The sequence below is a fragment of the Xenopus laevis genome, chromosome 5S (genome assembly GCF_017654675.1).
Source record: "Xenopus laevis strain J_2021 chromosome 5S, Xenopus_laevis_v10.1, whole genome shotgun sequence".
In the NCBI taxonomy this organism is placed as follows: Eukaryota; Metazoa; Chordata; class Amphibia; order Anura; family Pipidae; genus Xenopus; species Xenopus laevis.
In genome coordinates this window covers 9,983,484-10,109,701 of record NC_054380.1, presented here as the reverse complement: position 1 = coordinate 10,109,701, position 126,218 = coordinate 9,983,484, and the positions used below count along the sequence as shown (strand labels likewise).

At 41.7% G+C, this 126,218-nt stretch overlaps 2 protein-coding genes and 4 non-coding genes across 6 annotated transcripts; all 6 read right to left on the bottom strand.

The window, feature by feature from the left end:
* Nucleotides 1-15,474: 15,474 nt before the first annotated feature.
* wdr43.S (WD repeat domain 43 S homeolog) lies at nt 15,475-36,513 on the bottom strand. Its single transcript, XM_018264909.2, has 18 exons — nt 36,229-36,513; nt 33,887-34,021; nt 32,365-32,486; nt 31,078-31,198; nt 28,051-28,190; nt 26,273-26,372; nt 25,884-25,948; nt 25,610-25,778; nt 25,277-25,363; nt 23,420-23,551; nt 22,960-23,097; nt 22,555-22,641; nt 22,205-22,236; nt 21,865-21,928; nt 19,891-20,004; nt 18,915-18,981; nt 17,004-17,047; nt 15,475-16,482 (listed from the first exon to the last, which is right to left on the bottom strand). The coding sequence occupies exons 1-18, from the start codon at nt 36,436-36,438 to the stop codon at nt 16,318-16,320; spliced, it is 1,992 nt and encodes a 663-aa protein (XP_018120398.1). The 5' UTR covers nt 36,439-36,513; the 3' UTR covers nt 15,475-16,317.
* Nucleotides 23,303-23,380, bottom strand: LOC121394375. Its single transcript, XR_005961697.1, has one exon. It is a non-coding gene; the product is annotated as a small nucleolar RNA SNORD53/SNORD92 (small nucleolar RNA).
* LOC121394377 lies at nt 24,929-25,008 on the bottom strand. Its single transcript, XR_005961699.1, has one exon. It is a non-coding gene; the product is annotated as a small nucleolar RNA SNORD53/SNORD92 (small nucleolar RNA).
* LOC121394376 lies at nt 27,660-27,739 on the bottom strand. The gene has a single exon (XR_005961698.1). It is a non-coding gene; the product is annotated as a small nucleolar RNA SNORD53/SNORD92 (small nucleolar RNA).
* On the bottom strand, nt 31,270-31,351 carry LOC121394378. The gene has a single exon (XR_005961700.1). It is a non-coding gene; the product is annotated as a small nucleolar RNA SNORD53/SNORD92 (small nucleolar RNA).
* A 19,353-nt stretch (nt 36,514-55,866) lies between the features above and the next one.
* ppp1cb.S (protein phosphatase 1, catalytic subunit, beta isozyme S homeolog) lies at nt 55,867-113,895 on the bottom strand. The gene is made up of 8 exons (XM_018264908.2): nt 113,743-113,895; nt 78,260-78,391; nt 70,105-70,335; nt 68,980-69,084; nt 66,756-66,827; nt 59,939-60,090; nt 58,237-58,371; nt 55,867-56,731 (listed from the first exon to the last, which is right to left on the bottom strand). The coding sequence occupies exons 1-8, from the start codon at nt 113,792-113,794 to the stop codon at nt 56,627-56,629; spliced, it is 984 nt and encodes a 327-aa protein (XP_018120397.1). The 5' UTR covers nt 113,795-113,895; the 3' UTR covers nt 55,867-56,626.
* Between the last annotated feature and the right edge of the window lie 12,323 nt (nt 113,896-126,218).

The following is a 126,218-nucleotide window of genomic DNA, read 5'->3' as shown; positions in this document are numbered from 1 at the left end:
AATAGAATTCTAGCCTCAGTCAGTAGATTGATGTTTACATGTGGATATATAATGTACATACAGCTTGTTTGTTCTGACCCTATTAGTGCTCTAATTGGTGCCTGCTGGTGACACACACCCCTCTCCTGAGATGGATGATCCTCCAGCAGAGACCAGACACACGTTTCTTAAGTAGTGACAAGTCTGTTCCACTCTCACTACTGGGGGTGTTCTGTGACTTTGTTATACTTAACATAATAACTTTCACTAGTTTTTTAGCCAGGGGAGGGGAGAGATGATTCCCAGGATTCCAGGACACACTGGCTCAAGTGGCTCGTTCCATTATTGCCAAGGATGCCAGTATTATAAAAAAGGGATAAAAATAACACTAAGGAGTATAAAAAAAAATTTAGGAAACACCCTAACACAACATAATTATCATCATCCAATCAGTTTTGCAACAATTTTAACACAAAAAGGCACCCATGTGTGACAACATCCAGCAAGTAAATCTGATCCACTGACTTCCCCAAAACCCACCTACTTTCCTATAAGCCACACCTCTTTCTGACCACTCTAGCTTAAAAAAAAGTTCTATACATTCTTTCCAAGAGAGTTTTATTGACACTGGGTCACCACAGATATTTCATATACGAGTCCTAAAAATAAACCTGCCCCGTGCACTCCCCACCCCGGGGACACTTCCACTATAGTAGTCATATTGGCCTCACTTGCAATGGAACAAGCAGTGTCCCCAGGGGAAGGGGTTCTTAGAATATCAGGATGATGTAAATACTTATAGCGGAAAGTCATTTTCTTACTAATTAAGGTCCAGAGAAAGAAATGGCCTTTTGGGAAAATGGGGAGTTAGTATGATTGAGGCACAGGGGAGGCTGCAGAGTTATTTTTATTATACATTGTTTGTACAGCTCAAGGTGCTGCTCCCAGCTTGGCACATACCATACGTTACACTTCACAGTGTAGAGAGCAGCTCTGTTGCATGCTGGGAAAACATGGTAAGTGGCGCCACTTTCAATAAAGAGGAGGTGTCCTCATGGTGTTCAGTTATCACTTTGGAACTGGCGGCTCCTTTTGTAGTTTAGGCCTTACTCAGAAATCTTGGGGCCCTTAAAACTCAAAGCCTACCTGTGAAGAAGACAAGAGGAACTCCTGCATTGGCCGCAGTCACAGTGGGGACCTGGAGAAATGGCAAAGTCCAATAAAACAGACCTCAATGGTTCAGGGGCACCGGTGTGTGATTGGTCATTGCCATGTTGGATGGTATGGAGGTGCTGGTTATTTGGTGACCATGTGGACCTATTTTACTTAGCCCACCACCTGGGATTGGGCAGTGGGCTAATAACCCGGCCCCCTGGTGGAAGTCCCAGAATATGAGGCACCATGATTTCTGATGGCAACCCTGCCTGACAAATGAAGGGACCCTTTCAGGCCCGGACTGGCAATCTGTGGGTTCTGGCAAATGCCAGAGGGGCTGCTATAAGGTGCCATAGAAAGTCAGTATTTAGTGGGCTGGTGGGGGCTGTTTGGGCCTCTGTGTACCTCTAAATGGCAGGGCCTATTTTAATTCTCAGTCCGGACCTGGTCAATTTGTAAGGGCCACATATTGCCTTGCTAACCTGGGATGATGGAGGCTCTGCATAAAGGCGACTGGCAATAATTAGCTTTTCTTAGGGGCGGGGGGATTTTGGTAAGAGATTCTCTGGTGGGCACAGGGTAACTACTCACACCAACAGGCCTTAGGTAGGGTTGCCACCTGGCCAGTAAAGATGATGGTTGATCCCAATGTTATTAGTAGGGAAAGGCCGGTATTTTTTTCCAGAAAAGGTGGTAACCCTACTCAAGTCCCAGGGCCCTAAATATAATTTACAGTCAATGACTAATCCCACTGACCTTGTAGGAACAGAATCCCGCAGCACTAACGTGTGTATAAACCAATTAATGATCCACCTAATGGCCCCTTTCACTTGTACACAAATAAGACCAAGGCAAACGCCGTCTCTCTTTGCCGCTGGGAGTTGTAGTAACCGGGTCATTAGAGCAGGAAGTGCAGATGGAGCTGATTAACATGTGACAGGAATAGATGGGGTTCAGGGTGAGGCACCCAGGGATACACAGGGATATAATTGGGGTCAATGATGCTGGGCTGGGACATGGAAGGACAGTTTATTTTTTTTTAACCTAAATATAACCAGTGTGTGAAAATGGCAAAATATTAATTCAGGTGCAACAACGTCCGGTGTCTGTTCAGGGGTCTTTGATTGGCTAAAAGAGAGCAGCACGGCTTCCAGCCTATCAGAATGAGCCTTCCTTCAATGTAAGTGATCTGTGTAACCACCCGACTCCCAGAGAGGCAGCTGCTGATAAGACCACCTTATGTTGCCGGAGCTGCACAGTCACCAGTTTGTAAATTTCATCCCTTCTCTACATTATACCCCCAACAACTGTCCCCAGGAATATAGTGAATAAAGTACCCCCTTTTGTAAAATATAAGGATATTATAAGTTACCGAGGAGTTTCATGACCATATAAAAGTACGAGGCCGAAGGCCGAGTGTTTTTATACAGGTCATGGAACTCCGAGGTAACTTCTAATATCCTCATATTTTGCAACTGGGGGTACTTTATTTATTATAATACACAAATTTCGGTGAGTCAAGTGACAGAAATGACATCAGAACTCACCGTTTATAACTGATGACATCAGAACTCACCGTTTATAAGGATATAATTTACAAGATATTCATGGCTTTTGTGTATTATATCCTGAATATGTTCCAAACACAACATCTGCTAACAATAGGGGACAGATGGAAACACTATACACAAAATAAAAACATTATAGGCCCAAATGCACAGCCCACATGTGCCAGGCCACCTCCATCACTCGTGTAAAAACCAGACCTCCCCTTTGTTTCTGAAACACAGGAATCTGCCGTAATTACTGTTTAATACTTTGTTACTCTGCCGTTACAGGGAAATGTCATGAGCAGAACAACAGGACTTCCCTGCCAGCTGTCTGTGATGTATAAGGGGAAAGAAGCCCTTCTGAGATTGACAAGTGAGCTTTACAGCTTGAGAAACAGATATAGATTGCAAGCTCTTTGCATCAGAAGGAAGAATGAGAGAGCAGGAGGTTACAGGCATGGTCTGTTAGGTTCTTATATCTGTCGTCTGTGACCCACTGACTTCTGTCCGGTAGGATCGATAGGAAGCGACGAGAAGAGATTATTTACGGGGTTGTTCACCTTTGAGATAACTTTTAGTATGACGTAGAGAGTGATATTGTGAGACAACTTGCAATTGGTTTTCATTTTTTATAATTTAAGGTTTTTGAGTTATTTAACTTTTTATTCGGCAGCTCTTCGATTTGCATTTTAAGCAATCTGGTTGCTAGGGTCCAAATTCCCCTAGCAACCATGCATTGATTTGAAGAGACTGGAATATGAATAGGAGAGGCCTGAATAGAAGGATCAGTAAAGTAGCAATAACAATACATTTGTAGCCTTACAGAGCCTTTTTTTTTTTCGAAAGGGGTCAGAATATAAGACATATATAATATAACTATAAAACTATAACAAATAAATAATTAAAACCAAAAGTTGCTTTGAATCGGCCATTCTAAAAGTTGCCCTAAAGGTGAACCACCCCTTTAACTCATATCTCACAGCACTTACTGAAATTGGGAGATTTGGTGACACCCGCAGGGCTGCTAGCGACATTACACCCGGCAATTGCATCTATGCAAATAGTCATAATTGTCTATATCCTATAACAGTGCTGTCCAATTTATATGGTACAGAGGAACGGAATTGTTCTAATCTAAATGGTGGAGGGCCGATAATGGAAGCCAGTGTTAGCCACTCCCTGTTTTTAGACCACACCCACTTTAAACCGCACCCAAGTTACGAGCAAGACCATGTCCACGTTAATAGCACACCAAAAATCCAGATGGATGCGATTCGTTTGCCAAAAAATCCAGATGGATTCGATTAGTTTGCCAAAGTCGCCCGAAGTGCAAAGCGCCTGCATTTTTCCATTTTAGCCGGCGCAGAGTCAGGGAAGGCGTTTGGGGAGATTGGTCTCCGCAAAGATGAGGCAATTAGTCGCAAGGCAACCAAATCTCCCCAAAACGCCCAGTGTGGCTTTACCCTAAAGCTTACAAATGGTAAGCAGACACAGCAGGCAGACTTTGTGGAGGGCCACATAAAGGGGGGTCGGCCCACAGGCCGCCAGTTGGACAGCCCTGTCCTATAATAATACACATATATATATATATATATCTAACATAGCATAGTCATATCCTATTACAATCACAGACCCATAAAGAGCTTACAAAAAAAAGGGTTACATTAAACTCCAGATAACAGGATTTTTTGATACTCACCGTTAAATCCTTTTCTCTGTAGTCGATAGGGGGACACAGGGACTCTTGGGGTTTAAGCTCCACCCTCCAGGAGGCAGGACACTATTAATAAAATTAAAATTAAGGGGGCGTGCCCATATAGTGGCTTAACCCCACATGCTGTAGCATTCCTTCAGTTGGTACCAAAGAGACTGCTGAAATATAAACTGTATCAATACTCAACTAGCAAACCAGTAAATCAGGAAAACGTTTCCATAAGACCAAGTGGTCAACATTTCGCTCAGGGTTGGGAAGCCCTGTGTCCCCCTATCGACTACAGAGAAAAGGATTTAACGGTGAGTATCAAAAAATCCTGTTTTCTCTGTCGTCTAAAGGGGGACACAGGGACTCTTGGGGACTTAACAAAGCAGCCCCAGACAGCAGGGTGGGAGCGAATACAGATAAGGTAAAGACACGTTACTGTACCACGGTGTGTAGTACTTTGCGGCCAAAAGCGGCTTCCGCTGATGAGAACGTGTCCAGTCTGTAGAATTTAGTGAATGTATGAACCGAAGACCAGGTGGCTGCTCTGCAGATCTGGTCCAAGGAGGCCGAGTTGCGCCAAGCCCAGGAAGCACCCAAGGATCGTGTGGAGTGAGCTCGAACATTGGCAGGAGGAGTTCTGCCCTTGGCTAGGTAGGCTTGTCTGATGGTTTCTCTGATCCAACGTGCGACGGTAGTCTTGGAAGCTGACAGGCCCCTCCGAGGCCCGGACGGAATGACAAAAAGGGCTTGAGAGCGCCGATATGATTTAGAACGGTCAAGGTACCAGCGAAGTGCTCTGACCACATCCAGACTGTGAAATCTCCGTTCCTTGTCATTCTTGGGTTCTGGACAGAGAGATGGAACCACAATCTCCTGGTTCACGTGAAACGATGACACGACCTTAGGCAGGAAGGAAGGCACAGTCCTCAGGACTGCCTTATCCCTATGGAAAACCAGCAGAGACGGATCACAAGATAAGGCACCTATTTCCGATACCCTGCGAGCAGATGAAATGGCAACAAGGAAGGCAGTTTTCCAGGTAAGCCACTGTTCAGGGACGACACCCAGAGGTTCGAAGGGAGGGTCAAGGAGAGCCTCCAAAACGAGGTTGAGATCCCATCCAGGGACTGGTGATCGATAAGGTGGAACGATATGTTGTACTCCCTGTAGGAAGGTGCGGACTGAATCGTCTAGGGCTAGACGAGACTGGAAAAGGACAGAGAGGGCAGATACTTGGACCTTCAAGGAACTGAGCTTCAGACCGAGTCGAAAACCTCGCTGTAGAAAGGATAAGATCCTGGGAATATTGCATTCATGGAAGGAAAACTTTGATTCCTCGCACCAGTTCCAGTAGCTGCGCCAGACCCTGTGGTAGGCTTTAGAAGACGTAGCTTTGCGTGACTTCAGCATAGTGGCAATCACATCGTCCGCTATACCCTTACGTCTCCAGATGGCCGCCTCAACAGCCATCCCGTCAAAGCGAACAGTCCCGGATTGTGGTGAAATATGGGACCCTGCTGGAGAAGATCGCTCCTGGGAGGGAGGCGAACTGGTTGAGCTATGGACATGTCCTGAAGATCCGTAAACCACGTTCTCCTGGGCCAATACGGAGCTATCACTATGACCGTCGCGCAGGATTGCTTGATTTTCTTCAGAACCCGAGGAAGCATTGGAAACGGAGGGAAGACGTAAGCCAGGTTGAAACTCCAGACTTGTGTCATGGCGTCCACCCCCAGCGCCGTCGGATCCCGAAAACGGGCGTAAAAGGCTGGAACTTTGCGGTTGGCTCTGGATGCCATGAGGTCGACTTGAGGACGTCCCCACCTTTTCACTAGGTCTGTGAACACTGCGGGATGAAGTTCCCATTCTCCCGGATCCAGCTGGTTCCGACTGAGAAAGTCTGCTTGCGTGTTGTCCACTCCCGGAATGTGTATGGCAGATATCCTGACTGAGCTGAGCTCTGCCCAGGCTAGGATTTGTACCACCTCCGCTAGGGATGCTTTGCTGCGGGTACCTCCTTGTCTGTTGATGTACGCGACGGTTGTGGAGTTGTCGCTTTGTACGCGGACGGACTTTGTTTGGAGTAGGGGAGACCAATGTCTTAGGGCAAGCTTGACTGCCCGAAGCTCCAGGACGTTGATGTGTAGCCTCGTTTCTGTGGGAGACCAACGGCCTTGTACCGACGAGTTGTTCCACGTGGCGCCCCACCCGAGGAGACTTGCGTCTGTCGTTATCACGGTCCAGTCCGGAGTTGCCCAGGACTGGCCCATCGTCAGATTGTGGTGGTTCAGCCACCAGAGGAGTGACTCCCGTGTTGTTTGCTGTAGAAGAATCCGTTGGGACAGGGGACCCCCTTTCCATCCCGACAGAACGTTGGCCTGTAGAGGTCTCAAATGTATTTGAGCAAAGGGAACCGCTTCGATGGACGAGACCATCAGACCGAGTACCTTCATTGCGAGGTGGACTGTGGGGTGCCGGTCTTGAAGGAGGAGATTGACTTGCACTCTGATCTTCCTCTGCTTGTCCAGGGGCAGCGAGACACGTTGAGTCAGTGTATCGAATTGGAGACCCAGGAAAAGCATTTGGTGACTGGGTGTCATGCTGGATTTGTTCCAGTTGATGGTCCACCAGAAGCTCTGAAGCAGCGATATCGCTTGTTGCATGTCCCTTCTGCTCTTCTCTAGTGTTGGAGCCTTCAGGAGAAGGTCGTCCAGGTAAGGAGTGATCGAGATTCCGTGGAGTCGTAGGGTTGCTGCCGTCACTGACATGAACCAGGAACAGATTGGAGTAAAATCCGCAAAATGTTTCTGACGGGGGAACTGGAATGATCACTCCATTCTGTTCCATGTTTGTAATGCAGTCCAAGAAGGCTCGGCCCTTGGCTGGGTTTGAGGGGACTCTGGACATGAGAAATTTTCGGGGAGGAAGAGAAGCGAAGTCCAGGTGGTAGCCCTCGGAAACGATTTCGGTTACCCAAGCGTCTGACGAGTATCGTGTCCACACCTCCCGGAATCTCAGCAATCGTCCCCCTAGCGGTTGCAGTGACCCCGGAGGGGGTGACCCGTCATCCTGAAGTGGCCTTGTCGGCTGGGGACTTGTTGTGGAATTTGTTGTTCTTCCATGATGGCCGTCCCTTGTCGTTTGGTTTAGAGCGAAACTGAGAACGTTGGGGAGGACTGTGCCGTCTGGAAAAACGTCCGGTGTGGCCGCGAAAGGACCGACCGCGCCTGGAGGAAGTCATGGGTCTTGACTTGCTTTGGGGGAGGAAGGTGCTCTTCCCTCCCGTGGCCTGTGAGATTATCTTTTCGAGCTCCTCACCAAAAAGTCGCTGTCCCTTGAAGGGTAGTGAGGTAAGGGACTTCTTGGAACTGACATCCGCATACCAGTTCTTCAGCCAGAGCGTTCTGCGTGCTGCGACGGAGAGCGCTGATGTGCGGGCAGTAATCTGTGCTGTATCCAGGGAAGCGTCGCACAAGTAAGCTGCCGCCTCCGCGAGGGACTGTGCGGAAGGCAGGATGTCAGCTCTGGGGATGCCATCTTGAATATCAGCAACGAGGGATTCTGCCCATGCCTGAATGGCTCTCGCTACCCAGGCTGAGGCGAGAGCTGGACGAAGGGTTGAGCCAGCGGATGAGTAGACTGCCCTGAGGAAACCTTCCAGACGTCTGTCAGATGGGTCCTTGAAGGCTGCGGCGTCCGTGACTGGTAACGCTGTGGATTTAGATAATCTCGAAACTGGTGCATCCACAGTTGGAGGCAGTGACCATTTCTCTACCAAGTCCTTGGGGAATGGATAGGATTTCGAAAATTTCCGAGTAGCTTGGAACTTGCGCTCTGGCTAATTCCATTCCTCTTGTATTATGTTAAGGAGTTGGTCATGCGAAGGAAAACATGCAGAAGCTTTGTGTTTTCTTTTAAACAGGTTAGAAGATGAAGCCTGTTGTTCAGGTGTCTGTGTGATTTTTAGTACGTCCATCACCCCCTTGATAATGCCCTCTACGTCGTGAGGGAGTTCCTTGCTTTTGGAATCTTCCGCATTATCCTCCTCTGCTTCTGAGGAAGCCTCAGAAGGTGGGAGTTCCCCCTCTGAATGAGAAAAATCCTCTCCAGCTGACGAGACGTCAGAGGGGGTATGGGTGTCGGTGTCACCCTTGGAGCTGGGAAGCCTTTTACCCTTTCCACTGGCTTTGTGACCTAGTTTGGCTAGGGCTTTGCCCAAATTGGTGGCAATGGAAGGAAGGCCCTGCAGGGATGCCAGGGATTGGGAAAGTTGAATGGCCCATAGGGGGGCAGGGGGTTCTGAGGAAGTGCCCGCTACCCCATCCATTGCATCCAAATCCTGTGCGGTTTCCCCAGATTCAGGGACCGTTGGGATGGACCCCTGGGTGGGCGCTGGACCCTGCCCCTTTGAGCAAGATCTGCAGAGCGGGTCAGCCTGGCCCCCAGGGATTTTTAGGTGGCAGTTTTTGCAGGTAAAGTAAGTCACCTGTGCTGCTGGTGCTCTCCCCCCAGCCCTGGGGAAAAGTCCCCCTGACTTACCTTCTGCCATGTGAACAGTGGCTGAGGTACCTGCTGAAGTAGTGGCCGTCAGGAATGTGCTTTGTAAAAGGGTGCCTAGAGGTAACCCAAGACTGCTGCCTGAAGGAAGAAGCCTAATCCCCAAGAGCAAGTGGCTCCCGTGTCTCCGGGTCAGGAGGAGGAGGGCTGCTGGCAGAGTGTAAGCAGGAGAGGAGGATACAGTAAGCGGCAGCTTATTGTGACTGTGGGAAGTGGCGGGAGGAAGTTCTGCGCCTTCTGAAGCCTCCTCTACGCTTCGCGCCGAAAAAACAAAATGGCGCCTGGAACGCATCAGCGCGATGCGTTCCACTGCGCGCAGGAGAAGGGCGCGCAACTTCACCAACAGCCTGCCTGTGTGGGAGACCGTCGGCGTGAGCAGCGAATACATCGCTTAGTGCAGCTAGGTCTGGGCTGGGGTGAGGGGGGGGGGGAGAGCACGCCAGAACACGAGTAGAATCATATATCATACTCACTGCTGGCTCTTCACCGGTCAGAACATCTGCTGGCCCCAGTGGGTTGCAGGGATTTTTCTGTGCAGGTCGGTTATAGCCTAGAGGGCTAGAATATGACCCCGGTGAGAGATCCCTAGAGGGGGGGTACACTCAAGGAACAGGCAGTCCTGACCTGGTGACACCCCATAGATATGCTTCTGTCTTGAAGCTGGTATCCATCCTCCTTGAAGCAGGACACTTTAAAAACTGAAGGAATGCTACAGCATGTGGGGTTAAGCCACTATATGGGCACGCCCCCTTAATTTTAATTTTATTAATAGTGTCCTGCCTCCTGGAGGGTGGAGCTTAAACCCCAAGAGTCCCTGTGTCCCCCTTTAGACGACAGAGAAATATTTCTGTTTCTGCACTAGATAATATAGAATTGTGATGTCAATGCAAATAAGTAGCTTTTCATTTACTATCTTAACTAGTCCTATGAAGCTGCAAACTAATATTTAAAAGGAAATTTCACCTTCCTTAAAGGGGTTGTTCACCTTTGAGTTAACTTTTATTATGATGTAAGGAATGATACTCTTGAGACAATTTGCAATTGATTTTTATTATTTGTGGTTTTTGAGTTATTTAGCTTTTTATTCAGCAGCTCTCCAGATTGCAATTTCAGCAGTCTGGTTGCTAGGGTCCAAATAACCCCAGCAACCATGCATTGATATGAATAAGAGACTGGGATATAAATAGGAGAGGCCTGAGTAAGAAAGATGAGTAATAAAAAAGTAGCAATAACAATACAGTTGGAGCCTCACAGAGCATTTGTCTTTTTAGATGGGGTCAGTGACCCCCATTTGAAAACTGGAAAGAGTCAGAAGGCAAATCCATGAAAATAAATAATGAAGACCAACTGAAAAGTTGCTTAGAATTTTCCCATTCTATAACATACTAAAAGTTAATGTAAAGGGATGGTTTTCGCTTACTTGGGATCAAGTACTAAGTACTGTTTTACTATTACAGAGAATAGGGAAATCATTTCTAAAAATTTTAATCATTTGATTAAAATGCAGTTTATGGGACCTGACCTTCCTGTAATTCATAGCTTTATGGATAACGGATCCCATAGCTGTAATACTGTACACAGAATTTAGACTGATATCCCCAGACCTTAAAAGGTGGCCAATCCAGGCTTAGGGTTCCTTTCTACAGGTATCAGCACAGCAACCCTGTGTATTAATAGCAACCCCCTATACATTGAAGTACAACTCCCAGCACCCTCGGAGTTGCAGTTCAAGATTCAAATGGCTCCTGTGTCCCAATAGAACATTTTATTTACCTTCTCAGAAGGATCATTCAGTGCCCCTGTGAGTTGTCGCTGCATGGGGTGCCAACACCCTATGAGTTCTCCACTCGACCAGGTAACATATGAGGATACTCGGGGGCTGCCTAATAGATGGGAGAAAAATGATGTTGGTCCCAGGCTACTGAGTTTTTCCTTGAAGTCTTTTCAATGATGGAGCCAAGAGAAGGAATGTTTCTGTTGCCCCCCTAGCAACAGGTTCCCATGGCACTAAATCATTCAGAGCTCAGTGACCCCCTCGGTGGGCAGCGCAATCTGAAGAATGAGGTCGGTATTGAGACTCCCAGTGAAAGATCAGCCAACCAATCAATCTATTCATCACTCTCACTGGGTTATTTCTACATATGTCCTCTGCTGAAAGCAGTATCTGTTTATATTCTCTGCACTGCTGGTTCTGACTCATTAGGGTGATGAATCCCTTAAAGGAGAAGTAAAGTCTAAAATAGAATAAGGCTAGAAATGCTGTATTTTGTATACTAAACATAAACATGAACTTACTGCACCACAAGCCTAATCAAACAAATGGTTTATGTTTTCAAAGTTGGCCACAGGGGGTCACCATCTTGTAAATTTGTTATACATCTTTGCAAGACCAAGACTGTGCACATGCTCAGTGTGGTCTGGGCTGCTTAGGGGTCGTCATAAATTATCAAAACGGCACAAGTCAAATAATATCTGCCAGAAGCCGATACAGCAAGACTGATTAATAATCAGAATATACAGACTGCACTGGGTCCTGTGTTGTCATGTAATCTAATGTGGATTTTATAGTTTTTGTATTGTTTAATACAAACTTTCTCCAACTCTGCAGAACCAGTGGCTGCAGCAAAATAATCCTCCAAATAGAATCCCAGTTTATCTGTTTAAATCTGGCTCCATGATCTTTGTCCCTGCAGCTGGAGTTGGAAACAGTAAAGGGGATGTAAAGGCAAAAATAAAATCTAATACAATTCTCTACACAGTCGCCGACTGCTCTACAGGGAAACAAACAAAGCTGCTTGAGTTCTGCATGGCTGGGAAGTAAGGCGGGGGCTCCCCCTGCTGTTCATAAGTATGATTGTTTCCCTGCAGAGCAGTTGGGGACCGTCAGAAGTTTCCTATCCACAGCAGTAAATGAAGATGAATTTCACTGCATACAGTCAGGTTTCTTATAAAAAAAAAGTACACATTTTTTAATTAAAGTATATTGGAGATAGGTTTATTTTTTTCCTTATAGGGGAACTGTCGCAAAAATGAAATTTTTATAAGCTTCCCCATACTGAAATAAGAAGCTTTCTAAATACAACCAATTAAAAATTCTGAATTGTTTCTGAAATAATCAAGTTTACCTTCACTATTCCTCTCTCAGCATCTGTTTCTCTTCATTCTCTCTTCATGCAGCAGTTGGGTGTCAGATGAATGATCCAATATATCTTATAGGGGGGCTCCTTTCCTAGCAGATGTATTAGAGCTCACTCAAATAACTGACTCCAGTACAAACAAAATGTAACAAAATAACTGCCTTTTGCACAAATTCTGCATGTAGAGAGACATGATGTCTGGTGATTTTAATAGAGTGAGCTCTAATACATCTTCTAGGCAAAAGGAGCCCCCCTATAAGATATATTGGTTCTAACTGTCAATGAATATCTGACACCCAACTGCTGCATGAAGAGAGAATGAAGAGAAACAGATGCTGAGAGAGGGATAGGGAAGATAAACTTGATTATTTCTAAAACGTTACAGAATATTTAATTGATTGTATTTAGAAAGCTTCTTATTCCCAGTATGCTGAAGCATGTATTAAATTTTAATTTTCGCGATAGTTCCCCTTTAAAGAAAGTTAAAGGGATTTACATTTTTTTACCTTTACATCCCCTTTAAAGGGGTTTTTCATCTTTAAATTAATGTTTGTTATAGAATGGGCAAGTCTAAGCAACATTTTTTAATTAGTCTTCATTGTATTTCTATAGTTCTTTTTAATTATTTGCCTTCTTCTGACTTTCCAGATGAATAGTCATGAGAGTTTCCCCCTGGCCAAGTGGTCTTCAATAATCCCTTAATCAAACACCTCCTCCCCTTTATATATAAAATTGACATTTTTTTTTTTGGAGACATCGTGGATTGTGCTTTGCAAAGACTGCCATCCAATCACAATGACTTATATTGCTGGAGCTTAACAGAAAGACCACACCCCTTAGATTAACCTTGTATTTATGGGATCAGTTTTTGGAAACCTGTTATCCAGAAAGTTCCAAATTATTTACCCCAGAGGGTCCATTTTAATCACGTTTTAAAATTTTCCCTGTAATAATAAAACAGTAGTTTGCACTTGATCCCAACTAAGATATAATTAATCCTTATTGGAGGTTTATGTAGTGCTAAAATAATTTTTAATAGACTTAAAGGAAAGACTCCTTATCTGGAAAACCAGAGGTATTGAGCATTGATGATAACTGCTCCTTTAAATTTATTCTATTTCCCTTTATATGAAACATCCCTGAAACAACTATGGCTAGAAAGGCAGTATTTTATATACTATACTTGTACCAGCCCAGAGATACAACAGCCCCAGAACAGTAATAATAAGTCTTTTTCTTGGAACCCGTACCCGGAACCACATTCTTACCCGCTTGAACCCGCTACCCGACCCACAAGTACCTTATCCACAACCCAGACCCGCTGACCATCAAGAATCAGTAAGTGCTGTCATTGTAAACAGGAAGTGACATCATCGGAAGTAGGCGTTATCAGAAAAAAGGAGTAAAAATCGCTATTGAGAAGACCCGCAAAACCACGACCTGCGTCTATACCCGTGCAGGTTTTTGCGGGTAACCCACAGGTGCCCGACCCACTGCAGGACTCTGATCCAGGCCTTCACAGTTGCCCCAGCAGTTCCCTATCTTGTATCTCATTAGGCATCTTTTGTGTCAGTGACTCTGCACATGCTCAGTGAGTTCTGGGCTGCCATTGAGAAGCTAAGCTTAGGGGTCAAGGGAAATCTTCAAGCAGAAAGTGAAGTTCATCTGTCATAGAAGCTGATGCTACAGGACGGATTATGAATCAATTCTGATGTAGACTGCACGGATTTCTATACAGCCATATAATGTGACACTGAATTCATTACTAATCAGCCTTGTATTGTGACAGTTATATTGTATATATACCCGGAGGGGAGGGGGTAAGTGACAGCAGCACAGAGCATATGCAGTGAATTAGCAGAAAAGAAGATGGGGAGCTACTGGGGCATCCTCTGGGGCACAGATTGAAAAGAAGATGGGGAGCTACTGGGGCATCCTCTGGGGCACAGATGTTCCCTGCTAAAAAGGCCATGGCTGGTGCAAAAATAAAATTTTAGTCTATAACTATGTCCCTGGTAGAGACAAAATGAGTCAGGCCTTTGCTTTTATGGCAGAGAGACGCTGCTATTTTGAGATTAGTCGCCCAGTGACTTCATTTTTCGAAGTAGAAACTTTGGGCGACTTGGGAAAGCCGAGTCCAAACGAATATGTATACTTCCAGGAAAATATATACAAAGGGATCAGCGCCTGTGGCAACAGAAATTAGGAACCAACATAGCGTAATACTTTCACTCAAAATGAGGGGTATCACCAAGTGCTTTAAACTGACATTATGCAAGGGCTCCCCATTCTCGAATATGAATCTGGTAAGAGAAAACAAACACTGTAGGGGTACAGATAAAGATTGTTCTCCAGTGTGGCAGTTGGTTACGTGTTTCAAATCTGGAACCCCTCCACCGTTTAGGTAAAATGCCTACTTACAAACCACCCTCGTGGTAAAGCATGTCTATTAAATCCTCCTGTACGATCCTTGTTTGACCTCGCAGCCTCTGTAGAATTTCTTTCCCTTAGTGTAATCGCATTCAGTCCAATTTCTGTAGCTACAAAGTCCCAAAGGAAAGTGGTTACCGGCCGAATTCAGACCTCCTCGTGGTGCTTGTACTAGACCGATGTGCGTTTCCCCCTTTACCTAACGCGTTTCGCTGTTCACAACTTCATCAGAGGCATAATGCTAAAATCCATGTTGCCCTTTTTAAAAACCCATTCCGGTCGGTTGTCTCGGTAACCGTTTGTATTCCTGATTTCCGCGTTCCAGTGCGCTCAATTCCCGTTTTGCGCAACTTCCGTATAGGTCCTCTGTTATATGGGTTGTCTTGGAGATCAGGCACTTTTCTAATACAACAGGGAGCTTCCTCCAATCGTTGTGGCTAATCGATTCTCCCTCCTTGATTATAGTGGGCCTAAATTTGCTATTCAAAGCCAGTTATACATCACTATACACATTATACAGGGGGTGGTTACATACATTCGTGAGAGTTTTAGTTCCTCTATAAATCTATATATTTCCCTATATTTTTAAATAATTTTTAATTATATTTCACCCAGTTACAATGGTGCTTGTGTAAGTGAAAAGCATTCCGAGTGCCACCCCCCGGCAATTTACATTGTAGCCGGTGGGAAGGCAATTCGGGACGATTAGTCACCCGAAGAAGCAATTTGACGCTGGGCAACTAATCTCCCGAAATAGCAGCGCATGTGTCTGCCCTTAATCATGTCAAATAAAATGTGATTTTTTTAATTTCCACAATCCGGCTCCTGATTTTCTACTCGGTGCGGTTCGGCTTGTGCCTCTTTTTGACGTCTCCTGGTATAAACAACTTGTAGCCCAATTCTTTGTTGAGATTTAGTTTGTTAAATTGGGAATTGAACGCAAGAGAAATCTGTTAAAGGTTGATTAAAGGAGAACTATATATTTATTCACTTTACAGAGGAGCGGTCACGGCATTGACCAATAACAGCTCAGTTATAGACAAATATACTGTACATTATACCGGTGGATAAAGCAGTGCAGTCCGCTGGGGGGGGGGGAATCAAATTGCTTTTTACTTCAAAAAAAAAAAAAAAAAAAAGACCCCACTCTGCTGCTCAAATTAAAAAATATAAAATCAAGTCCACGGTATTTACTTTGCATGTGCCCGACCTCGGGAATTTTACAGCTCTGTCCTTATGTGCAGACTCACTGGGAGAGATGTGATTTCATATAAGAATTATTATTAACTGTGCAAAAATCAGTCCATTTTTCAGATTCCCCCCCCCACCCAATCTCAACTCTTTAAAGCGCACAAGGTGGAAATGAATCATGTTTTGGAAAGCTCCTCCCCCACAAAAGGCAGAGAGTTGTTACTGTGGATTAATGAGAAATGTAGTTTTAAAAAAAAAAAAATTCATATCAAGGCGACCGCTTCCTGCAAGAGGTTTATGGATACAGGGGGGGGGGCATATCGTCTCACGGCAGCAAACTCAGTAAAACTCAAATTAAGAAATAAAAGGTTTACCATATGGCGGTAGTGGTTCGTTTATTCCAAACACAAAAAAAAAAAAAAAAAGGTCCATAAAGAGGCGACTGGTCACCGTGAGAACAGAGTTGAGAGCGGATCTGATTTTGGGAGGTGAGAAAGGCAGGACATGACTGACATTCTGTCAGCTGAAATCCTGTGGGACCGCTACGGCTCAAGTCTGCACAGTGAACTGGTGAGACCAAAGGCTCCGGGGAGAAGCCATTATAGAGGGGTGGAGTCTATTCCTCTTCACTTTCATTGCCAGCGTCTGGATCTGAATCCCCATTTATTTTCCCCACATTCATGTCTTCATCTTCAGACTCTTCCTCTTTATCCTCCGTTTCACTCTCATCTTCCTCCATATGCTCCTCCTCCTCCTCCTCCTCTCCTTCCACCCAATCCTCCTACAAATGGAGGCATAGGATTATCTCAGGGCTGCTGTGCAGACCAACACCATAAGACAGACCAACATAAACAGTGGCTTGTAATTAAACTAGTCGTGTGTGTGGGAGAATTTCTCAATCCGGACCCTAACTCGCCCCCTCCCAAACCTCACCCAGACCCACTCCTGCCCTCTGTATAGACCTGCGCCTGCCCCGCAGTGACATCACAAAAGGGGCAATAAAGGCTCTAACTAAAGGCTCTAACTAAAGGCTCTAACTAAAGGCTCTAACTAAAGGCTCTAACTAAAGGCTCTAACTAAAGGCTCTAACTAAAGGCTCTAACTAAAGGCTCTAACTAAAGGCTCTAACTAAAGGCTCTAACTAAAGGCTCTAACTAAAGGCGCCGGAAGTCTGCAGTACTAGGTCGCAGGCGGGGAGAGCAAGAGAACTGAAGATTTTGTGCAGGAGTCGGCCCAGACCCACCCGGGTCCCGCAGGTTTCGGGTCGCCCCGCACATCACTATATCACACGCAGGCACTTACATCAGACTCCCCAGGCAGCTCCTCATCAGATTCTTCCGAAGACTCTGAAACAGAAAGAAACAAGTCAGAACATTGGAGCCTCATTAGCACAATCACGTTGTGTATTAATAGGAGGGTTTAATAATATCCAGTAGTAAAAACAACCAACAAGCAGTTCTTCAGAGTAGTCTGTATAATGAGAAGAGTCATCTGACTGGTTACTATGTGATGTGTTCCTCTACAGTCTACAGCCTCATTAGTAACTCAAAGAAAAGGGATTCAGTCATGATTTTTATGGTGTCGTTTTTATTACTAATTTACACTGCAAATAATTCCCTCTACAATATAACATTTAATTCCTGAACCAGCAAGTGTATTTTTAATTGTAATATTGGTGTGTAGGTGCATCTCAGGTCATTTTGCCTGGTCATGTGATTTCAGAAAGAGCCAGCACTTTAGGATGGAACTGCTTTCTGGCAGGCTGCTGTTTCTCCTACTCAATGTAACTGAATGTGTCTCAGTGGGACCTGGATTTTACTATCGAGTGTTGTTCTTAGATCTACCAGGCAGCTGTTATCTTGTGTTAGAGAGCTGTTATCTGGTTATTGCTGGGGGGGAAGGGGGGGGTGATACCAATCCAACTTGCAGTGCAGAGTGACAAGTTTATCAGAGCACAAGTCACATGACTGGGGACACCTGGGAAAAGGACAATATGTCTAGCCCCATATCAGATTTCAAAATTAAGTATAAAAAAAAAATCTGTTTGCTCTTTTAAAAAGCGGATGTTGGTGCAGAAGTATCACTTTAAATCCATTCAAACAAAAAACCATCCCATCCAAGAAATTTATAGTGAACAAATGCAGCAGCCAGTGTCTATATACAGCGTATTCAGCTGTTTGAGTCTGTACGGCTTCCATTTTGTTACAGACATATGAGCGGTGTTTATTGGCCAGGTCTTGTTTGGGAGACAACTGAACCCCAGTCTCAAGCCCTGGCACCCCATGGATTAATGTAGAACAGAGAGATATAAAAGGTTCCCTTGGGGTGACTAAGCCTTATGGCCATAGCCAATATGCCCCAATGGAACACACGTCACTCCTCCATGTCTGTCCGAAATGTGCTTCAGTCAGTCCTGAATGCCAGTATCAAAAAAAGGAGGCAAAATAAAAAAAAAAAAAACAGGGTATATAAATTGGATCCTACACATCAACACAAGCCAAAGTGATTTGTTAATAGAACTACTACTAATATCTGATAACCTACTCCACCTGCATCTGGTGTAAACAACTAACCTACAGCTAAACAATCTCACATCCGATAGGACAGTAAAGGTTAAAGGGGTCGTTCATCTTTAAGTGACCTTTTAGTATGATGTACAGAGGGATATTCTGAGACCATTTGTAATTGGTTTTCATTTAATATTTGTTGATATGCGTTAGCTTTTTTTTTTTTCAACTTTGTGTTTATTCAGGTTCTTCATCAGATACAAAATATCAGAAAATAGCTGTAATTTGCAAACCTGGATATGCGTTAGCTTTTTATTCGGCAACTCTCCAGTTTGCAATTTCAGCAGTCTGGTTGCTAGAGTCCAATTTACCCTAGCAACCATGCATTGATTTGAATAAGTGACTGCAATAGGAAGGCTTAAATAGGAAGCGAGAAATAAAAAATAGCAACAACAATAAATATGCAGCCTTACAGAGTATTTTTTAGATGGGGTCAGTGACCCCCGTTTCAAAGCTGGAAAGATTCAGAAGACAACTTAAAAGCGATAAAAAAAACGACTAATTGAAAAGTTGCTTAGAATTAGCCATTCTATAACATACTTAACGTTATCCTGAAGCTGAACCACCCCTTTAACAATTCTGCCACTAAAGCCACTCCCAGCGTGGCGCTTTATAAAAACCAGTTCCTAACTGGCGATTTACTCACCTTCTTCATAGACAAGTTTTGCCTCCTGATCAAGGGCCGTACTTTGAGCTCTCTCAGCCGCAGACACCTGCACCACAGGGAGACACAGTAAGTGAGGAGTTAGTCACCAGTGATTCCACCCCAAGCTGCACTATAAGCATCAAATCCCAATACATGAGTGCAGGACGTTTATCCTGGTCTAGTAACCCATAGCAACCAGCCCGTTGGCTTTACAGAAGCCTGGATAAGCAGAAACTAATCCGATTGGCTGCTACAGGTTTTGACAGACAGGTGTTGAATTATGGGATAATGAGAGGAATCACTGCTATTGGGACAGGCACTGCCAATACAGACTCTCCTGACTCTCCTGAAGAAATAGAATCTAAACTCGTGTAGCTTGAGGATCTCACTTTTGAGACCAATAGTTCTTTGTAGTGATGAAAAAAAAAAAAAAAATCTTAAAGGGCATGTAAAGGCAAAAAAATAATAAAATCCCATTTTCTCTTTCTTTAATGAAAAAGAAACCTCTCCAATATACTTTCATTAAAAAATATGTACAGTTTTTTTAAGAAACCTGACTGTATGCAGTGAAATTCTCCCTTCATTTACTGCTGTGGATAGGAATTGTCAGACGGTCCCCAACTGCTGAGCAGGGAAACAATCATACTTATGAACAGCAGGGGGAGCCTCCACCTTACTTCCCAGCCATACAGAACTCAAGCAGCTTTGTTTATGACGATCCCTAAGCAGCCCAGACCACACTGAGCATGTGCACAGTCTTGGTCTTGCAAAGATGTATAACAAAGTAACAAGATGGTGACTCCCTGTAGCCAACTTTGAAAGCATAAATCATTTGTTTGATTAGGCTTGTGGTGCAGTAAGTTCATGTTTATGTTTAGTATACAAAATACAGCATTTCTAGCCTTATTCTATTTTAGACTTTACATGCCCTTTAACAAGCGAGGCAGTAACATCCCTTCCCCAGAGGATGACGTACCTGTGTTATGAGGAGGTAGAGCTTCCCATTGAGGCGAGACAGTTTGGGCAGGTTCTTCACTCTGTTCTCCATGAGTTGGTACAACATCCCCAGCTGTGGGACCAAATCCGGCAACTGCTCAGAGGAAACCAGAAAGGATGTCACATGTGGATTCTACATACAGACACTAATAAGGATCGGGCGTGTATTTAGCGGTTCGTTACAACTCTACAACTAGTCCATCTGGAATGTTTGATCCTTGTCTGGGGTCTCAGTCTGAATAAATCCCATAAAGAGCCTGAGCAGCTCTGTGATCCCCAACCAGTAGCTCACAAGTAACATGTTGCTCTCCGACTGCTTCGATGTTGCTCCCAGTGGCCTCAAAGCAGGGGCTTATTTTTGGATTCCAGGATTGAAGACAAGCATTTGGTTCCATAAAAAACATGTATACTGCCAAAACAGAGCCTCCTGCAAGTCCACATAGAAGCTGCCAATACCCAACCACTGCCTTATTTGGAAGCCCCGAGAACTTTTTGCAGGTTTGTGTTGCTCCCCAACATTATTTTATACTCGAATGTGGAAGGAGATGCGTCTGAAACAAATACTTTGAACTCGCCTCTCGAGAGGAGGAGGTGTGAATTATTAAATGGGTTAAACGAAAAGGAGAAAAAGTAATAAACACGTGTCCATAACAAATCAATTCATTAATGAATAAAAACCACTGCTGTCTTACAATAAAAATGTGAAGATAAAGTGCTAGTGCTTTTCTGTATACCGCTTCCAACTGGGAATGAATCAAAAATTCCAAATACGCCAATAGGTTACTCAAATTAAAGTGCTAGTGCTTCACATTTTATTGTTGTAAGACAGTAGTGGTTATTTTTATTCATTAAAGGGATACTGTCATGGGAAAACACGTTTTTTCCCAAAACGCATCAGTTAATAGTGCTGCTCCAGCAGAATTCTGCACTGAAATCCATTTCTCAAAAGAGCAAATAAATTTGTTTAGATTCAATTTTGAAATCTGACATGGGGCTAGACATATTGTCAGTTTCCCAGCTGCCCCCAGTCATGTAACTTGTCTGCACTTTAGGAGAGAAATGCTTTCTGGCAGGCTGTTATTTCTCCTACTTAATGTAACTGAATGTGTCTCAGTGAGACCTGGATTTTTATATCGAGTGCTGTTCTTAGATCTACCAGGCAGCTGTTATCTTGTGTTAGTGTTACCTTCCCATTGTTCTTTTGTTAGGCTGCTGGGGGGGGGGATATCACTGCAACTTGCAGTACAGCAGTAAAGAGTGACTGAAGTTTATCAGAGCACAAGTCACATGACTGGGGGCAGCTGGGAAACTGACAATGTCTAGCCCCATGTCAGATTTCAAAATTGAATATAAAAAAAATCTGTTTGCTCTTTTGAAAAATGGATTTTAGTGCAGAATTCTGCACTATTAACAGATGCATTTAGAAAAAAAAAAACCGTATCCCTTTAATTGATTTGTTATGGACACATGATTATTAATGCAACTGATAGTTGTAATAGCCATAGATCACTAATATAACAAGCACTGGCACTTTAAATCAATGAACTTTTTTTTAAATAATCACAGCCATTAATTAAACTCTTAAATGAATTATACAGATAACATAGAATCATTTAGTTAACAACGCCTGCAAGATATTAATTGGCACATAATATCAGTGGTAATAAAGAATTAGTAAGTGTCTGGGGGTTTATTACTGTTTCTCCTTTTCATACTCGAGTGTGGCTCATGGGTAAAAAAAAGGTTGGGGAGCCCTGAGCTAGACGATAGCACAAAGAAGATCTAAAAAGCACATACTCCCCCCCCCCAACAAGCAACATTTCCTCATATATTTAGCAAACAAGAAGCTAATGAATGTACATTGCATGTTCTGCTTGGACAGAGAAACCCAATTAAAACACAGAATCTGCCCTAACACTAAACCATTGAGACTGTCACATAGAGCCATACTTACAGTGGAGAGGTAGGACGCATGGAGGACCAACACAGCCTTTAGCCACCTCACCATCATTATTGTACTGGAGAGAGACAGAAACATCACATAAACAGCTGAACATTACATTATAGAGAAGGGCGGATGGAAGTGTAGAAGTATCAACGTAGGGAGGACAGCGAGTGTCTGTTCTGGTGCCTCCCAGAATTTGCTCTGCCTATGGTTTCCCCCCTATACCCTGTTCAATAGAATCTTACAGCATTGTGTTCTCATTACTAATGATGAAACATTTGTAGAATCTGTAACATAAACAGGAGCCCTATTGCCCCAATATGTGTAACACAACATAGATTCTGCTCACCTCAAGGGATGTCCTTGTAATCTCCATGTAAGCTAAAAATAAATAAAATAAATATATTAGCAAACAGCTGACACCACCGGGTCATCACATTGCTCCAGCCCTTTGTACCATAGTTGATAATACGGGCAGAGGCTTCATGCTTATTCCAAGTAAAGCCCAGAGTGTAGTTCAGAACAGAGAAATTCTGACAGTAGAATGACTTGCGACGGGTCTGCACATGGGCACAGAGTATCTATTCAAAGCAGATAACAGCCATTAACTGCAACTAGTACACAGGTAAGAGGGAACATTGGATGGAAGGAGCAGCATTTCTGTCCCAAATGATCACCACAAAACTAGGGGGCTCTTACCTCGTGCACCAGGGGGATAACGGCATAAACAGGGATTCTGGCCACCGTTTTCCTTATTAACGAGTCGTTTTTGGTCTGAAAGACTTTCTGCAAGAAACAAACAACTCCGTTAATGGTGGGTACAAAGGACTCGGCGTAGGGCAAAATGTCAGCTAACAAGAGCCATTGAAGGTGGACGCATAATGACCCTTTATTGGAACTGGCAGACCCAAAGCTCTATAGTAACTGCCACCTACAATCTGCCTGCTATCAGGGTTTAGACAATCTGTATTTAGAAGGATCATTCTCAAGCCCATCAGATACAAAGCAGACAGTGGCTGCTGGAAGTTCCAGTATCCGGATAGCTTTTTGCACAAGACAACCCACCCAGTAGGAGACAGTCCCCCCAACTCCCGCAAGACTTACATTGAGGATGTTTACATCATTGCTTTCCAGCCCTTGCACCAGCAAAACGGCAAAGTTGTCAGTCTGCGGCAAGCCTCCTTTACTCTGCACTTTGGTGGTGTCTATATCCATAGCATCAAGTCGATCCTCTATGCTGGCCTGGGGGGAAACACCATTAGCACATTAACAAAGAGAGACTTGAAAATAAGCAGCAGCCAATCAGAAATCTGCTTAAATTAACTGGAACTAGTTTGACAAACTCGCAATTGCTACAGGGTTACTCTTAAAGGTTCCCAACCATTTAATGCGACATAATCGCAAGCCATTTGCCCCCAAACAATGGAGTTGGACGGATCTAAAGGTTCTGCTCAGACAGCCAAGAGAGATGCGTCATCACAGGTTGTCGGACACAAGCGAAACCAGAGGCAACTCATCACAGCAGGACCGACCATTGGAAGCTTCAGTAAATAAGGCAACTCACCTCATTGTCTCCTGGCTTCCTCTTGCTCTCCTGCTTTTTGGTATGTGCCATGGCGGCTGAAATTGCCGAACTGTGACCTGGGATTCCGGGCGTTAGAACTTTTGAGTCTGAATTTACAACTGGAGTTTTCACCTAAAGAAAACAAAGTAGATATTATTACTTGCCCACCTTAAGGCTGTAATTTACCCAAACGCCCCATTCTCTGGCCACATGCAGCTCCCAGGGCAAAGGTGGAACATCAAATTATATTATTTACTGCTGAAACAGATGGACACGCCAAGAGAATCCCACGTCGTCACATAAGATACAATCTTAGACAAGCAACACAATCTCTGCAGCAAAATGACAAATCTGTGGGACTTGGACTGAGTGAGAACAGAGCGATTGTTAAAGATTTGAGAAATTTGCAGATTTAAACTCTTCTGGGGGGGTAGTTAAAGGGATACTGTCATGGAAAAATTTGTTTTTTCAAAACACATCAGTCAATAGTGCTGCTCCAGCAGAATTCTGCACTGAAATCCATTTCTCAAAAGAGCAAACAGATTTTTTTAAATTCAGTTTTGAAATCTGACATGGGGCTAGACATATTGTCAACTTCCCAGCTGCCCCAAGTCATGTGACTTGTACTCCGATAAACTTCAATCACTCTTTATTGCTGTACTGCAAGTTGGAGTGATATCACCCCCCTCCTCCCCCCCCCCCTCCAGCAGCCAAACAAAAGAACAATGGGAAGGTAACCAGATAGCAGTTCCCTAACACAAGATAACAGCTGCCTGGTAGATCTAAGAACAACACTCAATAGTAAAAACCCATGTCTCACTGAGACACATTCAGTTACATTGAGAAGGAAAAACAGCAGCCTGCCAGAAAGCATTTCTCTCCTAATGTGCAGGCACAAGTCACATGACTGGGGGCAGCTGGGAAATTGACAAAATATCTAGCCCTATGTCAGATTTTAAAATAGAATATAAAAAAAATCTGTTTGCTCTTTTGAGAAATGGATTTCAGTGCAGAATTCTGCTGGAGCAGCACTATTAACTGATTCATTTTGAAAATTTTTTTTTTCCCATGACAGTATCCCTTTAAGTTGTGCTGAGGGAGAAGTCAGACCACTGTGGATGCTGATGGGGAGCAACAAGGAGAAAACATTCATGATATCTGGTGGGAAAGAAATACTGTACTTTGCTGAAGGAAAAGTGTAGACAATTGTTGGGGTTTCAAGTGGGAAGGAATAGAGCTAAAATCAAGTGGGTGGATCTTTGTGGCCCAGTAATCAAATGAGGGCTGATTTCATTGGCTTCTCAAAGGAGGAAAGAGATCTAAACAGAGGTGAGTGAGTAGCAGGTTTTTTGTATCTGAAAGGACCCAAACAGAGGAGAACTCCTCAAATCAAGGAAATGAAGCCAATAGCTAACCAGAAGTTTGGGTACAAGGATACACAGGCTCGGAAGCTACTCAGCACTTACACGGCCATAGAAAGCTGCACGAGGATGCGCCAGGCAGGGGAGCATGTTCAGACAGCCAAGAGATTGGCACATCACAAGGTTTCAGAAATGTGCGAAACCATTCTCTGATCATCATCACAACATGCTCCTCCCCCAGGGCCCAGAACCATAATAGCCTCCTACACCAACACTAAACAGCGAGTCTTGTGCCAAGAAAAACCTCTTGTTCAATCTACTCAGTGTAGAATAGTTGCCTCCCTTTTCTCAGTGTAGAATAGTTTCCTCCCTCCAGCTGTCAGGGATGCAGGGAGTTGAATCTAAGGAGCTGGAGGGCTGCAGTTTGTGCAACACAATTTGATTGTGAATTAAATGACAAGGGAGTTCATAGACAACTCAGCAAAGAATAACCGACCTTTGTTACAGGCATGTCCTTTCTGAGTGACACAGTCTTTTGGATGTCGCGGATAAGGCATATGTTGGGCTCGTCTGTCTTCAGCGCCTGATGGAAAAGCAGAGAGGAAGGTGTTAAATCAGGAGAAGTGTGTATATCCCATCATACAAGGAATCAGACCTGAATGAACACTTTCTATAAGACTAACACACTTATTTAACACAATGCAGTTACATGGGGAGATTAAATTTGGCCACATGATATGTGATTGGCCAGAGGAGCAACATCGGCAGGGAATAATGGTGCCTGTGTCCCCCAATTTAGGCAAGAGAAAACACGAGGGAAGAGACTTACCACTTTCTCAATGATGGGCTGCACGGTGCTACCGTAGAAAAGGAGCAGGGACTGTCTGTCGGCACAGAAAGCGGCAGCCAGAATAGGGATGGGCTTGGGGGTGGAGTCATCGCTGCCCGACGTTGCGATCTGTACCGTACAAGTAGGTGCTATCGGCTTCTTGTGAGTCCTTGGAATAGAAAAGGGAAAGTAAGACATCCGCAAAAATAACGATGTTCTGAATACAATCAAGAAACTTACTTAAAGGGACATCATACAGCGCTCTTTAACTTACCCGTTTAACACATGTTCAAATAAGTGCAACTGCCCATCCCGGCACACGACCGCCAGCTTCAGGGGCTGAAACACAAGGAAGATTGGGAAATTAGGGGCTAGACTCATACAATGAGAGAGGTATGAGAGACAAAGGTCTGAAATGCCATGCCAGTGTAGTGGGAGGGTTGATATCAGCATAAAACTCACACATATTCCCACTGAGTAAGGACCATGCGCTACAATCTCTCTATCCAACTAACAAACAGGGAATGTAAGGGTTAACAGCCCTGTGAATGCCAAATAGCAAACCCATCAACCACTACACAGCTCTAGATCAAAGCAACATGATAATTAGGGACAAGGTAGAGTTTTTCTCCATGGTCCCCAAGTCATCCCAAGGCCACTTACCTCCTCTTTGCTCTCAGATGGACTCAGGTCCACAAATAACGGTGGTTCTGTGAGAGTGAAGGATAGGACAGAACTTTTCTCCTTTTCAGATCGAACCTGCCTAAAAGCAGAGGAGCCGTTAATGAACCGAAGCTACAGACACAGGTTGTACCTACTGATACAAGTACCACATGGGGGGATAGGACAATGGGTAATAAGTTTATTCTATTTCAGGTAGGGATGCACCGAATCCACTATTTGGGATTCGGCCGAATCCCCGAATCCTCCGTGAAAGATTCGCCGAATACCGAACCCTAATTTGCATATGTAAATTAGGGGTAGGATAGGAAAAAGTGGAAAAAATCCTTTTGTGACGAAAAATCATGTGATTTTCCTACCCGCCCTTAATTTACATATGCAAATTAGGATTCGGTTTGGCCAGGCACAAGGATTCAGCCGAATCCAGCTGAAAGCGGCCGAAACCCGAACCTGGATTCGGTGCATCCCCAATTTGAGGTTTAACCGACAAAGCCATTTTGTAAAGCAAGTCCACCACTAGGGAACCAAAGTGCTAACCTGCACCGGCTGTCCATTTAACCAGTAGCAGTGCCATCTTGATAGAGTTAGAGCAGAGTTAGTGGAACATCCAAGTATATTTAATGCTGAAACAGATGGAAATGACCAGATTGAGCCTATAACTAAGTGCCCCCCCCCCCGCAAGGCCACCCTCTGAGATGTTCCTTTTTGCGCAATAAAACTTATTTGCATCTATATTGGAGCCAAGTCCAGTTTCTGTGCCAGATTACCACGGAATTCTACATGTCTGTTACTATCTCCCCAAGCTGAAGGTCTGGGGCTTGAGCACCTGGACCCCCCGTTAGTATTGGTAACTGTACTTTACCACTTACTAGTTTTACAATATTAGATTTTTTCCTAATCCCCCTACCCCAGTAAATTTCATAACCTACATTGAGACTGTTTGGCAGTACACCTGTTTTTTATACAACCAAAACTTGCCTCCAAGCCTGGAATTCAAAAATAAGCTCCTGCTTTGAGGCCACTGGGAGCAACATCCAAGGGGTTGGGGAGCAACATGTTACTCATGAGCTACTGGTTGGGGGATCAATGGAATAGAACTACAATGAAGTGGGTGGGTCTTTGTGGCCCAGTAATGAGATGAGGGCTGATTTCTGTGGCTTCTGAAGGGAGGAAACCAATTAAAAAGAGGTAAGCGATTAGCAGGTTTTTTTGCATCTGAAAGGCCCCAAACAGAGGAGAATGCCTCAAATCAAGGAAATGAAGCTAATAGCTAACCAGAAGTTTGGGTAGAAGGATACACAGGCTGGGAAGCTACTCAGCACTTACACGGCCATAGAAAGCTGCACGAGGATGCGCCAGGCAGGGGAGCATGTTCAGACAGCCAAGAGATTGGCACATCACAAGGTTTCAGAAATGTGCGAAACCATTCTCTGATCATCATCACAACATGCTCCTCCCCCAGGGCCCAGAATCATTATAGTCTCCTACACCAACACTAAACAGCGAGTCATGTGCCAAGAAAACCTCTTGTTCAATCTACTCAGTGTAGAATAGTTGCCTCCCTCTACTCAGTGTAGAATAGTTTCCTCCCTCCAGCTGTTGATTAAAACCTACACTAGGAGGCTATTCTGCACCAACTGAGCTCAACTCGGCACAATCATCCGGTGGCATTATATTATATACAGGCACCATTTTCTGGGGTCTAAACTCAAACCATTTAGTAGCACAAAGTGTATAAAACAGGTGACCCAATGACTTACCATACGCTGATTAACCGGTCGTGCACGGCACCGGACAAGAAATAAAGGCCTGTTGAGTCTTTGATAGGATGAGACCCCTGGGGCGGCTGCACCGTCAGGAACATGAGTGATGTGACCGCTGTTGAGTGCCCTGTAAATTGCTAGAGACAGGCGACAGTCAGGAGAGAGAGTTAGCTTTGAGATAGGGGGTTAGACAGTTGTTGCTAATATGCCAGTGTTTTGATTGGCTACCTGTTCTTAACACAAATGTTCTGACTGGATACAGGTGAGTAAGAACACACACACATATACATATATACACACACACACACACACACACACACACACGAATATCCTGTAAATTATATCCTTATAAACGGTGAGTTCTGATGTCATCAGTTATAAACGGTGAGTTCTGATGTCATCAGTTATAAACGGTGAGCTCTGATGTCATTTCAGTCACATGACTCACTGAAATTTGTGTATTATAATAAAGTACCGCCAGTTGCAAAATATCAAAATATAAGGATATTAGAAGTCACCGAACATCTCTATATATTAGAGATGCACCGAATCCAGGATTCGGTTCGGGATTCTGCCAGGATTCGGCCGAATCCTTCTGCCCGGCAAATTAGGGGAGGGAAATCACGTGACTTTTTGTCACAAAAGAAGGAAGTAAAAAATGTTTACCCCTTCCCACCCCTAATTTGCATATGCAATTCGGTTCGGTATTCGGCCGAATATTTAGAGAAGGATTCGGGGGTTTGGTTGAATCCAAAATAGTGCATGCAGGTAACGGCCACTTTAATTAGGTACTGCAATCGACAGAATAAGCCCCCCCCTGCTTAGCACACTCATTGGTTGAAGGGGCAGAGCTGTCAATACACACAGCCAGACACAACCAAGGTAATGGGGGGGGGGGGGTCTTCACCAAAAATCAGTAAGTCGAAAGTACAGTGTTTGGCATCACAGTATTGGCCGCACATTATATATGTTATAGGTTTTAAATATGTTATGGGTTTGTACTAGTCTTGCCAAATGCTGAACTTGATGATTTTCTATCACTTGTGCATCTCAAAAACAACCAAGAACATCAGGCCCCTCTAGAAACTCTCCCCAACAAAATACTACAGCTGGAACGATCAGTTGGGGGGGGGCTTGTACAACCCCTAGATGCAGCTTTTAGTAAGTAAAAGGGGATGAGCAGTGGATCTGGAATAAAAATCAGCATTAGGGGCACATTGCTGCTGTACATGGAATTTACACAATTTTGTGGGGAATTCACAAAAAGTAGAAAGACCATTTCTGGGGTAAAAGTGGTGGTAAACTGGTGTAAAATACTTTCTCCATATTGACAAACAGAAATCCGACTAAATTCAGACTCAACCGCCACTTTTCATATTTTCGTGAAATAAAGGCAGTTCACAGACACTTGCGAATGTCTTTCAAACGACATAAAAACGACATTTCACACCTCTTGTAGGTGCCCCATTGGGCGACTATTGAAAACGCATCGCCGCGTGTGCATTAGCGCAGGCGACTTTTCATTGTAGCCTATGGGGAAAAACGCTGAGGCAGTTCGGGGAGATAGTCGCTCAAAAGACGAGGCGAATAGTCACCAGGCGACAAAATCTCCCCGAATCTCCTCGTGTGGACTAGCCCTAAAGGTGTAAAAAGTCTCATTAACAAAACAAGTACAAAACTGATAAAACAAAAAAAAAAAAGTGTATTTTAAACAATTTTATATGTAAGAGGTTTTAAACTCACACGAGCGTTATTTTACTAGTTTTAGCTTCATAAATGAGGCAATATTAGCAATTTGAGTGAATATATTAACTTATAATACACAAAAGCCATGAATCTTGTAAATTATATCCTTATAATACACAAAAGCCATGAATATCCTGTAAATTATATCCTTATAAACGGTGAGTTCTGATGTCATCAGTTATAAACGGTGAGTTCTGATGTCATTTCTGTCACATGACTCACTAAAACTTGTGTATTATAATTAATAAAGTACCCCCAGTTGTAAAATATGAGGATATTAGAAGTTACCTCGGAGTTCCATGACCTGTATAAAAACACTCGGTCTTCGGCCTCGTACTTTTATATGGTCATGAAACTCCTCGGTAACTTATAATATCCTTATATTTTACAAGAGGGGGTACTTTATTCACTATATTATATTTTAGTTTTAGCAGCAATTAGACACTAGACCTATAATAAATAAAACATTTGATACAAATTCCTATATTATGCAGAATAGCATTTCTTGCATTTAGACCCTTATATCTTGTTACAGAAGTGGAATTAAACATGTCGATTTTGAAAGCCTGAAAAAAAATGTTATATGATAATTTCCTAGGTTAAATAAACCCCCTTCTCAAAAAATTTGAAGGCTGGTGTGCAGGTATGGGATCTGTTACCCGGAAACCCGTTATCCAGAAAGTTTCCGAATTACAGAAAGACCGTCTCCCATAGACTCATATAATCCACATTTTTAAAAATGGTTTCCTTTTTTTATGTAATAATAAAACAGTCGCTTGTACTTGATCCCAACTAAAATATAATTAATCCTCATTGGAAGCAAAACCAGCCTATTGGGTTTATTTAATGTTTATATGATTTTCTAGTAGACTTAAGGAGTGAAGATCCAAATTACGGAAAGACCCGTTATACGGAAAGCCCTAGGTCCCAAGCATTCTGGATAATAGGTCCCATACCTGTAGTAAGAGCTAAAATTCTGAAAAAAAAATGTCTATAAAATGTCATGCAAAAGACAAAATTCACAAAAGTGGAGAGGTTTGTGAATTTGGTGGCAAATCTGACACTTATTTTGTCTCAATATCACCACTTTTGTGAATTCCCCCCAAACAGTTGTGGGCTTAGGTTGTCCTTTAAATAATAATATAAAGACGCCCAAGAGCACAATCCTCATGTAGAAATATGAAAGCTGCAGTGGAGCACAGGCTCAGACATGGAGAGATTTTAGCCGATGAAGAATTCTGAGCGGAGCATTTGGGCCAATAGGAACGCTGCACTTACCCTATAGACTTCTTTGGTCTCCAGATCCCAGAGTTTGATGGTTCTTCCCGCTGAAAGTAAAATCTTCCCATCGGGGCTGATGCACAAACTGCTGACACTGCTGTTGTCTCCTTTCCATTTGCTTGGGGAGGGGAAGAATGAGGTTAATAAACAAATCATCGCCCCAATAGTCAACAACTGCCCCATTAAGTATCGCTCAGACAGCCAATAGGAACAAGGAGACGTCACTGCTTCTCAGAAACAAGCGAAACCAATGGGAGAATCATCACAGCGGCACAGGGAGGCATCATTTACTAACATTAACCTTGAAAGAGATCACGGACTTCAATATAGAATTTACTGTTATAGAATAGTCCATTCCTAGCAACTTTTCAAATGGTCGTCTTTTTATATTTTATTATTTACCGCTTTTTCCAGCTTTCAAATGGGGGTTACGGACTCCCAGCAGCCCTTAAATGATTGTTCTGAGGCTACAATGTTATTTATATTACTTCTCTTTCTATTCAGGCCGCTCCTATTAACACTTCAGTCTCATTTAAAGGGCAAGTCAACCGCAAAATAAAAATTGCCTAATAAAAGAATACATAAGCAACTTTCCAATATACATTCATTACAAATTTTTAGTGCTTTTAAAGTGATTTGAAAAAATTGCTATTGAAAGCAGCTATTTTCTCAACTCCCAGTTGTTACTTTTTTTAAACAATGTTGGTTTCCCAGCAGCAAAGACAGGTCTGTGAATCAGCCGCCTTGTCAGGGACAGACAAACACCGCTTTCAATACCAATACATATACAAATAACTTAGAAAACCACAGAAAATATAAAAAAAAATATATATAAAATGTAATGAATGTATATTGCAAATTGCTTAGAATTAGGTTCTCTTTAATTTGGCAATTTTTTATTTTGGCGTCGACTTGCCCTTTAAGTTTGCTGCCTGGTTGCTACAATAAATTTTGACCCTAGCAACAAGATAGCCGATGAGATTCCAAACTGGAGAGTTGTTGAACAAAAACCTAAATAAAAAGTTAAAAAGTTAATTTAAAGGCCAACATAATCTATTTCCCATCCTGCTTTGTGTTCCCCATCTTCTATGTACTCGCTACTGACACTGCTGCACGGTTAGTTCTTTGCCAAGGAGGCAGATACACAATTATGTAAAAATAATCACTTTTCCTACAGGGAATGCGGAGAGTAGTAGTTTAATATTTGTGGAGCGGAGATATTTCTGACCCTGCATTCAGGATGCCCCCTAGCGGACAAGAGAAACTCCACAGCAGAAAACTCACCACTTGACTTTGCAGGTCTGTGTGTTCCACTCGATGATGTGTTTGTCCTCTGAGCAACTGTACAAGGAATTGTTCTCGTGGTGCCACCGCACGCAGTTCACCCTGCCGTCATGCCCTCCGACCTGCACAATACTGGCAGTTAGTACCCCAAAACGAGCTGACATTAAATCTCCTAATTATATGAATAAAACCTAAAGGGATATGGTCATAGGAGAAAAAAAAGTTCTCAAAATAGTGCTGCTTCGGCAGAATTCTGCACTGAAATCCGTTTTTCAAAAGAACAGATTTTTTTATATCTAATTTTGAAATCTGACATGGGGCTAGACATATTGTATGTAACTATGCTATGCTGCTATATTGTTTCCCAGCTGCCCCCAGTCATGTGACTTGTGCTCTGATAAACTTCAGTCGCTCTTTACTGCTGTACTGCAAGTTGGAGTGATCAATCACCCGCCCGCCACCCAGCAGCCTAACAGAACAATGGAAAGGTAACCAGATAGCAGCTCCCTAATGTTGGAGAACCACTCGTTTGCTGACATCGCCACATTGAGGTGGGTGATATCGGGCTGATCTGATCATGGGCACTAGGGCCCAATCATTGATCAGAATGGAGGCTATACGGGCAGTTAGATTGCAGGACTGCATTAACTAACAGATGCGGCTGCAATCAGACAGGATTTTTTACCCTGCCCCAACGGCATCTGGCCGAGTTTCGGCCAGATATCGATCGGGAAAGCCCGTCTGATGGCCCCCATACACGGGCCAATAAGCTACCAACAGCTTTTATTGGCCCATGTATGGGGGGGCCTTAACACAAGATAACTCCCTGGTAGATCTAAGAACAGCACTTAATAGTAAAATCCAGGTCCCACTGAGACACAGTTACATTGAGTAGGAGAAACAACAGCCTGCCAGAAAGCAGTTCCATCCTAAAGTGCTGGCTCTTTCTGAAAGCACATGACCAGGCAAAATGACCTGAGATGCACCTACACACCAATATTACAACTAAAAAATACACTTGCTGGTTCAGGAATGAAATTTTATTAGGGAAGCACCGAATCCAGGATACTGGCGGAAACTGAATCCGAATTTGCATATGTCAATTAGGGGCAGGGAGGCGACTTTTCATCACAAAACATGGAAGTGAAAAAAATGTTCACACTATTTCCCACCCCTAATTTGCATATGCAAATTAGGATTTGATTCTGTATTTGGTCGACTTTTTCACAAAGGATTCGGCCGAATCCCAAATAGTGGATTCGGTGCATTCCTAAATGTTATATTGCAGAATGAATTATTTGCAGTGTAAGCAGTGTGGTTTAGAAATAAAAAATACATCATAAAAATCACAATCCCGTAAGTATTACCGGTAGTTGACAATTGAGAATAAGTGTACCGTGAATGTTTTTAGAGTATGGGAGGAAAGTCATACAAAATGCTGACAGATAGCTCTCAGCCTGGAATTGAACCCAGGACCCCAGCAATGCAATTGGCTGCCATGGACCACTGCTCAGACACTCACCAGCTTGCTCTGTAGCTCTCCTTTAACAATGTTGTACAATAAAATGGTGCCAGTGGCGGTGCCGATGGTGAGAAGGTCGTAGTGCCCGGCCCTGTCTGACGCCTCCGATTTCCTTTTCTTTTTCTGATGAGTTTCCTAATAAGAACGAGAGAAAAACGTTGATACAGAACAGTATTCCTTTAATCAGCTACCGTTCACTCATGTGTCATCTGTGAGAGGCGGGATAATCATTTCTCCGTTACATCGGAACAGGATAACTGCTACGTTTTAAAGGGGAAGTTTACCTTACAGAATGGCATATTGTAAGCTTGATAAAGGACTGGTATAGTCCGAAACGTTGCCGTTGTTGCACGAATAAAAAGTTTTTTTCACATATCGGATTGCTGCTGCAATTGTTTATCCATGTACACACACATCCTATTCACACACAGGGATATTAGTAGCTGCATGTAGATGTGGAGGGGAAAATAAAAACCCGTCTCCATCATGTTCAACCATTTCCTTGAGTAAATGCTACACAAGTCCAATAAAGACTCAAACACCAGTCCTGTTTATTCCCCCCCTTTCCAACCAGTGCCCAGTGTCGCCTCCCTGTTCTCCTTTCCCTCTCCATAGAATTCCCACCACTTGCCCTTTATACCGACTGGGAGAGTAAATATGTGTCCCAGGAGGAACCCTGATGGGGGGCAGGAGAAATAAATGTAATAAATGATTGTTATAGCCGAGGTACAAGGGAAAACATACAGTGGCCTTAGCAATTGGCACAACTAAATACTGAACAGTGTGATCAGAAGCCGCCATTTACTTTTATATATTACAGCTATGGGATCTGTTATCCTGAAACCTGTTACCCAGAAAAACTCAGAATTACGGAAAGGCCCTCCCCCATAGACTCCATTTTATCCAAATAATCCAGATTTTTGGAAATTCCTTTTTCTGTGTAATAATAAAACAGTACCTTGTACTTGATCCCAACTAAGATATAATTAATCCTTATTGGAGGCAAAACCAGCCTATTGGGTTTATTTAATGTTTACAAGATTTTCTAGTAGACTTAAGGTATGAAGATCCAAATTACTGAAAGATCCGTTATCTGGAAACCCCCAGTCCCGATGTGGCAGTTTTAGGGGGGGGATATGGGCGGCAGTTGAGGGGATATGGGGGGGGATATGGGCGGCAGTTGGGGGGGATATGGGCGGCAGTTGGGGGGGATATGGGCGGCAGTTGGGGGGGATATGGGCGGCAGTTGGGGGGGATATGGGCGGCAGTTGGGGGGGATATGGGCGGCAGTTGGGGGGATTGGGGCAGTTGGATGGGCGGCAGTTGGGGGGGATATGGGCGGCAGTTGGGGGGATATGGGCGGCAGTTGGGGGGATATGGGCGGGCAGTTGGGGGGGATATGGGCGGCAGTTGGGGGGGATATGGGCGGCAGTTGGGGGGATATGGGCGGCAGTTGGGGGGGATATGGGCGGCAGTTGGGGGGATATGGGCGGCAGTTGGGGGGATATGGGCGGCAGTTGGGGGGGATATGGGCGGCAGTTGGGGGGATATGGGCGGCAGTTGGGGGATATGGGCGGCAGTTGGGGGGATAATGGGGCGGCAGTTGGGGGGGATATGGGCGGCAGTTGGGGGGGATATGGGCGGCAGTTGGGGGGATATGGGCGGCAGTTGGGGGGATATGGGCGGCAGTTGGGGGGATATGGGCGGCAGTTGGGGGGGATATGGGCGGCGTTTGGGGGGGATATGGGCGGCAGTTGGGGGATATGGCGGCAGTTGGGGGGGATATGGGCGGCAGTTGGGGGGGATATGGGCGGCAGTTGGGGGGATATGGGCGGCAGTTGGGGGGGGATATGGGCGGCAGTTGGGGGGGATATGGGCGGCAGTTGGGGGTGGATATGGGCGGCAGTTGGGGGGGATATGGGCGGCAGTTGGGGGGGATATGGGCGGCAGTTTGGGGGGGATATGGGCAGCAGTTTGGGGGGATATTAGGGGATACAGGCAGTTTGAGGGGATATAGTTCGTTTGGGGGGATATTAGGGGATATGGGCAGCAGTTTGGGGGGAGTGAAAAGGAGTTGACACAGAGTCTGTGGGAAACACGTGACAGAGCAGAGCGGATGGGACACAGAGGGTTTCGCTGATAAAAGACAAATGAGATGGGACAGTCCATGTGGTGTATAACGGGGGGGGGGTGTTAGATATTCGGGTTACAGAGATATAAAGTGTCAGACGCACAAGAGAAACTTCCATGTCCCACACAGCCCATTAGTTCCGTTACTCGTCACGTTACAGCCCCGGCCTATTCCAGTCTCATTTAGCTCCTGCCTCGGCCCCTCAACTCACCTTGTCGGCTCGGCCCTGAGCCCACGCCAGGCAGGTACAGGTCGCGCTGAGATGCGCGGAGGGAACATATTCCTTTCTCAAGCCCCCGCCCTGGGTGTCCCACACTTGGATCCTCCCGTCGGGTCCGGACAGAGCCAGTAGGTCCCGGCCGCGCGGGGAGAAGGCGCACGGTGGGGGAAGCAGCTCGTACACGCCGCCCGCTGCCGCCATTGCTCGCTCCGACACAAGCCACGTGTTTAAGGCTGAGGCATGCGCAGAGCGGCGTGGGAGGGGCTTGCTGTCAGGAGAACGTCCTCCGAACGTGACGCCACACCCCGCTGGAAGCTACTCGGTGTCATGGCTGCGGCCACAGTACTCGCACGTGGAAGCGGAGTGACCGGAAGCCAGCGCTTAGCGACAGTTCATTTCTGTGCTGCCTGATGTGATGTGTGTGTGGCGCTGCCCATCTAATGTTCCTCATAATAAAGTAACCTTTGCTCTTCTATCCGGATAAACATTTCCCCGTTTGTTAGTGATGCCGCCATTTCTGAAAAATACCACTTTCTTATATATTTACATTTTTTTTTAAATCTTGTCATTTTCTCCTATAACGTTGCCATCAAGAATTATTTATTGGTCAGAAAATACAGCCACAGGCAACTACTAGCCAGAAACTGAGCTCAGCCAGTGACACTGAGGGGCCCATTTACTAAGGTTCGAGTGCATTTTCGAAGTTAAAAAAGTTGGAATTTCGAAGTAATTTTTTTGGTACTTCGACCATCGAGTAGGCCATATCCGACTTCGATTCGAGCTAAAAAAGTTCGACTATTCGACCATTCGATAATCGAAGTACTGTCTCTTTAAAAAAACGTTGAATTCAATACTTCGCCAAATTAAACCTGCCGAATTGCTATGTTAGCCTATGGGGACCTCCTACAAACTTTTTCCAAGTCTTTACACATCGAAGTAAAATCCTTCGATCAGTCGCTGAAATCCTTTGAATCAAACCATTTTAATTCAATCGAACGATTGCCAAATTTGATGAAAAAACGTTGAATTCGATGTATTTAAATTCGATGGTCGAATTTCGAAGTATTTTCAACTTCGAAATTCGACCTTTGATAAATCTGCCCTAAGGGGTAGATTTAACAAAGGTCCAAGTGAAGGTTTGAAGTTAAAAACTTCGAATTTCGAAGTAATTTTTGGGTATTCCGACCATCGAATAGTCCAACTTTGATTCGAAGTTGAAAAAAACTTCGAAATTCGAAGGACGAATTTTTTTGACGTACTGTCTCTTTAAAACTTCGACTTCGACCATTCGCCACCTAAAAGCTGCTGAAGTGCTGTTTTAGCCTATGGGGGGGTCTCCTAGAACCTGAATGGAGGCAATTGGGGGAGTTTGGGAGATCGAAGTTAAAAAACTTTGAATCAAAGTTGAATCGTACAATTCTAAGTAGGTCAACTTCGACCCCAAAAAACTTTGACCACCATTCGGTTGGTCTTTTTGAATTCGAAGTTCAAAGTTTTTTTAACTTTGAAACTCGACCTTTGATAAATATTCCCCTAGTCAATTTTTCGAAATAAAAAACTTCGAATTTAGAAGTAATTTTTGGGTACTTCGACCATCGAATAGGCCAACTTCGACTTCGATTCAAATTGAAAAACCTTCGAAAATTCGACCACTCGAATATCGAAGTACTGTCTCTTTAAAAAAACTTTGACTTCGCCACCTTAAACCTGCCTAATTGCTGTTTAGCCTATGGGGGACCTTCTGGAACATATCTGAGGCTTTTGAGCAAGTTTTGAGAAGTCAAAGTTTTTTGTTTGTTTTTTTAAAAATTGTTCGATTCAAAGGGTTAAATCGTACGATTTTACTTTGATCAAATACGGCCATTTTTGCTGGAAAAAATACTTCCACTATCGAAGTACTCAAATTAGATGGTCGAATTTCAAAGTTTTTTTTACTTCGAAATTTTCGATCCTTGATATATCCGCCCCTAAGGGTCGAGTTGAATTTTCGAATGAAAAAAATTTGAATTTCGAGCTGTTTTTTTGTGAACTTCGACTAGGGAATAGTCCAAATTCTATTCGAATTTGCAAAAAATTTGAATATCGAAATTTATCATGTACTATCTCTTTAAAAATACGACTTGGACCATTCTAAAACCTGCAGAATTGCTGTTTTAGCCTATGGGGGAACTCCTAGAACCTTAATCAATTGGTGGACTTTGAAAAATCTAAGTTTTGGTTTTTTTTGGAAAAACTTCGAATCGAATTCGAACGAATGCGATATTCCTTCGATTCGTACAATTCGAATTCGGCCGAATACGGACCTACTCGATCAAAAGTGGATATATTCGACCTAAAAAAAACTTCAACTTAATTTCAGTTGGTCTTTTTAAATTTGAATTTCGAAGTTTTTTCAATTTGAAATTCGACCCTTGATAAATATGCCCCTTTGCTTTGTTACATTCATGCCAGAAACAAGACAAACATTAAAAGGGTTGTTCACCTTCAGGTTAATTTTTAGTATGTTATGGAATGGCGAATTCTAAGCAACTTTACAATTGGTCTTCCTTATTTATTTTTTATAGTTTATGAATTATTTGCCTTTTTCTTCTGACTCTTTCCAGCTTTCAAAAGGGGGGTCACTGACCCCATCTAAAAACAAATGCTCTGTAAGGCTACACATTTATGGTTATTGCTTCTTATTACTCATCTTTCTGTTCTGGTCCTCCCATATTAATATTTTATATTCTCATTCAAACCAATGCATGGTTGCTAGGGTAATTTGGACCTTAACAACCAGATTGCTGACATTGCAAACTGGAGAGCTGCTGAATAAAAAGCTAAAAAAGTCAAAAACCACAAATAATAAAAAATGAAAACCAATTACAAATGGTCTCAGAATATCACTCTCTACATTATACTAAAAGTTAACTCAAAGGTGAACAACCCCTTTAAAGAACATCAAAAAAAAATTTAAAATTTTTTTAGTACACATCGAAAAAAAACCCCACCAAGACAAATTAAACTTTATTGAGAAATAACTTATAACTTCTTAATAAAGGCTTAATTTGTCTTGGTGTTTTTTTTTCTATGGATACTAACGAATTTTTTTTTAAAAAAATGTTGATGGTACTGGTCCTTTAAAGTGTGAGATTAGAACTCACTGCAATAAAACTCACTTTCTATTCAATCCTATGGTATTTTTAAAAGTGTATTTGATAAACCAATGATAAATACGATTCTAAAAATCCCGTAGGATTGAATAAAAAGCGAGTGAGTTTTACTGTGGTGAGTTTGCCCTTTAATATTTGGCACCCTGTGCTGACATTTGTAGTCTAATGCTGAAGCAAAGCTGCTAACTACGTATTTACATGTCACTATCAGTTGATACATCTCTGCAAATACATTTTAGGCCCCACAAATGTTTGTGAATAAAATATTTAATACAAATACGAATATCACAGTGGAGTTCCTTCTAAGGGTCAGTGAGTGCCCCTTTTTTTCGTCTTCTCAGTTTAAAAGAAGACGTTATACTGAATTTAACAAAATGTTCAGTCTCACAGATTGCGGCAAACTCAACAGCAACTGGGGGGTCGTAGGACACAAGGGGCAGAGACTAAGGACTTCTCCAGGCTTTGAATTCCTGCTCCAATGGCATCTCTAGAGGAATTCATTTTATTAATGAACAGGGGCCCCACTATCCCTTATCCAAAGGTTGTTCATTTTATTGGTCACATTCTGGATGTGGGAGAAAAGATGCACCAACACTCACTATGGATATGGCCAGAATTCTATGGATATGGCTAGAATGATATGGATATGGCTAGAATAATATGGATATGGCTAGAAGGCTATGGATATGGCTAGAATGCTATAAATATGGCAATAAGGCTATGGACATGGCTAGAATGCTATGGATATGGCTAGAATGCTATGGACATGGCTAGAATGCTATGGATATGGCTAGAATTCTATGGACATGGCTAGAAGGCTATGGTTATGGCTAGAATGCTATAAATATGGCAATAAGGCTATGGATATGGCTAGAATGCTATGGATATGGCATGAATGCTGTGGATATGGCTAGAAGGCTATGGATATGGCCAGAATGCTATGGACATGGCTAGAGTGCTATGGACATGGCTAGAGTGCTATGGACAGGGCTAGAATGCTATGGATATGGCAGGAATGCTATGGACATGGCTAGAATGCTATGGACAGGGCTAGAATGCTATGGACATGGCTAGAATTCTATGGACATGGCTAGAAGGCTATGGATATGGCTAGAATGCTATAAATATGGCAATAAGGCTATGGATATGGCTAGAATGCTATGGATATGGCATGAATGCTGTGGATATGGCTAGAATGCTATGGATATGGCTAGAATGCTATGGATATGGCAGGAATGCTATGGACATGGCCAGAATGCAATGGCTATGGCTAGAATGCTATGGATATGACTGGAATGTATCGAAGCCCCAACCCTGGTGAACCCCTGTCTGCGTGTCTGAATGATACTTACGCCCTGGGACATTTCAGGGGACTCCCATGTACGGCCCACCATCCATCCGCTGGGACTGCAGAGCTTCATTTAGATCAAGGCGCTGCTCTGAGGTGCATCTTGGGGAACATTACGCCCAGTTTTAGTACTTTGCCCCTTATTTTGTAAATGTGTTCCAGATAATTTTTATCCTGTGCATGTTTGGTTTTCATGGTAGACAGGTTGGTGAATAGGAAAGGGCCTCAACAGAAACTACTGAACCATAAATAAAATCCGTCCTTTAACCTAAATCCAAAATACGAATGGATGAGCGCTTTTGCGGCGCACACTCGCATTATATTTGTAGTGGATATTAGCAGTTTTACATAGTTTTAGACTAACGCTAATACTGTTTTTTTTTTATTACAAACAAAAGCATATGCCCATAAAAAAAACAATGAGAAAACTAAACACCCACAACTAGGGATGGGCGAATTTGACCCGTTTCGTTACGCCAAAAATTTGCCTCTGACGAATTGTCTCCAACGTCCATTAAAGTCTATGGGCGTCAAAAACAATTGGTTGCGCGGCTAAATTTTTTTTGAAGCATGCTGCCATAAAAGTCTATGGGCGTAATTTCCACTGTGAAACATTCGCCAATCCCTACCCACAACTATTAGCAGCACGTTCTCTAGGAATGCACCAAATTGAGGATTTGGCATGGATTCTGCCTTTTTTAGCAGAATTTGGATTCCGCCTTTTTTAGCAGAATTTAGATTTCAGCCTTCCGAGTACCTGGGTGAACTGAATCCGAATCGTAAAAATCAAGTGACTTTTCATCACACAAACAAGGAAGTTAAAATTGTTTTAACCATATGCAAATTAGGGTTATTTTTTGGTTCAGTATTCTGCCGAATCTTTCTAAAGGATTCAGGATTTGGACGAATACTAAACTAGTGGATTCGCTGCAGCCCTAACCATCTCCCCACCCAGAGGGAATTCCTTTTAATTCAGTGACTTTTGGTATGTGATAGGCAATGCCTGTGGCTTTTAATGCACTTGGCAACTAGATCTCAATTTTCTATTTATTTTTAACCCTTTCTTTCTGCATCTCTCCAGGCTGGTATTTAATCGTGTGTTCTGCAGATCATAATATCTTGGCTTTGTTACTTGTGTTTAGAGCAGGGGTCCCCGACATTTTTTACCCGTGAGCAGGGTAATCACGGGGCCCCGTACAGCAAAATTTTGTGGACCCACTGGTTACTGCCCACCCCAAAACCCATACCTCCCAACATTTTGGAAATAAAAAGAGGGACACAAAATTGTGGCGACAATTTTGTGACCACACCCATTGTTGTGGCCACACCTCCGAATTACCATATTCATTTTACAAAATTTGGCAGGTTATAAAAGATTGAACATATTTCTGTGTTTTTTTTTTTTTTTTGAATGAATGTGAATTGCCCTTTAAGGTGTGAGTCTTTCCCCAAGGGAACTGTTATTTTATATTTTAAAAAAAATTGCCCCACATAAGAGTTTTTCTAAAAAAAAAAAAAAAACAATTGGCGCCAGGGCCCTCATAAAAGTTTTAAAAATGAACATTGGTGGTCAGGACCCCCCCCCCATGAATAAAACTAAAAAATTACTCTATGGCCCCCCGTAAAAGATTTTACAAAAACATTGGTGGTCAGGGCCCCCCTACAAGTTTAAAAAAATGATTGGTGGCCAGGCCCCACGGGGCAGAAAACCATCATCTTTGATCATTTCCAGCTGCTCCACTGCGGTGCTCTGAACGCTCAGATATAATGGGTTGGTGCAATTGCCATTACCTAAAGCACAATAATACATTTAGAAACCTAATCAAAACCTAAAACTATGACTAATCGAGAAAAAAAAAACACTGCTTCTCCCAATCACACAATGATATAATATATTATACTTTATTTACTCTTTATCCCAGTTGAGCTTATCTAAGTTTCCCATCACATTCACACGAGGGGCATTTTCACCTGGAGATATTTAATATGGGGTTGTTTTTTGGAGTGTGGCAGGGTCTGCAGTGACAAATGAAGTTGCATTATGGGTAAAAATACACATTTACAAATGGGATAATATTTTGTAGAAAAGCCGTTGGACTTTGAGTAGTGATTGGCAAATTTGGGGTGTTTCGCTTCGCAGAAAAATTCGCGAATTTCCAGTGAAATGACAAAAAATCAGGACAAATTTTTGTCCGTTTTTTGACGCTGGCGAATGTACACCAGCATCAAAAAACGGATGGGGTTGTAAAAAAAAAAACGACTCAGCCGTCAAAAACTAACGTTTTTTTTTACACTGGTGAATTTTCGCGGCAGTTTAGTGGATTTATTCGCTTTGAACTGCAGTATTTCTGGTCAGGTGATCTCTTCCTGTTACAGTTAGAACTGCAGTATTTCTGGTCAGGTGATCTCTTCCTGTTACAGTTAGAGCTGCAGTATTTCTGGTCAGGTGATCTCTTCCTGTTACAGTTAGAGCTGCAGTATTTCTGGTCAGGTGATCTCTTCCTGTTACAGTTAGAGCTGCAGTATTTCTGGTCAGGTGATCTCTTCCTGTTACAGTTAGAGCTGCAGTATTTCTGGTCAGGTGATCTCTTCCTGTTACAGTTAGAGCTGCAGTATTTCTGGTCAGGTGATCTCTGAGACAACACACAGACCAACACAAAATGGTGGGTCAAGGCAAGAGATGCAAAAGGGCAGTTTTTACTTAAATATATATTCCAGTTTGATAAGATTCTTTAATATGCCACTTAATTTGATATAAACTATCTGTTGCTTAAGTGTTCATTTTGGGGGTAAAGTTTTCATTTAACCATGTCAACTCATGACACTGTCTGGGGTTAATCTTTGACTCCTCCCTCTTCTTCTCTGATCATATTAACACCACTGTCAAAACTTGTAACTTTTTCTTACTCAATATTGCCAATATCCGTCCCTTTCTTTAACCTAGACACTCACGCATGTTCTCATCCTATCCTGACTAGATTACTGTAACCTTCTACTAACTGGCCTCCCTAAGTCCCATCTCTCCCCTCTACAGTCTGTATTAAACGCTGCTGCCAGAATTCTTCTCCTCTCATCCAAATGGGTACAGACCCCATCTCTGCTGAAGTCCTTATCATGGCTTCCTATAAAACAAAGAATAACTTACAAACTCCTCCTCATAACCTTCAAAGCCCTTCATTCCTCTGCACCCAACTACGTTTCTCTATATTCTACTGGCTGAAACCTCCGCTCTGCTTGTTTGCACCCCCACTACTACTGCTGTTTCCCACGTTTCCCTTCTGTCTTGCTGCTCCTTTTATTTGGAATGTCATTCCTGAATATCGCCGGTGAGAATCATCCCTCAATGCCTTCAGAACTAAACTCAAAGACCACCTCTTGGAGCCCCTGGATAACACTTGAACTGGGAACTGCCACTTATATGTGTCGCACACTGTAACCCCTCCAAATTGTGCCTGTTAGTTACCCTCCCATTTAGGGGAAATTTACTAACTGGAGAAAATTCGACAGCAACGGCTTCGCATGCATCGCAACACTTTGGCAGGCGAAAATTCGCTCAGACAACGCTAATTTACTAAATTGCGAAGTTTCATCTGCAAATTTATCGCTAGCATTATTTTGGCAATGCGAGCAAATCAAAGCGAAGAAGCTCTAGCGTTCAATTCTGCCTAGCACAACTTCGTTAGAGGTCTTGCGCTCCGGTTAATTTGCATACGGCAGGAAATTTAAAGTTGAATGGACGTCTTTATGTTTTATGTTGCATCTAATAAATTACATTTCCACTGTTAATTACAGGGAACCTTAATAAAGACAATAGAGTTGTTATATTGCCCTACACATGAGCCCAGTGTATAGTTTATGTTCCATATGTTAGGAAATGTATTGGGGAACCCGGTTACCCAAAAAAATTTTTAAGGAATTTTGCAGGCCACTCTGAAAAAAGGAAAAGACACCAACATTTTTGGACTTAGAAACTTTTTCCACTAAAGAATATGATGTAAGTAACAGAAGATTGAGGAAGATCTATACACTCCATTGCACTTCATCTGGTCTGAGGTGGCGAAGGCAAGTCTGGCCAAAGAGGTAACGTTCAGTAAAATCTGCATCTTAGTGAAATTAGTAAGTGGAGTAACGTCCATTCGCCAGAGCGAAAGTTCGCCAGGCGATAGAGTGTGAATGACCGCTAGCGTCTATCTCCTTCACTAGCGAAGTGATGTCTGCGCCCATTCGTAAATCAGCGAAGTCCCTGCAGGCGGTAACGCTGCCGAATTATCGCCAGCGTTAGTCACTTCACCCTTTAGTAAATCTGCCCCTTAGACTGTAAGCTCTACGGGGCAGGGTCTTCCATCCTTTTCTCTCCTTGACACTGAGCACTTAATCTGTATTGTAATTTTGTTTTATATTTATGTGAATTGTATTTCTAATAATGCACTTATTGTTACTTATTATTACAGTGACTCTTTGTTTGTTACTACTAATTTACTGTTTTGCTGCACAGTGCTTTGCCCTCAAGGAGCGCTTTACAAATACAAATATACAAACATACAAAAGCAGGCACACAAATAAAACAGAATTATCAGTGCTGTTCCAGTAGGGGGAGCACTTCAGCAAACTAAGGAATATTGGAGTAAATGCAGCACTAATGCAAAATGTATAAGGTGTTTCTTTAAAGAGGTGCAGAGCAATACATTTATCAAGGGTCGAATTTCGAAGTTGAAAAACTTCAAAATTCGACCATCGAATAGGCCAAATTCGATAGTCGAACTTTTCTTTTAAAATTTTTTCGGACAGATTTAAATCATTTGATCGATTGTAGAAATTGTTCAAATCGATCGTTTCGAACGATTTAATCGATCAATCGAACGATTTTCAAAAAAAATACTTCAACTTTTTAAAACTTAGCCAAATTTTGGCTATAGGTTCTAGGAGGTCCCCATAGGCTAACATAGCAATTCGGCAGGTTTAAGGTGGCGAAGTGGCAAAGTCGAACTTTTTTAAAGAGACAGTACTTCGATTTTCGAATGGTCAAATATTCAAAGTATTTTCAATTCGAATCAAAGTCGAATTTGGCCTATTCGATGGTCGAAGTACCCAAAAATTACTTCGAAATTCGAAGTTTTTGAATTTGAAAATTCACTTCAAATCCACTTCGACCCTTAGTAAACGTGCCCCTAAGACTCGTGCATCATAAATGTGCAAGTCTCCAGCAATCAATACAATCAATACATTTCCCCAATTCGATTTGGATTTTGATATATAAGGCCCATAATGTGTGCAACTTCAGACAGAATGCTCTATTATAAAACTAGCTAAAGCCTCAGCCAAAAGGGCAATGACACACATCGCGTCAAATATTATTATGCGTCAATATAAGGGCATGTAAAGGCAAAAAAATTAAATCCAATTTTTACTTTCTTTAATGAAAAAGAAACCTATCTCCAATATACTTTAATTAAAAAATGTGTACCATTTTTATAAGAAACCTAACTGTATGCAGTGAAATTCTCCCTTCATTTACTGCTGTGGATAGGAATTGTCAGACGGTCCCTAACTGCTCTGCAGGGAAACATTCATACTTATGAACAGCAGGGGGAGCCCCCGCCTTACTTCCCAGCCATTCAGAACTCAAGCAGCTTTGTTTGTTTCCCTGTAGAGCAGTCGGCGACTGTGTAGAGATTTGTATTGGATTTACAGCATTTCTAGCCTTATTCTATTTTAGAATTTACTTCCCTTTAAAGGAACAGTAACGTAAAAAAATAAAAGTGTTTTAAAGTAATGAAAATATAATGCAGTGTTGCCCTGCACTGGGGGCAGCCATTCAAAGGAGAAAAGGCTCAGGTTACACAACAGTTAGCAAATAAGCTCTGTCTGTCAAACGGTGTTATCTGTTATCCATTAGTTAACCTGTGCCCCCGTCTTACTTCCCAGCCATGCAGAACTCAACCAGCTTTGTTTGTTTCCCTGTAGAGCAGTCGACGACTGTGTAGAGATTTGTATTGAATTTTATTTTTGCCTTTACATCCCCTTTACTGTTTCCAACTCCAGCTGCAGGGACAAAGATCATGGAGCCAGATTTAAACAGATAAACTGGGATTCTATTTGGAGGATTATTTTGCTGCAGCCGCTTGTTCTGCAGAGTTGGAGAAAGTTTGTATTAAACAAAAACTATAAAATCCACATTCGATTACATGACAACACAGGACCCAGTGCAGTCTGTATATTCTGATTATTAATCAGTCTTGTTGTATTGGCTTCTGGCAGATATTATTTGACTTCTGATGATAATTTATGACAATCCCTAAGCAGCCCAGACCACACTGAGCATGTGCACAAGATGGTGACCCCCTGTGGCCAACTTTGAAAGCATAAATTATTTGTTTGATTAGGCTTGTGGTGCAGTAAGTTCATGTTTATGTTTAGTATACAAAATACAGCATTTCTAGCCTTATTCTATTTTCGACTTTACTTCCCCTTTAATTACAGAGGCCAATTGGTGGACTTTGAAAAATCTAAGGTTTTTTTTTGGAAAAACTTCAAATCGAATTAGGTCTAATGCGCCATTACTTTGATTCGTACGATTCGAATTTGCCTGAATACGGATCTTTTCGATCGAAACGGACCTATTTGACCAAAAAAAACTTCGACTCAATTTCGGTTGGTCTTTTTGAATTCGAATTTCAGCATTTTTTCAATTCGAAATTCGACCCTTGATAAATATGCCCCCTAATGTTTGCATTAGGAGGAGTAACCTACTGTACAATCACCTTGGAATTCCATGACCTGTGTCACTGTACCCTTTATTTGTCTCATTCCTCAAAGAATTCTTATCATTTGCAGTAGAGGGTACAGAGTGATACTCAGAGTTCCCTGTATAACTCAGCCTGCAGCCTTGTGCCTTTAAATGGTCACAGAACCCCTCAGTGACTTCTAATATCCTTATCATTTACAGTAGGGGGTACATTATCCCTTATAATACATGAGTGATACTCAGAGTTCCCTGTATAACACAGCCTGCAGCCTTGTGCCTTTATATGGACACAGAACCCCTCATTGACTTCTAATATCCTTATCATTTACAGTAGGGGGTACATTATCTCTTATAATACATGAGTGATACTCAGAGTTCCCTGTATAACTCAGCCTGCAGCCTTGTGCCTTTATATGGTCACAGAACCCCTTAGTGACTTCTAATATCCTTATCATTTACAGTAGGGGGTACATTATCCCTTATAATACATGAGTGATACTCAGAGTTCCCTGTATAGCTCAGCCTGTTGCCTTGTGCCTTTATATGGTCACAGAACAACCCCTCAGGGACTTCTAATATCCTTATCATTTACAGTAGGGGGTACATTATCCCTTATAATACATGAGTGATACTCAGAGTTCCCTGTATAACTCAGCCTGTTGCCTTGTGCCTTTATATGGTCACAGAACAACCCCTCAGGGACTTCTAATATCCTTATCATTTACAGTAGGGGGTACATTATCAACTGCATACCAAAAGTTTCTAAGTTACCAAAAAGTTTAAAAAAAGCTGCTGTCATCTCTTTTCATTGTATTATTAGACACAGCCCTTTTAGGCGTTTAATTCCATTGTTATAATAACCATTATGTTCATGACATTCTTGGCTTTCATTAGTTATTAGACAATTTGCCTGAATCTTTTTCTTCTGCTGCACCACACACTGTAACTGTACTGAGAGTCTGATGGGAGGTCTGGTTATAACTTATGTTTTAATCATATGTCCTATATCAGAATAAAACAAGATACAGGCACAGTATATGAGTTACTGTCATGTACAGGAGTATTGTGGTTTCCCATTTATTTGTACAGGAATACATGACAGCCAGGTAAGGCATTATTTGGGACCACAACTCCCAGCACCCCTCACAACAGCCAAGGTTGTTGACTATAACATCTCCCAGCAGCAGATATTGTTCAATTACAACTCCCAGCATTCCTGTTGGCTGATTTTGTAGCACTACAATTCAAAGAACCTCCAGCAGTGGGACTAGACTTGCTATCTGCCTGGTTTTGACCCAAACACTCTGGGTAGGACATTATTAGACTGACATGGTGAACAGCCAATCACCAATTGCCACATCATAACCCTGCACCTGACTTCACTGATCAGACAACACCTAATGAATGCCTTTGCCTATCTAAGATTATTAAGAGGTGTAGCACAACATCAGAATTCTACCTGTATCTTACAATTCAGCACTAACAATGGCAGATCAAAATTTTCTGCCTCGGCTGATCAACAAGACGACTGATATCCAAGTCTTCAGCTGATATTGGTCGGCTCATCTCCTACCATACACGTACAGAATATCGAAAATTTATTTTCTACAATATTATCAGTGTGTCTATAATAATCCCCCCTGCATTGTTCCCCACATTAAACTGCAGGAGGGGCATCAGAACTGTGTCACTGTATGTAGCACAGTATAAACGGTTCATCTTAGTCTTGGTAGGTTTCCCTGTCTCCTGCTCTAGTCTGCCTGCCCTCTACTCCCTGTCTGTGCCATACTCTGCCTGCCCTCTACTCCCTGTCTGTGCGATACTCTGCCTTCCCTATGCTCCCTGTGTGTGCCATACTCTGCCTTCTCTATGCTCCCTGTGTGTGCCATACTCTGCCTTCTCTATGCTCCCTGTGTGTGTCATACTCTGCCTGCCCTATGCTCCGTGTGTGTCATACTCTGCCTTCCCTATGCTCCCTGTGTGTGCCATTCTCTGCCTTCCCTATGCTCCCTGTGTGTGCCATACTCTGTCTGCCCTATGCTCCCTGTGTGTGCCATACTCTGCCTTCCCTATGCTCCCTGTGTGTGCCATACTCTGCATTCCCTATGCTCCCTGTGTGTGCCATACTCTGCCTTCCCTATGCTCCCTGTGTGTGCCATACTCTGCCTTCCCTATGCTCCCTGTGTGTGCCATACTCTGTCTGCCCTATGCTCCCTGTGTGTGCCATACTCTGCCTTCCCTGTGTGCCATATTCTGCCTGCCCTATGCTCCCTGTGTGTGCCATACTCTGTCTGCCCTATGCTCCCTGTGTGTGCCATACTCTGCTTGTGGGATGTAAACCTGGTAGGGGTTTGTTCTGGGGATTTGTTAGCATTTGGAAATTGTTGTTAGGGGCCCCTAAGGTGTTTAATCATATGCTGGGAGGTGCTGTGTTATACACGGGGGAGGGGAAGGCATATGGATATAAGGGTATATTTATGGTTTATTTAAGGTATGACTTACCTTTTATAAGATATGAGTGATGAGAGATATCCTTGCATTGAGCACATAAGTTCCAGTGATAACATGGCTTCCATGATCAGTCCTCCACCATATAGGCCAGAATAAGGCACAGCTCCCCCCACCACTTAGTAATATGAGAGGAGTTAGATTCTCTAGCACACGGTTGAACAAAAAGAACTGGGTATAGGCACTACTATTTTAAGGCACTACAATGTTCTTACAGTTTCCAGACTGGTGGGGAAAGGGGCAGAAGGGAATAAAACCAAAGCTAAAGAAAAAAGGTACTTGGGTGCTGCCCTGACACATCTAACCCAGGAACACTTAATTAATCATGGCGGTAGACATGGACTAAACTTCAGCTTTTTTCCCTCAAAGTGCAGGTCCCGGGTCTGTCACTAGGGGATTGGCTGGGCTGCAGGAAGCTTAAAATTTCTTAACCAGCCTAGCCAATCCTCTTGAGGCTGTACCGGGACTTACATCTTGAGGGGAAAAAGAAAGGAAGTAAAGCTTTTTCATTCCCCCGCCCTTCTTTATTATGAGTCAGGTTTGGGAGATTGTCGCCCCAAAGAAGAGGCAATTTGTCGACAGGGCGACTAATCTCCCCGAATCTGCCCGTTTGCCCTTAGAAGGTGAAAAATTAAAGTTTACACTTCAATATTAGAAAAACAGTCACAAATAGAAAGTAATTGGAAAAAGTTTTTATTTCTATGAAACAATCTGAAGCCAACTGAACTGAAAAAAGTTTTGAAGGTGAACATCCCCTTTAAAGAAATTCTCGGCATTTTCTGTGATATCAAGCGTTTTCATTACCGTGGATTAAAGCTTCTGTGTTCGTCCTGCTGCTCTCTGGCCATTAGTGCTGAATCACATCAAAATCTATTTATTAGGCAATAGTGATGGCGAATTTGTCCCGTTTTGCTTCGCCACGAAATGGGCGAATTGAAGCTGGTGTCAATTCACGGGCATCAATTTGACGCACACTAAAGTCAATGGGTATCCATTTAATTGACGCCGGCGGCAATTTTGACACTCGGGAATTGACGCAGCAGCTTCGTGAATTTAGGAAATTCAACGCGAATTCTCGCCTGGTGAATAAGTTCGCCAATCACCCTATGGCCAGCCGATAGGTGGCCTCACACCTCGGACATACAGTATAACATGGTCCTGGTGATGCACCACTGAACTCCTGCACTATGATTCTGAAACTGAATGAAAAACCCTGTAAAGTAGTCCCGAATTTTAATGGCATGGAGGAATTTTTGGGTTTGGTTCAGCCAAATCAAACTTATACAGGTATGTGACCTGTTATCCAGAATGCTCGGGGGCCTGGGGTTTTCTGGATAACGGATCTTTCTGTAATTTGGGTCTTCATGCCTTAAGTCTACTAGAAATTCATTTAAACATTAAATAAAGCCAATAGGCTGGTTTTGCTTCCAATAAGGATTAATTATTTCTTAGTTGGGATCAAGTACAAGTTACTGTTTTATTATTACACAGAAAAAGAAATCATTTTTAAAAATTTGGATTATTTGGATAAAATGGAGTCTATGGGAGACTAATGCAGAGCTTTCTGGATATTTGGTTTCCAGATAAGGGATCCTATACCTGTACCAAGATTCCTATGTATTTCATGGCAAATCCTGAACACCCAACATATTTTTAGTCATTGGGCAGGTCTGAAATTTCACTCGGTTTGACTCAAACAATATCATTGGTTTGTGTAGAATCAACCTGACAATAACTATAGTTGCCACGGTTTATATTTCTGACTGGTTCCCAGCTGGCACCTCTATGTTCATGGTCAGTCTGCCTACTTTATCCTACACCGTGCCCAGATAGAAATCTCCACAATTCATTTCTGGTGTTACAGGGGCCTTTCTTAAAGGGATACTGTCATGGGAAAAACATTTTTTTCAAAATGAATCAGTTAATAGTGCTGCTCCAGCAGAATTCTGCACTGAAATCCATTTCTCAAAAGAGCAAACAGATTTTTTTATATTCAATTTTGAAATCTGACATGGGGCTAGACATTTTGTCAATTTCCCAGCTGCCCCAAGTCATGTGACTTGTGCTCTGATAAACTTCAATCACTCTTTACTGCTGTACTGCAAGTTGGAGTGATATCACCCCCTCCCCCCCAGCAGTCAAACAAAAGAACAATGGGAAGGTAACCAGATAGCAGCTCCCTAACACAAGATAACAGCTGCCTGGTAGATCTAAGAACAACACTCAATAGTAAAAACCCATGTCCCACTGAGACACATTCAGTTACATTGAGAAGGAAAAACAGCAGCCTGCCAGAAAGCATTTCTCTCCTAAAGTGCAGACACAAGTCACATGACCAGGGGCAGCTGGGAAATTGACAATATGTCTAGCCCCATGTCAGATTTCAGAATTGAATATAAAAAAAATCTGTTTGCTCTTTTGAGAAATGGATTTCAGTGCAGAATTCTGCTGGAGCAGCACTATTAACTGATGCGTTTTGAAAAAACATGTTTTCTGATAACAGTATCCCTTTAAAAAGAAACCACCCTTATTTTAGGCCCAGGTGTTAGCCCTACCTTCATTTCTCCCTATCCCATCTATGTTTCCTGTAACTATGCATTTCCTCTTAAAGGACCACTGTAATTAAATGTTTTACTTGTCCAATCCCTATACTGGTGTATCTCTGTACAGACTATGAACAAACTTAGGGGGCTGTTCCTGCTGAATTGTGCTTAGTACAGGGAATACCTATGCTGCCATAGTTTTTGGGATCTCTCTGTACAGGCTATGAGCAAACCTAGGGGACTGTTCCTGTTATATTGTACTTAGCACAATGCAGTAGGAAAGGGGGACAGGGAATACTTATGGGCCATAGCTTTACTGTCTCTCTTTTAAAGCGGACCTGTCACCCAAAAAAATTATTCAAAATCCTATTTTATCACATAAGTCAAGCAAAATTAACTTTAATTACACTATATAAATTATTTGAATCTTGTTTCCTTTAGTGTAGGAATTCATAATTATAGCAAGCAGGCAGGAGCCATTTTGTGGACACTGTTATTAAGACAAGCCTTGTATCATCTCAGAATCTTGTTTGTGCACCAGAATAGGGGACCTGATGTCCATCCCCATGTCCTGGTTACACAATTAAATGGTGAAGAGAATGGGGGAATGTGGGGAGAGCAGTGACATCTAGGAAGTGCTGAATGGAAAGTGAAAGTAATTGTCTGCCCCGCCTCTATGCCTAGGCATAGAGGAGGGGCAGACAATATTTGATTGACAGCTGAGGTTTTTAAATGAGCTTACAACAGCTATGAATGATTTAATAAAAAATAGAAATTGGATTTCATGTTTAATTTGAAAAGGACTTTTATTATACAGATTTTTGTGTCTGGGTGACAGGTCCACTTTAAAGTGATAAGAAAACTGCATGTCGATTTAGAAAAGCAATGTCCTTATTTTACCCCTCAGTTGCTTTTAGATGCAAATAAGAAAAAAAAAAAAGTTTCTGCATTGTCGTTACAGATGATGCAAGGCTGCAAACAATGCATTGCTGCATGGCATTAAAAGGACCAGTAACACCAATTTTTTTTATTTAAAAAATCAAAACTATACCCTCCAAAGTATACCCATATCCTACTGCATGTTCTATATTTACTTTGGGTTTAGCTTAAAAAGTCACCAATAAAAAAATCGCCTCCATCTTGTACAATACATTTTGAAAAAAGGCGATATGGCGATCAGCAGCTGCAGCTATGTCCTATGTGCGCGTCCCTGACAGCTCTCCTACTCACATGACTTCTGGTTCAGGACTGAACCCGGAAGCGGCTTCATTTTCGGGGAGATATTGTCGCCTGGCGACTAATCGCCTCATCTTCTGAGCGACAATCTCCCCGAACTGCCTCAGCATGTTTTCCCATAGGCTTTAATGAGAAGTCGCCTGCGACAAAATCTCCTCGTGTGAACCAACCCTTATATTGTGACATTTCTATTCTATGTGTACTGTATATTGTGAGTGGGTCCCTAAGCTCAGTAAGTGACAGCAGCACAGAGCATGTGCAGTGAATCAGCAGAAAAGAAGATGGGGAGCTACTGGGGCATCTTTGGAGACACAGATCTTTACTGCTAAAGGGCTGTGGTTGCCTTGTGCTGGTACAGAAGCACAAAACATAATATACAACATTTCTAAATACTTCTTGAGTTAAGCTTTAGTTCTCCTTTAAAAGGTGAACCACCCCTTAAACAAATGTTGCGAGAACTTCAGTATTAACGATCAACTATATCAACTTTTCTAATGATATTTTATTGAATTAACGGTAGGAATACAACAAAAGAAGACTTAAAGCAGTTAGTTTATCGCTTGTAAAGAATACAAAGCCTTCTGTGGCTGCTGCCTGTATAACATGAAGAGTGATTTGCTTATGAGAATGGGAGCAGGGATGCAAGCAGCGCATAACAGCTCTGTCTTTTATACATAGGTGACTGAAGCACAATGGACATTTCCACAATCCTACCATTCTCAAATAAAACAGACAATGGCAAAAGAAAGTACGGTTGTAAAATAGAGAGGAAAAAAACAAACAAAAATAATTTAAATTAAGAAAAAAAAAGAATTTGCTCCAAGAAGGATATTTAATGATAAATTCAGTCATGTAGACAGTAGCAAGGTTTGCTTCATGTTGCAGGGGACAGGCTTCATCTACACATGCTGTACTTGTTCAGTATAGAAATAAAAACTGTGTAAATAGCCTGTGCAAAATAATATAGTTAGCCTAAAATGTAATGTATAAAGGCTGGAGTGATTGGATGTGTAACATAATAGCCTGAACACTACTTCCTGCTTTTCAGCTCTCTTGGTTTCCACTGATTGGTTACCAGGCAGTAACCAATCAGTGACTTGAGGGGGGGGGGACCACGAGTCATAACTGTTGCTTTTGCTTGTTATGTCCCATGTGGCCCCCCCCTTAAAGGAATTGTTCAGTGTAAAAATAAAAACCGGGTAAATAGATAGGCTGTGCAAAATAAAAATGTATCTAATATAGTTAGCCAAAAATGTAATGTATAAAGGCTGGAGTGATTTAATGTTAACATGTCAGTCAGAACCCTACTTCCTGCTTTTCAGCTCTCTTGGTTTACACTGACTGGTTACCCTGGCTACCAGGCAGTAACCAATCAGAGACTTGATGGGGGGCCCACATGGATCATATCTCTTGCTTTTGAATCTGAGCTGAATGCTGAGGATCAATTACAAACTCACTGAACAGAAATGTACCATGTGGCCCCCCTTCAAGTCGCTGACTAACTCAAGAGTTAGAGAGCTGAAAAGCAGGAAGTAGTGTTCTGGCTATTATGTTACACATCCAGTCACTCCAGCCTTAATACATTACATTTTTGGCTAACTAACTATATTAGAAACATTTTTTATTTTGCACAGCCTATCTATTTACCCAGTTTTTATTTTCACACTGAACTATGCCTTTAAGAGTCGCAGACTAACTCAGAGTTAGAGAGCTGAAAAGCAGGAAGTAGTGTTCTGGCTATTATGTTACACAGTCAGTCACTCCAGCCTTTATACATTACATTTTTGCCTAACTAACTATATCAGAAACATTTTTTATTTTGCACAGCCTATTTATCCAGTTTTTATTTTTACACTGAATTCCTTTAATGGACTATAAAATAAAGTACAAACAAATACCCTTCCCGCGAGAGGTAAAGGTTAAGACTCACGGAGACGTCTGAGCGAGTTGTGTAAGCGATGGAGGCCGGGTGATGTTCATCGTTGAGAGTTGATACATTTTGTTAACTCTTCTGCGCAACTATCCGTTCATTGCCCTCAAAGCTGAACATATCGGAGGGCAAGCAGTCAACATAAACTTTGGCACAGACCATTCATAGCAAGGAGCAAAAGTCATCTTTAATGTCAGAGCCGATTAACGGGGAAAAAGTGGTCATGTGTCAACAGACAAAAAGAAAAACAGAAGAAAAAATAAACACAAAAACAAAGCTTGTTGAAGGGGGAGTGGCCAAATACTGCAGAGCACACGTTGGTGAACAGTTGGTGCAACCTGGAAACGATGGCTAATTACACACACACACACACACACACAGAGTAAAGAAGGTAAAAGCAGTGAACATTAGAGGCAACGATAAAGTTTAACCCCTTCAAAGCCAGAGGAGTGGGCACCCGTGCACTGCAAACTCCTCTGGCGCTGGATGTTTGAATAGGAATAATAAAAAAAAAAATCGTATTAATTCCTGCGGTTATGGTCAGTTGGTGGATGCACTGAAGATTCAGCCAGTAAAGCGAATAAGAGAGAATGTTATCATAGAACTTTGGCTTTCAGAATTGCCGAATTTCCTGCGCACCTCTCAGGGCCCTCAGCATTTATTTGTGCAGCGATGAGTCGGCAACAGCAAATCAGCCTGTATAAGGTGCTTATTTAATGCTGCAATTTTGGACAATTTGGTTTAGGCCTTTTTTTTGTTACGTTTTTCTCTATCTGATAATCTTTTACCCGTCTCATGAAGGTAAATGCAGGTGATGTTGTAAAAGGGGGATCAGAATGGCTGGGTGATGTTACAGTGCACACTTATTATAAGGTGGAGTTTGTCTTGATGGAGATCACATGGTGTTTCATCGTGCGGCTATCCACTTCACCTCTTCTTTGGGGGATTGGCTGTCCGAGGAGGCGTCACTGGGCGGCCAGAGTTCAATCCCCCGTATTGGTATTTTGCTTTCTTTTCCGATGGTTTCAAAATCTGGAATTCAAAAATAGATCATCATCACAACAGCAGGTGTATTTGTAATGTAAATGTAAGCAATGCAAGCGGGAGTACTAAAGTATGCTTTATTTTATAGCCTCTCACAAATTTAGGGCAGAGACACGGGCAGATTTTGGGAGATTAGTTGATTTATCTCCCCGAACTGCCTTCCCGCCGGCTTCAATGAAAATCGCCGGCAGGATGGCACTCTGAGCGCTTAATTTTCCAAAGTCGCCCGAAGTTTCCTCATGAGGCAACTTCGGAAAACGAGTCGCTCCTAGTGCCATCCCGCCGGCAATTTTCATTCTAGCCGGCGAGAAGGCAGTTCTGGGAGATTAATTGCCCCTAATCCCCCCGAATCTGCCTGTGTGTCTCTGCCCTTAAAGAAGAAATCAACCCGTAGTTTAAAAAACCCTCCCCGCCCAATCCTGGGTAGACCCCCCCTCCCTGCTCCCCCCCAGTGGGCAAATGCCCCTAATTTTTCAATCACCCCTCTGTACAGGTTTTGGCCTCTGAGTTAGCGCAACCATCTTCTTCTTCTATGTTAATCTTCGTGTACTGACCGCATTTTTCGGCGCATGTGCCTTTTCAGAAAAAATTTGTTCGCCACATGCGCAGTGGTTTGGGACCGGAAATTTGCTCCAGCTGCACATGCGCTGAAACTTCTGTAAGACTGAAGAAGGAAGATGGCTGCCAGAATCTGAACAGAGGGGTGAGTAAAAAATTAAGGGCATTTGCCCGGGGTGGGGGCAGGTAGGCTGGAGGGAGGGCCTACCCAGGGTAGGAGGGGGGAGGGTTTTTTTAAACTACGGGTTTATATCAGGCTTGTGCCAAGCAAGTCGGTAACGTACTGGTCCGTGTATGGGGGCCCCCCCAGACAGGCCTGTCTGACCAAAGCCTGACTCAAAATTACCCAGATATCAACAAGGCAAGTCTGAAAATCCTGCCCAATTATTGCACTGGCGAACTGATTAGGTGTCTCTGTTGGCTCCCAGGGCCAACAAGTGGATCAGCTTGATTTTGCCATCATATAAATGGTCAAACTGGGCCCATATCCCCTTGTTTGGCAACCTCTAACAAGAGGATCTGGCAGTTCATGGCCAGCATTAGGCAGTTTCTTGCTTTTATTTATAGGGATACTGTCATGGGAATTTTTTTTTTTTTTTTCAAAACGCATCAGTTAATAGTGCTGCTCCAGCAGAATTTTGCGCTGAAATCCATTTCTCAAAAGAGCAAACGGATTTTTTATATTTAATTTTGAAATCTGACATGGGGGCTAGACATATTGTCAGTTTCCCAGCTGCCTCCAGTCATGTGACTTGTGCTCTGAAAAACTTTAGTCACTCTTTACTGCAAGTTGGATTGACATCAACCCCCCCCCCAGCAGCCTAACAACAGAACAATAGGAAGGTAACCAGATAGCAGCTCCCTAACACAAACTTACTTTACAGAAAAAAAAGTGTGAGTCAAATACCAAGTGATATTTGCCCTACAAGCAATACCTGAAAAGAGCACATCAAGGTCTCATCGACGCTCATCATGCCCCCGGCGTTATCAAACTCGCCACAATAATTGGGAGCAGAGAAGAGGGTGACCAGCTGACGCTTGGCAAAGAATTCATACCCATCTTCTACCACCTGTTAAACAGAAAAAAAGTCCTCGTGATGTAGATATATTATCCTTAAAAAGACACGTACGGCCACAGCTAATGGAGAATATTGCCATATACTTTGCTTTATCAGGAATATGGGGTTTTGTCTAACAATTTGCTTGCTCAGCTTACTCTGATCTCCTGCGTTTCTGCTACAGGTCAGGCTGCTATGGGTTTCTGTCGGTTTAAATGCTGCTGCTATGAATGAACACAACAGGGGAATGTGTACAGATCAGACCCAGTTTGATTCGGGATGGCACTTGGGCCAGTATATCCATGTGACTGCCACTTAAGAGGACAAAATAATGGTACCGGTTTTATTTTATTACGAAAAGCTGCTCCAGCAAAGACTTCCACCTAGAATGAGAGACATGTATCTGCTTAAAGGGGAACTATAGCAAAAATAAAAAATGTATATAAGCTTCCTAATACTTAAGTAAGAAACTTTCTAAATACAATCAATTAAAAATTCTGCATTGTTATGAAATAATCAAGTTTATGTTCACTATTCCTCTCTCAGCATCGGTTTCTCTTCATTCTCTCTTCATGCAGCAGTTGGGTGTCAGATATTTATCGACAGTTAGATCCAATATATCTTATAGGGGTTTTTTCTTTCCTAGCAGATGTATTAGAGCTCACTCACATAACTGATTCCAGTGCAAACAAAATCTAACAAAATAACTGGTTGCACAAATTCTGCATGTAGAGAGACATAGGGGCACATTTACTTAGCTCGAGTGAAGGAATAGAAGAAAACAAAAACGTTGAATTTCAAACTTTTTTTTGGCTACTTCGACCATGGACTACGACTTCGAATCGAACTAAAAATCGTTCAACTATTCGATAGTCGAAGTACTGTCTCTTTAAAAAAAACTTCGACCCCCTACTTCGCCAACTAAAACCTACCGAACATCAATATGTTAGCCTATGGGGAAGGTCCCCAGAGGCTTTCTAACAATTTTCTGATCGAAGGAAAATCGTTCAATCGATGGATTAAAATCCTTCAACGTTCGACGATTTTTCCTTCGATTGAACAAAGTATTTACGGTAAATCCTTCAACTTCGATATTCAAAGGATTTTACTTAGACGGTCGAATATCGAGGGCTAATTAACCCTCGATATTTGACCATTAGTAAATGTGCCCCATGATGTCTGGTGATTTTAACAGATTGATCTCTAATACATCTTCTAGGCAAAAGGAGCCCCCCTATAAGATATATTGGTTCATTCATCCGACACCCAACTCCTGAATGAAGACAGAATGAGGATTACTTTATTTCAGAAAGGGTACAGAATTTTGCATTGATTGTATGTAGAAAGTTTATTATTTCAGTATGCTTAAGCGAATATTAAATTAAAATTTTCACGATAGTTCCCCTTTAAGCTGCTAGTAAGGATGCAAGGACTGTTGTTGGTATTTGCATTTCACCCAAACATACAAACACATGGATGCACTACACAAGGTGAGTTTGCTTCCTTACTTGACCTGCATTTAGAAAATTTATTTTAGAAAAAGCACAATTGCACACACAGGGGAAGAACAGACACCTACCTGATGGGCCCGACAGATCAGATCTAGATCGTGGCGATTCAGGAATTTACTAACGACGTCTGCTCCAAATGTGAAGGAAACGCCACGATCATTCTCGCCCCAGCCTTGCACATCTTTATCTGGATCTGACCACAGTAAGTCACACAGCAACCCTGGGCAAGTAAAGGAATAATGTTACTTAAAGGAATACGGTCATGGGGGAAAAAAAAATGACCTTGTTACACAAAAGCACAATGTGCAGAAAATGACCATATCAAATAAATGTTTCGGGAGTGTATTCTCTATTTAATCCCCCAGGGCTTAACGTATGATTGAATAGAGAATACACTCCCGAAACATTTATTTGATATGGTCATTTTCTGTACATTGTGCTTTTGTGTAACAAGGTCATTTTTGTGTAATGAGATGTCTTTATGTAATATACAAGGTTTCAATTATTAAGCATTGCCTTATATGGTCGAACTGCTCTATCTATATAACTCACATTTATTCGACCGTATATACTCGAGTATAAGCTGTCTGGAGTATAAGCCGAGGTACCTAATTTTACCTCCAAAAACTGGGAAAGCTTATTGACTCGAGTATAAGCCGAGGGTGAGAAATGCAGCAGCTTCTGGTAAGTTTCAATCAAAAAATTGAGGGTTTCTGCTCCCATTGGAGGTGCCGGCGTCTCGTTTTTGGATGCCGGCGACCATTCTTGGAGACTATTCATGGACGCCGGCGACTATTCTTGGGCGACCGTTTTTGCGCTTGACCCGAGTATAAGCCGAGGTAGAGGTTTTCAGCATATTTTGGGGGCTGAAAAACTCTGCTTATACTCGAGTATATACAGTAATTCATTTATATTTCACATTTTAGCACTGCTCCTAGCCTGGAATTTGCTGGTGTCCTGACAACTATAGACATCCAGAACTCCAGTGATAGAGCAAAATATGCGAGTTAGTCATAATATTTTAATATTTAATTGATTTTTATGATCACCTACACAATTTTGTATATGGCATTTTATACTGGACTATCACTAGCTGGAATAACAATTCTTTAGCACACCGGTTGGAGTATTAACCATGGAGACCTGTCTTAAAAGACATTTATTATGGACACAAAATTTATTATGGACACAATATTTATTAATTTTACTGAGACTGCTGCGAATTGTGTCTCATGATTGGGAGGTGGTGACTCACTGGGAAACCCTCCCCCTAAACCCCTATTTAATCACGTTTGTTACACAATACACTAGGCTTGATAAAGGGCTGGTATAGCCCGAAATGTTGCCGTGTTTTTTGCACTAAATCAAGGTTCGGAGTGCTGCTGCAACAATTATTGTCGTGTGGATTCAACCTCTGCAGAGAGGATCACAGCGTGCACCAGACGCTTCAAACAGCGGATTAGTGTGAGTGTGGCACTTCATTTTGACTTTTATTACGACTCCTTCAGTTACATTGAGTAGGAGAAACAACAGCCTGCCAGAAAGCAGTTCCATCCTAAAGTGTTGGCTCTTTCTGAAAGCACATGACCAGGCAAAATAACCTGAGATGCACCTACACACCAATATTACAACTAAATACACTTGCTGGTTCAGGAATGACATTTTATATGGTACAGTGAATTATTTGCAGTGTACCGTGTAATTTAGAAATAAAAACATAAAAATCAGGACAGAATCCCTTTAAGTGTAACAGTAATGTCTGGTGCAGGCCAGGCCTCCATCTGTAGTGTCCTAATACTGTAGATGTATTTGTATTTTTCAACACTCTTTAGTTGTGACAAAACTCACAACTTTTGTTGTTGCTTCATATACATGCACACATAGACTGGGGGTGAACTGTGAGTATATTTTCTCCACTTTATTATTTCTGTTTGTTACTTATTGGATTTATTACGCTTTGGTAATGCTAAAATTGGCTTTTTGCACCATTTTCTTTAATTACTGTAATCAGGTGAGCGCAAGATTTGGAAAGCAAATGCATTCAAGATGTGCACATTCTGGGCTCAACAAACACAGTTGGTTGCCGACTACACCTACCAAGTGGGAAAGCAGAATTTCTTGCAGTCTCACATACCTACATTATGAACATGTAATTTATATGGAGGAGGAGAAGATAAACAGCCCAAACCACAAAATAATAATAAAACATGACATTTACAATAAAATCATTCACATTTTAGTCCTGTTCCTACAGCCAGCGTTCATTGTGTCTGTAAGAGAATACCTGTGGCCTGTGCTCTATGGAAGAAAGAAATAATCAAGAAGATGGCAAGGCTTTCACAGTGACAACAGATATTCTACAAGGTCAGTAATGTGTTTGTACTTAGAGATGGTCACAAGAGATTATTCAACTGCTGTCATGTGTAAGCCTTGTGTCACGGGCATGGAAATGTTCTGCTCTACCTCCTAAACTTCATACACCTGTCCTTGGGATAAGATGGGATTAACTCTTACAACATGCTTAACACTTGCAGATGTTTCACACATTATTCTTGAGATATATATATATATATATATATATATATATATAGATATATATATATATATATAGATATATATATATATATATATATATATATATATATATATATATATATATATATATATATATATATATATAGATATAGATATAGATAATATATATATATAATCTACACAAAAGCCATCATATCTTGTAAATTATATCCTTATAAACGAGTGGTGTGTAGGTGCATTTCAGGTCATTTTGCCTGGTCATGTGCTTTCAGAAAGAGCCAGCAATGTAACTGAATGTGTTACAGTGGGACCTGGATTTTACTATCGAATGCTGTTCTTAGATCTACCAGGCAGCTGTTATCTTGTGTTTGGGAGCTGCTATCTGGTTACCTTCTCATTGTTTGGGGGGGGGGGTTGATATCACTCCATCTTGCAGTGTAGCAGTAAAGAGTGACTGAAGTTTATCAGAGCACAAGTCAGATAACTGGGGGCAGCTGGGAAACGGACAATATTACTAGTCCCATGTCAGATTTCAATATTAAGTATAAAAACAAAATCTGTTTGCTCTTTTGACAAACGGATTTCAGTGCAGAATTCTGCAGCACTCTTAACTGATGTGTTTTGATTTTTTTTTTCTCCATGACAGTATCCCTTTAAATAGTAGGCAATGCAGCTTCCCCTCTATCAGAGTCGTAACTCACTAAGTTTATATGATTAGATAATGCAACACGAGATTGGCTTCAAAGTTCCCAAGTCTTATTTCCCAAGCCGATGTGCTCCTGACATGGAAAGAAAAAATTCCATTCCTGTCCCCTTACCCAAACCAGTCTGGTATGTTCCATTTCTTCACAAGTGGCAATAAAAACGAGAGCCTTCCGGAAGATACCAGGCTAGCTATTCCAGTCTGAGGAGTTGTGTGAAGCCAGAGGGAAGACAGGACCGGATTCAAATGTGCTGAACTCTTTGGGCACATCGTTGTTTGGAAGCCTGGCAGGGTTACATGCATTTTGGCTTGGGATGTTGGAAAACTGCCACCAGCACATGGTATCAATCCTGTTTATATTGTAGGAAATTAAATCCGATGTTCAGCAAACGGGAATCTCCTGGCACATGTGGGTATAAGGCTGAAGAGAAAACTCCTTTTACTTGGATGTGGCCAGAAGCAGCATGTCTTTGTAAGCTTCCCAATAAGGGATATCAGACTGGCTACTGCCCTACAACTGCCCATACACCTAAAAAGCTGCTCATTTGGCAGGGTCCCGAAATGAGATGATCTAAAACAAAACTCAGACTACCTCTGGGAGCACCTGGATAACACCTGAACTGGCACTTATATAACAGTGTAACAAACTGTAACCCACAGCACCTTATTACCCCTCTGAATTGTGTCTGTATGTCACCCTCCCATTTAGACTGTAAGCCCTACGGGGTAGGGTCCTCTAGCCTTGTTTCCTTGACACTGAGCACTTAATCTGCATTGTAATTATATTTTATATTTATGTGAATTGTATTCTAATAATGCATTTATTGTTACTTTTTATTTTTATGACCCCTTGTTTGTTATTACTAATTTATTGTTTTGTTGTACAGTGCTTTGCCCTCAAGGAGCGCTTTACAAATAAAAATATACATACATACATACATCTGGGCCATGACTGTTTGGCCTCTTGGCTCAGTAATACGGAAGGTCTATGGAGACTAGTCAGGAGAAGATTGCATCCAGGGCTGTATTTAGGTCTGATGACACCCTAGGCATCAGACCTAAACCCGGCCTATGGAAATCCGTGGCGATGAGTGGGGGGGGATTTAAAAAAAACAAAAACTTCTGTGCAATTCCTTGGGCCCCCTTACCCCTCTCCCCCCAGCTCCGGATTTCCTATGGAAATCCGTGGCGATGAGTGGGGGGGATTTAAAAAAAAACAAAAACGTAAAAATAGCCCCCCCCCCCCCCGAGGGCCGCTCTCAAAACTGTGCCGTCCTAGAGGACCTGTCACCCAGACATAAAAATCTGTATAAAAGTCCTTTTTAAGTTTAACATGAAATCCAAATTCTTTTTTTTTTTATAAATGTATTCATAGCTGTTGTAGGCTCATTTAAAAATCTAAGCTGTCAATCAATTATTGTATGCCCCTCCTCTATGTCTAGGCAAAGAGGCGGGGCAGGCAATTACTTTCACTTTCCATTCAGCACTTCCTAGATGTCATTGCTCTCCCCACATTCCCCCATTCTCTTCACCATTTAATTGTGTAGCCAGGACATGGGGATGGACATCAGGTCCCCCATTCTGGTGCACAAACAAGATTCTGAGATGATACAAGACTTGTCTTAATAACAGTGTCCACAATATGGCTCCTGCCTGCTTGTTATAATTATGAATTCCCAGACTGAAGGAAACAAGATTCAAATACTTTATATAGTGTAATTAAAGTTTATTTTGCTTGACTTATGTGATAAAATAGGATTTGGAATATTTTTTTTCGGGTGACAGGTCCCCTTTAATATAAATACGCCCCTAATTTCATCCATGTTCCAGTGCAGTCCTTACCCGACTCAATCTAACATTTCTGGTGAGATATCAGTTGGGCAGGCAATCAGGAGGGCCCCATACATAAGCAAATAATTTGCGCATCCGGTGTATGGCAGCATTTCAACATAGGACAGTAGTTCGGTAACTGTGTTTGTAGCACAGGCCATTAAAAAAGGGTCACATTCCTAAAGGCACAAGCAGAAGTTAAGAAGGGTGGCCCTATAAAGGGGGGGGGGGCAGCACTGAGCATTGTATCTGCTTACACTTCTAAAAACACATGTGAGGGGTTTTCGAGTAAAAATCAGCTTGTGAATGTGCACCTGGTGCTTTCAATTTCTCTGCACAGAAGATCTGATCCGCACGGGACCCACGGGGTCACATATTTCATTAGTTGTGTTGTGATGAATCAGCAGGCTATGATATACACTGTATGATTGTTTTAATCAAAACGCATAAGGTAAAAGCGCTGCTCCAGCAGAATTCTGCACTGAAATCCATTTTTTTTATATTTAAAATTTGAAATCTAACATGGGGCGAGACATGTCAGTTTTCCAGGTGCCCCCAGTCATGTGACTTGTGCTCTGATAAGCGTCAGTCACTCTTTACTGCAAGTTAAGTGATATGCAAGAGGATAGAAAGACGGCACTCCGGTTAAAAAGCCTATGATTAAGGGAGTTGCGCCTGAAACGTGTCAGGTGATGTTGATTGCAATAAACCACCTTCTTTTTAACCAGAGTCCCGCATTTCTATCCTCTTGCATATCTGATTACAGTGGGAACCCTGGCGGCTGAGCACCCGGTACATCTAATAGCTGTACTAATTTATACACACAGGGGGTAAGTCTGGAGCGGCCAAACCCTTTTCTACTTTGTATGTCAAAGTGATATCCCCCCCCCCAGCAGCCTAACAACAGAACAATGGGAAGGTAACCAGATAGCAGCTCCCTAACACAAGATAACAGCTGCCTGGTAGATCTAAGAACAACACTCAATAGTAAAATCCAGGTCCCACTGAGACACATTCAGTTACATTGAGTAGGAGAAACAACAGCCTGCCAGAAAGCAGTTCCATCCTAAAGTGCTGGCTCTTTCTGAAAGCACATGATCAGGCAAAATGACCCGAGATGCACCTACACACCAATATTACAACTAAAAATACACTTGCGGGTTCAGGAATGAAATTTTATATTGTAGAGTGAATTATTTGCAGTGTAAACAGTGTAATTTAGAAATAAAAACTACATCGTAAAAATCATGACAATCCCTTTAAAGTACTGAGAAAAAAAATCAAAGCTCATACTACGAAGGGACAGAAACCAAAATACACTGAAGCCTATTGTTTCCGCCCAGAAGTGATGTTGGTAATGTAGATACTGACCAGTTGTTTTGAAGTGACAGATCTACTTTAATATGAAATCCAAGCACCACGGCTGTATTATTTTACTAGCTAGGGGTGAGCAATGCTCTTCTTGAATTTCAATGAGGCTTCTCCAGGCTGCTATTTATATCTGGCATTCTAAAGAGTTGGCAGCTGTCCTGCAAGGCTGTGTAATGTCACTGAGCAAGGACTCACGGCTGCTCATCTGCACACACTGGGGCTACACATGGAGCGGCTCTGCTTCTAACCAGGGAATATAAATGCAATGAACTGTCACTGCATATAATGGGCTATGCTTTCATACTGCAATGCAATTTGGCAGCTTTCAACCCAGTCTATTGAAGAAAGTATGTAGAGAATAAAGTATAAATTCATTGTTTATATTGAATATTTTATGCATTGTGACCCCACCAGAAGGGAATTGAACTGATGGCAACCCATCTTACCTGTGTCGGGAACATCTGTTGGTCTCATGATTCTGCGAATTTGTTCCATGGACTGCAGATCTGGTGACAGACCTGAAACAATTAAGGATAAAAAAAAGATTAGTGTATGTCTCCATGAGCTATGGCACATGGAGAGTGTATGCCATTCATCTCCCGGTCGCCATCTTCCGTATCTTTGTGTGGTCTTTGGGGTCTCAACGCCGATTTGAGCATTCGCAGATGAAGCCAATTCCTGACATGGCCAAACTGCACATGTTCCGGCAGGCTTCGTGACGGTGGAGAGACCCGAAGACTATATAAAGATCCAGAAGATGGTGACTGGGAGCAACGCTGTGCTTCTCTGCATTTAAAGGAGAATTCAACCCGTAACATAAAAAAACCCCTACCCTACGTAGACCCCCCCCCCTCAGCCTGCCTGGTACCCGGGGCAAATGACCCCAACTTTTTACTTATCCTTCGGTGCAGATTCTGTCCTCGGGAGAACACGGCAGCCATCTTCTTTTCTTCATTAAACTTTGGAAGCCGACAGTTTTTCAGTCTGCTTCTGAAGTTTAATGAAGAAAAGAAGATGGCTGCCCAAGGGATAAGTAAAAAGTTAGGGGCATTTGCACCAGGTAGGTTGTGGGGGGGGGGGGTCTACGTAGGGTAGGGTTTTTTTGTGTTACGGGTTAAATTCTCCTTTAAGGGTCAGAATTTTTAAAAGGGTTTATTTTAAACTAAAGCACATCGTGGGGAGGGAGGAGAGGGGGCAATGCATGCAAGATTGGGGGGAGGGGGCTTTTGGTAGTTCTCCTTTAACTTTTTTTTTTTTTTTTTTTTTTTTTTAAGGTCAGATCTGGGCAGAATTTTTTCCTTTCAAACAGGTGAGCAAAACTTGAGGGTCAGTTAGGGGTGATATTTGTTCTTACAATATCATGAGACAATTTTTATATACGCACAACCTAAGGTCTGAAGGTCTGATCAAATTATGAAGACTGAAGGTGGACTTAAACCACTTGTACATTCATAAGTAACAAAGCACCTCTTCTTCGAGTGACTAATCTCCACGAAAAGCCTTCCCGCTGGCTAGAATCTAAATCACCGGCTGGCACTCAGATCGCTTTATTTTCCGAAGTTTCCTTGTGAGGCACATTCGGAAAACGAAGTGCCCCAAGTGCCATCCTGCTGGCGATTTAGATTCTAGCCGGCAAGAAGGGAGTTCGGGGTGATAAGTCGCCCGAAGAAAAGGAGATTTGTTGCCTGGCGACTAAATAGTCTCTGCCCTTAAAGTCCCCTGATTTTAAGTTTCCCTGCATTTTATTTTAATTGTGGTCCCACCAATTTATAATGCATTTCAATTAAGGATGTACCGAATCCACTATTTTAGATTCGGCCGAACCCCCGAATCCTTTGCGAAAGATTCGGCCAAATACCGAACCAAATCCGAATTTGCATATGCAAATTAGGGGTGGGAAGGGAAAACCGTTTTTTACTTCCTTGTTTTGTGACAAAAAGTCACTCAATTTCCCTCCCTGCCCCTAATTTGCATATGCAAATTAGGATTCGGTTCAGCCTGGCAGAAGAATTCGACCAAATCCGAATCCTGCTGAAAAAAGCCGAATCCTGGCTGAATCCAGAACCGAATCCTGGATTCGGTGCATCCCTAATTTCAATGGGTGCATTTCCCTGATTTTAAGTAATGTTTTCCCGGATTTTACATCAAAATTTTGTCCTGATGTTCCCAAAAACTGCTTTTTTCCTATATGAATGTCATTATTAGTGAAATAAAGAGGGTTAAAATACTAACCAGATGTATATTGTGCCATGGTTCTGTCTGTAAATGATCAATTGCAATGAGTCTGCCCCTTATACAGACCTGCACCAATCACTTATTGCTTTAGGTTGTGTATGTGACTGACAGAGAGTCTTGCACGTGCCCCCCATAGTGTAACTAACACTGCAATGTTTAACCCTTGTTATAAAACACACTAAATATCGTATCTCAAAGTAAACTGGACTTCTGTGCTTATATCCTTTCAGTACTTGAAGAAAAAGTTACTTTAACACATTTCCCTGGACTTTACATAATTTTTTTCCTGGTCCCCTGAAAAACATAAAATGAGGGTTCTACCGTAAATCATATTTCACCAAACAAATTCCTAGTATTTATAGAAAAAAAATGCTTGAATTACACACACATTACAAAAGGGCTTAGACAGTCGCTCAGCTAAAAAAGATGGCATACCTCCATGGCAACAGAAAATCTTTTCATCCACAATGGCAGCAATAGGCAGGCAATTGAAGCAGTCTGTAAAAGTCTTCCACAGTTTTATGTTGAATCTCCGTTTGCCTAAAAAAAATTAAGAAAAAGCACAAGTTCAGTTTAATGAATTTTTAAAGGACAAGGAAAGGCATGAAAATAAAATCCCATTTTTACTTTCTTTAATAAAAAAAGAAACCTTTCTCCAATATACTTTAATTAAAAAACGTGTACCGTTTTTATAAGAAACCTGACTGTATGCAGTGAAATTCTCCCTTCATTTACTGCTGTGGATAGGAATTGTCAGATGGTCCCTAACTGCTCTGCAGGGAAACAATCATACTTATGAACAGCAGGGGGAGCTCCCACCTTACTTCCGAGCCATGCAGAACTCAAGCAGCTTTGTTTATGACTATCCCTAAGCAGCCCAGACCACACTGAGCATGTGCAGGGTCATGTGGGGGCAGCCATTCAAGCACAGGATACACAGTTGATAACAGATAAGTACTACTATAGTTTATATAAACAAGCTGCTGTGTAGCCATGGGGGCAACCATTCAAGCACAGGATACACAGTAGATAACAGATAAGTACTACTATAGTTTATATAAACAAGCTGCTGTGTAGCCATGGGGGCAGCCATTCAAACACAGGATACACAGTAGATAACAGATAAGTACTACTATAGTTTATATAAACAAGCTGCTGTGTAGCCATGGGGGCAGCCATGCAAGCACAGGATACACAGTAGATAACAGATAAGTTCTGTAGAATCCCATTCTATAGAGCTTATCTGTTATCTGCTGTGTATCCTGTGCCTTTTCTCTCTTTTCAGCTTTGAATGGCAGCCCGCATAGGAACCGAACCATTGGGGACTGAGCTATTCGTGAGAAGAGACAAGATGCTACAGCGACCACTGAAGTCCGAAGGAAGGAATTATTATTATCAACAGAGCACTGACATGTTGCACTGGTGCACAGCAGGAAAGGACACCGCCAGAGCTAAAAGAACATTTCACCAAACACAAAGTTTAAATGTATTGCCCAGAATTGCTAGGCAGCTGTTGGCACTACCCAGTAAACGGCACAAAGCCCAGTGTGGGAAACTCACATTCATCATAGAAGCCGTAGATCCGGTTGATGCTCGCACACTCATGGTTTCCTCTGAGAAGGAAGAAATTTTCTGGATATTTGATTTTATATGCCAGCAGCAGGCAAATGGTTTCCAGTGACTGCTTCCCTCTGTCCACATAATCCCCAAGGAATAGGTAATTGGCTTCTGGAGGAAAACCACCATATTCAAACAACCGCAGTAAATCCGTGTACTGTCCATGGATATCACCTGGAGACACAGAGAAAGGAAAGAGCTCAGTTATACAAAGTGACAGGCAGTAACCAGAGACTTGAGGGGGAAAGGGCACATGGGACATAACGGTTTGCTTTTGAATGTGAGCTGCATGCTGAGGATCAATTGCAAACTCACTATACGGTTGTGTCCCATGTGGCCCCCCTTAAAGGACAAGGAAAGTTAAACTAAAGAAGTAGCTAGAAATGTTGTACATTATGTTTTGTGCTTCTGAACCAGCCCAAGGCAACCACAGCCCTTTAGCAGTAAAGATCTGTGTCTCCAAAGATGCCCCAGTAGCTCCCCATCTTCTTTTCTGCTGATTCACTGCACATGCTCTGTGCTGCTGTCACTTACTGAGCTTAGGAACCCACTCACAATATACAGTACACATAGAATAGAAATGTCACAATATAAGGCTGATTAGTAATTAATACAGATAATTACTACATGGCAGCACAGAAACCAGTGCAATTAGCATCAGAATTTAATAATCAGCAAACCTGTAGCATCAGCTTATATTACAGCCAGGGAAGCTCATTTTCTGCTGGATAATTAGTGACGAGCATTAAGCTTAGCTTCTCAACAGCCAATCAGAGCATGTGAGTGTCACAGACACTTTCCAAGATGGTGACCCCCTGTGACAAGTTTGAAGTCCTGGATCATTGCTGCTATTGACAAGCTGTAACTTTAGCCTTGTGCAAGAAGTTCGGTATATAAAACGGCATTTTTAACCATATTCATTTTTAGGGTTTAGTTCTCCTTTAAAGTCACTGACTGACAGAGTTAAAGAGCTGAAAAGCATAAACAGCTCAGCACTGGCTACTCCCAGTTCTACTGGGCACACAGTACAACACAGTCTCATAATAGCACAGGGCTCAGTGCTGCCATTTAGCAGATTGTTTATTAACTGTCGCCATGCCAGCATGATGATTTAGGTTTCTGGGATCGTGTTAATAAGGCCATAAGTGCAGATGTTTCACAGAAAAAAAAATGATTTCTTTAAATCAGGTGGCAAATACCTATGGTTAACCAGTGCAGTGGGGTAGCACCTTAATCATGGCCATAGGAATGGGCACTTAGGCACGAAGCTCAAAGGACAATGCAACCCTTAAAGGAGTTGTCCACCATTGAGTTAACTTTAAGTATGATATAGAGAGTGATATTCTGAGACAAATGGGTTTCATTTTTTATAATTTTTGAGTTATTTAGCTTTTTATTCAACAGCTCTGGTTGTTCACCAGCAATTTGGTTGCTAGAGTCCAAACGACCCTAGCAACCATGAATTGATTTGAAGAGACTGGAATATGAACAGAGCTCACTGGTTATAAGAAAATCGCTTTCACGAATATTTAGGAAATGTTTTTGTGTGTGTGTGTGTGTGTGTGTGTGTGTGTGCGACTTTTTTTTCCTGTGCAGACTTTTTTTGTACAATACATTGCAGTCTATGGGTGTTTTTTGTTTTTGTAGTGAAACCTGGCAAGAAATTTTGCTCATCATTGCTCAGTTTTTTGTTTTGTAGTTCTGGCCCCAGAGATGGCAGACTGGTATTTTGTTTTATAGTTCTGAGCCCAGAGATGCCAGCCTGGTATGTGTTTTATAGTTCTGAGCCCAGAGATGCCAGCCTGGTATGTGTTTTTTAGCAATTTCCATAGAGGTCACTCTGGGCAATTTTTAATGGAATAAATTGAGTCACAGTTACCAGAACTGTCCATTTATCAAGCCTGGCACCATATACAGTGCTATAGTCATACAATGCTTCTCATTCAAATACAGGTGATCCCTCCAGCATATGGACAACCAAAGAAAAAGAAATAATGCAGCATTTAAAGGTGGAGGGCTGGAAATGAGCTAAATATTCATACTATTCATACTGGCTGGATCTTTGTAGGCATTTGAGGCTCTTTACATACCAAAATACTGGTTTATTAAGAAAGCAAAGAAGGGTCTAATAAACATAACACATAAGGACCCGTGGGAAAACCGCTTAATAATGCAGAAGAGAATTCAGTTGTGTGCAACCAGCAGAGACCATTCAGCAGGTGATCAATGAGACAGTGTCCCACTGAACTACAAACCAAACATTGATTAGAGAGTCATTTGATTGAACTGTAATGTCTTTTCCCACTGGGTTAAAACAAGGGTCCTTCCGCTTTTATTGTAGGAAGTATTTTACATTTATAAGGGGCATCACAGAGATCTACTGAACACCACAGAGAACCATTTCTGTTCCTATGGAGAAAGTTCTGAGCTTGTGATGTTCTATTGGGCCGACTCTAGCCACCCAGCTCTTCCCAATGTTGGGGACCAAGAGAAGCAGCTACAGAAGAAAATGCTATGGGGAAAGCTGCAGAACACCAAGGCCCATAAAGTGTTGTTTCAGAATGTTATTTGTGTCCTGTTCAAAGTACAGACAGTAAATGGCACAAACAGTTCCAGGCTCTCAAACAAATAAACACAAGGGAGACTGCAACTGCCATGAACTACTACTACTCCCAGTATTTAAAGCCAAAACAATAAAAAGGCAGCGAGTCAGCTAATAATGAATACAGTCTGGCCTGTTTCTGTAAGGAGATGTGTGTGGAGTTGTGTGTTTGGAGATGCCGCGCTGTCCTTGTCATGATATCATGTCACATCAATACACAAAAGACAAAGTGAGTGACCCAATCTCTCTGTATTTGCTTTGTTTCAAACATCATCACTCACCCACTTTTTTTTATCCGATAACCAGTGCACATTACACGTTGCCCACAGAACGGACACTGGCGTAAATTTGCTAGTAGAACAAGAAAGTGATGTATTTCAGTCCAACGCAGTGGGTTGCTGCAAAATCAGTGCTTTATTCGACACAACATGTTTCATGTTGTGTCGTTGGACTGAAATTCATCTATTTCTCGTTCTATTTGATATTGGCTTCATTGGACGGAGGCTTAGTGATTGAACAGTCTGGTCGAATCCACTCTATTCTGTCTGTAAATTCGCTAGTGTTACTTCGCACCCTTACGCCTGCCAAATTTGCGCAACGGACGTAACTATGCAAATTCACTAACGTGCGCATTTTTATGAACGCTACCTTTTACGCCAGACTTCCTTCGCCACCTCAGACCCGGCGAAGTGCAATAGAGTAGATAGGGATTGCTTCAAAAACATTAAACATTTTTCTAAGTCCCAAAAAACGCTGGCGTTTTTTTCTGGGTGATAGGCTGAAAAAGATCGAAAAAAATTTTTGGGGCTCCCCTCCTTCCCCCTACATTTCCTAACTCATGGGACCTTAACTATACAGTGGGCACATGTGTAGGGCAAAATAACAATTTTATTTGCTGTTTTGAAGGTTTCCCAGGCTTCTGTAGTGATGCTACATATACCTCCATTGTAACTTCAATTTGGCGCCGTATTGCTAGCGTAACTTCGCTTTTCTTGGTGAATTAACGCTAGTGCAATTTCGCAACCTTACACTTCCCCTGAGCGTAACTTCGGATTTTAGTGAATTTGCGTAGCGCTGGCAAAAATACGCCTGGCGAAGCGGACGGTGGCGCAACTACGAATCTTCGTGAATTTGCCCCCTCATGTCTGTGGAGAGATTATAATGAAAGGATGATATGACGGGAAGTCTAGTGAGTGTTTGGACAGGCATAAACATCCTTTTCTTGTATCTTCAGTTTGTGCGACAACATAAGCCACAGCCGAATTTACACCCTAAAACCGTGGTTCCTAAACTTTGGGGTTGGCCTGGGAATAGTCACAAAGATGGGGAAGTCTGAAGGTCCATTAGGATTTTAGATGAACACATACCTTGTACTTAATCCCAACTAAGATATAATCAATCCTTACCAGCCTATTGGGTTTATTTAATGTTTACATGATTTTCTAGTAGACTTAAGATTTGAAGATCCAAATAATGGAAAGATCAGTTTTTCGGAAAACCCCCCCGGGTCCCAAGCATTCTGTATAACAGGTCCCAAGCATTCTGGATAACAGGTACAATAACTGTACAACTGGCCAATTCTGCAATGTTCCCAATCATCTATAACCTTGTCATAAGCTATGGGGGGGTCTTACAACAAATGTTGGACAAAAAAAGGCCATAAACCAAAAGAACTCAGAAAGCCTCTGCCCTAGGGTGACATTTAGCCAAAGGCCAGAGCAGTATTCTCCCCCCCCAAGCACAACTTCCCTAATGATTCAGCCTTCGCACACTCAGTAGGAGAGCAGAAAACACACACACTGCTGTTCTGAGCCCACAACATGACAGTTACAATGTAAAAGGAAGAAAGTGGATTTTAGGAGGCACAAGAGAGGATCAGATTAAACACTCAATGCTCCACACAGGGCTCTCTGGGGAGAAAATGTCCATTTAAAGGATTAAGTAGACAGACCAGAGAAAGCTTATACAATTAGAAAATGTTCCTTTTAACTCAGGCTTTACAGTATCAATTATCCAAAAGATTCCAATGTAAGCAGGAGATCCTTAAATGGGCGGTTCACCTTTTAGGGTCAGGGCACACAGGCAGATTAGTCATCAGGCGTCAAATCTCCTCTTCTTCAGGGCGAATAATCTCCCCGAACTGCCTCCCCGCCGGCGGGATGGCACTCTGAGCGTTTTGTTTTCCGTAGTCGCCTCACGAGGAAACTTCGGGCGACTTTGGAAAACGAATTGATTCGTAGTGCCACCCCGCCGGCTATTTACATTTTAACCGACGGGGTGGCAGTTTGGGGAGATTAGTTGCCCTGAAGAGGGGATTTGTCGTTGGGCAATTTATCTCTCCAAATCTGCCTGTGTGACCTGACCCTTAAAGAAAAACTATAGCCCCAAAATGAATACAAATAGTGTGTATAAAATTAAGTGGCATATTAAAGAATCTCATTAAACTGGAATATATATTTAAAGGAAAACTATACCCCCAAAATGAATACTTAAGCAACAGATAGTTTATATCAAATTGAATGACATATTAAAGAATCTTACCAAACTGGAATATATATTTACATAAATATTGCCCTTTTACATCTCTTGCCTTGAACCACCATTTCGTGACTCTATCTGTGCTGCCTCAGAGATCACCTGACCAGAAATACTACAACACTAACTGTAACAGGAAGAAGTGAGGAAGCAAAAGGCAGAACTCTGTCTGTTAATTGGCTCATGTGACCTTACATGTGGTTTGTATGTGTGCACAGTGAATCTTACGATCTCAGGGGGCGGCCCTTATTTTTTAAAATGGCAATTTTCTATTTATGATTACCCAATGGCACATACTACTAAAAAAGTATATTATTATGATAATGGTTCATTTACATAAAGCAGGGTTTTACACATGAGCTGTTTTACTCAGTATCTTTTAATAGAGACCTACATTGTTTGGGGGTATAGTTTTCCTTTAAGTAAATATTGCCCTTTACATCCCTTGCCTTGAACCCCCATTTAGTGTTGGTCTGTGTGTTGCCTCAGAGATCACCTGACCAGAAATACTACAACTCTAACTGTAACAGGAAGAAGTGTGGGAGCAAAAGACCAGAATGCCGTCTGTTCATTGGCTCATGTGACCTAACATGTATGGTTTGTTGGTTTGTTTGTGTGCACAGTGAATTGTACGATCCCAGGGGGCCGTCTTTATTTTCTAAAATGGCAGTTTTCTATTTATGATTACCCAATGGCACATACTACTAAAAAAGTATATTATTATGAAAATGGTTTATTTACACAAAGCAGGGTTTTATATATGAGCTGTTTTATGCAATATCTTTTTATAGAGACCTACATTGTTTGGGGGTATCGTTTTCTTTTAAGTTTACTTTTTTTTTTTTTTTATAATAGTTTTTGAATTATGTGTCTTCAACTTCTATCTTTTCCAGTTCTCAAATGGGGGTCACTGACCCCAGTGGCCAAAAAATATTGCTCTGAGGCTATAACTTATTGCTACTTTTTATTACTGGTCTGTGCAGGACAAAAAATAAATAAAATTGTACTACATTTTCTCTTACCTGCATTGTAATCATCGATTAGTGCTGGAATAATTGCAATGTGAACCAAGCAGGATTTCTTGTGGAATGACAGACAGAGCTTTGTACATGTTCAGCGCTGTGCAGATAAAGGAGCCGCCCTATGAAAGCTCTAGGTGGCTCCTGACTCACAGCCAAATAAAACACAAGCTACTTCTGTCTGCATCAAACCCTTGTGTGAGCAGAGCCAGTAAGAACAGGGTACACTCACATACACACAAGGAATATACATATAATCTACAGTCTGGTCATTTCCCTATGGGACCAGACTGTAAATTATATCCTTATAAACGGCGCGTTCTGACATCAGAACGCGCCGTTTATATGTTACATCACTTCCGCCGCTGCTCTCTCCCTGCAGCTCTCCCTACACGCTTCCCCCCTCCCATCTGACTCGCAGGCTCAGATTTTACTTACAGCACAGTGCGCTCCTTTTTTCTCTCACTCCCTCTCAGATATGGCCCTTCATAGCTTCCGTCTCATGTGCTCCCCCTGCTGATCCCTGTCTGGCTCGGATCCCCCTCCCCTTGTTGTTAGTGCGGGGAATTTCATTCAGGGGGAGGAGTAATTATCAAAGGGGTGACGAGCGGATTGCAGCAGGAGCAGGTATGCCGGTTTTCTGTGTCAGTCCGTGCTGGCTGACAGGCTGATTGTAGCTCCTTCCAATTTAACCAGTACTGCTCTGGTGCTGCTTCAAAATTCATTGCAGATGGGGAGGGGCTGGCAGGAGGGGTGTGAAGCTTCACAGTCTCACTTTTGACTCCATGTATCTCTGTGTCCACTCTGTCTAACCCCCTCTCTGGTCTGTCTCCATTCTTTCTCACCAATTTTCACATAACCTCCCTCTCAACTTACACTCCCCCTCTCACCTCAGTCTCCAGTCTTGATTTAAGTTTCCCTACTTCCTTGGTCTTTCCCCTATGACATCACCTGTGGCAGGCAAGAAGGCAAGGGCAGAACAGAGCCAGACATCTTTGTAGATTATAATGCATAATGTACCCCCTGCTATAATTTATAAAGATATTAGAAGTCACCTCGGAGTTATGTGACCTGTATAAAAGCACTCGGCGTTCGGCCTCGTGCTTTTATATGGTCACATAACTCCTCGGTAACATAATATCTTTATAAATTACAAAAAGTCGGCCAGATCTCGATAGGGCAGGTTAAAAAATCCACGATCGGATCAGCCTATCACCCACTTCAACGTGGGCATATCGGGGGGGCCCTCGTTTGGAGACATCGCCAAACGAGCGGATCTCTACGTCTATGGCCACCTTAAGACAATGTGAATGTCTAATGTAACTGGTGGAGGTGAGACAGACTACACAGAATGTAAGGAGCATCAGTCGAGGTTATGGATCTTCACTGTGTAGCCCAGCAAACAGGGAATCAGGATTTCTAGCTTTCTGCTTAGTTGACTTCAGTTGCACTGTTAACATTATTAAAATTACAGATGGTACTGTAGTCAGGGGCCCATCATCAAATGCTCTCATCTCCTATTAGAAATGGTTACTTTAGCTGAAAATATTTGTAGCATCTCATTGTTAAGGTGGTCATACACAGGCTGATCAAAAAATGCTTATTGGCCTGTATATTGGAACAGTTCTAGAGACTGCCCAGCCAATATTGGTCTGTAAATCGTCCAGATATCTTGGGCAGGTTTAAAAATTCTACCAGTTAAGGACAGTGGCACGCATTCCTCTTCCTAGGACCCTGTTATAATTTTATTATATATAAATATTTGTTTGAATAATCTCATTGTAACCCAGTGAGTTGGTGGTCAAATTGCCAACCCAAAATGTGCCCAGTCACTCCCGAGTTATAATAAAACTCTGCCTAAACCCCTGTAAGCCCCACCCCTTCTACAACCAGAGAATGATTGTTTTCTCTTGAGTCCAGGTTATAGCCAGACCAAACTTACCGCAGATCTTCAACGGGGCTTCCAACTCCAACAGGATTGGCTGACTCAGAAAGATCTCACGAGATTTTATACAAAGCCCTCGCACTTCTGCCTCTGTCATCTGCACAATCTTCCCAGGCCGACATCCTCGTACTGCAAAAATAATGTTCTGAGGTTAGACTTGTGCCCCAAATAATGTACGGCAACCACAGTGCACATTTCCATAAACAAAAGAAGCCTGCAAACATTCAGCCAAATGACAGATTGAGACAATATAATCTGTGGGTACAGTCTTTAGCATAGCTTCATTTCAGAATATTATATCCAGAATATTCCTTGGCCTCTAAAGCTGCTGTCGAATTTGTACTCCGCAGCTACAAAGCCTATGGGTTTGCCTGCCAAGTCACATGAAGCAACTGGTTTCTTAAGAGAGCAGCCAATCATAAGCAGCTTACAAGGTTTTAAGCAGTGATGAAGCCTGAGCCTTAGGGCAGAGACACGTGGAGATTTGGGGAGAATTAGTCGGCTGGCGACAAATCACCTCTTCTTTGGGCTACTAATCTCCCCCAACGGCCTTCCCGCTGGCTTGATCCTAAATCGCCAGCGGGATGGCACTCTGTGCGCTTCGTTTTCCAAAGTCGCCTCACGAGGAAACTGGCAATTCAGATTCTAGCCTGCAGGAAGGCAGTTCGGGGAATACCGACCATGGAATTGAAAACACTATTCTTCGGTGACGCTATAATTGTATCGTTACTATTACATTTGTTATTTTTCTATTCGGCCCATCTCCTATTCATCGTCCAGTCTCTTATGCACACCACTACCTTGTTGCTAGAGTTATTAGGACCCTAGCAACCAGATAGCAACTGAAATGCCAAACTGGAGAGCTGCTGAACAAAAAGATAAATAATCAGAAGATCACTGTCTGCACGAAGCTACAAAGTTCATTGTAAAGTGAACAACCCCTTTAAAAAGGACTGTATGCAACAATGAACCATATTTAGGAGACACTATACTCCTGACAATACATGAGCATCTGTATTCCAACATGTATTTTAATACAATGGCCATCTTCAAATAGAAGCAGGGCCGGACTGGAAATCTGTGGGCTCTGGCAAAATGCCAGAAGGGCTGCTATAAGGCCCCATAGAAAGTCAGTATTTAGTGGGCAGATGGGGTCTGTTTGGGCCTCTGAGTGGGCTGATTGGGCCTCTTTGTACCTGAAATGCCAGGGCCTATTTTAATTCTCAATCCGGACCTGAATAGAAGTGCTTGTGCTAATGAGAGCCACTTAGAAAATTAGCTTGAAAAATAAACAGGCACTGCTGCTCGCAACAAGAGGTATTTCCCTGAATTAGGCAAGTAGTATCTGTAACTAATGGGGGATGTAATAAAAGTCGGTAATGGAAAAAGCATTCGCAATGCCTTTGTGTAAAATTTAGTTATACGCAAATTTAATATAGCTTTTGAGAACCCGGAAACGGTTTAGCGACCACTTGGAAGAAAGTTTGCGCCAATACGCAGCAAATGTAATAAAAAAAAGTTATGTTTGCTCCAAAAGATTACGACGCTTTCAAGCACTTCTTAAAAGTGTGCAATTAAAATTTGCAATTAAAACTGGCAATGCAATAACAGTTTGAGGAAGACTATTACATTGCGAGATGTGAATTTTTATTCTTATTCATGCAAATTGTTTTTCTTTTTGCGACTTCTATTAGATTCCTCCTCTTGAGTGCAAGAGCTTTCTAGCACCCTCACAATAGTGCAGGGCAAACGTATTCACAAGTGCCCCCCAAATTTATTTGCAAGTACCAGAAAACTTGTATTTTACATCAGATGAAATACAGCGGAGGCGAAGTTTCCCTTAAATAATGATAGAATATAGAAAACTAAAAACAGCCGTGACCCAATTCAATGCTGGCTGCACACAGTAGTCTCTGCTGAGCTGTATCAGTGCTCTGCAGCAGAGACAGAAGGATGCCAGACTCCCCTCCTACCAAAGCCCATTAAATGGGAACTAAAGTCTAAAATAGAATAAGGCTAGAAATGCTGTATTTTATATACTGAATATACACATGAACTTACTGCACCACAAGCCTAATTAAACAAATGATTTATTCTTTTAAAGTTGGCCGCAGGGGGGCGGTCATCTTGTAACTTTGTTAAACATCTTTGCAAGACCAAGACTGCGCACATGCTCAGTGTGGTCTGGGCTGCTTAGGGATTGTCATAAATTATCAAAACAGCACAAGTCAAATAATAACTGGCAAAAGCCGATACAGCAAGACTAATAGTACTCGGAATATGCAGAGTCAATGCATACAAACATCTACAAAGTCGACGGCTGCTTTATAGAGAAACAAACAAAGCTGCTTAAATTCTGGGGGCTCCCCCCTGCCTATTGAAAGTATAATTGTTTCCCTGCAGAGCAGTTAGGGACCATCTGAAGTTTCCTATCCTCAGCAGTCAGAGCAAGTTACACAAAGGGTAATTTCACTGCATACAATCAGGTTTATTATAAAAACGGTACACATTTTGAAGATAGATTTCTTTTTCATTAAAGTAAGTAAAAATTGGATTTTTTTTTTTTTTTTTGCCTTTACATCCCCTTTAAGTACCAACAGCTCACTGCTCAGATAAAAAGAAAATGTGTAGCCGCTCTGGCTTCTGACAAGTGAAAATCATTTGCCCGAGTACCTCCAAGTCTCGAGCAGACGGATGACAAGTGATGTAAACGGAGCAACAAAGAGCATAAGAGTAAGTGCAAATATTTGATCTTGCCGGGCACTCCGAATATGGCAATTACATTTTCCTTGGCACCGCTAGATACACAAGCCTGTGGCCAAAATGCACTTACATCTCTGTATATACACCCCCGTACATCTCACTAATGTGCAGAGAGAGGGAGTCGTTGCTTATTGAGCACATACAAAGGAACAGTAACATCAAAAAAAATAAAGTTTTTTAAAGTAATGAAAATATAATGCAGTGGTGCCCTGCACTGGTAAAACTATAATGTTTTTGCTTCAGAAACACTGCTATAGTTTATATAAACAAGTGTAGCAACGGCGGAAATTGAAAAAAAGACTATGGCACAGGATAAACAATAGATAACACCATTATGTTCTACAGAGCTTATCTGCTATCTTCTGTGTAACCTGAGCATTTTCTCCTTGAATGGCTGCCCCATTGCTACACACCAGTTTTACCAGTTCCGGGCAACACCATTATATTTTTATTACTTTAAAACACTAATTTTTTGATGTTACGGTTTCTTTTCATGTGCTCAATAAGCAACGACATATATAAATACAGGGGCAAACACAGCAATTAAAATGCAGTGATCCTGCATAGTTGCAGAAAATGTAGAAGGCAGTCGTTTTCCTGCGATCGACCCCACTGGCCGCGCGTAAGGTTTTTGGCATGCAGCTGTAAAGGGAAAGGTATTTTCAGGAGAATTGTTGCCTTCCTCGTGTGCCACTGCCCTTCAGTGCAGAAGCAAAACACCTTTAGAAGAAGGGCCAGAGGAAAATGTACATTTACAAGGTCCACTAAAGCCATTAAAAGCGATGGCTCCTCCTCACGGCCTACCCTTTATTCTCCAAACAAATATTAAAGGGTTTTTCACCTTTGAGTTCAATTTTAGTATGATGATATTCTGAGACTATTTGCAATTGGTTTTCATTTTTTTTTTATTATTTGTGGTTTTTGAGTTATTTAGCATTTTATTCAGCGGCTGTCCAGTTTGCAATTTCAGTCGTTTGGTTGCTAGGGTCCAAATTACCCCAGCAACCATACGCTGATTTGAATAAGAGACTGGGATATGGATAGGACTGAATAGAAAAGAGTACAGGTATGGGATCCGTTATCAGAAAAACAAATACAAAAAGTTCCAAATTACAGAAAAGCTGTCTCCCATAGACTCCATTTTATCCAAAAATTCAAAATTTTTAAAAAAATTATTTAATTTTTCTGTGTATTAATAAAACAGTACCTTGTACCTTGGTCCAAATTAAGATATAATGAATCGTTATTGGAAAGAAAACCAGCCTACTGAGTTTAAAGTTTACATGATTTTCTAGTAGACTTAAGGTGTGAAGATCGAAATTATGGAAAACCCAGGGTCCCAACCATTCTGGATGACAGGTCCCATACCTGTATTAAAAATGTAGCAATAACTCATACATTTGTAGCCTTCTTTGACTTGTGACAATGGGAAACTCACTCAAAACCAAAGAGCCTCAGGCACCAACTCATTAGACTGTAAGCTCTATGGGACTAGAATATTGTGGAACACAATGGTGTTAAATTATCCACTCTTGACGCCTATTATTCTGTATACTTTGTCAGTAATGAATGTGTTTATATATTTTTATAGTACAAATTTCAAGTCAGCTCAAATGCCCCAATTTCACAGATAAAGAGGTGCACGTACCATTAGTGGTCCATCCTCCACTCCAATGTAGTAAAATTATTTCAGCAAAGCACCTTGTGGTTAAAAATGCCTTTATTCAAATTCACATGGCAGACCCGTTCAGCAACGTTTCAGGCCTATATGCGGCCTTTTATCAAGCTTGATAAAAGGCCGCATATAGGCCTGAAACGTTGCTGAACGGGTCTGCCATGTGAATTTGAATAAAGGCATTTTTAACCACAAGGTGCTGTGCTGAAATAATTTTACTATATGTTTTTATAGAACATGGAATAGACAATGGTATAAATCTTGCGCAAAAATACAATATACTCCGGATGCGCAAAATACAAAGGGATTCCACCCCAAAATAATATTAAAACAATCAACTTGATATGCGCTTCCGTTTAAAAATAAATACACCAACTTTTAGTGTCCCCAAAATGTCCCAAAAATTCCCTGTATTCCACCGGGGTCCGGAGCCAGAGAAAATATCCCAAAGATCGCTTCCACAGCTGGCGATCGCTCCTGAGCTTTAAAACAGAAAAAAGACAAAGACCGCACCAATGTGAAATATTCTCAAAGCCGGTATCAGGGCCCTGCTTGGTTACTACTTACAGGATTTCCCGGACACGGCTCACACACAGGAACAGATCTGCAGTGCGGTGAGGCTCAGCTTGTCTTCCTAAGCGATGTCGCTAAAGCTTTCACAATCCCACGATATGCTGCCCTTGCGATTCCGCTCCTGTTCCAGTGAGCAGTCTTCCTTTCAGACCTTTGACAGTTTCTTTAGTTCATTTTTCATTGTTTGATGTGTCTGGAGCTTTCAGAGCAGCCATTTCATGCACTGGAACAGGAGCGGAATCGCAAGGGCAGCGAGCGCAGCATATCGTGGGATTGTGAAAGCTTTAGCGACATCGCTTAGGAAGACAAGCTGAGCCTCACCGCACTGCAGATCTGTTCCTGTGTGTGAGCCGTGTCCGGGAAATCCTGTAAGTAGTAACCAAGCAGGGCCCTGATACCGGCTTTGAGAATATTTCACATTGGTGCGGTCTTTGTCTTTTTTCTGTTTTAAAGCTCAGGAGCGATCGCCAGCTGTGGAAGCGATCTTTGGGATATTTTCTCTGGCTCCGGACCCCGGTGGAATACAGGGAATTTTTGGGACATTTTGGGGACACTAAAAGTTGGTGTATTTATTTTTAAACGGAAGCGCATATCAAGTTGATTGTTTTAAGAACATGGAATAGAATTGATCCATTATCGGGAAACCCGTTATCCAGAAAACTCAGATTTACGAAAAAGGCAGTCTCCCATAGGCTACATTTTTTTTTAAAGAATTCCTTTTTCTCTATTATAACAAGGGATGCACCGAATCCAGGATTCGGTTCGGTATTCGGCCGAATCCTTCTGCCCGGCTGAACCGAATCTGAATCCTACAGGTCCCATACCTGTATTATTACTTGCTCTACCTGAAGAAGACCTGTCACCTGTGTGGCAACTATCTTTCCCTGCTTGTGCTGCCAATCAGAAATGAGTGAAAAGGGTCATCTGTCATCACTCCTGCTGTAGACTTCAACAGCAACTGGCAGTTAACAGTGGTGACAGTTGCTACTCAAGTCTACGGCAGGCAGAACCAGCAGTGATAAAAGTTGCACTGCTGGAAGAGCAGCGTATGAGCGATCTGAGCCTAAAGCTGGAACAAAACCTGATGTTGTTGCCATATATGAAAAACATTTTCCAATACAAACATTCGGTTTACACTGGGATTTTTACTCAACTTCTACACTATCTTTGTATTGAATTCTGTGCCTGCTGAAATACAATGAGCCATTCATAGTTGGGTGCCCAACCCAGGCTTGTTACATGGCAACCTGCCGTCTGTGCCGCATTAATCATTTAGTGTTTTGTATTGTTCTGCCACATGCAACCTTCATTACCATTCATTTCTACACAGAAAATCTTGCCTATCAGCCCTGAAATGCATGTTACATAACCAGGGATTAGCCATTAAACCCCTGGGAATGTTACGTAGTGTGTTCTGACCTATTCAATGCAAGCGTACGAAGTCTAGCAACACCATGAGAGCTGTTTATTAAGATGTGGAAAATATGTTATGCCTAAACGGTATTTAAAATGTTATGTTGCTAACCTTACATGTGTTTTAAAGAAGAAGGAAAGCTACTGAGGCAGATTATTTGCAATAGTGCAAGTTATACTATATTTATTCAGCAGAATGCTTTACCATACCAGAGTAAACAGATCTAGAAGCTCTCTCTGTTTAGGATAGCAGCTGCCATATTAGCTTGGTGTGACATCCCTTCCTGCCTGAGGCTCTCCCTGCTCACTCATAGCTCTGGGATCAGATTACAGCAGGGAGAGGGGAAAGTCCTAGCCCTGGAGGTTTAAAGGGGATGTAAAGGTAAATAAAATCCAATTTTTACTTTCTTTAATGAAAAAGAAAGCTATCTCCAATATACTTTCATTAAAATAGGTCTACCGTTTTTATAATAAACCAGCCTGTATGCAGTGAAATTCCCCCTTCATTTTACTTGCTCTGATAACTCCAGGTAGGAAACTTCAGATGGTTCTCATACTTTCAAACGGCGGGGGGGTGAAATCGACCCACCTTACTTCCCAGAACTCAATCAGATTTGTTTGTTTCCCTGTAAAACAGCCGGCGACTGTGTAGAGATTTGTATCCGCAGACCCAGTGCAGTCTGTATATTCTGATTATTAATCAGTCTTGCTGTATAGGCTTCTATGGCAGATATTATTTGACTTGTGCTGTTTTGATAATTTATGACGATCCCTAAGCTTAACCTCCCAACTGAAGCCCAGACCACACTGAGCATGTGCACAGTCTTGGTCTTGCAAAGATGTATAACAAAGTTACAAGATGGTGACCCCCTGTGGCCAACTTTGAAAGCATAAATCATTTGTTTAATTAGGCTTCTGGTGCAGTAAGTTCATGTTTATATTTAGTATAGAAAATACAGCATTTCTAGCATTATTCTATTTTAGACATTACTTCCCCTTTAAGCTGAAAGCATGAAGTCTAATACAGAAGCCCATGTATACACAATAGAAGGACAAAAAAAGTGGAGTTTCTTTTGACAGAGGACTCAGAGCAGCATTACTTTGAGGGTTTACTGGTGTATTTATATAGACCTTTCTGATAAAGCTTACTTAATTTTAGCCTTTCCTTCTCCTTTAACCTCCATCCATTACCGTCACTGAAATCAGCCATTACAAGCACCTATTTAGTGTATTTAAAAAGGTGATTTCTTTTTCAAATAAAAGGGATAGCTCACCTTTAAATGTCAGTATGATGTAGACAAGTTTAAAATTGTTTTAAATTTGTGTTTTCAAATTTCTTAACTTTTTGTTCAGAAGCTCTCCAATTTGGAATTTCAGCTGCTGTTTGAGTCCAGTCTAGCAACCAAAGTGATATAAATAGACTGGGAAATTAATTAAGAAGGCTTTAAATAAAACATAAGTAATAAAAAGAGACAACCAATCAATTACAGTCTCACAGAGCAATAGTGCTTTGTTGGCTGGGGTCAATGACCCCGATTTGGATGCTCGAAAGAGGCAGAAGAGGATGTCAGATAGTTTAAAACAATAAATAAAAAAATGAAGTATTTTGCAATTTCAGCAATGTGGTTGCTAGGGTCCAAATTAACCTAGAAACCACGCATCGATTTGAATACGAGACTGGAATATGAATAGGAGAGGGACTGAATAGAAAGATGATTAATAAAAAGCAGCAATAACAATACATTTGTAGCCTTACAGAGTATTTGTTTTTAAATGGGGTCAGCTGGAAAGAGTCAGAACAAGAAGATGAATAATTCAAAAACTATAACAGATAAAGGATGAAGACCAATCGAAAAGTTGCTTAGAACTGACCATTCTATTACATCCTAAGGTTCAGGGCACACGCTCAGATTCGGGGAGATTAGTCGCCCGGCGACAACGCTTTTCTTCAGGGCGACTAATCTCCCGAACTGCCTCCCGCTGGCATGAATGAAAATCGCCGGCGGGAAGGCACTTGGATCGCTTCGTTTTCCGAAGTTGCACAAGGAAACTTCAGGCGAGTGCTCAAAGTGCCTTCCCGCTGGCGATTTTCATTCATGCCAGCAGGAGGCCGGGGGAAGGCAGTTGGGGGAGATTAGTTGCCGGGTGACTAATCTCCCCGAATCTGCCAGTGTGTGTCTGCCCTAAAAGTTAACTTGAAGGTAAACCACCCCTTTAAACATTGTACTACCCCCTTTTTAAACTAGAAACTTGTCTCTCAATGGCTGGATTTGGCCTAAGTACTGAAACACCATCTAGCCCAGATCAGACTGACAGGGGACCAAATGCTCATTCAGAACATAGGGGCAAATTCACTATAGGACGAAGCGCCTAACGCTAGCGTTAATTCGCTAGGATAGCGCATTTTCGTTAATTCGCCGATTCACTAACAGACGCTGGCGTAAATTCGCTAGTGTGACTTTGCACCCTTACGCCTGGTGAATTTGCGCAACGGATGTAACTACGCAAATTCACAGACGCATGAAATTTTCTGAACGCTACCTTTTACGCCAGACTTCCTTCGCCACCTCAGACCGGGCGAAGTGCAATAGAGTAGATTGGGATTGCTACAAAAAAAGTTTTTGGCGTTTTTTCTTTTTAATGGGTGATAGGCTGAAAAAGTTCGAAAAAATTTTTGGGGCTCCCCTCCTTCCCCCCTACATTTCCTAACTCATGGCAACTTAACTATACAGTGGGCACATGTGTAGGGCAAAATAAACATTTTATTTGATGTTTTGAAGGTTTCCCAGGCTTGTGTAGTGCTGCTACATATTCCTCCATTGTAACTTCAATTTGGCGCCGTATGCAAATTAAGCATCGCTAGCGTAACTTCGCTTTGCTTGGCAAATTAACGCTAGTGCAACTTCGCAACCTTACGCTTCCCCTGAGCGCAACTTCGGATTTCAGTGAATTTGCGTAGCGCTGGCGAAAATACACCTGGCGAAGTGCGGCGAAGCTGACGCTGGCGCAACTACGAATCTTAGTGAATTTGCCCCTTAGTCTGCTGTCTGACCATCCACCAGAAGTGCTGAGATCACTTAGTTACGTTACGTTAGTTGGTTCTGGGCACCCAGCTCTAAGGAGGTGCAGCTTTTATACTATACAGATATAGGACCGGTTATCCAGAATGCTCAAGACCTGGGGTTTTCCAGATAATGGATGTTTCCGTAATTTGGATCATAATTTAAAGGGGTGGTTTATCTTTAATGTAACTTTAAGTATGTTATAGAATGGCCAATTATAAGAAACTTTTCAATTGGTTTTCATCATTTATTTTTTTACAGTTATTTGCCTTTTTCTTTGAACTTTTTGCAGCTTTCAAATGGGTGTCGCTGACTCCCTTCTAAAAAACAAAAACAAATGCTCTGTAAGGCTGCAGATGTATTGTTATTGCTACTTTTTATTGCTCATCTTTCTATTCAGTCCCTCTCCTATTCATATTCCAGTCTCTTCAAATCAATAGGTGGTTGCTAGGGTCATTTGGACCCTAGCTACCAGATTGCTTAAAATGCAAATGGAAGAGCTGCTGAATAAAAAGCTAAATAACTCAAAAACCTTAAATAATAAAAAATGAAAACCAATTGCAAATTGTCTCAAAATACAGGTATAGGATTCCTTATCCGGAAACCCGATATCCAGAAAGCTTTGAATTACGGAATGGCTGTCTCCCATAGACTCCATTTTATCCAAATAATCCAAATTTTTCTCTGTAGTAATAATAAAACAATAGCTTGTACTTGATCCCAACTAAGATATAATTCATCCTTATTGGAAGCAAAACCAGCCTATTGGGTTTATTTAATGATTAAATTCGTTTCTAGTAGATTTAAGGCACGAAGACCCAAATTACAGAAAGATCCGTTATCCGGAAAACCCCAGGTCCCGAGCATTCTGGATAACAGGTCCCATACCTGTATCACTCTCTACATCATATTAACAGTTATCTCAACGGTGAACAACTCCTTAAAGTCTAAAGGAGAATCACGTAAATGTTAAATAAACCCAATAGGCTGGTGTTGTTTCCAATAAGGATTAATTATATCTTAGTTCGGATCAAGTACAAGCTACTGTTTATTACAGAGAAAAAAAAAATAGTTTTTAAACATTTGGATTATTTGGATAAAATGGAGTCTATGGGAGACGGCCTTTCCATAATTCGGAGCACTCTGGATAGTGGGTTTCCGGATTACAGATCCCACACCAGTACTATATTTTATATATCTATATCTATATATCAGATACTGTCTCCAGTACGTTCTATATTCGAATATGGATTTTTTATTTGAAGAGACTTTATAGGATTGGGCTGACCCAAACAAGGCTAGCTAAAGATAGGGATTCAGCTACAAAGAAACCATCAGGGAAATCAACACATTCCCCTAATATTGATTAGTGTTGATGAAAGGGGGGGGGGAGTAGCAGAGCCTTGTGGTTGTCCTATTACTGTATGTTACTACTGCAGAGCAGGTCCAATAATCCAGTAAAATAAAGGCACAATATCTCAGGCCAACAGAATAGAGTAGATTGCACAGGTATACTCCATTTGTGTTTCCCTTCTTACAGTGCAGTGTTCCATAACATTCTATGCACAGCATCAAAGCATTAAAGGAACAATAACAACAAAAAATGAAAATGGAATGACAATATAATATACTGTTGCCCTGCACTGGTACAACGGATGTTTGCTTTAGAAACTCTACTATAGTTTATATAAACAAGCTGCTGTGTAGCCATGGGGACAGCCATTAAAGCACAGGATAAACAGTAGATAATAGATAAGTACTACTATAGTTTATACAAACAAGCTGCTGTGTAGCCATGGGGGCAGCCATTCAAGCACAGGATACACAGTAGATAACAGATAAGTACTACTATAGTTTATATAAACAAGCTGCTGTGTAGCCATGGGGGCAGCCATTCAAGCACAGGATACACAGTAGATAACAGATAAGTAGTACTATAGTTTATATAAACAAGCTGCTGTGTAGCCATGGGGGCAGCCATTCAAGCACAGGATACACAGTAGATAACAGATAAGTAGTACTATAGTTTATATAAACAAGCTGCTGTGTAGCCATGGGGGCAGCCATTCAAGCACAGGATACACAGTAGATAACAGATAAGTACTACTATAGTTTATATAAACAAGCTGCTGTGTAGCCATGGGGGCAGCCATTCAAGCACAGGATACACAGTAGATAACAGATAAGTACTACTATAGTTTATATAAACAAGCTGCTGTGTAGCCATGGGGGCAGCCATTCAAGCACAGGATACACAGTAGATAAGTTTCCCCCTTCCCACCCCTAATTAGCATATGCAAATTAGGATTTGGATTGGTAGTGGATTTGGTGCTTCCCTAAAACTATAGTAGAGTTTCTGAAGCAAACATCAGTTGTACCAGTGCAGGGAAACAGTATATTATATTGTCATTCCATTACACTCATTATTTGATGTTACTGTTCCTTTTAGACCTCTAAGGCCTACGAATAAAGTAGCCCTATACAAATTCTGTTCAATTTCATGGCAATTAGGATTTTGCAGTGATGAGGAAAGGCTTGTGCAGCCCATAAGTGATGATTAATCAATGCACTGATTGCAACTCAGAATTACAAAGTGATTTATAGACCATCAGCCTGTGATTGGCTGCAGAACAATCCAACCAAACAACCTACAGACCCCAGAACTATGCGACAGTTGCTATGTCACTGCAGAGTCAGTGCCGACAATGAAAGCCAAGGTGGCGGTGGTTTTATGGCCAAGGCTTGCTGACAAATGCTGCTGGCGCCTTTATGAAAGAATTTCTGGCTGGAGTACAAAGAATCTCGGATAGAATGGAAAGTATCACATTGGAAAATCACTGGAACATTACTGGGCTGGCAGCGAATGGAGATCCTGACCTCCTGCTGTTTTCATTAATGAGGAGCATTGCAATAAGGAGCACAAGGGGGAAAAGGTTTAATTCATAAGAAGCGCAAAACGCTGTATTTATGGTTGGAGCCATATTTATTAGGGATGCACCGAATCCAGGAATCGGTTAGGAATTCAGCCTTTTAAGGAGGATTCGGATTCGGCCCAATCCTTCTGCCAGGCCGAACCAAATCCTAATTTGCATATGCAAATTAAAGGGAAGGGAGGGAAATCATGTGACTTTGTGTCACAAAACAGGAAAGTAAAAAAAAATTCCCCTTACCACCCCTAATTTGCATATGTAAATTAGGGTTCGCTATCGGTTCGCTAAATTATTAAAATTGCTGAGGGTACACATTGGCACCCCTCAGGGATTATGCCTTTACAGACGCAATACATATTAGGAAACACAAGATTCTACATTGCTAAAGTCATGCAGCCCTTATACCACCAACATCTGTCACACATTCAACCCTTTTTCTGACAGCAAAAACCTGTTGCTAGGCAATCTTATACGTGGAGACATAGGCAATCCGTTTTTAGCTAGGTCACTTTCTCCGCTGTTCATGCTGCTGGTAGTGAAAGGGTTAAAGCACGATCAGTTCTACCCTGTACAGAGAATGTGCAGGTGTATTATCCAGACCATCCGTGTATATTTTTGTACAGGGGAAAACGAAAGTAAAGTGAGTAAATCCGCTTATTAAAATCAGATTAGACTATTTACAGCACCCTTGCGGGAAAGTAAGGGGGGAGGGGAGGGTCTTTACTGACCTATACGGACTGAACCAATTAGGTTCAGCAACTCTGCTTCCACAAATCAAAAACATAAACAAACACGGGGGACATGCACGGTTTAAAGGGGTTGTTCACCTTTAAAGGACCTGTAACATAAAAAAAAAAAAAAAAAAAAAATTTGTTTCTACTTAACGAAAAGAAAAACACCAAGGCAGTTTGAACTTTAACCCTTTGCCTGCCAAGCACGTACACCGTACGTTCTGGCAGGCAAGGGCTTTAACTGCCAAGCACGTACATTGTACGTGCTTGCAGTTTTACATGCTGTACTCTGCATCAGCGGCTTTAGCCGCCTCTGCAGAGGTTTAGCAGCATTGACAGCCCCCTGGGCAACGAGGCTGGGGGGCTGTCATGTCGGTCCTGCGACTGGATTGTCGCAGGGCCGACCTAAAAGAGGCAGACACAGCAAATCGCGTGTCTGCCTTGCTGCTCTGCTTCCTCCTGCTCACCTCGTGTTCCAGCGACGCCCACACACTTCCTGCTTGCTGTAACTCTGCAGATCTCTCTTCTCCAGCTCTTAGATCAGCCAAAAACGGTAAGTGCCCTTTATTTTACACACTTGCATACACCTACCTACCTTATACACACATACACACATATTTTAGTAGTAAAAAAAAAAAAAAAAAAAACGTTTTTTTTAATTTTTCATTTTCCACTTATATGCACTTATATGCATTTATATACACTTATATGGACTTATATACACACTTATACACACTTATACACTGTCACACAATTCTTGGAAGTGTACACACATGTATACACATTTTATTTTTTTTACTTTTTCATTTCACCAATTTGTGTTTTTTTTACCCATAAAAACTGTTTATTTCAGCAGCGTGACTATTGGATAATCGATTTCGGCCACTAATTATGCTGTCGGTGCAGTTATTTTGTTATTTCATTGATTTGCACAATTTTTGTGGTTTTATTGCAATTTTATCCCTGGATTATTGTTCCTTATGTATCTTTAGTATAGTTTTGCTGTTTGGTGCTTTGGTATATTATTTTACTTAGATTGATCCGTCAGAATATATGCTTTCCAAAAATATATGGTTTTCTGGGGTCTTTTTACAGTTTGGGGGTCTTACGGCACATAACGCACAGTTGGGGTTCTCTTTTCAGCAGCTTAGTTGGCCAGTGTGAAAATTCATATGCACATTTTTCATTTGCGGCCGTACACACCATATACTTTGGTAAATCTATACATATTGGGCATCAAACTATTCAGTAGACCTCTGATGTCCATATTTGGGGTGATTTTTCTTTGTACGTAAAACATTGTGTGAGATAAATGTGGCATACTTCAACATTTTTAGGCGATTTTCAGAAATGTAAAAATCTCTATGTTTATAAAAGTTTTGCAGTTTGGTACTTTGCTGTAGAAAGATGTCTTTATCTTGGTTGTTTTCGTCAGAATGTGTACTTTCCAAAAACATATGGTTTTGGGGGGTCTTTGCTGTTAGGAGGGTCTTGAGGCACATAATATGAAGTCAATGGTCTATGTTTACAGAAGGCGAATCGGCAGCAGAGAAAACTCATATTCACTATTTACATTTGGGGTCCGCACATGCCAGCTGCCTTGGTATATCAATGCATATTGGGCATAAAACTGTTCAGTAGACCCTTGGCATCAGTATTTATGGTGTTTTACAATTGTATGTAAGAAGTTGGGTGAGATAAATGCGGCCAATTGCAATATTTTTAGGCGATTTTCAGAAATGTAAAAACCGTTGCTTTTATCGCCAAATTTAGGAAAGGCTTGCGACTTGGTACTTTGGAGTACAAAGACATGCATACCCAATTTGGATTCGCGGGAATGTGTAATTTCCAAAAATATATGGTTTTCTGGGGCGAACATACTTTTTTCTACCTTTGCCCCCCCCCCAAAACTATGTAAATGTGTTGATTTTGCAGTACCTGAAATGACAGACCATATGGGGGTCTTCCTTTTGGGGCCCTATATGCCACGTGCTTGGGTACACCTATACATATTGGGCATCAAACTGTTCAGAGGACCCTAGGCTTTCATATTTGGGGTGATATCTCTTGATACCTAAAAGTATGTGGCTTATACGATGCTGCAGGGTAGAAATTTTGAGGTGATTTTTGGAAATGTCGCCAAAATCATCAAATTTAGGAATGGTTTGCGGCTTGGTACTTTGGAGTACAAAGACATCCATACCCAATTTAGATTCGTCGGAATGTGTACTTTCCGAAAATATATGGTTTTCTGGGTTGAAATTACTTTTTTCTGCCTTTGCCCCCCCCAAAACGATGTAAATGTGTTGATTTTGCAGTATCTGAATTGACAGACCATATGGGGGTCTTCCTTTTGGGGCCCCTATATGCCACGTGCTTGGGTACACCTATACATATTGGGCATCAAACTGTTCAGAGGACCCTAGGCTTTCATATTTGGGGTGATTTATCTTGATACCTAAAAGTATGTGGGAAATATGATGCTGCAGGTTGGAAATTTTGAGGTGATTTTTGGAAATGTCACCAAAATCCCCAAATTTAGGAATGATTTGCGGCATTGTACTTTGGAGTACAAAGACATGCATACCCAATTTAGATTCGTGGGAATGTGTACTTTCCGAAAATATATGGTTTTCTTGGGTGAACTTACTTTTTTCTACTTTTGCCCCCCCCCAAAACAAGGTAAATGTGTTGATTTTGCAGTACCTGAAATGACAGACCATATGGGGGGGGGTCTTCATTTTAGGGCCCCTATATGTCACGTGTTTGGGTACACCTATACATGTTTGGCATAAAACTGTTCAGAGGACCCTAGGCTTTCATATTTGGGGTGATTTGTCTTGATACCTAAAAGTATGTGGGTAATACGATGCTGCAGGGTGGAAATTTTGAGGTGATTTTTGAAATGTCACCAAAATCACCACATTTAGGAATGGTTTGTGGCTTGGTACTTTGGAGTAGAAAGACATGCATACCCAAATTGGATTCAGGGGAATGTGTACTTTACGAAAATATATGGTTTTCTGGGGTGAACTTACTTTTTTCTACCTTTGTCCCCCCCCCCAAACAATGTAAATGTGTTGATTTTGCAGTATCTGAAATGACAGACCAAATGGGGGTCTTCCTTTTGGGGCCCCTGTCTGCCACGTGCTTGGGTACACCTATACATATTGGGCATCAAACTGTTCAGAGGACCCTAGGCTTTCATATTTGGGGTGATATCTCTTGATACCTAAAAGTATGTGGGTAATACGATGCTGCAGGGTAGAAATTTTGAGGTGATTTTTGGAAGTATCACCAAAATCTCCAAATTTAGGAATGATTTGTGGCTTGGTACTTTGGAGTACAAACACATGCATACCCAATTTAGATTCATGGGAATGTGTACTTTCCGAAAATATATGGTTATCTGGGGTGAACCCACTTTTTCCTACTTTTGACCCCCCCAAAACGATGTAAATGTGTTGATTTTGCAGTACCTGAAATGACAGACCATATGGGGGTCTTCCTTTTGGGGCCCCTGTCTGCCACGTGCTTGGGTACACCTATACATATTGGGCATCAAACTGTTCAGAGGACCCTAGGCTTTCATATTTGGGGTGATATCTCTTGATACCTAAAAGTATGTGGGTAATACGATGCTGCAGGGTAGAAATTTTGAGGTGATTTTTGGAAATATCACCAAAATCACCAAATTTAGGAATGGTTTGCAGCTTTGTACTTTGGCGTAGAAAGACATGCATACCCAATTTAGATTCGTGGGAATGTGTACTTTCCAAAAATATATGGTTTTCTGGGGTGAACTTGCTTTTTTCTACTTTTGACCCCCCCAAAACGATGTAAATGTGTTGATTTTGCAGTACCTGAAATGACAGACCATATGGGGGCCTTCCTTTTGGGGCCCCTGTATGCCACGTGCTTGGGTACACCTATACATATTGGGCATCAAACTGTTCAGAGGACCCTAGGCTTTCATATTTGGGGTGATATCTCTTGATACCTAAAAGTATGTGGGTAATACGATGCTGCAGGGTAGAAATTTTGAGGTGATTTTTGGAAGTATCACCAAAATCACCAAATTTAGGAATGATTTGTGGCTTGGTACTTTGGAGTACAAACACATGCATACCCAATTTAGATTCATGGGAATGTGTACTTTCCGAAAATATATGGTTATCTGGGGTGAACCCACTTTTTCCTACTTTTGACCCCCCCAAAACGATGTAAATGTGTTGATTTTGCAGTACCTGAAATGACAGACCATATGGGGGCCTTCCTTTTGGGGCCCCTGTATGCCACGTGCTTGGGTACACCTATACATATTGGGCATCAAACTGTTCAGAGGACCCTAGGCTTTCATATTTGGGGTGATATCTCTTGATACCTAAAAGTATGTGGGTAATACGATGCTGCAGGGTAGAAATTTTGAGGTGATTTTTGGAAATATCACCAAAATCACCAAATTTAGGAATGGTTTGCAGCTTTGTACTTTGGCGTAAAAAGACATGCATACCCAATTTAGATTCGTGGGAATGTGTACTTTCCAAAAATATATGGTTTGCTGGGGTGAACTTGCTTTTTTCTACTTTTGACCCACCCAAAACGATGTAAATGTGTTGCTTTTGCTGTACCTGAAATGACAGACCATATGGGGGTCTTCCTTTTGGGGCCCCTGTATGCCACATGCTTGGGTACACCTATACATATTGGGCATCAAACTGTTCAGAGGACCCTAGGCTTTCATATTTGGGGTGATTTTGCTTGATACCTAAAAGTATGTGGGTAATACGATGCTGCAGGGTAGAAATTTTGAGGTGATTTTTGGAAGTATCACCAAAATCACCAAATTTAGGAATGATTTGCAGCTTGGTACTTTGGAGTACAAACACATGCATACCCAATTTAGATTCATGGGAATGTGTACTTTCCGAAAATATATGGTTTTCTGGGGTGAACCCACTTTTTTCTACTTTTGACCCCCCCAAAACGATGTAAATGTGTTGATTTTGCAGTACCTGAAATGACAGACCATATGGGGGTCTTCCTTTTGGGGCCCCTGTCTGCCACGTGCTTGGGTACACCTATACATATTGGGCATCAAACTGTTCAGAGGACCCTAGGCTTTCATATTTGGGGTGATTTCTCTTGATACCTAAAAGTATGTGGGTAATACGATGCTGCAGGGTAGAAATTTTGAGGTGATTTTTGGAAATGTCGCCAAAATCACCAAATTTAGGAATCGTTTGCGGCTTGGTACTTTGTAGTACAAAGACATGCATACCCAATTTAGATTCGTGGGAATGTGTACTTTCCGAAAATATATGGTTTTCTGGGATGAACTTATTTTTTTTACTTTTACCCCACCCCAAAACGATGCAAATGTGCTGATTTTGCAGTATCTGGAATTACAGAACTGATAGCTCAAATGAGGTGTCTACAGTTTAGGGCCCCTATATGTCACGTGCTTGGGTACACCTATACATATTGGGCATCAAACTGTTCAGTGGATCCCAGGCTTTCATATTTGGGGTGTTTTACATTGATACCTAATGATGTGTGGGAGATACGATTCTGTAGATTGGAAGCTTTGAGGTCATTTTTCAAAAAATTCACCAATTTCTATAAAACATTATAACTTTAGGAAACAATTGCAACTTGGGAGTTTGGAGTACAACGATATGTTTACCCATTTTTGATTCACCAGAATCTGTTCTTTCTAATAATGGGTAGTTTTCTAGGGTAAACCTACTGTTAGTGGAATGTTTGGCCTTGAAATCAGAAGTATGCCGTTTGGGGAGCGGTGCTTTGGACATTTGCTAGTGTACTGCTTTTAGATTTTGATCTATACAAGTGAGAAATCTCCATAAAACTATATATATTTGGTATTGCCGCGTTCAGGAGACACAGACCTTTCCAAATCAGCTGTTTTCTCATACATAAAGTAAATAATGTTTCTGATATATGTGATTGTTCTTTGTGAAACATGATTTTTTTCATTTTATTGGACACTTAGAAGCCTATATTTTTTTACAGAAGTAGAATTACACCAAAATTCTTGCATATTTTGAAAGTTCAGGTTGTCCTGAAAAAAACAATATATTGTTTTCCTGGGTAAACTAAAAGACCGCCCCAGGAAGGGGCCTAAAAGTGAAAGAGTGCAAAATATCTAAAACCTGCTTGGCAGTAGATGTTCGCATCTAGGACAAAACGGCTGGCAGGGAAAGGGTTAAATTAGCAAAGTCTTTATTAAGAAATTACTTACCGATTCTCTGCATGTGCTCCTCTTCAGAAACGGCGACAGGGCGATGATCGATTGCGCGGCGCTCAATTTCTCCTCCCTGTCTTCAATAGGAGATGGCCAGGGAGGAGAAATCGATCGCCGCACGATGGATCGCCGCCCTGTCGCCGTTTCTGAAAAAACGTTAAGTAGAAGAAAAAAAATTATGTTGCTGGTCTTTTAAGTTAACTTTTAGCATGATGTAGAAAGTGATATTAGGAGACAATTTGCAATTGGTTTTCATTTTTTATTATTTGTGGTTATATAGCTTTTTATTCAGCAGCAATTCAGCAATCGGGCTGCTAGGGTCCAAATTACCGTCGAAACTGTGCATTGCTTTGAATAAGAGACTGGAATATGAATAGGAGAGGGCCTTACTAGAAAGATGAGAAATAAAAAATAGCAATAACAATAAATGTGAAGCCTTACAGAGCATTTGCTTTTTAGATGGGGTCAGCGACGCCCATTTGAAAGCTGGAAAGAGTCAGAAGAAAAAGGCAAGTAATTATAAAACTATAAAAAATAAATAATGAAAACAAATGGAAAAAAGATGCTTAGAAATGGCGTTTTGGATGTGGCAGAATCGCGTGGAAAACGCTCATCTAGTTCTACCCTAAGAGCTCACTCTATTAAAATCACCAGACATCATGTCTCTCTACATGCAGGATTTGTGCAAAAGGCAGTTATTTTGTTAGATTTTGTTTGTACTGGAATCATTTGAGTGAGCTCTAATACATCCGCTAGGAAAGGAAGCCCCCCTGTAAGATATATTGGATCATTCATTGGACACCCAAGATGAATGAAGAATCAGAGAGAGGAATAGTGAATATAAACTTGATTATTTCAGAAACAATGCAGAATTTTTAATTGATTGGATTTAGAAAGTTTCTTACTTTAGCATGAGGAAGCGTACTAAATTTTCATTTTAGCGATAGTTCCTCTTTAAACATGGAGTTTGATTGACCCACTTCAGAATCTGCATGCCGAGGATCTCATTGTACCCCTAGCATTCATATCCAACTAATAAATAGCCCAATGCCAGGCAGCACCCACGTCAATGTAATGAACTGCTTACCCGGAAGGCAAGTCCTAGCCCAAAGGCAAGTTGCATGTCACTAAACCAGGGCTACTCAATTAGCCTCTCATAGCATCAGTGATAGAAGGATGTGCCGGGGATTTCAGGTTGCCGATAGCAAGGATGAGACACATACCCACTGGGATTCTGGAGGGCACTTTCCATTGTCCCTAATTACTGGTCCCATTTATCCCAGTGGACCTGTAGCCCGGGGAACAGAGGTGAAAATGGAACAGCAGAATAGATCAAGCGCCATTTTCAATAGCGTGGGCACATATCTGCAAGGCATGAACGGGGCTAATTAAACACAAAGGAGCCAGTCCATACAATGCAAACAGGTTTACTGATTATGGCCACAGTTTAGGGCTACTTTTCCAACACATTACAGATTTGTGTATTTATAATTAAAGGATTAATTATATCTTAGTTTGGATCAAGTACAAGATGCTGATGTATTATTGCAGAGTAAAGGGAAATTCTTAAAAATGTGGATTACTGGATTACCGTATATACTAGAGTATAAACCGAGGTACCTAATTTTACCTCCAAAAACTGGGAAAGCTTATTGACTCGAGTATAAGCCTAGGGTGAGAAATGCAGCAGCTTCTGGTAAGTTTCAATCAAAAAATTAAGGGTTTCTGCTCCCATTTGAGGTGTCGGCGTCTCGTTTTTGGATGCCGACGACCATTCTTGGAGACTATTCTTGGGCGACCGTTTTTGCGCTTGACCTGAGTATAAGCCGAGGTAGAGTTTTTCAGCATATTTTGGGGGCTGAAAAACTCGGCTTATACTCGAGTATATACGGTATAATGGAGTCTATGGGAGATCTCAAATTGGAGCAGGCACTCAGGGGCAAAAACTTCCACCAGGCAGATGTTCAAATGTGAAGAAGTTTATTGTGTCAAAACAGCCTGACGCGTTTCGTGTTCCAAACACTTAATCATAGGCTGATGGGAGATGTTCACTCCATAATTTGGAACTTTCTGAAAAATGGGGTTTCCGGATAACGGATCCCATACCTGTACAACAAATAAAATCTGAACGTTGTGGCCAGCTTGGTAGATGTAACAATTACAAACTTTCCTGCAACCATTTCTTCGTTTTAATAGACATGTTGGAGCTGAATTGTCAGATATACATATAGAAACAATAGAATTCTACCTGTATCGGATGATTCAGCACTAACAATGGCTGATGGTCGGGTGCCTTCAAAGGTGCCCGACATCAATTGGCTGTTCGACAGCTACACACAAGCCAAATATCGTATGAGACGAATATCATGATCTTGTGTCTATGGCCACCTTCAGAGATTCCATTTATATTTTTTTTTTCTTTCTTATTTCTTTTTAAGTGTTTTCCTTTGCATTCCTGACCTGACAAACAATGCTCGGCCTGTTCCTAGAATCCAACCATTTTGACTAAAAATCTATTAAGAAAACTCAGGACCTGGGGGTTTCAAGATAAGGGATCTTTCCGTAATTTGGATAATAAAAATATAATTTAAACATTAAATAAGCCCAATATATTTTGCAATATACAATCAGAAACTAGCAATACTTTCTACTATGCCTGGGTGCAAAATAATAATAATAATCTTGGCAGAACAAAGCCATAATGTCTTATTGAAACATTTACTGTATACAGAAAGTTTATACTGTCTGCTGCCAAATTCTCATTAAACATTTAAATGAAAATTACCAGCGTTTTAAGAAAACTTGTTGTAGTAGACAAGCAGTCAGCACAACGATTTTCACTCTTTCTTTGTGGGTGGTGCACGTCCACCAGTGGCCACTTTCCACTGGCACCACATATGACAAAAAACTTCAGGACAGCACCAACGAATTTTTTATATATAATAAAACGCCTTTATTTGTGCTTCTCAGGGGCATCACGGCAACGTTTCAGGCCACATGGCCTTTTATCAAGCTTGATAAAAGGCCATGTGGCCTGAAACGTTGCCGTGATGCCCCTGTGAAGCACAAATAAAGGCGTTTTATTATATATAAAAAATTCGCTGGTGCTGTCCTGAAGTTTTTTGTCTTAAGAAAACTTGTTTAAATATTCTATAGTAGTATCATGCTTTCCCAGAGAAAATCTTTTCAGCTGCACTCGAAGTTTGCAACTTTGGCAAAGTGACCTAACGAAGGGTTGGACCCTCAAGGAGCAAATATAAATCCAGCCCTCAAAGAAGGCGCCCCAAAAAACATTTATCTTTGAAACATTTGTTAATTATAGCTAAAGCTTTGCTGAGACATTTCTTGTGAGGCGACTTCAGAAAATGAATCGCGTGCCATTCCGCCGGAGATTTAAATTCTAGCCGACGGGAAGGCAGTTCAGGAGATTAATCACTCAAAGAAGAAGCGATTTGCCGTTGGGCAACTAATCTCCTGAATTAGCAGAGTGTGCCCTTACCTGAAAGGTGGCCATAGATGCCCCAATACTATCATACAAGGACACATTTTCGTACAATGTTCAGTGCATGTATGGTGGGAGAAGAGCCAACCAATATCAGCAGAAGACTTGGATATCTTTCGGCTCATCGATCGGGCTGGCTGGAAAATATTCATCCGATGTCTTTAAAGGCTTCCAAACATCGGCCATTGTTAGTGCTGAATCATCAGATACAGGTAGAATTCTATTGTTTCTATATGTATATCCGACGATTCAGCTCTACACGTATACTGGAATTAATGATCTTCCTTGGAAACATCTTTTCCAGGAATGATTGTAATTGTAACGTCTATGGCCACATAATAAGAGTTTTTGCCTGGTTTTACGTTTTGTTTTCCCGGGTTTAAAGTCGCTTTATGACACTTGTCCCTTGGCAATCCCTCTATTTTATCAATAAAACATGTTTTTAGTGATAAAAATAGTGTTAAAACATTTGAAACTTGTGACACTCTGCACAATTCTGCTAGAACCGGCAAGGAAGAAGAAGTAGTAAGGGACCGCTCACAAGACTCGGAGAAGTAAGGGCCCGGGGCACAACATTATGTTGAGCAAAAAGGAAAACGGCAGTCTGCTTGAGAAGAATGGGGGGGCAGGCAAGCTTAAGAAGCAATCCGGAGAGGTAACCCTTAGTTGGAGAAGAAAGTGGGCAGGAGGACTGGAGCAGCAGCAGTGTTGAAGGGTGCGGAGAGGCAAGCGGTGCTAAAGGAGGAGTTAGGGACTGGGGCACAAGATTGTAAATGTAGCAAAAGGAAGCAACAGCTTTGTTGGAGATTGAGGGCGCACATTTATGTGTCCTCAACACCTTTCCCTGATTATACATTTTATTTTTACACGGTCCCTTGAGAAACGTAATATTGGGGTTCTACTGTATTTATACAGACATAGATATATCTGAGCAGTTGTAGAAAGTCTTCAAATTACAGCACTTTTCACTATGACATACTCAACTCTATATAACATTCTTTGCCAAGCTCCTTAGCTTTTAGCACACTGTATATACTCTATCATATGTTTATATTAACATATCATACATCTGGACAATTCAACAGACTGACACTACATCAATGCAAAGCATTCCCAGCGTTTGCTGTAAAGAGTCTTAAAGCCTGTTGGGGCAGGAATTGGATTTGACTTATTAACCCTCCTTATATAGGCAAGGTATGAGACCGTCTCAAGCAGAGGGACACCGTCACCAATTAATAGTAGAAATTATTACAAGAGGAAACAACCTCACAAATATGTATCCAACGTGTGATCAGCTTTAGCCAGGGCCTTTCCATGGTGGGTTGATTTAAAAGGGAACTAAAGTCTAAAATAGAATAATGCTAGAAATGCTGTGTTTTGTAGGGATGCACAGATTCTACTATTTTGGATTCGGCCGAAACCCCTCCCCCCCCCGAATCCAAATCATAATTTGCATAAGCAAATTAGGGGTGGGAAGGGGAAAACATTTTTTCTTCCTTGTTTTGTGACAAAAACCCCACGTGATTTCCCTCTCTACCCCTAATTTGCATATGCAAATTAGGATTTGATTTGGCCGAATCCTAGATTCGGTGCATCCCTAGTATTTTGTATACTAAACGCAAACTTACTGCTCCCCCCTGCTGTTTTAAAGTATGATTGTTTCCCTGCAGAGCAGTTAGGGACCATCAGAAGTTTCCTATCTACAGCTGTCAGAGCAAGTGCGAACAATGCGTCTAACAAAAAGGGGACTGGGGAGATCACTGCTGTCTCACTTTCAATCCAAATCACCAGAACACTGATGCTGCCATTGCAGGGAACAGGCTCGGAAGGAAATCCATAAACCAAAGAAGTGAGTGCATATATAGTAATGGATTAATAGACAGAGAGTCCTACATAGTAATATAGATTCTACATTTCTAAAGTTCTTCCATTAACATCAAAGAGGGGAAAAAAAACATTTCCAGGCAATGAATGGGCAGCACTAGAGATGTAGCACAAAATCAGATGTTTCGAGTCTCTGCCTCAAGGAGGTATACAATAGAACGTTTATCACATCTATGTTCACATACAGGTCGGCTTTCTCAGGGGCAAATCAATTGGACAGTATACACAGTGACCAAAAATAGCAGGGGGGATGGGCATATTATTGCTTTGTTATATATATATATATATATATATATATATATATATATATATATATAGATAGTGAAAAAGGATTGCGGCACTCACAGGGTCTTAGTGAAAAAACAAAAAAATGTTTTATTATTAAGCCTCAACATTTCGATCCCCCACGGGGATCTTCGTCAGGAGCTGTCGAAGATCCGTGTGTGTGTGTGTGTGTGTGTGTGTGTGTGTGTGTGTGTGTGTGTGTGTGTGTGTGTGTGTGTGTGTGTGTGTGTGTGTGTGTATGTGTGTATGTGTGTATGTGTATATATATATATATATATATATATATATATATATATATAATTCTCTCTCTACATATCTCTATATCTATTAGGGATGCACCCAATCCAGGATTCGGTTCGGGATTCGCCCTTTTTCAGCAGGATTCGACTGAATCCTTTAGGCCGGCCAAACCGAATCTGAATTTGCATATGCAAATTAGGGGCAGGAGGGACATTGTGATACTTTTTGTCACAAAACAAGGAAGTAAAAAATGTTTTCCCCTTTGCATATGCAAATTAGGATTCGGTTCGGTATTCGGCAGAATCTTTCCAAGGGGTAGAGCCAGCAGTGCAAAGATTATAAAGGAATAAATAGTGCTCTCGATTCTAAGAGCCTTTACAAATACAGGTATGAGACCTGGATATGCAAATTAGGGTTCAAATTTGATTCAGTAATTAGCTGAATCTTTCACAAAAGATTCAGGTTCGGCTGAACCTGAATTAGTGGATTCGGTGCATCCGTAATATATATATATATATATATATATATATATATATATATATATATATATATATATATATATATATATATATATATATATATATATATATATATATATATATATATATATATATATATATATATATATATATATATATATAAAATCCAAGATAAAAAAGTACTGTACTGATTTTGGAGTATGAATTGTAAATGTTATTTAAACTACACACATCAGCAGAATCCAGCACACAAAGGTTCATTCATGGCGCTTAACCCATCACCATTTGGGTGTAAACTCCAGGCACCAAACATAACTGGGCTCTTGGCTTTAACTTCCTGCGTTATGTGTAGTTTAACTCTTTGTGCTGCTATAGAGCATTCCCAAAAAATGGAATTAGAACAAAGACAGCCACTGTGAAATTAATCTAAACAAAGTTAATCATTTTAAGCTTAGAGCTAAATATAGCCATGTAAGGCTCTGGCGCCAAATAAAGCCCGTTCCCTCGGCAGTCCTTAGGGCAAGGCCAGACGTGTCGTTTTTGCAGCGTTTTTACGTTGAGTTTTTAAAAAAGCCAGGCGTAAATACGCATAAACTGCACTACCACTGAAACAAATGGAAAACGCACTATGTCAATTCACACAGGGCGCTTGCAAGCTGAAATCCACCACAGGACACCAGTATTGGCGTTTTTTAGCAGAAACACCAATACACCAGGAACTACCAAATCAATAGACTCTATGGGATCTGCACGTTTGAAACCACACTTTACGTAAATACGCAGCGTATTTTAAATATGGCGTCCAAATTCAATGAGAACAATGAGAAGTGCATGTTGGGAAAAGAATCCTACGTGCTGAAAAACGCATGTTGACGGTCGCATGTGGTTTCAGTAGCGTATTTACACCTGGCTGTTCTTTTTTTTTTTCAAAAGAGCAACGTAAAAACGCCACGTCTGGCCTTGCCCTTAGGCTACACAAAGTATATATTGGGGGGGGAATATATCCCACTGTACAACAGGAGTTCACTAAACCACTAGGCAGATTGGCTGAACTATTACATTAAATATATAATAGCATTTGAAATACTGCAACTTCCACAGCAAGACACAAAATGAAAGTGATCCATTAGTGCAGCTATTAAAATATACAGGTTTATTTTCTGTATATTTGTATTAAAAATCAAATGTCCAGTTCTTAGCACTTTTATATCATTATTTATAGTTTGCTTTTTTTTAAATTATTTTCTTCTTCTGACGCTTTCCAGCTTTCAAATTGAGGTCACCAGCAGCCAAAAACGATTGCTCGGTGAGACTACAATTATATTTTTACTACTTACCTTTCTAGTAATTCCAGTCTCTGCCTTGTTGCTAAGGTAAATTGAACCATAGCAACCAAATAACTACAGAAATACCAAATTCGAGAACTTTAGAACAAAAACACAAAATACAGGTATGGGACCTGTTTTCCAGAACACGCAGGGACCTGAGAGTTTCTGGATAACGGATCTTTCCGTAATTTGGATCTTTATACTTTAAAGGGGTGGTTCACCTTTCAGTTAACTTTTATTATAATATAGAATGGCCAATTCTAAACAAATTTTTAATTGTTATTCATTTTTTCTTTTTTGTAGTTGAATTATTTTCCTTCTTCATCTGACTCTTTCCAACTTTCAAATGGGGGTCCCTGACCCCATCTGAAAAACAAATGTTCTGTAAGGCTGCAAATATACTATTATTGCTACTTTTTATTACTCATCTTTCCATTCAGGTTCTTTCCTATTCATATTCAAGTGTCTTATTCAAATCAGTGCATGGTTGCTAGGGGAATTTGGACCCTAACAACCAGATGGTCGAAATTACAAACTGGAGAGCGGCTGAATAAAAAAAAAATGAAAATCAATTACAAATTGTCTCTGAATATCACTCTCTACATCATACTAAAAATTAATTTAAAGGTGAACAACCCCTTTAAGTCTACTAGAAAATTATGTAAACATTAAATAAAACTAATAAGGTGGTGTTGCTTCCTATACGGATTAATTACATCTTAGTTGGGATTAAGTACAAGGTATGGTTTTATTATTACAGAGAAAAAGGAAATCAAATTATCTTTCAAAAAAAATGGCATTTATGTCTTTTCTATAATTCGTGCTTTCTGGATAACCGGTTTCCAGATAGCAGATCCCATAACGAATTCCAAAGCACAAAAAATAAATAACGAAGACATAATGCAAATAGTTTCAGAATATCCCTGTCTGCATCATATAGGTATGGGACCTGTCAGCCCGTGTTGCATTACCCCAGAGCATAGATTCTCTTTGGCTAAACACTAAAAATGCAGCCAAATCCAAACCCAGCAAAAAAGTGCTGGGATTTAGCCAAACACCGAGCTGAAACCTGAATTCAATGCACAAATATTAAAGGAACAGTAACACCAAAAAATGGAAGTGTTTTAAAGTAATGACAATATAATGTACTGTTGCCCTGCACTGGTAAAACTGATGTTTGCTTCATAAACTTTGCTATGTAGCAATGGCGGAAATTGAAAAAAAGGCTATATGGCACAGGTTAAATAGTGGATAACAGATAACACCATTATGTTCTACAGAGTTTATCTACAAAGCCTTTTCTCCTTTGCATGGCTGCCGACATTGCTACACAACAGCTTATTTATATAAAACAATAGTAAAGTTTCTGAAGCAAACACACCAGTTTTACCAGTGCAGGGCAACACTGCATGATATTTTTATTTACTTTATAACACTTGTTTTTTGATGTTACTGTTGCTTTAAAGGGGAAGGAAACCTAGTCGGCGCAAACCCCCCTCCCGTTTGTTGCCCACCCTCCCTCCTCCCCCCTGACCTACCCGTCCCGCTGGGCAAATGCCCCTAACTTGTTACTTACCCTTCTGCGCAGGTCCAGTCCAGGGAGTTCACAGACGACATCTTCTTCCATGCGATCTTCTTCCTGCTGTGAATGGTGTTTTGGCGCATGCGCAGTAGGAGCATTTCACCTTTACAGATCTACTGCGCATGCGCCAAAAGTCACGCGCATGCGCAGTAGATCGTACCGGCAAAATTATCCTACTGCGCATGCGCCGTTCAAAGCAGGAAGAAGATCGCGTGGAAGAAGATGTCGTCTGTGAACTCCCTGGACTGGACCTGCGCAGAAGGGTAAGTAACAAGTTAGGGGCATTTGCCCAGCGGGGAGGAGGGAGGGTGGGCAACAAACGGGTGGGGGGGAGGGGGGTTTGCGCCGACTAGGTTTCCTTCCCCTTCAAGCAAAAGGCAGCAGGGGTATTGAAGGGTACACTGGCCCTTTAAGAAAGACTTAAATTTTGTTCTTGCAAAGTTATGTAGTAATATGCACATTTAATAAGTGTGTACAACTATATTAGGGGACAGAATAAGCCAGTGATCCCCAACCAGTAACTCATGAGCAAAATATTGCTCTCCAACCCCTTGGATGTTGCTGCCAGTGGCCTCAAAGCAGGAGCTTATTTTTGAATTCCAGGCTTGGAAGTGAGTTTTAATTGCATAAAAACTAAAGTATAGTGCCAAGTAGAGCCTCTTGTAGGCTGCCAGTCCATATAGGGGCTGCCAAACAGCCAATCACAGCCCTTATTTGGCACCCCAAGGGACTTTTTCTTGCTTGTGTTGCTCCCCCACTCTTTTTACATTTGAATGTGGCTCACGGGTAAAAAAGGTTGGGGGACCCCTAGAATAAGGAATAAAAAAGTTAATAAATAGAAGCTGATGCTACATCAGGGGTCCCTAACCGCCGGGTCGCGGGCCAGAACCGGGCCGTGGACAGTCCTGAACTGGGCCACCAAACAATTATCACAGTGCGCCAAATTGGACGCTGACCGACCCCCCCCCCCGGCTCTTTATTGGTGCCCGGGCCAAAAATGGTTGGGGACCACTGTGCTACATGGCCAAGTATGAATCAATTCTGATGCAGACTGCGTTTCTATTCGGTTATAATGTGAATCAGAATTAATTACTAATCACTGCTATTTACCATCACAACCAATTACTATTGTGAATGTTATATTGTACATATACACAATGGGCATAATGAATAACAAAAAAACAGAATAAGCAGGTAAAAGGGACAAGTGCTAATGGGATATCCATTATGGTGGCCGGATTACTATCAACACATAATTCATAGGGTTAATGCTATGCCAACTCTTAAAACCGCAATCAATATTTTAAATGGTTAGTTTCATAGACATTCAGGAGTGTTTGAGCTGATAGCAGAAATTCAGCTGTCTCTGGGGGCTGTAAAGGCTTTTTTTAGAGATATAATATTCTAAAAATAAAGAGTTGGTTCTTGGATCTTAAAGTCAGGAAACTTCCTGCAAACCCAGGGAGACCCCTACATACAGCACAGCAGCCAGAAATACAAAATTCCTTCCAACAAACCAGAAGCACAAGTTGCCCAAGCAATGGGAAATCTGGTCTCTCCTTTAAACAAAGCCAAATATAGTAAAGACGTGCCTGGATAGCCCAGAACACACAAAATCCCTAGAAGCAGTCAGTAAACGGCACGGCCAAGTACCTCTAACCTTATTTATTTTACAAATTCAAGGGAATGTTCAACTCTATATTAACTTTTAGCATTACATAGGTGGACCTGTTCTATGCAGACTCAACAAATTTTTCCCCAATTACTCTCTATTTTCTATGTGCTACCGTTTTTCTAATATTGAATTGTAAAGTGTCTTTTTTCACCTTCTAAAGCAGCTCTAGGTGAGGGTCGCCGACCGTGTAAACTGTTTTAAATTGATACATTTACTTGATCCATTTCTTATCTTTGTCCCTGCTGAGCAGAATCTCTGGGTTTCATTACAGGCAGCTGTTAGAATTGATACAATAGTTACTAATACTCCAGAGATGCTGCTGAGAAATGGATCAACTAAATGTTGCAAAATTGTAACAGTTTAGAGTATGAACCTAAATTAAACTTTGATTTAGATTTTGGAAAAACAGTTAATAAATAAATAATGGAAAGTAATTGAAAAAAGTATTAATTTCTGGGGAACAATCTGAAAACAACTGAACTGAAAAAAGTGTTTGGAAGGTGAACAACCCCTTTTAATTATATTGCAATTGTTTTTTTAATTGCTTATCATTCTCTTCAGGTCCTCTCCTCACAACCTTCTATTCTGTTATGAAATGGCTACTATTCTATGCATGTGGCCAAAAAGGTCAACTGCAGTTCCTAACAATAAGCCGAGGTCAGTTGAAATAATGACCTGTGCGAGAAGTGACCGACATAAAAACATTACACGTCACACTGATTGGCTACACGGAGTAGCAAAAACAAAATACCCTTATTGCTCACCCCAGGGAATATAATAAAATCACTCTGTGCACGGAAGCTTTTCTCCTATTAAGACTTCCTGTAACCTCATTGGTCCTTTAAGAAAAATCCCGGTAATTCTGCATTGGGATTGGATCTCCTTATCCAATCCCTGTACAGCTTTACCGGGACTTATTCTTAAAGAGATACTGTCATGGGAAAAAAAAATGTTTCTCAAAATGAATCAGTTAATAGTGCTGCTCCAGCAGACTTCTGCACTGAAATCCATTTCTCAAAAGAGCAAACAGATGTTTTTATATTCAATTTTGAAATCTGACATGGGGCTAGACATATTGTCAATTTCCCAGCTGCCCCAAGTCATGTGACTTGTGCTCTGATAAATTTCAGTCACTCTTTACTGCTGTACTGCAAGTCGGAGTGATATCACCCCCTCCCTTTTCCCCCCCAGCAGCCAAACAAAAGAACAATGGGAAGGTAACCAGATAACAGCTCCCTAACACAAGATAACAGCTGCCTGGTAGATCTAAGAAAAGCACTCAATAGTAAAAACCCATGTCCCACTGAGACACATTCAGTTACATTGAGAAGGAAAAACAGCAGCCTGCCAGAAAGCATTTCTCTCCTAAAGTGCAGGCACAAGTCACATGACCAGGGGCAGCTGGGAAATTGACAAAATGTCTAGCCCCATGTCAAATTTCAAAATTGAATATAAAAAAATCTGTTTGCTCTTTTGAGAAAAGGATTACAGTGCAGAATTCTGCTGGAGCAGCACTATTAACTGATTCATTTTGAAAAAAATTTTTTTCCCATGACAGTATCCCTTTAAAGGACCACGAGGGTACAGGAAGCCTTAATAGGAGAAAAGCTTCCGTGGGCAGCATGCTGAAAGCAGGGGGGCCCAGCTAATCAAGTAAGTGAAGCATTGCTAGGGGCCTAATGACCCTAACTACCATTAGGGTACCATTTGAAAAGTTGCTTAGAATTGGCCATTCTACAAAATACTAAAAGTAAACTTAAAAGTAATCGACACATTATCCAAATTTCCTCCTAGAGCTCAGTCAAGTGTTTCAAACTAACATTTATAGGAAACTAATCTTATTTCCTTATCTCCCACTGTTGCAATCCCAGAAACACAGGAGATTCCCTATACTGCCCTGCAAGACACACCCAGAACTTCATGCTACTCCCTGTAGGACCAATTTAGCACTTGCCAAAACACGGCCCTCCTTCCTATACTCGCTATCTTGGCGCGCCTAGAAAATCAGCTTTTTACCTATAATCCCTAGGATTTCACATGAGCTTCCTTCTTATACTCATCCCTATATAACATTCTTAAAGGGAAACGGTCATGGGGAAAAATTAATATTTTTAAAATGCATTAGTTAATAGTACTGTTCCAGCAGAATTCTGCACTGAAATCCATTTCTCAAAAGAGCAAACAGGTTGTTTTTATATTTAATTTTAACATCTGACATGGGGATAGACATATTGTCAGTTTCCCAGCTGTCCCCAGTCATGTGACTTGTGCTCTGATAAACTTCATTCACTCTTTACTGCAGTACTGCAAGTTGGAGTGATATCACTCCCGACCTTCCACCCCAGCAGCCTAACCACAGAACATTGTGAAGGTAACCAGATAGCAGCTCCCTAACACAAGATAACAGCTGTCTGGTAGATCTAAGAACAACACTCAATAGTAAAATCCAGGTCCCACTGAGACACATTCAGTTACATTGAGTAGGAAAAGGACAGCCTGTCAAAGCAGTTCCATCCTAAAGTGCTGGCTCTTTCTGAAAGCACATGACCAGGCAAAATGACCTGAGATGCACCGACACACCAATATTATAACTAAAAAAAAAAAAAAAAAAAAAAGATTCCACTTGCTGGTTCAGGAATGACATTTTATATGGTAGAGAAAATTATTTCCAGTGTAAACTGAGTAATTTAAAAATAAAAACTACATCATAAAAATGACAGAATCCCATTAAATGAGTCTACTTCCTATACACAATGTTGCAAGGCAGGTTACTTTCTATACTCTCCCCCCCCCCATGTAGTACACCGTGAATATCAAGCTACATATTGCAACACAGTCCATACCTTCAGAGTTTACGATCTACATGGGAGAGTAACATACAGGTACAAATGGAATAGTATAGGTGTTGCTATTCAGAGTGGTTAGGACACTTATTACACTGGGAGAACATCAGGGTAATCCGTATATTCTCCCCTGTGTGGCAATTACAAAACACATGCTGCATTACCAGTGCTCTGACCTTTATAACAGATTAAAGGTTATAGTAAAATCCAATACACAAGAGTGATAGGGACCATGATGATAAACAGAGCGTGGGACAGAACATACAATACAGTATCCAAGGGAAATAAACACGTATCACACACTGAGGAACCCGGCATAGATTAAGGACTCTATATACGAGCGGCAGTGGGACGTGGGTGTGCCCGGCTTCTTCAGATGGAAATAACCAAAACCCTAATGATTCAATGCATTGCACATCTTGCAGAAACCAAAACAAAAAGATATTAAATACAGGCACTAACTGTACTTTTTATTTATGGTGGAGGCGTATAATACATGGTCAGTCTGAAGAGAGATCATGCTCCGGGGTTGCTATAATATCCATTAAACACAAACGCAGACTATTAGTGGATCCTAGTGCTTTGTGCCTTTACAGATATTTCCACAATGCAGAATGTGAGATCCAACACAGTCCCCGGCTTCTCTCACAGACAGGACAACACTAAAGACACCACCACTGAACCTTATTACTTTTATGTCTTTTACTTTTCTACGAACGTTAATAAAAAGGAAAAGGATCCATCATCAAATGAAAATAGTTTTTCAGTTATACATAAGGAAATACAGTAGTGGAACCCACATGCCAACATAATACAATTCTACTAAATATTTTGCCACTTAATAAATATAATAGACACGCCCCATCAAACGTTATGTTACCCACAATGCAAATCCCTCTACCATTAACATTCGCCTGCACCTTCTATTCACTGGCACCTTCTAACTGCTCATCTGCCCCATCATAACACAAATCTCCTGCCTCTCCTTCCTAAACCCAACAGCCCACACACCTCCTCCCCCCCCCCACCCTCCTTATCCTAAACCCCACACTGAATCCCCTCTGCACCTTATTAACAGGCCACATGCCCCTCCTCTGTACAACTGCAGTTGCTTAGATCCCCAATAACCCACTTGCCCCTCCTCTCCACCATTAATAGTGCACTTGCCCCTCCTCTTCCCCCCCATTAATAGTGCACTTGCCCCTCCTCTTCCCCCCCATTAATAGTGCACTTGCCCCTCCTCTTCCCCCCCATTAATAGTGCACTTGCCCCTCCTCTTCCCCCCCCCATTAAAAGTGCACTTGCCCCTCCTCTTCCCCCCATTAAAAGTGCACTTGCCCCTCCTCTTCCCCCATTAATAGCGCACTTGCCCCTCCTCTACCCCCCATTAAAAGCGCACTTGCCCCTCCTCTTCCCACCATTAATAGTGCACTTGCCCCTCCTCTACCCCCCATTAAAAGTGCACTTGCCCCTCCTCTTCCCCCCATTAAAAGTGCACTTGCCCCTCCTCTTCCCCCCATTAAAAGTGCACTTGCCCCTCCTCTACCCCCCATTAAAAGTGCACTTGCCCCTCCTCTTCCCCCCATTAAAAGTGCACTTGCCCCTCCTCTACCCCCCATTAAAAGTGCACTTGCCCCTCCTCTTCCCCCCATTAAAAGTGCACTTGCCCCTCCTCTTCCCCCCATTAAAAGTGCACTTGCCCCTCCTCTTCCCCCCATTAATAGCGCACTTGCCCCTCCTCTTCCCCCCATTAAAAGTGCACTTGCCCCTCCTCTACCCCCCATTAAAAGTGCACTTGCCCCTCCTCTTCCCCCATTAAAAGTGCACTTGCCCCTCCTCTACCCCCCATTAAAAGTGCACTTGCCCCTCCTCTTCCCCCCATTAATAGCGCACTTGCCCCTCCTCTACCCCCCATTAAAAGTGCACTTGCCCCTCCTCTTCCCCCCATTAATAGTGCACTTGCCCCTCCTCTTCCCCCATCACATCTGCGCCCTCATTAATTTCCCCCGGCCCCACTATCAGCGGTAGAATATTGAGATGTCCCTCGGCCCCATTATTAGGCAACCCCCCTCCCCTCTTCCAGGACGAGGCTCAGCCCCAGTGTCACAGACAGGGCAAACACTAGACTTTACATGCGCGCGACTCCCGGCTCTGGAGGCCTCACTAGCGATTCTCCGCACGACAGCCCAATCACCCCAATGTTTATTAAATTCACCAGCACCGCGATCCCGGCGTGTCCTGGGCACTTACCCTCCAGCAGTCGGCTGATTAGACTGTCCACGTTCAGCTCTCCGTCCGCCATTTTGCGTTTCCCTCACCACAGCAGCTGAACAGAAGCCGGGCGGAGCCCCAACACAACAGCGCACAGCCACGCCCAGAGGGGGGACAGAAAGGCCACTTACAGAAAATGGGCGGGAGAATGCACAACGCCCGTATCTTTGTTTAACAGACAGCAGCAACATAGCCCACCAGCCAATGGAAAGGGTCGTAGGCGGCAACACGCTTTAGAGGACCGCCTCTAGATTGAAAATACCACGCCCCTTATAAACCAGACTACGCATTTAAAGGTGGATCCTCGTGACAGCTGGCGGGCTATAATCGTGACGTCTATGCCAGAACGTAAGGCTGCTGGAATACTATTGGCTCCCGTTCCAGATATTAAAGCCTATCGACTCGCCGTGAGGCGTCGTATAATTCTTCAGGGATTGGTTCATGTTTTTGGTCTGTTCCCCGAGCCTCGGTATCTTAGTAACCGTGACGTCAGAGCTAGTTGTTGTGTCAGGGTGCTGAGTTGTGTGAGGGAGTCTGCGGGCCAAATTCTCCCGCCCTGTTCCATTATGTACCTGCCACAGCCCTTTATACGCATTTACTTATACAGTCATGTGACCTGAAATCGTGACGATATCCGTCAATGTAGCTGAGGCGCTTTTGTCATTCTCACGTTTTCTCAGTGTTTGTCATTGACTTGATGTTAGTTCACATTCCAACACTATGGATTTATTACATCACCAGCGCAGGACAACAATACGTTATATCGTCATTACTTTAACACACTTTTATTTGTTGCTGTTACTGTTACTTTAACGAATCGAAAGCAAATGTTTTTGGCAATGTTTGGACCAAAAAGTGATCAAAATTGTGTTTCCTTGTCATTCCCATATCAGTAAATGGGAGTAGCCGGTGGCAATAAGCTGAATATATCCCACATGGCAACTAGGGGCAGATTTACTAAACGGCGAAGTGACTAATGCCGGCGATGATTCGCCAATGTTACCGCTTTCAGGCACTTTGCCGATTTACTAACGGGCGCATGCGTAACTTCGCTAGCGAAAGAGACAGACGCTAGATGTCATTCGTATTCTATCGCCAGCCTAATTTTCGCTCTGGCGAATGGACGTTACTCCGCAAATGCGGATTTTACTGAACGTTTTCACCAGATTTGCCTTCGCCAGCTCAGACCAGAAGAAGTGCATTGGAGTGTATAGATCTTCCTCAATCTTCTGTTACTTACATCATATTCTTCAACAGTAGCGATCCTAGAGGGGGGCGGGCCCTGGTGCGTGACGCGCACCCGGGACCCGCCCCCCTCCTTACGGCCGCATTTGTTAGTGGCGCACGGACTGTCGGGGGGCCCTGAGGGGGTGCGGGCCCTGGCCCGCTCGCACCCTCTGCTCCCCCGGTAGTTCCGCCACTGTTCTTTAGTGAAAAAAGTTTTTAAGTCCCAAAAACCGTTGCGCTTTCCTTTTTTCAGAGTGATAGATGTAAAAAAAATTTTGGGTAACCAGGTTCCTCCCATACATTTTCTAACATATGGAACATAAACTATACACTGGGCTCATGTGTAAGGCAATATAACAACTAGGGATGCACAAAATCCACTATTTTGGATTTGGCCGAACCCCCGAATCCTTCTGTAAAGATTCGACCAAATACTGAACCTAATTTGCATATGAAAATTAGGGGTGGGAAGGGGAAAATATTTTTTACTTCCTTATTTTGTGACAAAAAGTCATGCGATTTCCCTCCCTGCCCCTAATTTGCAGATGCAAATTCGGATTCGGTTCGGCCTGGCAGAAGGATTCGGCCTAATCCTGGCGAATTCTGAACCCTAGATGCGGTGCATCCCTAATAAATCTATTCTCTTTATTAAAGGGTAAGGCACTTTTTGGTAGCTTAAGGCACAAAAGTCTCAATGTCTTAAATATTTTGTTAGTGCAGCCTCATTGCACCCCCGCTTAATAGATTTAAAAATTAGTGGTGAGCACAACTTTCCCTTGTTTGTTATAGTTATACACACTCCCTCCACATCCTGTGAATGCAACACACTGTGATTATAAAGTAGACTGTATGCATAACATATATGTATATTTATATTAGGGATGCACCGAATCCAGGATTCGGTTCGAGATTCGCCCTTTTTCAGCAGGATTCAGACAAATCCTTCTGCGAGGTCGAACCGAATCCAAATCCTAATTTCCATATGCAAATTAGGGGTGGGGAGGAAAATCTCGTTACTTTTTGTCACAAAACAAGGAAGTAAAAAATGTTTCCCCCTTCCCACCCTTAATTTCCATATGCAAATTAGGATTCAGATTTGGTTCGGTATTCGGCCGAATCTTTTGCGAAGGATTCGGAGGTTTGGCCGAATCCAAAAAAGTGGATTCGGTGCATGCCTAATTCATATAGCACTACTATTATACTCAGGACTGTACAGTTTTGCACTGCAATAAACATAAATATAAAGACACTAGGGGGTAAATTTAGTAAGCGGTGAAAATTCGCCAGTGACAGTTTTGCAGCCATCACAACACTTGTTCGCTCAGACAGTAATAGTTTACTAAAATGCGAAATTGCGTCCAGGGTGCCGAATTTTCGCTAGCGTTATATGTTGCAGCAAATACATTACATTGCACAAGTCCAGGGAACCTTAAAGGAGAACTAAACCCTTAAAATGGATATGGCTAAAAATGACATATTTTATATAATGAACTTATTGCACCAGCCCAAAGTTTGAGCTTGTCAATAGCAGCAATGATCCAGGACTTCAAACTTGTCACAGGGGGTCACCATCTTGGAAAGTGTCTGTGACACTCACATGCTCAGTGGGCTCTGATTGGCTGTTGAGAAGCTAAGCTTAGGGCTCGTCACTAATTATCCAGCAGAAAATGAGCTTCCCTGGCTGTAATATAAGCTGATGCTACAGGTTTGCTGATTATTAAATTCTGATGCTAATTGCACTGGTTTCTGTGCTGCCATGTAGTAATTATCTGTATTAATGACTAATCAGCCTTATATTGTGACATTTCTATTCTATGTGTACTGTATATTGTGAGTGGGTCCCTAAGCTCAGTAAGTGACAGCAGCACAGAGCATGTACAGTGAATCAGCAGAAAAGAAGATGGGGAGCTACTGGGGCATCTTTGAAGACACAGATCTTTACTGCTAAAGGGCTGTGGTTGCCTTGGGCTGGTACAGAAGCAACAAAACATAATGTACAACATTTCTAGATACTTCTTTAGTTTAACTTTCCTTGTCCTTTAAGAATTCTATTGCTTCATAAACATTTTTCACAGGGACTAAGTTTTACCTGCAACTTACTTGCTGCTTTCAAGGTAAAAACTCAAAAACTTGGTTGCCCTTTTATTGACCACCAATGGGATCATCTGATTAGAGCTGAATGGGAGCTGGAGAACATGGAGCTGGCCACGGCTGCTGTATAAACTATACCTTAATTTCACTGGTTTTAAAGTTATGTGTATATGCTGTTGCTATTGTCAACTGTGTCTGACTGCACTTGTTTTTTTCACTGTTGGTTCTGTCTTTTGAAAAAGTTTTCCAGAAGATCATTAACAGACCTGTGAAGAAGCATACAGCAATTGGTGTTTTGATGCTAGGAGAGCTGGCTTCTGTTAAATTTTGTCAAGAGGTAGAGCCAGCAGTGCAAAGATTAGAAAGGAATAAAGAGTGCTCTCGATTCTAAGAGCCTTTACTAATACAGGTATGAGACCTGGATATGGGGTTCAAATTTGATTCAGTAATTAGCCGAATCTTTCACAAAGGATTCGGGTTTGGCCAAATCCCAAAATAGTGGATTCGATGCATCCTACTTTGCCCTAGCACACATAATAATTAAAAAAAAAGCAGAAAAAAATACACTTGAAAACCACCCAATATAAAATCAGAACCACTTGCATATTATTATATTACATAGATATGATACACAAAAGCCACAAATATCTTGTAAATGATATCCTTATAAACGGTGAGTTCTGATGTCATCAGTTATAAACGGTGAGTTCTGATGTCATTTCTGTCACATGATTCACTAAAACTGTATTATAATAAATAAAATACCCTCAGTTGCAAAATATAAGGATATTAGGGGGCACATTTACTAAGTTCGAGTGAAGGAATAGAATAAAAAATACTTCGAATTTCAAAGTTTTTTTTGGCTACTTCGACCATCGAATTGGCTACTTCGACCTTCGACTACGACTTCGAATCGAACAATCGTTCGACTATTCGACCATTCGATAGTCGAAGTACTGTCTCTTTAAAAAAACTTTGATCCCCCTACTTCGCCACCTAAAACCTACTTCGCACCAATGTTAGCCTATGGGGAAGGTCCCCATAGGCTTTCTAGCAAATTTCTGATCGAAGGAATTTCGTTCGATCGATGGATTAAAATCATTCGAATCGTTCGATCGAATGGATAGCGGTAAATCCTTCGACTTCGATATTCTAAGTTGAAGGATTTAACTTCGATAGTCCAATATTGAGGGTTAATTAACCCTCGATATTCGACCCTTAGTATATGTGCCCCTAGAACAGTGATCCCCAACCAGTAGCTCGTGAGCAACATGTTGCTCTCCAACTCCTTGGATGTTGCTCCCAGTGGCCTCAAAGCAGGAGCTTATTTTTGAATTCCAGGCTTCGAGGGAAGTTTTAGTTGTATAAAAACCAGGTTTACTGCAAAACAGAGCCTCAATGTAGGTTTACAATCCTCATAGGGGCTACCTAATGGCCAATCACAACTCTTATTTGACAACCCAAGAAAAATGTTCATGCTTGTGTTGCTCTCCAACTCCTTTTACTTCTGAATGTTGCTCACGGGTTCAAAAGGTTGGGGATCCCTGCCCTAGAAGTAACCTCGGAGTTCCATGACCTTCGGCCTCGTGTTTTTATATGGTCATGAAACTCCTCGGTAACTTATAATATCCTTATAATTTACAAGAGGGGTACTTTATTCACTATATATTACATTACATTGCCTGCATCATGCAAAATGTTAATTCCAATGTGAATTGCTTCTTTAACTGGGACGGGCTGTTATTATTGCTGTAGCTGTGCCATATTATTCCTCTGAGGCTTCTGCATTATTTATACGGCTGTTAGTTCTGTGCCGAATGGAAGTTGTTTACAGTAGTTCATTGCTATAGAGATGTAAGATTACCCCTTTCATTTATTCTGGTATTTATATTCCATATAAAGGCACAAGGCTGCAGGCTGAGTTATACAGGGAACTCTGAGTATCACTCATGTATTATAAGGGATAATGTACCCCCTACTGTAAATAATAAGGATATTAGAAGTCACTGAGGGGTTGTTCTGTGACCATATAAAGGCACAAGGCTGCAGGCTGAGTTATACAGGGAACTCTGAGTATCACTCATGTATTATAAGGGATAATGTACCCCCTACTGTAAATGATAAGGATATTAGAAGTCACTGAGGGTTTGTTCTGTGACCATATAAAGGCACAAGGCTGCAGGCTGAGTTATACAAGGAACTCTGAGTATCACTCATGTATTATAAGGGATAATGTACCCCCTACTGTAAATGATAAGGATATTAGAAGTCACTCAGGGGTTGTTCTGTGACCATATAAAGGCACAAGGCTGCAGGCTGAGTTATACAGGGAACTCTGAGTATTACTCATGTATTATAAGGGATAATGTACCCCCTACTGTAAATGATAAGGATATTAGAAGTCACTGAGGGGTTGTTCTGTGACCATATAAAGGCACAAGGCTACAGGCTGAGTTATACAGGGAACTCTGAGTATCACTCGTATTATAAGGGATAATGTACCCCCTACTGTAAATGATAAGGATATTAGAATCACTGAGGGGTTCTGTGACCATATAAAGGCACAAGGCTGCAGGCTGAGTTATACAGGGAACTCTGAGTATCATTCATGTATTATAAGGGATAATGTACCCCCTATTGTAAATTATAAGGATAATATAAATCACTGAGATATTCTGACAATGTAAAGGCCTAAGGTTACAGGCTCAGTTCACAGAACAGAAAGTTCACAGAACTCCAAGGCAGTGTTCTTCAAACGTTCCTTTAAACATCTTTATATTTTTTAGTAAATAATGTATATTGTCTTATATGAGAATTTATAGAAAAAGATATGCTGTATGACAGTGAATTGTGCAATATAGACGAGAATATAGGGGCACATTTACAAAGCTCGAGTGAAGGATTCGAATTAAAAAAACGTCGAATTTCGAAGTGTTTTTTGGGCTACTTCGACCATCGAATGGGCTACTTCGACCTTCGACTACGACTTCGACTACGAATCGAACGACTATTCGACCATTCGATAGTCGAAGTACTGTCTCTTTAAGAAAAACTTCGACCCCCTAGTTCGGCAGCTAAAAGCTACCGAACTCAATGTTAGCCTATGGGGAAGGTCCCCATAGGCTTGCCTGCGTTTTTTTGATCGAAGGATATTCCTTCGATCGTTGGATTAAAATCCTTCGAATCGTTCGATTCGAAGGATTTAATCGTTCGATCGAACGAATAATCCTTCGATCGTTCGATCGTATGATTTGCGCTAAATCGTTCGATATTCGAAGTCGAACGATTTTAGTTCCTAGTCGAATTTCGAGGGTTAATTAACCCTCGATATTCGACCCTTCATACATCTGCCCCATAGTGTGCAACACCATTATTTTAGGATTAATACCCCTATATATCTTTGGATGTTGCATTCTCCCCTTAATAGTGTTTATTACCAGGCATGTCACTTAATACTCTGAATTAGCAAATGATTCCTTTCTTTTTAATTCATTTGCCAAGGTACAAAAAACATATGAAAATAATTGAGTGCTGCAGCAGGGCTTCCAGCCAATCATTGTAAAAGGAAAGTAATTAAACCCTCTTGACTCGTTCCCTGGGTCATTGTCTTTATCTGCTATAAATAGGCCTCTCTACCAGGAGACAGTTCCTTATGAATTTTAATTGCTGCGATGATGGATGACAAATGTGTAAGAAACATACATGATCACACATGAAAACAGGCATATGTTTGTCACACAGATTCCAACTTTTTAATAATTTCATTTAACAGAGGGGGATTCCACCATAAAGCTGTTCTATGCATATGAAAAATGATATAGTGAATAAAGTACCCCCTCTTGTAAAATATAAGGATATTATAAGTTACCGAGGCCGAAGGCCGAGTGTTTTTATACAGGTCATGGAACTAAGAGGTAACTTCTAATATCCTCATATTTTACAACTGGGGGTACTTTATTTATTATAATGCAAAAGTTTCAGTGAGTCCTGTGACAGAAATGACATCAGAACTCACCGTTTATAACTGATGACATCAGAACTCACCGTTTATAAGGATATCATTTACAAGATATTCATGGCTTTTGTGTATTATATAAATATATCAATAAATACTTCAGTATACATTCTAAGACATGTTGTTCAGTGGTTTTAAAGTTGTTGTTTTTTGCTATTTATATTCACTCCACTGGTGGTTCTGACTCATGAAACAATGTAACATGTCAGATCTTCATAATATAAAACGAAAAACACAGTATGACTTCATCCCCGAAAATCCAGAAAATAAGATACTTGATTGGTAATATTGAATATAAGTAAAATGACAATGTTTATTCTTTTATTCATGACATTTATATTCCTCTCCTGACAAACTCTCAAAGTAATGCTGCTCTGAGTCCTCTGTCAAAAGAAACACCACATTTCTTTCCTTCTATTGTGTACACATGGGGGCAAAATTACTAAAGGGCAAAGTGACTAAAGCTGGTGTAAATTCACTAGCGAAGGAGATAGTCTAGCGGTCCTTCGCACTCTAACACCAGATGAATTTTCGCTCTGTCAAAGGGACGTAACTACGCAAATTCACTAAGATGCGCATTTTACTGAACGTTACCTCTTGCGCCAGACTTGCCTTCGCCACCTCAGAGCAAGCGAAGTGCAACAGAGTAGATAGTCCCAAAAAACGCTGGCGTCTTTTACTTTTTACAGGGTGATTGGGCGAAAAATGTAGTACATTTTTTTTTGGGTTCCCTCCTTCCCCCCTACATTTCCTAACATATGGCAACTAAACTAATACAGTGGGCACATGTGTAGGGCAATATAACACCTCTATTTTATTTGATTAATGTTCCCTGGCCTTGTGTAGTGTAATGTTGTTACTGCAACATATATGTCCATTGTACTTTAACTTCCCACCGTATGCTAATTAGAACTGCTTATCGTATTATCGCTAGTGCAACTTCGCAAGCCTTCAGAACCCTGGACGTACCTTCGGATTTTCATGAATTAGCGTTATCCTGGCGAATCTACGCCAGGCAAAGTGTTGCGATGTCAGTGAAGCCGTCGCTGGCGCAATTTCAGAGGTAAGTAAATTTGCCCCATGGGCTTCTGTATCAGACTTCCTGTTTTCAACATAAACCTCCAGGGCTAGGGCTTGAGCATGCTCAGTTTGTTCCTCTTCCCTCCCCCTCCCCTCCCTGCTGTAATCTGAGCCCAGAGCTGTAAGTGAGCAGAGATAGACTCAGTCAAGAAGTGATGTCACATCAAACTAATGTGGCAGCTGCTATCCTAAACAAACAGAGAGAGCTTCTAGAGTTGTTTACTCAGGTATGGTATAGCATTCTGCAGATTAAATATAGTGCTATAGCTTGCACTATTGTGGCTAATCTATTGGCAATAAACTTCTTCAGTAGCTTTCCTTCTCCTCCATATAGAAGCCATCGGGCCCAAGACAATTGTCCCCCCAGTGCCCCCTGATGGTGGCCCTGATCATCAGTGTAACAACAGTAGCTGCAAACTCAGAAACTTCTGGAAAGCCTGGGTGTATAGGGTAAGCCCAATTAATGTAACCTACCTAAATATGTGTCTCCGTTCCCTCTGATACTTTGTGAACACATTTAATGCAGCTCATGACAGCTGTGAGCAAGGATTATATTAATAGCCCACACTGTGTGAATGTGGCTAGTGGAGTAGACCCAGCATATACCATGAGCCTTTTATATTGTCTTCTGTTTATTTCAGTTTATGCAAACCTGCTTTATGAAAGGCTTAACTGTGCACTGGAAAATGCTGAATGTTTAAAAGTTTCATCAGTTTAAATAAAAAGGATTTTCAAACGAATCAGTCTTTATATAAACATGCACTGTATTCATAACTTAATATAGAACCAGACCTTATTAACTTACAACCGCTTATAAATAAATCCAACATTAAGAGGCATTTCTAAAGTTTCCAAAGTACCAGAACATGAAGTAATGAAGTTTTTAGATGCCATCAAAGCATTGAACGTGCCTGAATGTGTGCCAGATAACATTTAACAAATCTTTATACTTGCACTTGGAGCACAAAGGTTGCAAAGAGACCTTTGGTAATGGAGCGAGGGATAACCAGAATACATACTTCCCAAGTCCTAACATGTGAAAATGTTTTGGGCTATTGTTTGATCTGTCCTGTCTAACCCTGTTGTGTGCAAACATCTCCAGATCCATATGAACGCTCACCCACTTTCCTGTTTGCCCTGCATATTTTAGGGTTCTGTGCTTTCACATTGACCATCCTAAATTATAAGCTGGTATCGGTATAGTTAGGTAAGATGTTGTTTGTAGCTGTTGAAATAATAACCTGTGTCTGTAAATAGCATTTATAGTAGGGAAAGATAGTGCCTAAAGTAGCAGTGGGCATAATTGCCTCTGGGAAGTGACATAGGGGCAAATTCACTGAAGCGCCTAACGCTAGCGCAAATTCGCCATTGTGACCTTATTTCGTTACTTCACCAATTTACTAACGGGCGCTGGCGTAAATTTGCTAGCGATGTGGACCTACTCTAGCACTAATTCACACCCTTATGCCAGGCGAAGTTGCGCTATGGTGAAGGGGCGTAACTACGCTAATTCAATAACTTGCGCATTTTACTGAACATTACCTTTTGCGCCAGACTTGCCTTCGCCACCTCAGACCAGGTGAAGTGCAATAGAGTAGATATGGATTGCTTCAAAAAAAGTTGAAATTTTTTCTAAATCCCAAAAAACGCTGGTGTCTTTTCTTTTTTAAGGGTGATACCCTCCTTCCCCGCTACATTTCCTAACATAAGACACCTAAACTATACAGTGGACACGTATAGAGCAAAATAACAACTCTATTTAATTTTATGAAACTTTCCCAGGCTTGTGTAGTGTAATGTATTTGCTGCTACATATACGTCCATTCAGCTTTAACTTGGCCCCGTATGCAAATTAGGCATCACTAGTGTAACTTCGTTTTGCTTAATGAATTAACGCTAGCGCAAGTTCGCTACCTTTTGCCTCCCTGAGCACAACTTCGGATTTTAGTGAATTAGCGGCGCCCTGGCGAAGTGCAGCGAAGGCTGCGCTAGCGAAACTCCGCAGGTTAGTGAATTTGGCCCTACGGATGTGGGATAACAAGTATAACTTTCCTGCTAATTCCTTCTCGTCTATGTGTGCAAAAAAAATATTTTGTGTGCACATTTTAAACTTTTGCACTCAGATTTTAAAAACTGTGTGCTCAGGTCAGAATTAATACAAAATTTTGTGTTTTCCTTGTGCGCACGACGATTTGTTGTGTGCGCTAGCTTAGAGGGAACATTGGACAGTCCTATTTTTTTCTTTTAAAATATGTTTATTCAGTACCTGCACAAAATTTCAGATAAGCAAAATTGTCAAGCAAAATTTTTATGCCAAGTAGCCTACAGGGGAGCGTTTATGTTATAGCCATCTGTGTTGTACAGACATAGAAAATATAGCGTTCACAAATAAAAAGTAACAAAACGAAATCAACAAATAAACTAAAACAATAAAGTTTACAAATTAAATTGTATCCGTCCATTTCTCCTTATATTAATTTCTCCTTAAAGGAATGCTTTTATTTGGGATTCAACCCATCAAGTCTTTTTTATCCAGATTGTAAACTTAAGGGCAGAGACACACGGGAAATGCAGTCGCCTGGCGAATAATCGCCTCTTCTTCGGGCAACTAATCTCTCTGAAAAGCCTTCCCGGCGTTGATTTAGATTCTAGATTTTCAGGGAGATTAGTTGCCTGATCGCTTTGTTTTGCGAAGTCACCCAAAGTTGTCTCACAAGGAAACTTCGGCGACTTCAGAAAATGAAGCACTCCTAGTGCCAAAATCTTAGCATGTGCCCTTACCCTAAGACACGAGGTATGGAAGACTTCCTCTTAAACAGTTAAAGTTTATTGCTGTGACTCCTTCATAACAGGTAGACAGAGGCAGAAACTTTTCTCTTCACATCACTGCCAGAATGGCCACTGTATTTTCTGTTCCTGTATGCTTTATTCACTTTTCAGTACCAACAATTAACAGTTACGTGTACACGTGTTAAATGGACACTGTTGCAACACAAATGGCTTCAAACTATTTAGCAGAAAAACAAATGGCATCTGAATTTGTACGTTTTGCCCCATTCTCTGTAAAGCTTCCCTAATTCTTATTGCTGCTAAACCCTGTGTTTTAAACGCTCCTGACAATCTCCAAAGACTTTTACTTACCCCAATCTACCCATGTCAGTGGAAAGTGGCTATTGAAGAACGTGCAGTGTCTTAATGAAGAAGTGATAATTGTCATGCTAACTGCTTGTTTTCTAAACTTATATATTGGTGGGACCACAAAAATAAAAATTTGTGGGAAAACTGAAAATTTAGGTTTTATACAATACACTGGCAATGGAGGGAAGGTGGGACCTGCATTGATCTAAATACTGTATGATTTCTTTTTAAGGACATGGAGAGTTTCTCCTAGCTTTTATCCAAATTCTTATTAACCCTTACATTTGCTATGGTTTACTGTTCAGGTGCAAATTTTCTCATGGTTTATAAATGAGACCCACTTTAAATGAGACCCTGTGAAGAAAATGTTAATGGTGCTGTATTGCATGAACATACATTAATACAGCCTGACTTTCAAATGCAGCAGAGGTGCTTAGATGATATTATACTGGAAGATAATGCCTAATTTCCAGGGCCATCTAAGGCTAAACAGCTTTTCTGGGAGAGCTAATAAGAAAATCCTGTTTCACACAGTAAGGGAGAGTGGAAAATGCAGCCAAGTCATATTCTGTAAGAACTGATCCCTGGGACACAAGAAAAGCATAGAAAAATGTTTGTGACTTCTATTTTAATAACTAAAACTATGCACTATGGTGTGATTACATTATCAATTAACATGGGAAAAAAATAGGGAATATTCTAGCAGTAATAGGTCTGGAAGACCCAGATCAATGACAAGATTATATGACAAGTATACAGTATATGGGTCACTAGCCTGGTTAACCAAAGCCTGACTGTGTAAGGTAAGTGACCACTTCAACAGTGGTTACTTTTTTTTGCGCCAGAGGAGATTCAGGGGCACTTTGACAATTGCACACTCTTCATTAGAAAGCCGAATTCGGCT

What these genes read in the sequence shown, in the direction of transcription:
- wdr43.S (XM_018264909.2), bottom strand. Translation starts at nt 36,438, where the DNA reads ATGGCGGCAGCGGGCGGCGTGTACGAGCTGCTTCCCCCACCGTGCGCC. An exon ending in CATCTGAGAGCAAAGAGGAG is followed by an intron (nt 25,949 to 26,272) that starts GTAAGTGGCCTT and finishes CTTGTGTTTCAG; the next exon opens with CCCCTGAAGCTGGCGGTCGT. An exon ending in AGCCCATCATTGAGAAAGTG is followed by an intron (nt 25,364 to 25,609) that starts GTAAGTCTCTTC and finishes CTTTTCCATCAG; the next exon opens with GCGCTGAAGACAGACGAGCC.
- ppp1cb.S (XM_018264908.2), bottom strand. Translation starts at nt 113,794, where the DNA reads ATGGCGGACGGAGAGCTGAACGTGGACAGTCTAATCAGCCGACTGCTG. An exon ending in AGCCCCGTTGAAGATCTGCG is followed by an intron (nt 70,336 to 78,259) that starts GTAAGTTTGGTC and finishes CTGTGTCTCCAG; the next exon opens with GTGATATCCATGGACAGTAC. An exon ending in GATTTTCTGTTGCCATGGAG is followed by an intron (nt 66,828 to 68,979) that starts GTATGCCATCTT and finishes TAATTGTTTCAG; the next exon opens with GTCTGTCACCAGATCTGCAG.